The sequence below is a fragment of the Rhea pennata genome, chromosome 1 (genome assembly GCF_028389875.1).
Source record: "Rhea pennata isolate bPtePen1 chromosome 1, bPtePen1.pri, whole genome shotgun sequence".
Taxonomy (NCBI): domain Eukaryota; kingdom Metazoa; phylum Chordata; class Aves; order Rheiformes; family Rheidae; genus Rhea; species Rhea pennata.
This window is the reverse complement of record NC_084663.1, coordinates 124,387,706-124,531,884: the sequence shown is the minus strand read 5'-3', so window position 1 is coordinate 124,531,884 and position 144,179 is coordinate 124,387,706. Positions and strand designations below refer to the sequence as shown.

General features: G+C 36.9%; 1 protein-coding gene across 3 annotated transcripts; it reads left to right on the top strand.

Annotated features, from left to right (window-relative positions):
* The first annotated feature begins 34,546 nt into the window (after positions 1–34,546).
* USP9X (ubiquitin specific peptidase 9 X-linked) lies at positions 34,547–139,334 on the top strand. 3 transcript variants are annotated; one of them, XM_062599712.1, is made up of 46 exons: positions 34,547–35,018; positions 60,105–60,358; positions 62,028–62,173; positions 62,496–62,575; positions 66,873–66,985; positions 67,764–67,982; positions 69,055–69,170; positions 69,448–69,699; positions 69,774–69,912; positions 71,576–71,728; positions 74,198–74,302; positions 75,778–75,984; positions 77,051–77,187; positions 82,190–82,323; positions 87,332–87,419; positions 89,081–89,423; positions 91,155–91,250; positions 92,864–93,075; positions 94,066–94,306; positions 94,518–94,667; positions 94,772–94,892; positions 95,343–95,473; positions 95,769–96,047; positions 99,646–99,771; positions 103,030–103,155; positions 106,859–107,025; positions 112,387–112,495; positions 113,087–113,233; positions 113,353–113,499; positions 114,268–114,490; positions 116,438–116,658; positions 117,033–117,223; positions 117,722–117,895; positions 121,637–121,778; positions 121,971–122,721; positions 123,267–123,390; positions 124,726–124,951; positions 126,085–126,214; positions 129,213–129,398; positions 130,897–131,117; positions 132,231–132,319; positions 134,725–134,881; positions 135,268–135,480; positions 135,984–136,079; positions 136,953–136,963; positions 137,746–137,833. In XM_062599712.1, coding segments are annotated over exons 2-46 (7,536 nt in total). In that variant the 5' UTR covers positions 34,547–35,018; positions 60,105–60,262; the 3' UTR covers positions 137,747–137,833. The 3 variants fall into 3 exon arrangements, with proteins under 3 accessions (XP_062455696.1, XP_062455686.1, XP_062455678.1); XM_062599702.1 differs by lacking the exon at positions 136,953–136,963 and having other exon boundaries at positions 114,268–114,475; positions 137,746–139,334; XM_062599694.1 differs by lacking the exon at positions 136,953–136,963 and having other exon boundaries at positions 137,746–139,334.
* The last annotated feature ends 4,845 nt before the right edge of the window (positions 139,335–144,179 follow it).

Here is a 144,179-nt window from a genome sequence, read left to right as displayed (position 1 = left end):
ACTTTAGGGGCTGAATGCAGCCCAAACTCCACGCATCGCTCTTCCAATCCTTACAGGTGAGGGTCCATTAGAAACATTTTGATTTGTCAGTCAAACCGCGCTAGGAAAATGTTCGTTAAACTCCCTGGAGTGGCAAAGCAGTTCGTAGTTTTCGCATCAGCTAAGTTGAGCTAAAGGGGAGGTCTCTCTGGAGTGATACAGTCCCTGTGCATGGGACCTCCCAGGGCAGGGGAAATGCCTAAATATGTCAATGCTGAGAACCCAGCTGGCATCAGGAGCTGGAACAGGGGCAGAGGCAGCCCCAGTACCATTCCCCAGAGGGACTTGGGATGTGCTCCAAAACAGGAGTTGTGACATTACTTAGGAAGTTGCAGCTTTTCGGTGTTAAAGTACTCTTGCTTCTTACCAAACAGTGCGACAGGTCAGAAGTCTCCTGTGGCAATACCCAGCAAATGCTGAAAGACAGGAGCCTTGTCAAGGGGAGACCCACAGACCCAATCCTTAATGCTGGGAATCAGACTGCAACTGCCCTTTGCCCAAGGAGCCAAAGGGCTTTTGTGTCCTTTCCCTTTCCTTCTTCCTCATTCACAGCAGAGTGAGAGGTTGTGGGTTCAGTACGAGCAACGCAGATGGTCGTTGTGCACCTTATATAGGCATATAAGTTGCCTGGAAGCTAAGTCAGTCCCAAATGCAAGCTAAAACATTTCAGAAGGTCATGTGCCCTGAAACCATTTTATATTGGTGCATGTTGATGAGCCTAGGACTGTTTAAAGTTCTTAGTATTATTGACCTACCTGTGCAGGAAAGTGAGCACAGATTGCAAAGATTCGAGCAGGCGGATTGCTCCATACTTGCAGCCAGCCCTGGTGGCCCAGCCTGAAGAGCTGTTGTGCAAGAGCTGCTGGCCCTCGCGGCAGCTGCCCCGAGACAAGAATTCCCCAGAGGGATGGCTCTTTGCTCAAACACTGCTCAAAAGCCACTGAAGAGAGGAACTACCTAATGCAGAGCCCTCTGTCTCTACCAGAGAGAAAATTATGTCATGAGGGTAAGAAAAATAGCATGTTGCCCATGAGATGCTGTTACAGTACCTCTCCAAAAGAAAAATCTGCATATTCACACAGCACAGAACATGACCTTTTCGCATGCCCTTGCCCAGCTGAGTATTTCATTTTTGTTCTGAATTATATTCTAGATTCAGTATGGAGCAACACTGATGGCGGCTATGCATATTGTGTAGGCATGTAAGTAGATCGGAAGCTAAATAACTGAGAAAAATTTGCATTTAGGACTTTTGAGGGACCCTAAGGACTTTTCAGCTGGTTAGGGCTGTCTAGTTGGACTGAACAACACTAGCTATTTATTCCTTGCCAGGTTCCTCTGCACCAACAGCAGTAGAAGAATTTTCTAAAATACCAGTCAGTGTTGCATCCACTGCTATGTACGACCTTTCTCTGGGCTGAAAAAAATTGTGGGAAGAGGTTTTCTAATGGAAGCTAACAGTAAATCGTAGAAAGAACAGGCCTTTGTTTCCCTTCTAATACTGGCAAGGAAGAAAGGTCTGTCATATAAGATGAAAGTAACTAGGCAAAAATGAAATAAAGAGTCGCAGTCATTTTTTGTTGTTTCGGATTATAAATCAGTGTTGTGCCATCTTCTGAGTAAATACAGAGGTCAGTCTTTGCTGGACTCTAATATAAGGAGAAACCGTAATGCAAGGGCAATTACTGGCAGAATTCCCATAGGCTTTAAGGAAAGCCTGAATTCATACAGAAGGAATTTAAAGCAGTTGGTGATATTTTGAGCACGGCCTCTTGTGCACTACGACCCTTCAAATGAGGCTGGTGCTCACAGAGAGGGCTGCTGCCTCGTCGGCCTCCTTTTGCCTTAAGATCACCCCCAGCCCTGCACGAGCAGCACAGGGCTTCCTACACAGTCCCCTTCTAGCGCGGCAAGCCTACGTAGGAGCCCCCTGCTCTGCCAGTGTATTTTAGACCCATTCAGTACTTGCTCTCTCTGCAGAAGTTGCCTAAAAACCGCAACAGTAGCCTGGACAATACAGGCCAGCAGGCAGAAGCACCTGGCTGAGACCTGAGGTGGTCATCTGTACGAGTAGCTCAGGGTGGTTTCTGAAGGCACTGGGCTAAATTCCCATGAGAAGCAGAAGTGAGACGGCAAGTGTTACTTCGCTGCCGTCACTTGGGGAATTAGTGGCCTCAGAGGTGATGCCTCTGGTGCAGAAATGAACTGTCAGCCTCCGGAGAAAGCTGTGCTCCGTGAGAAGGAGACTCCATTAATAAATCTTTCACTTACTGTCACTGAGATTGTGTCAGCCTGCCACGAGGCTACATGTGACACAGGCTTTCACACAACCAGGAACTAGAAAATACTTTTTTTCTAAAACTCCCTGTAACCCAGAACTAGACAAATAAACAGCACTGACACAAAATGCGTGAGGGCCTACAAAGTGAGACTTGTCTTGTTCAGCATAGGCAGAATACATCAGACGTATCCTGCCAGTGTATTGATTTGTGGGAAGGGTTGTACTTAAAACTAGGCTCTGTTGGACTGTATTAGCTAACTAGTGTGGGGCATTGTGTGTGGTTATACAATCTCAGTGAAAGACTTTATTGTAATGTGTGCTGCTTATGGCACAGAAAATTGTTGCGAGATTTACAGGCTGCAGTCTCCTGTTAACACTATCCCAACACTATGCTATTTGTGCACAGATTTTATGCATAGCTTGTGCTAGGTTCCATTAAGGAGATATTGGGAAAAAATCCAAAGGAAAGATAAGTATGTTGAAAGGGAAAAAAGAAAACAATGTATGGACTGCAAACGTAGAGGTATACTTGAAAGCCCATTATCTCTTACTTGAGCCTTGCTACAACATCGGGTTACATCTACCAAGTATAGCATTTTTATTTCTTCTGTTATATATATATCATTTTAAACATTCTTGCACAACAATTCTGTATTTAATGGTAACTATGTAAAAAAAAACCTAATGCATAAGTAAATGAGGACAAAACTCTGTAGTTGATAAAGCGTGATGTAGACAGTGTGGAGTGCTAAAAAGGGATACCAGAAGAATAAACATAAAAGATCAAGACCTGGGTTGGACTAAAAATGGTTTAAGCCTATATCAGAATGACCAAAACATCTACAGTTACATTAGATTACATTTCAGATATTTGGAAGCAATACAAAGTTTCTTCTGTTAGTAAATTATTCCCTTAACTGTCCACTACAGAGTTTCTTTCATTTCCTTTCTGCAACATCTGGCAGTAGACCCTGCAGAAGCCCACAGTCAGCAAGATACGTAAGCGCAGGCCTAACTTTAGTTCGTGAGTCATCACAGTGACTCCAGGGGGACAGCTCAGGTGGTTAAAGTGAAGCATGTGCTGAAATGAAGCCAGAGATAGGTTATTGGCTAGGTGGAGAACTGGTCTGCTAGCTACCAGCACATCCTTAGTTGTTTATAGCAGGGGTTCATTTTGTAATTAAAAGGCACACCTCTGCTGCTAGAGCAGTGATTCCTGAACGCTGTAAACCAATGAACCACTCTCAGCCGTTACAGCTTCTCACAGACTCCTCCCGGCACTGTTAATCGGAAGCACGTTTTGATGTGGTTCCACAGAGCAGTGAGCAATTGCTTGTGGTGCCCTTACAGGGCTTGAGGAGTCCGTGGGTCGCAGTTTGAAAACCATTGCTCCAGCAGCAGGTGGGGATACCTGTTAACTACACAAGTTCTGTTTTTTTGGTTTTTTTTCCTGTTAAAAACAATTCAGCTTGAGATCTATAACTAAGTTTCCAGACAAAGATTTCCATCTATAGAGTTGTTGTTCAAGACCACTGCAGAAACTCAAAAAAAGAGTACTTCCTTTCTCATTTAGACACCTGTTGATCTTAAAAATCCTTATTTTCTAAATTTCCATTTGGAGCCATCTTATTCAGGCCATTGTGAACATACTTATTGAAGCCGTTGCGTTGCAATCAGCATAATTCCTAAAAGTTATTCTGCTTGGGCTGCCGGCCTCAATCTGCAACACCTGTTGTGTTTGCTTTCCCTCTAGGTTTAGCATGGTAGAAACCCAAATGCAGGTAGCAGGTTGGCAGGTTAGATGGGCTTTATGAATCGTAGTAGGGGTTTCTGAGCAGTGCTCACTTTTTATCAGGCTTTATAGGAGCTGTATGATGCTTCCACTTAACTCTTTTAATAAAATCAGATAATTATTTGTGACTGTAAGAATTTTTAGGACTTTTTAAGACTACCTGTGTCACCAGTAATTCCTTTTTTTCCTCAAATGTAAAAGATGAAATGTATTGACAGATACAGAGTAACTTTTCCTAAGCGCCAATATCTACGTTGGATTCTTCCTAAATCATTTTTTTCCCAAGCTGTCAAAATTGTAAGACTGAAAATTATAAAAGTCAGAAGCTTTGTTAGAAAATTATAAAGGCAAGCAGCTTTGTTAGAAAATGTCAAGCAGCCACACATTTTTTTGGAAGAAAACAGTATATTTTATGTTGGGCAGCATTGTTTAAAATTGAGTTTCAAAAGTCCCCAATTTTTCATTTCCAAGTCAAGGTTAAAGGAGAAATTTTACTTCCAAAGATAAGGTATGGAGCAGCTGTAGACAGGGATTTAGAGAAGAAGGGCCATCTCAGCAAGCACTTTTAACATTAGTATCTTCTGACATTTTAAAACTGGGTGCAGTGATTCACTTAGAAGAGAGACTTAACTAGGATATGTTTATATTTTCTTCAAATACTGAGCTTCAATCATCACTCTTTTAAGTCTCCATTTTTTCCTCCACAGGATATCAATAAACTCTCAAGGTTTCTGTCATCCACTGAGTTATCACGGGGTGTGGACTTCGTTAGACTTTCCCCATTCATCAGTAAGCAAATTTTTCTTTCCCTCACCATTTTTGTTTTGTGCTTAGCAAATGTGGCCTGAGTTGGAAGCATGTTCCCGAGGCTTAGGGATCAAGCTAATGCCAGGTTGTGATGTCTCACATTTCTACCTGTGTGTAAGCTGAGGTTGAGATTGTGACAGTCTAGTGAAAGGCAGATTGTAGGACAATTGGTTTGAAAAAGGTATAAGAGACAACCCCCCAAAATAACTGAGAGTATGAAAATAAGTAACATCAACAGAAGCTTTGGAAGATAGTTTTAAGCTGCTGTCTTTGACAGAAATTACCTCAAGGGATTTTTGTTTTGTCGTATAGTAAATGGAAAGGTTGCTTTGGCCAGAGCCTGGAGACAGATGCAAGACAGTATTGTAACACAGTAATGCTCTCCTGCTGCTAAGCAAATATCACAGCCTTTATTTGAATACACATGCATAACAAATCTTTGGCAGACGGCTCACAAAAACTTCTAAGAGTTTCCTTGAAATTAAGAACATCCAAGTATTTTGCCATGTCAAGAAATTTTCCCCGCAACGCCTCTGTTCTGGCGAAGTGCCTTTTCCAGTCCTGCTACTTGGTCGACTGCCCACCGTCCTGTTACAGTGCTGATCTGCTGAACCTGGGTGGCAGCCTGCTACCTGTGGCTGGGGTGGTGCTTGACTGTGTTTAAAAGCTGACGGGGGGAAGACAGCCCGCGTGGCGGGAGAGGAGCGGGGCAGTTGAAATCGCATGATGGAAATGGCAGTGTGGCACGGAAGTGGAGTCAAGAAGCGAGGTCATTCTCTCCACAGGATCATCACCTGCACCTTCTAAACACATGCAGATGGACACATAATCCTTGCAGGCGTGTTTCCTGTTTGTTGTGGCTACAGGAAATAAGGTAGCAGAGAACACAAATAGATCAGGCAAGGGACCTACCTCAGATTATGGTTTGTGCAGCTGTCCCTAGAGCAAGACTGGGCTTGGAGAGAGGAAGGTTGTTCTAATATAGTGCTTCGACCGCTTTTGGCTTCCTTTCCCCCTGTATCTCTTTTCCCTTCACACACCTTTTCACCGACTTTTGTGTCCTACTTCTGTTCCTTTTTGTGCCTTCTCTGGTTTGTCACCAACTTTGTCACTCTGTTTCCTGCACGACTGAGCAGAGATCGCATTCTGAGCATGGATGCTGAGCGCCTTTCAGCACAGTTACACGTTGTCTGCAATTAGCCTTTTACATCACTGACTTCTCCTCTTGTCCCCACCCTCCCCCCGCTCAGGTGCTTCGGTTCAACACAGACATTTCCATGACATGTTCTCGCAAGCTGCCGGCGAGAGGTGTCAATGAGTTTGTCTTCTAGCAGTTGTCCATCTGTGATGGAACAGGCATATATACGCCAGAAAACATCTTCTGCAAAAAAGTTTTCCTTTGCAGGATCCAAAGTGATGATTTAACGGTAGCCTGAATTTATTCACATAAGATGTGTACCCAAACGTACGCATCTATCATGTTCGTCACAGGTAGAACCATAGCGATCAGCTGAGTTACTTACCTCTAGAGACACAGTGTATCACCCTAAACACTTGAAAGTGTTCTTACAGGGCAAAGGCTTATTTCCAAACTGATTACTTACCCAATGCAAAATTTTCTGACGATCACTTCCATTTAGAGAAGAGACAAAGAAAACCCCCAAAACTTTCAAAAAATAATTGTCAGTTGCCCTGTGCTAAAGGAATGTGCGAATGCTTGGCACACTAGTCGTATTGATGTGCTCTGTGAGTTTGTTTGCAATATCAAAGGAATATAAACACATTATTTTATACAGGGCAGTTCTGTCTCTGACAGAGAGGAAGTGAAACTGTTCAATGAGCCTATTTAACCCTTGGAGGATCAAATATTAGCAGCCTGGCTTAAATGGCAGCATTGTTTTGCATAGTCTGTTCACAAGCAGAACTAGAGGCAAGGGGGTACATACTTTTCTCAAGAAGAAACAAGTTCTCAGATTGTATGCCTACCTCTTCTCAAAAATATTACAGAAAGAGTGCATATTTTTCTGAAGCCAAATAAAGCTCATTATGCCGTGGCCAGTTGTGCCCCCTCATTTAAACTAAATGCCAGATTAATCCCAAGGTTAGGGAGGGAGAAGAAGAATTTCTTTTTAAATATGTATTTCATACCTAGGTAAGCATCCCGAACACATTAAGGATAATCATTATTTTGAATGTGTTTGGGTACTCTTTCATAAAATAATACAAGGGAAGTTCAGCAAACTGTGATAAAGTGCTACTGTTTTAAAAACCTTCAGAAGAGTGTTGATTTGCATTAACATGGCAAATCGCCCATCACTAACAGCCCTGAAAGAATGGGGTGGGTAAAAGTCAGCAGATGAAATCTTTGCTAAAAGAAGTGAAATGTACAGACATCAAGGACAAGTACAGTAAGTACCACATCTTGTTCTGCAGCTGTGCAAGAGAAGTCTTGCCTAGGCGCTCCATTGACAAAACATCCTTGCGTGGATACAGCTAAATTGACAAACCTTTGCTCCTTTTTGCTGTAACAAAACCAGCACACCGTTAAGGAAATGCATGATATCACTGGAAGTGCTATATTGCTAGTATAACTGTGTCTGCGTTAGGGGTTTCTTCTGGCACCAAAGAATATTTTGCCTCTTTATACCCCCAGCAGACGTAGGTGTGTTGGCAGGATCCTGCCTGTTAGCAAGACACTATAACAGAGACCTGTGGTTCCACACTGAACAGTGCAATGCTATTTTTGAACAATTATCTCCTCTGGTGTTTACAGACCCCTAAATTTAGAGGAAAGTTCCAAATGAAAATTAAGAAGCATCTACCAGCACTTTGAAGGGATCCAAACAACACTTTTCTGAACAAAAAATGAATCTTAAGATACTATTGTCAAAACAGACTGAAACAAACTACATTACAGGTGTCAAGGTTTAGTTGTAAAGAAGCAGCTGTGTGATCAGCATGGCACTGTATAGAAATAGCTGCGTCAGTCCAGAACAAAGCTGAATTTGTGGCAATTTTCTTCTTCTTTCAAAAGCTTTTTGTTCTTTGTCCATCGATGAATGGAATGCAGTTCCTTCTTTCATCACTACCTTTCTCTCTGAGTCTGAGGCAATTTTTAGTTATTTATGCTTTATGAGGAGAATGTGTTTATCTGAAAACACGGAGAAATGTGTTGCTCGCATTTCCTCGTGTTTCACGTCCTGGTAGAGAAACAGAGGGCTACCTCGGGTGTAACTTTGCACTGTAAAGGTCTAAAGCTAGAAGAAATCAGTCTTGTCCCAAAATGTCCTCCTACCTCAGCCTCTTCTGTAACCCTACTGCACAGGCATGCAAATTTAGCACGTGCTTTTTATTTCCATGAATCAAGTTTAGCACCCCCGACTCCCCATTTAACAAGAACTCACCTGCAGGTTGACCTACACACAAAAGTTTAAGCTCTTCAGGTCTACCTCTGCAGCTAGTGGGATTCACCCGACAATGCAAACATTTCCTCTAAGGCTGTACGTAAAGCTAGCCTTGAATGAGAAGGCAATTGCATTCATTATGACAATAAAATGGAGCATTGGCAGACGGCCACGCTACCCCATCAGGTTACTGCCGGTAACCTATCCCACGCATGCTTGTAGCGAGGCTTAGTGTAACTCAAGGTGTGGTTAGACAGTACAGCTAAGCCTGTCTAACAACTTGGGGCAACTGAAAAGGCAGTACCATTCCCCACTGCTGTCCCCAGCTCCTGTTCCCACCCTTTCTCCTCCTCCTCTTTGACACTTGGGTTCCTCCAGTACTGCCGGGAGTCCATTAAAACTCACACTTCAGAAGGAGGGATTTGATTTCAGCCATTCTGGCTCCCTGGACTGGCTGACAGCAGGAGCACTGATGGAGAGGGCTGGAAGGCACAGCTGAGGAAGGCGCAGCAGAAGGAAGGGAAAGGGCAAGGACTGCCCTGGCTGAACCTCCCGGGGGAGGTTTTCTGTTAAGGTACAATACCTTTCAATTGAAGCAGACTGAGAGCATGCTCAGAACCGCCCTAAACTGATGGGTAATAACCTGTTTAACTGCACTAACTTGACAATATAGCCTTAACTTTTTGCTTTTTAGCATTTTCCCAGCCTCCAAAAAAATAAGAGCATTTCCTTTGAGGAGGTCCAATGCTGCCCTTTATGTGGATCTGCAGAGCATGGGAAAATGTTCTTCTTGGACATGGAATTAACGGATTGGCTTCAAAACCTTGAGACTCTTACACACACCATCCACGTCGTTGCCTCACAGCTTGCACTGATGGGAGATGGATGCTATCAGGGCCCTGAGGACATTAACAGTCCTTAGTGGCCCAGACCAGCCTCACCTTGGGCTTTCCTCCACACTCCCTGCCCACGGGCTCAGATGCCCATTTCAACTCAGCCCTGGGCCATTAGTCCCTGCCTGAACTACACTGAAGGATTATTGGTCCCTAGCTATTCCCATGCCTGGCCATTGACCCTGTTGATCTAGACTCCAACCCGTGGATTGACTTCCTGGCTAGACCTCGAACCTTCCATATCACTAGGAACTTGCCTGGAGATCACTGGACCTCTTCCTGATCCTGACCTGCAGACTGATTTCCCACCTTGACCTTGGACCTTCCTCATCACCATGCACTTGTCAGATGCTTTAGACTTGATTGAACCTGGCTGTGATCTGCAGGCTTGCTCTGCTCATCTTGCTCAGGTCCTGTGGGGCTGGTGAGAGCTTTGCGTTGTCCTGCCCTGCTTCCTGTCTTATCCCCCTCTGCTCTCAGCTCACATCCCTTAGGGAGCCACTAGTGCTTGCTGCTCCCTGACAGATGCTTACAAACTCTGCCCAGACCAGTGTCTCAGATCTCATCTGCCTTCAAAATGGCAATTTAGTAAGGCTAGCAGGTGAGCCAAGTTCTTCTGTGCAACAGCAGTGGTCACTAGACTTTTCTTCTACCAAACAGTGTTTGAGTTTTTTGAGTACCTTTAATACTTATTTACTATAAATCCATCACCTTTTCAAGTAACTGTTGCTTCATCACTATTTTTTCATTCTTGGCATTATAAAAGGGGATTTGTTTGATTATTTTGCATAGCTGTTTAATTCTACACAGTTGTTCTCAAGATATGATCCCTTTGGAGTTAAGGCTATCATTTGAAATGTTCCCAAGTCTTTGATCTGTTTTCCTATCCTACTACCTTGAGAGATGGGCTGTGTTGACCTTCTCCAATGTATCCAGAACCAAAAAGGGACCAACAAGTAGCTTTTTGGTGGGAAAACTATATGCAGGAGCCAGAGCCCCCTGACTCCCATACCAGGGACCTCAAATATGGCTTTAACAAAATGGAAGCAAAGAACAAGTACTGAGTCAGAGAGGTTGCTACTGTTGTCATGGTTGTTTTCACTGTCATCGTAACTTCCCTGTCCTGATCCAAAGAGCACCTACATTCAACACAAAGCCAAGGATTGGGATCTTTTCTGTTTAATTATTTAGATAGCCTTTTTTTTCTTTTGCCTCTGTGTATATGCTAAAGCCAGCCCAAAAGTTAGCCAAGTTAGTTGTGGAAGTCATTTCTTGACACTTTGTTCTCTGGCAGCCCTGAGGAAAAGAGCACCTTGCTCTGCTTTACATGGGGCTGCTCTGGCTGTGCTCAGAGCAGATAGTGGTGGGAAGGCGTTCACATGTCTCTCCTTCCTCTGGAAGGAGATGTGGTGAAGTACCTCCTATCCCTTTCCCAGGAGGTTGCCCTCTGACCCAGGTTGCCTGGTAGCAGCTTCTTCTGATGAACTCTGCTCGAGAGCAACATACCACCCAGCACCTCCATATCCTTCTCAGGAGCAGCCACCATCCTCAAATCCTCTAGACTGCCCTGATTTTCCTACAGCACTTAGTAGAGTGTATAATTATGAATCAGGTGGACCTGCTGAGTTTGTAATGAAAGGCATACCTATTAAACAATGTAATCAAAGAACTGTCAATTGGATTAAGATTTTCATGTGCTAGTGGTTTAATTACAGGAACATGTAAGCACAAATAAGCTTTTGTTTGACTCCTGCCTTTCAGATAGGCCACAGCAAGGTCTTTCTGCTCATTTGTTATCTGTCGTCTAATGTTTGCTGAGTATTTGATCCTAACTGTGGGTTGAACTCCAGTACCAAGGATTCCTATATGCTATCCCAGGCAGTAAGAGTGAGCCCCAGACATGTCTAGCTTCCAGCATGAGATGCCACTATATGCACTTAGTCAACATGGCAAACACCAGTGACTGTGAAAAATTCTTTAGGAGGAAGCATCATTTGAAATGAAAGGTTGAACTGAAGGATGCAACACTCATAGCCAGCACAGCCATTGAAAGAAGCTTTCCTGCTTTCTGCTTGCCTCCAGCCATCGTATCCAGCCATGCTGTCTCATCTCCTGTGCCTGCAGAAGTGGTTCTATGTTCACATAGTATAAAATAATGTCAAGAAACTGATCTTACCAAAATCATCTTTTTTTCTTTTTCTTTCCTTTTTTTTGTGCCATACTGGTTTTCAGCTAAATGATTTCTTAAGTAACTGAACCCACGACAACATGAAGAACTGGGAGCCCAGGGGCAGATCAAGGTGCTGGGCGTGAGCAGAACTTCTTGCTGTGGTGGCAGTCACAGGTATTTGTCTGCTTAATGTCAATCAAGTTGCATTCAAAGAAAAGAGAGAGTGACTGTTAGAAATTTAAAGGTGGTTATTAAGCACATGTCCTATAAGGGCGAATTATTCCTAGAATTTGGTAAAAAGCTAATTATTCCTGCACTGCAGCTCTAGAAAGGGCAATGTATTTGAACAGCATTAGAAAATGTGGTCTTTCTATCAGCTTCAAACAGTTCCTGTTGGCAAGCTTCCTAATTTGGGGCACCATGAGAGCTTACACTGCATAGGAGGTCTAAGCAATAAGCAAAACACTCTGGGAGTTTAGTTTCACTTCTGCTTTGTCTTGCTTGCTGCCCAATGATTTTCTAGTTGCAGTCTGAACTTTTATGAACACATACAGTGCTTCATTTAAGTATTTTTTGGTAGGCTGTGCTGCAAATGCACTAGATTAATTGAAAGAGAAGTATAAATGAACACCATTAGCAATACACATGCATAGAAGTATCAGTTTGACTACTTTAATTTAGAAAAGATTGAAGTACATTGGTACAGTCTTGTTTGGACAAGAACAGAATATATGCCTTTGCTCAGGTACAAAAGCAGAGAGCTTTTGAACTGCACCATCACCAAGAAAGGGAAATTGCAGCTGTGACTCTATACCCGTTACAAGACATAATTACAAAACATGACATAGGCACAAAAATGGCTCTGAGCAGTCCATATTTTTGCAGAACTTGCCCTCACATAGAGAGTGCTCAATTTTGGTTGATGGTATTTTTCCAGTAGCAAAAAAATTGTTTTGTTTTACTGTGGCATGTTTTGCATAATCTATCTAGAATGTATTTGCATTACTGTCCTAGCTCAGTTGAAGTCACTAAAAAGCTCTTGATGATTTCAGGATGACTAGGGTTTCACATTAAATTATTAAGGGCAATGCAAAAAGAACATAGCAAATGTAACTCTGTAGTGACTACAGACTAATTATGTGCTTCCCGAGATATGGACATCTGTTATGCATTTATTCAAAGTGCAGGTAAGATGTGCTATCATTACAAACAGCATGTTACTATTACACGCAGAAAAACACATTGACGATAATCTTGACCAAACTGAAGCATCTATGAACCTACCTAAGACACAGTTTATCTTGATTGTAAAGATTCAGCATTGAAACATCAGATCTCTGCTGATGAGTATGCTATTCAATTTTTCAGATGTTGTTAACATTATTATTAGTTATACCTGAAGAGGAAAATGGAGTAAAACCTAAAGGGTGAGAGTCATCTGTCCAAATGCAGGTGGTAGACACCTAAAGCCCTTTGGCTACCTTTGGTCAGTGCAGAGAGATGGGCGACCCAGGTGTCAAGATGCTGATTCCTCTCAGTCTAGAGTAGATCAGATGCGCCTATTCCTCCCCAGTAAACTCTAAAGAAGCAGAGAGCAAATGGATTAGGTAGACGGATGTGAAGTTTAACCAAAGGCATGCCCTCCAATACTTTTGTCATCATCTTCCCAATCTTAACAGTACTGCAATGCTTTTTTCCTCAGAAAGTATCTTCCATTGCACTTATTACCTTCCAAAATGTCTGAAGGGACATAACTGAATATTTAATTTATGTACTAAATTTGAGCAGATAAAGAGACTGGTCTTTCCAAGAGGAGAGAAAATTGTAATTACGTCAAGTGTGACTGAAAATAGGAAATGATGATGGTGACAGCTGCTCAGTTTTACTGCTAATGTAAGTGCTGCTGCAGGCATTCATGTGTACATTTAGGAGTAAAGAGAAAAACTCTGTAAGTTGATTTGTGTTAGCTATGTAATATAAAAGTCCTGGCAGTCAGATTTCCTCTCTTAACATTGCAGTGAGAGTACTCATCCCGTAGGTTCTGAACCAAAATCATCACTGTAATCTGGGAGTCCCTGGAGGAAAGTGAAGAAATTCCAAATATATAAACAGCTGTTGGAGGGGAAATTTAAACAAACTACCTGTTTCCTCAGTGCTAAATCCTAGCACTCACAAAATGCTTTCAGACTACAGCCAAGAGGATTTTTCATGAGTTTAGTTTATGTTACTAGAAGGAATGTCATTACTGGGTTTTGCTTTCATTTTCGGTATTACTGAATTTTATGGCACAATTACATTAACTCTTTCCTTTTAAATTCAGTTTTGAGTCTTGCAACAAGTTTCTATCACCACAGTTAGTGAAAGGCAAGTTTACCTGCTGAGCTGCATAAGATACTGACACAGCATTTTATAGACTGTTTTTCCTTCCATAATATTAGTTCCTCTAATTAAGCAAATACACCATGCCTCTAGAGAGGACTTTTATTTTCTTCTTACGCATGTTACCTCAAGAATGATTAAACTTAGGGCTTATTTTGCAAAAGGCACTTTCTGCTTCATCAGACAGCTCACAGGGGTCTTTTTATAGGGTTATGTGCTGTGGAGTTCAGTGCTAGTGGAGTTGTTCTGCTGCAGGGATGCCTTGGCCATGTTCTGAGGCAAGAACAAGGAAGAAACCTCCTCGTCGTCACCTCGCCCAAAGCCGTAGCAGGGAACGAGGGGCTCAGAGATCCCCTCTCTGGAAGAGCAAACAAGACTTTGGCTGCTCCCTGAGAGCTCCCTGGGAAACACACGGTTCACAGTAACTCTCTGGGTGTCATGGTTCCTCTCCACAAATGTTGCCTAAAAATAGAGCTAAAATAAAACTGCTCAAGATACAGCCTTGCAGTAAACAAGAAAATTGAGCACATAGCCACGCAAAGCTTTGCTTATTTTTCTGTCATGGTATGTAAACTGTTAAAATGTATTGACTGTAGTTTATTATTTCAGGGCCAATTCCCAATAAATTTAAGAAAACCTTCTGTTGTTGCACTAGTCTATCCTGCTGCAGATCTTGTTGGCTAATTTCACTTTTTCAAGCTTTTCTGCTGCAGACATTTTGATTCTTTGAGCTTACAATGTAAAAGTTTTGTAGTTACCTACCAAGTACCATAAACATTTATATTATGATTGCCTAAATTTGTGCATTATAACTTAACTTTCAATTGCCTATGACTTGAGTGAACATTTTCCAGTTTTTGTATCAGATTAAAAGCAGAAGTCCATCCTCAAGGCAAAAAAACAGCTCAGCTGTTTAAAAATACTGAAACATAGGCTGTTTTCCTAATACTGTTTTTTTCTCCCTAAATTTATGTTACTTAAACATCTGAACAGATAACAGGGAATTAGCAACTGTAGACTTAAAAAAAAATGATTTCCATCAGAAAACTCATTCCCAGATTTATCAGTCTTTCATTAGAAAGACTTTTAAGTCTTTCATAAGAATCATCTTTTGTACATGCACAGCAGACTTGTATAGAGTCACAAGAAACATCACACATGGCACCTGCCACAAAGAACTGAATCTCTCAGGAGGACATCAACAAAATTTATGATACTCTTCCAGGCTTGCATGGCGCAGGGCAACCATGATTCTAACATTTCCAAACCCCTGAACATCTGAATTTGCAACCTGCATGATCCTTTAGCTCAGCTTGCAGTACAGGCCTAGGCTGGTGTGTTTGTGTTGCACACATGCCCATAGCTGTTTGCCATTTATAGCTAAAGCTTTAATATCTCATCTAGGAGAAAAGGCTGCCTTGAAGGGAAGTAAGGCAGATTCTTGAGGTCTTGGCAATAAGGACTCTAGGAACCCTAGTGAAACAACCTCCCTCCTTTGCTAGCTTCCTCTAGATGCTTGCAGCTGCTTCCGTCTCAGCTGCTGTATGGGTGGAAGCAGCCATTCCCAGCAGGAGTGGGAGAAAGAGTTAGACAGATATGTGTGAGACAGTTTACCCTAGTTATCAAGAAAGCCCTTGCTTTCCCTTGTTTAGGATAAATGCAACCTGAACTTGCAAGCCTTGCTTTGGTGGTGGTTGCATACCTACTGTAAACTGCCTTCCCACTTATCCATCATACTCTACGAATGTAGCACATCCCCAAGTTGCAAGAGACAAATACAGATGACCCATCTCTGGCACAGTTCCCTGCATCTCCTGTACACTCCTTTTTAGCCTCTACTTCTTGGGAGCTGGCATACTTTATTTTACCATGCATGCTCTTTAACCGTTGTGACTGTTCCTCTAGCATACCTGTGCTCTGTCAAGCTAAGGCAGTGCCCCTGACATGCATGTAGCTGGTCAGAAGAGCATGCACAGATTCTCAAGAGCATATGGAAGAAAGACTCTGGGAACTGCATTTTTTGCCACTCCACCACAGTTCACCACTACCATACCATTTTTGGCAGCCCTGGCCATTGACAGGAAGAACTCCCTGTGTCAGGTGAACATCAAACATCCTGAGCAGCAATAAGGTGGAAGCCATAAACTGGACTGTCTCCTTTCTCTAACACCAAAGCATCACAAATATCACAGAAAGTACGGAAAGCGGGGGGGGGGGGGGGGGGGAAGGACACACGACACACCAAGTATGGAGATCTGATCAATGAGGATTCAGCAATATATATGTGGAAGGATTGTAAAAGGTTATGTGGAACTTCTGAAAAAATGCAACTTCTCCCCCATACAAATTGTTTTGTGAAGCCTAGTCTGCTCTTGTGCCTCCTCCCAGTGTGCCCGGCATCCCTGATCTGTTTCCCTCCTGGTGTAGTATCTTTGGTCCCCTCACCACCACAGCCCTTATGGATGTTGCACAGCACCCCACGTTCTTCCCTAAAGGAAGAGGTTTATTCCCTAAGGCCCTCCACCATCCACTCAGCTTCATCTCATTTCTCCAGCATTCTTGCTGTTTCTCCTCCCAGTCTGGGAAGATGACGCGTGCACATTTGTCATGCAGTAGGAATGTCAGTCAGTCCATAAAGGTAGCCGGGAGGGCAACCTTTGCATTTTTTCCCCTGCAACTGACTGACCCTTTGCCTCACTGATTTGCCATGCTTTCGTCTGGCTCTGAAAAATCTCTTTTGAGCATTGCAGTGGGACTCCACGCCAATCTCACATGCCTCTCCTTCTCCTTCCAGAATCTTCAGATACTTGTCTTCAGTGGCTTGCCTGCAAAAGGATCCAGGAACCAGAGCGTAAGATGAAAGCCTTGCTAGGTATCACATAAAACTTCTGATATGGACGGCCAACTTCACATTTTAAAAAAGCAAACAACATGGTACAGAGTTCAGTAATATTTGCAGATGTCGTCTTACTAAATTTACACTTACACTTTTTTCAGGGCCAATCTCACAAATGACAAACACAGACATACTAAAAATGAACTGGAAACTGCATGGAGGAACAAAGCAGAGATGGAAGGGATTTTGTTTTTGTTGTTAAGGACTGCATGAAAGAAAGGAAGCAATGAATGCACTGCCTTTCATTGCCTAGGCAGGACAAGAGCTATGCAGGGGCCTACGCATGCTCAGCGCAACAGAAAAGAGAGTGAGAGGGCCGCAAATGACACACTCCCAGGCATGCAAAAGAGGAACAGAGAATACAAGAAGATGCAGCAGGGCAGCAAGAAGCAAACAGAGAGACAGTCAGACAGTCCCTGGAGCAGAGCAGGAATGGGAAGGAGTGAGGCTGGGAATTCACTGATTCATCTGTGCAGTGGCTTTGGCCCCAGCTTCACCTCTGGTCTCCCTAGGGTGGCAGCAGGAAGCTGGGTTCTGCTCTCACATCTTGTCGCTCTATGTGCATATGCCCAGGGAATGACTGCAACTAGACCAGTGAGAGAACATGAGGGACAAGGTGGATAAATGGAGATTTTGTCTAGTTCAAATGAGCAAGGTGTGAGTACGTAATGTGGTTAGATGTGCTGGTTAGATGTGCTCCTGACTACAGGCAACACATTTTTTTAAAACACCTTACTGCTAAGAGTACAACATTTAGCTCAGTTGGTTAGAGTGTGGTGCTAATAATGCCAAGCTTGTGGGTTTGATACCTGTATGGGCCAATCATTTGAGGGTTGGTTCCCTTCCAACCTTACCAATTCTATAATTCTTAAGCATGCTGCAAGACAGGAGTCAGAACAGCTATTATCCCTTCTCCTTTCAGATGGACCTTTTCAGCAAAGTCCCTCCCTTGGCAAGAGGACATGAGAAACTAAAGGTCCAAGGCAGCTGGGGTGAAGAAAGGAAAACCAAAGAGAGAAAGGAATCCCCCCGGTGAACCACATGTGGTGGAGGCGGAAGGGAGCAAGGGATGAGGGCAGGGGGGAGAAAGAGAGATACAGCTATGATGAATGGCATGGGAGACACAACTGTGTCACTGAAGGAAAGAAAAAAAATGGGGCAAGTGCAAAAAAGAGCCAGCAGAACTGGAGGTGGGAGAACATGCAAAGAGACATAAAGAATTGGGTGAGGAAATCTCCTTGGAAAGACAGGCGGTATTGGGGTACCGGCTTTCACAGCACTATGGCAAGGAAAGATTGATTTACAGCTCTGTGGCTTGCACTTATATCCAGCGGTTGAAATGTCCTTCGAAGTACAAGCTGGTGTCTCCCAGTTAGTGATTATTTCTTCTGGACAACACAGAAGCGCTGAAGTTGTTAGTATTTGTGCTGAGGAATTTGGTACTGGTAGTCATTGTTATCATGTGCATTTATAAAGATCCCCATTACCCCAGCACCTGAGTACACAAGGAAGTTGATAGAGTCAAGCCAGCCAGCTGAGAACCTGCCTCCAGCATGTAGTCATCATTGCTAAGAATTTTGCAGCTCATTTGAGACAGCCTCTGCTGCTACTGCTGTACAGTAAGGACTGAAAAGACAGCTTCCAACGCACACATTTAATTGGCATCCATAATGGGAGATTACAATTTTAAAATATTTGTCAAGAATTATCAAGAGCCATGCCAGAAATTATTTGTACAGTAAAAGCACCTATAAAGTGCAGGAGGCTGCCCTGAAAAGCTGATTTTTCGATTGCAAACGCTGTGGTATCATGACAGCTTTTCATTGAGAGTTGTAGCATGTGTGTTTGCACTTTTATTCTAAACCCTTGTTCAGCTGCTGAAAGAGCTAAAGCCATTCTTAGAGTCTCTAAAAGATCTTTTTAATTCTCAGCTCTCACTGTGGGAGACTGGAGGCCAGCTATTCTTTCCGCTTGAAGATTAGGTACCTAGAATTTTTGACAAGTAAAGTTCTTTGTAAGCAGACAAAAGCAGTTTAAAGCCAAGTACACTTGCTAGGAGTTATTTTATTAAATACAGAAAAAAAGTACTGCTAGTTCTTGTCTTTACTTGTCATACCATTTTTCCACTATGTTAATGTCTGTTATTCTCCCTCAAAAAGAGCTTTATCTTAAGCAATTTTTTTCATATTTATATTGTTTGTGAGCAAAAATATCACTGATAACATGACTGCAACAAAACCAAACTAATGTGTTTAAGTGCCCATGTAGCAAAGTTTAAAAAGATTCACTCATTTTATGTTTCAAGGGATGAAAAATGATTTCTCAAAAACTGAATTTGTAACTATCTTTGTTGTCTTTTGCACAGAGAGCATTCTTACATGTCTTCTGGATTTGACTAGTATATGCAAGGACCAGAGAGATCCTAATTCAGAATCCAAAGATTTGCCCACAAGATTTTACCCAGAGAGAAGTCACATTTGCAGGCCACAATAGATCAAATGAGTTCAAAAGAACTAAAGAGCCAATAATGACCCTCAGTCAAAGTTTATCTTTCAGTATTAAGCTTCCTACAAAGATTTTCAAACATCCAGCCTCTCCATAGAACAAAAATAGATTTGTAAAGCAGCAGAAAACAATCATTTTAAATCCTTAATACAAGCACTATTAAACATTTAAATTTCCTCTTTAAAGATGTCTCATTTTATTTTTATAGATAGAGTGTTTTTTCTTAGTGCCTAGTTTAATCTCAGGAGACTTAGTTGCCTAAATCAATATTTACTACAATGATTCAGTCGAACCACTAAATAAGATCTTATCTGTAGAAGAGCAACAACTTAGTATTTTATTTCAAAAGATGTGCATTCTAAGCACTGGGAAATACAGAATGTAACCCTAAATTTGTCCATCCTCCTTTATTCGCACTGCCAAAATTTACTACCATAGATTAGCTCCTGTAAAACACCACCATCACTTTATATTTATCAGTCCTTTAAAACACATTAGATTAATGTTTAGGAACCATTCTCCCCTTGTCATCTAATAATATGTTTTGAAGTTACATAAAGGAGAGGAGAATATCACCAACATTCTTCACATGGATATATTCCTTATGGCATCAGTTCTCCTGATAACCTGGGCCTGAGATACACCAGATACAAAAAACCCCAGTGTGGCAGTACTGGTGCAGATCCAAGAGTCACTCTGGCATCTCTGTGCCACATTCCAGTTTCTGCAAGTGCTCATTAGTCAAGCAGGCTCTACCCAGATAAGATACAGAAAGATGCCTGAACCAGTAACACAGTCTGCTCACAGACTGAATAATCTTCCCACAGATTTTGGAAAGAGTGAGTGATTTTAGGAGGGAGACTCTCAGAAACTTTACTTTTGAAGTCTTAGTGCTCTTGGTAAGGTGTCCTCCTTGTCAACAACACAGGAAAAAAGTGAACCTTTTAATTTCTAATCTTTTCCCTTATTCTGTTGCTTTTCCCAGTGCTGTATTTTAAAATGTGCCTTTAAGTTGCAGATGAAAAAACAGCTGCATATACAGAGCAGCCATTCTAGAGACACTCAAAAAATCCACACTGTGATTTTTCTTACCTTAATTATTGATTGTCTTTGATCTTCAAAATCTGTTAGTTGTGCATCTGTTGTTCAAAGACGATTTAAATTGTTTAAGCTGGTAGGTGTACCTAATGTGATCTAAAATATTAAACATGTTCTCCTAAAGTAGTATGAAGGAACGTGTATCTGCAGTGTGGGACAACCAGGGTACCAGAGCCCAAGAGCTTCCAGAGAGCTACGTGACCAGACATGCAAAAGCAATGCGTGGTCCCCACCATCGCACATACAAGTTCTCCTCACCAGAGCTTCACCCCACAAAACTGCCTCCCTCCCTGGCTGCTTGTGGAGCTGCCCGAGCCTGGAGGTGAGCCATCAGCAGTCACCCTCTGGGCTGGCCACCACAACCTCCTGCCCTTGCTTCACCCTTTCCCCCAGCAGGGTGCTGTGCTGGGTCCCTCTCTTCTACCCAGCCCCTGGATATCTGCAGGAACCAAACAGCTTTGTGACCTCTACAATTTGTCAGTTTAAGATGAAATCACCCAGTGGGTTCCCAACATGTTTGAGGGAGCCAGGGACCATCAGAGCAACTGCGTGTAGCTGACTTCCTTAGGGAAATAACCAAATAAAATTAAGCCAAAAAAGCTGGAAATTAACTTCATCACCTGTATCCCTAATCTCCTAGGCACCGAGAAAAGACAATCCCCTTTGTCTGGACGCACCCCTCTCACAAAATAAAATAAAGTTTTATGTTACAGTTTTCTTAGCAATCATGACTTTCTTTCTTTTAGTTTTTCCTGCGTTAGTGAGAATAAAGGAGATTTTAGAACAAACTGCTTCTTTTTGTTGTTATTCACCTCCTTCCCAGTACCCTGCATTTGGGGGTTTTGTATTTTAAATTAGTTCTAATTTTGACATCTGTGAGTTCATCACATTAACGCTTTTACTAAAAGCGGAAAAAAGACAAAATCTGATAATTTCCTTTTATGAGAGGAAAAGGAAAAGGTTTTTGGAGAGAATTCTCCAGAATGAAAAAACTTTTTTCTGATCGCATTAGTTAGTATTTACCATATGTGCTTGTCATTTATTATAACCTTTGCTCCTGCATTAACTCATTTCTTATTAGAAATGTGCACTTTTTGCACGTTAGGTACTATGTCCACTATGACACTATGACAGATACTGTGTCTTATCGCTGGCAAAAATACAACAAGAGTGCAGCTGGTGAAACTCTGCTATCTTGAAGCCACATTCAGGGTTTTTTAAAAAGTGTTTAATAAGTGTCCCTTTGTTTTTCTATCATCCTTATGTAGGAATAGTTCTTTAAAGCAATAGACGGTATTTTAAAGGGACACTCACGCACCATGTGAGGAATTCCCTTTCATTACACCTTTCTGATTGTCACCTACCATTCTACCTTGGAATCCACGCCGAAAATCATTGGGGACCTACCTCCGGCACAGGAGATGATTTTATGCAGAAAGCAAGCGTCACAGAGCCATCCATCCTAGTCTTCAAACCATTGTGCAGTCCCACCAAGGATGCGATCAGAAGCAAACCCCTTGCAATCTCAAGTACGCTGGTTGGCGCCAGACTGTATCTAATCCAAGAATGTAAAACTCTCCCAACTCTTGTCCATTACAGCTGCAGAGGAAATATTATCTACAGCAGAATCATCAGTGTCCCAGGATCCTATTCCTGCATGTCTGGGAATGTCATATACTTCATCCAGTGCACAATAATTGGCAAGTGAAACTAAATAACTGTTTTTTTCCCAGAAAGCATTCACAGATACCTACAGAGGAAAAGGCACCTAGTTGCCAGCATCTCATTTTGTCTCTCACAAAGCTCTCATTCCATCCTGGTCCTTCGGTCCTGATCCTCAGGGAAAACCCACACACACCTCCTGAAGACGAGCCTGGGAACCACGGGCTCATCCGTAACTCTGCAAGATACCAGAAACTTAATAGAAACTTTTTTTCTTCCCCCCAACATTTTATAAACTCTCTTCGCCACAGCTAGCCTCTCCCATTTTCTACAGGTCATAAAATACCAGTCTTCCCTCTGAGGTAACAAGCTTGCAATTTCTCCTTCTCGTTCTCTTCCCCTCTCCCCTTCTCTCTTACATTCTCCCCTTGTGCACAGTGAGCCCCATACTTCATAGGTAACTTATTTATAAGTTATTTACATCATTATTTATATATAAATTATAACATCATTATTTATAAGTGATGGTCTAATCGGTACATCATTAACTAAACTTTGATCAATTCTTTTCAGTTTGTATTTAGCTTTGAAATCTGCTGCTTTTATTTCAGTCCTGAAGAATGGTTTGTATGCTGAAAGCTTGACTAAATTTTCCAACTATGACAACTGGTCTTTTGAAAAAATATTCCCTGTTCCTACAAGGCCACGAGACCAGCTACAGCAAAACATTCATCGTCTTTATCTGATATTTTATGTTAAATAGATCTGTAATGTATATTAAATGTATCAACAATGTATATCAAATATATCTACGTATTGTTAAGCTGCTAGAAATGCTACACTTCATGATCATTTTTCAGGTTATAGTTAAGTATGTAAGCACTTAATACACTAGATGCACATGTATGGCGGGCTTAAGGTTGAAAAAAATGTATGAAAGACTTAAGGCTCTGCATTTTATTTTCACATTTCCTAACATTTGAACAGCTGCGTAGCTTTACCCTTGCATTTTGCAGTATTAGATATTTAACTTTGTTTAATACTACTAATAAAACTAACACTTCTATTAACATTCAACAATAAAATTAACACTCATATTTTGATTACCCTCAGATCTTTTAACTAAGCTTTACATATGTTAAATACATCATCCAGTTTTGCTGTAAAAAAACCCAGTAGATTATGGCATTTTACAGTGCTAGCAATATCTATGGAGTCAGTGAAAGCTCTCCATACCCATAGAAGAAATAGCAACTCAAAGCTAATTAATGCAGTAAGAATATGGGAGGAGGATTTGCTCACTGACTTTGAAATTTTCCACATCTCGGGTGAGCTGATCAAGCAATACCTGCTTTGCGCAAAGCTGATTATGCACCTTTGTTTTGTATTTGTTTTAAATAATATTTCCATGTTAATACGTAGTAGTTTCCTAAGTGCCTATGTAGTGCCTGCTTATACAGGAATAATACATTATCTTTTTTAATGGTTTACCAGACAGTTAGTTTAAAAATTTTACAAGCACAGAAACTGCGTAATGCACTCAACTGCAAGTAGTTTTTTGACCCTTTATCCTACAGTAGATTTCAGTAGGATAAAATTCCTGAAGAGGTGTCTGCCAGAAGAGAGGAAAACGTGCTCATGTCTTACAGCTATGTGGGAAAGTTACACAGGTAGCTATAATATTTATTAAACACAGTTTTATAAAAGTTCTTCTTTAATCACATAGAGAAATAAGGGATTTAGAGAAAACAAGGGAGTTTCTAGTATGTTCAGAAATTAGCATATTGTGTCCTGCTGCACCAAATTGGGAAGTGAGATGAGAGAATACAAGCAATATTCATAAAAAATATGCAACCTACTCTTCCCTTAGATTTATATATGTATCCAGTCAATCTGAGTCACTCTCAGATGAATATTATCGATCAGAAATTTATATGGTCTTTCATGAACACACAATAGAAATACAAGCAATGCAAAAAAGCGTTTCCTGTTGTTTTGCTCCTTCTGCTGTTTTTTCTCTTATAATCTGGAGACAATCTGAACTCTGTAAATGTGTCCAGTTAAATCCAGTAGTGTTACAATAGGACTGATGAACTTCTGCGCTACATTTTTTCCCTTTAACTAGGGGATTACAGAGTTTAAAAGAACAATGTTCCCTCCAAAATACTATGAAATAGCATTTGAGAAAACTTTTTTCCAACTGGCTTTTAATCAATTTGCTAGTGCTTCCAGATAATAAGGTGTAGTAATATCGGTTAAAATATTTGGTGTCAAATTTTGCCATTGAGGAGATCTACATGGCTTTCAAAGATGATCTTTCATGACCTAAGTGAACACAAATGTATTAGCCACAGTAGAAACTGAGAGAAGAAGTGGAGTCCTGTTGAATTCTTCAGATGTATGGATTGAGCTAGTCTGTCATATATTGATTCTTCTAAGCATCATATGAATCTAAATTTGCCACCTTTTAAGGCAACTCCAAGATGAAAAATGTGTGCAACATGATGAGCTCCACATCCTGAGTCCAGTTTACATTTGGTAAATTAATTTTAAAACAATTCTTTGAAAAATAAGTTTACGTGTCGTTTTCTAAGAAAAATTTGAACCAACAATTTTCATACTACACATGAAACAATGGTCACCTTGTCATTTTGGTTCCTTGATACAATGAATTAAGCCTTTGAAGCCAGAAAATGAGGAATAATGCTTAATGGATGTCAAATAGTGTGTGTGTATATATATATGTATATATACATATGTATATGTATATAAGTAAAATGTCCTCAAGTTCAGGACAGACATTCACTTAAAAGATTGCCCATTTTCTGAACAGCTGACCAAAAGATTAACCATATCAATGTCCATGAATGGCAAGTAAAACGTATAAACATGGTTGATTCAAGCAGCTGCTTGCTATAAAATGAATGTTCTCAAGCACCACATAGGTAATATTTGGCCAGTGTAGCCCATTCTTTTGGTGAGCTAAAGAAACTGTTCTCCTGAAATAATTGTTTCTGCTCTGACTACTGTTCTCACATCTAATTTTCCACCCTATCTTCCGCTCGCGTTAGCTGCTGTGGCACCTCATCTACGTCTGGTAAAACAGATAAGTGGTTGTCATCAACCCCACTGCACGAATTACTCATATTTGCTTTCTGAACAGTTCAGATGCTCTGAACAGTACATTTCTCTTCCTCTGGACTGAGCAGTTTGTAATATATTTGGTGTTTGTTTGCTGACTAAGGGAAAAGTGAATTCCAAGGTTCCTCCGGGTGCTAACCGCAGGCAGTTGCCTGTTAGTGCATGCTTTGGTCAGCTTAGTCAGGGCTGCAAAATCCAATTCCATTTAGACATTCAACTTCTGAGAATTGAAAGTTCACATCACTTAAAGCTTGCAGTCGGAAAGTCACGTAGCCATCTACACTTTCTCCGCAGCCAGCGGAGAAAGGAAAGTGCCTCCGGAGGGCAATCTTGGAGTGGGATGACTCATGGCCTGGGAATGCCTATCTTCCTCCACTGATTACCGAGGGATCCAAGGCAGCCACATCAGACAAGGTGCCTGGTTTGGACGTGGCTACAGCTAGGTGAGGTGCAGCTTACTGAAAGCACCGTTGTTTAACCTGGGCCTAATTCTCTTTGAAATAGAGATAGACTTACGATGGACTGAGCCCGCTAACAGGGACTCGGTCCGTGCTGCACTGCAGTCAGCTGGAGTCTTTCAGCCCCATGCTTTTGCCACTTCTAACATTTCCTGCACTAAGGGAGGTGCGAACTTCAAAGGCTACTATTGCTGAGTGAAATTAATACTACTGATGGCTTTAGGCGGTGGACTCTCCACCTGAGAACAGAAAGTAGTTTATATTTTGAAATGGTGAGTAGACACTAACTAAAATCCATAAGAACTGCTGGTATTTTATGGCTCATCTACTAGAAATCTTATCTAAAGAAAAACAAACACACAAAATATGGATGATTTTTTTTCTGTCATTTCAGAAAATAAAGGGGTAACTACTTTGTCTTCAGAAAGTTAAAATATTATTTTGGTCATTTTTGTTTGGTTTTGCATTTTCCATTAAAGATACCCAGAAAAACAAGAGGCATAGAAGTAGCCCTAAACCTCTGTTAGTGCATGTGCATGTAAGAGTGCAAACATAAGAAAAAATGAACAATGCAGGGGACATTATGATCTGAAATTTGACTCTCATTTTAACTTAGGAAATAAACAGTAATAAGCATACAAGCAGCCAAAACGCAGAATTATAATAGTTAAGATTTCAAAAGGAAAAGTAACTTGTTGGTAGGAATTTGTTCATTTGGTCTCGGTTGTAAATGAGAGCAGAAGTGGTGACAAATCGCTGGACTTGTAAACTTTGTTTTGCTTATATTCAAAAAGTCAATATATAGAAATACACTTTTTTTACAACATAAACTTTGTTTTTTTGTCCCTCGATGTTATATCCATATACTTGGATCCTGATTTATATTTACCTTCCCAAAAGATAAAAAATGAATGGAAAAGAGTTCACTGAGAAAAAACAGATTGCCTGTAGATCACAAATTTTCTATTTATATATTTCTTCAATAGACCAACTAATATGTCTAGCAAAAATAGACAAGCTTTGATGCATACAAGCCTGTTTTCGTATCTAATAAAAGATATTAGCTCTCCTTACAAGATCTGGCTTGCTCACAGCCTTATACCATCCTGGCTATAAGACAGTGCTGTTCCTCAAACAACATCATTACTACTATTAACCTCCCAGCTAAAGTAATATTACTACCCAAAAAATCCTAATATCAGTTAATTGATATTTATCAAACACATATTTTAATGTATGTGTAATCTCTAAGAAAGATTATAAAGCTACATATAATACAATACGGCATAAAGTTACTCTACATTAGCTTCTGAAATGAGCTGGCACAGTGAGATAATGGAATAGCAATATAATTGCAGTTACTTTTGTAAACCCGGTGTTTACAAACAGCAACGTAAACTGAAATTTTCTGTTTTTAAGGTTCCATGAACAGACAAATAATGTTTTTTAGAGAAGCTTTTGAAAAAGGGAATTATTTTTGTAGGCAATTGGCAATAAATATAGATAGACGAGAAAAACTTCTGACAATGAGGGAAAGACTGGAGTGACAGAGAAACATGTAACTAAAGTTTCCAAAATCCTACTGCCCTGCATACTGCAGTGTTAAATCCCTCTGTTGTCTGAGAAAAAAATTAAATTCTTCAAGGTCCCAGAAAAAATAAGAAAAATGTTTTTTACAATATTACAAACTTTGCTTCCTTTCTCATGTTATGTACATATTTTTAGATTTAAGCTTTTTCTGACAAGCTATTTTATAAAGCTTGGATAAAACTATTGATACAAAATCTGAAACGGATCTGTGCTTTGGTTCAAAATATGTTACGATGCTTGCTTCAACTGTTGTGGTTTACTCTTGAATAATCTGCTTCCACTGCTTCTTTCTCTCTAATAAAGATCCCACCTTTGCCTTCTTTTCCTTCCAAAACTGTATCAGCAGTCTTTCTCCCACTGAACTACATTATTCTGAATTTTTTAATGTTTTCTTAATGATACTGGTTTCACATGATCCTTTTGTATATCTGTCCATCTGCCTGTCAGTTCCCCATGAACCTTTCAGCCAATTTCAATAAACTCTGAAAGAGAGATCAGGGCTTTCAAAGCGAAGTTAGTTCCTACAAAAAGAGAAGTTAATGCCTACAAATTTTATGAAGAGCGGCAGGAAGAGCAGGAAGAAATGCAGAAGAAGTGCCTCCATTGAAGGAAAGGCACGTAGAATTTAATTCTGATACATCCTGCTTGCTATTAGCCAGTCAAGCTGCTGAGTAGCCCACATATGTTACATTTACCCTGGTAGGAATGCAGTTTGGGGTTGGAGGGAGTAGGGTAGAAGAGTTGGGCTCACTTATAGGACAACAAGCTTCCCTGGTTTCACTGCTCACATAGAAACTCTTGTTTTTAGAAACCTTTTGCAACAGACCTGATTTTGTGAACAACAGTCCCCCTCAAATTTATACCAGTGCAATGACAAATGCGCTGTGTGCAGGTGGACATTCAGAAAAACTGAGGAAACTGCAGTAGCTCATGAATCCACAAAATTTCTTAAGCTTTGTTAATAATGTTCTCATCTAGGACACTTAGGAATATCACTGACAAGTTCTAAGAACAGTTCCCTTCTTCTCTCCTGCTACTCCTAAGGCTGGGAGGAAGTCAGACTTCTTCAAGGTTCATGTGGATGAAGAGGACCATATGGTCGTCAAATCAATTTGTTGAACTCTGTCCAAATCCTGTGAGACTGATACATTTCACATGGACACCACATGGTTTATCCAAGGACAGCTAGGCTAGGAACCAACTAGACAGGAAAAATAAACTTCCCTGATCTGCTGCCTCTCCAAAATATGGACAAAATACACTTCTGGGCCTGTAAATAGAAGTTTTCACAAACAATCTCTTCATGTATCTTAAGCATTTGGTAGACACACACAGAATTTCTGTTTATGTTATTTGTTTAACCCTTTTTGAACAACTAAATGAATAATAGCAAAATACTACACAATACTTTTCTTATCATAAAAACTATTTATAACGAGACACCATTCTTCCTTCAAGTTAAGAGACCTAGGTTCCCTAAAGAATCTTTTTTCTTACCCAGTTTCTTGATTTCTATTCGAGTGTGCACTCTTTTGCAATTGTACATACAGAGCCAAGAGAGTTCTTGGGTTTAACTGCTTCTACAGAAGATTTCAAGAGTGACGTTACACTTACTCCACCATCACTGTTAACATCTCATACAACCAGAAAAGAAGAGTGGAAAGATCGAAAGTTATGACTATGGAGAGAAGTTTTACACTGATGTGAAGAATATTGATCTTTATGCATAACAGAGAAGGGAAACAGCATCACCTGAGAATAGGTTTTACTACATATGTATACATTACTTCTATAAGAATATTTTTTACTATTTTTGAATATTAATTTATATGTAGAGTAAGTGCTGCCTGATATCTCATGGGCAACATCCCCCCATCCTATTAAACACAGGCTAGGATGGAAGGTAGAGGTTCCGAGTTTTGTAGTATTCAAACAACGGTTGTATTTTTAAAATCGCTGTATTGGGATTCTGGCTTTGTTCCATATTGAAAAGCTTAAATAGATGGTATCCAAATACAGTAACTATATGTTAAACATTTTTAACCAATGTCAATTTTTTATTATTAGAATACCCTTACCGGGTTTTGCTTACTAACTTAAGGGATACACAAGGCAAAGCTCTCACTGAGACTCATGGCATTTTCATATCAGATACACTAATTACTCGTATATCATATTGGCTAGAAAACGCAAACGTGTCTTGGGATCCTAGCAGCCCTCACTACCCCTGCCCCAGCCCCGATACGCAAGTACTCACCCATCCCATCCCTGATGCACCCCCCAGAGCCCTGCACCCACGGGGTGGGGAGACAGGTCCTGGTGGGGCCTCGCGGAGCCCTGGCAAAACATGTGTGTTCTCGTGCTAGCAATTCCTGCAGCTGGGAAACACTGTCTGCCTTTGGGGTCGTCCTCCTTTGCATTACCCAAGTAATGATAACACAGCAATATGCCTGCAGAACATGAATCTGAAAATACAAGGCGCTGGTCACCGCTAATGTATTGTGCTTCGGATTAGTCATTATTCCCAAGGTGAAAACACCATTTCATAATCTGTAATATTCTATTACCACAACAGTGTAATTATATTTTACATTAAAAATGGTAATTGTTGAAAACAGAAGTCCTTTTCGGAAAGGGATGATGCCCCTGATGCATACAGTTCTGTTTTGTACAAAATGACATGTACTCATGCATGATTATTGCCAAAATACTAAACAATAAATATGCTGTATAAACCAGACTCAGGCAAGTGCTAAGTATTGTTTTCCTTACTGGTACTTACACATAGGCTTAAATAAATCAATAAAGAGCTATGTAAACCAATAGCACTACTCATGTGCTTAAATGATTTGCAGGATTGGGACCAAAAAATAGTCAAAATTTTGAAAGATTGATCATTGACATGATCCCTTAAAAGAACACTTAATGTTCAAGCAATAAGTTGTTTGATTTTCAAGCGCTATTCCATTCTCTTTTTAATATAAGCTTTATCTACTGTATCACTTATGTTGCTTTCTAAAAGTTAGTAGAAATCACACAATGCAGTGTTTAGTTGGCTGAAGTGGAGGAAAAAAACAAACATTTTATTCATTAATGTAATTACTTCTTTAATTTGTAAAACAATGGCATTATACAGAATAGCACTGATTTTAATTTTGCTCACAACTTAGAAAGGAAGAACTTATGTTAGGGAGCTATCATATAGAATATATGTCGAATCTTGGTACTTTTTAAAAAAGAATTTAGAAAGGCAAATGCATTAGGAACACCTTGCAATAAGATATTCACCTTGTTGTTTTCTGTGTTTATTTTTATTTTTTTTAATCTATTGATTGAAGTGAAATCACAGTTCTGGAATGTTTGATGCAACTAGATGTGGTCATTTTTCAGGTAATGAAACACTTGTAATACTTTAAGGAACTCTGTAAAATTGATGCAGATGACTTTTATTACATACAGTTAGGATTCAGCATTTGAGGAATAATTGCTGAATAAAGGACAGTGCTCAAGACTGTAAGCAACTCTACACAGGTAGACATATAATGGAAATCAGTGTTGCCCTGTGTTTCATGGACCTACCATTTGCATTAAGATAGAGACTTAGAAACATAAACTTCAAACAAAGTATTTTACAGTGTAAAAATGATGATCTTTTATTGGTCTGTGGTAAAACTCTGCTTTCTCTCTTATGTTATTATTCTTTTATGCTACTCAGTTGCAAACCTCTAGAACATTATTCTGTGTGAGCAACTACTATTTTACTTTCATCTGTGGAGCAGCACAATGTAAATCAGAGTTTACTGGGGATAAATGCATTTATTAACATAGAAATACTCTGAACTCTGAATCATTCCTTCACTGAAATGTTTCCTTATTTCATTTCTTTTGGTTTGGCCAATGAACAACATAATCAGCTGTTTTGAAATTAGTTTCACTTTTTATTTGATATGCTGACTGCAATGCATGAGCTGGAAAGACTGCAAGGAAATGCTTCAATTTCCCACATTTCCCCATTCAATTAAAAATGTTGCAAAAGCATTCCTAATCATACCAAAACTTATGAATACAGGCAAATGAACCAAAATGATTACTAATGAATAAATTATTCTGTAATAATTATCAGTGTGGACACTTATTTTAAAACAATTAGTGAGCTTTGTCAGTGCCTACTGACTTATCTCTTCATATCATGGATCCTCTAAAGTCCACAGTTTATCTAATCCCGTATCTTTTTGTTTCCATAGTTGCTGCACAAAGGTAAGTAGGAAACATTTACTTGCAAATCTCCTATCTTTTTGTTTCCATAGTTGCTGCGCAAAGATAAATTGGAAGCATTTATTTGCAGTACCAAAAGAGAAAAAGTGACAATCTTTTCTGAAGGAAAAACAATGCTTTATAAGAGAGCCAAGGCAATTCCCTCAGAGAACTCTGGAACATAGCTGAGGAAAAAGCCCACGTGAGCAGGAACCAGCATACTTTTTGGTTGAACAGAATAGAAAGAATTCTACAATCAGAAGACTTGTGTATAGTTTGCTTGTTTAGTAACCATAAAGTGCCATTGCCACTCCAATATCTTCTTTTATTTGGTGCCATAAATAGCTGTCTACTTCAGTCTATCGTGACCTTTGATTAGCACAGCTACAAGCAACTGCTGGTCTGTCAAAGCACTTCAGAATATACTTTTAAAACAGGAAGGAGGTATAATATAATAGCATGAGAATCAACGAAGTATTTTTTTTTCCTACACAAATACAAAATTCCTTTTGTATGTCATTATATGTGACAGTATCACACTTCTTCAAACTGCAACTAAACTAGAAAAATACCGCCAAACTCCTGGAAGGCTGAGGAGAAATTAGTTCTTAGTTTGTTCCAAACTTAAGTTTTCAATTAAATTAAGCAAAGCTTCTACTCCTTCTCTTGGAGGTTCTGAAGGAACCCTTCTACACACAGGAGAAAAGTTGTACCAGTATTGTTTCTAGAAGTATTGTTTGTATCCTTTTTTATTTTTATTTTTTTTTTGTTGAATTTGATATGAATTGACAGAGGACTTGTTTGTGGACAATTGCCTGCTTTATAAAAAATCTACTGATGTGTCGCTATTTGGCTCTGCCAAAAAAGCCGTGAAGGAACATAATGATTTGGCATATGTTATTAGAAACTGAGATCTACTTAACTATAATAAAAAATGAGCATAATAAACACAGCAGTTTACTTTTATGGGTCAGAAGTTGTCAAATTATATACAACTAAAATTGTTTGAGGTGTAGTCATGCCTCTGTAAGTCATCAGAAACCGCCTGTGCTCAAGGGAGAGTACGGAGCCAGGGAAGGAAAGTTAAATGGTGTAGTAATTTTAAACAGCTTCCCAGGAGAACAAAATGGATAAATTGCAAATAGGAGGAAAAGTCCAAAACAACTGGCTAATGGACAAAAAAGGCAAAGTGAGGCCAAAATAAAATGTTCATAGGTATGAAAATCACTGAGATAAAAGGGTTTTCTATCTGTGATTATACACATTTTTTTAAAACAAACATGAATAGGCTTTCACTTGCACACATTTTTTCCCAAGGTTATGGCTTGCTTCTATTGCTGGTGAAGAAAATATGAGTAAAACCATTCTTTCAAACTCTTGCATTTGTACAGTGATGAGGTGGCTGCATCCTGTTTTGTTTACTGAGTGGTTAATGCAAAGAAATACTTCAGCTTTCCTTCCTAAATAATAAATCCTGGTGACTAGCAAAACTCCACTAATTCTGTTAAAATACCACTTGTTAAAGTTCTAGCTTTTTACAGAAAAACACCCACCCACAGCTCCCACAACGAGCAAGTGGTATTTCAATCTTTATGACTGCAAGCTCCAAAAGATAAACATTTCGCACAAGAGTTAAGGCTGTTAGCCCTCGCTACGATCTTTGAACAAATTCCAATCCATGCGACCTAAATTCCTCCTGTGTTTTCAGTTGGATACTGTATTCATCACTTCCTGCTCTGAAATTCTTGGATGATGTCGTTAAAATGAGACTTTGACCTTGAAATATATAGCTAGGCAAAAAGGGGGGGGCCAGAAAAAGCTGTTTCAGGTACTGAGACCAAGTTCCCGGCGTCTGCCCAACTGCTGTCATTTCACAAGACACGATTTTCTATTTTTAAAGGTTTTATTTCCCTGATTGCTATATAAAGCACATAACCAGACCCATGATTCTGCCGACTCCTTCGTTCAAAGTAATGAAGTGCCTAAATGCAAACACACAGAAGAAATAAAAGTAGCAAACGATCCATTTGGCTTTTTAAAACCCCGCGTGTCCCTTCGCCAGGCGTCCACTCTGCTGGAGGCAGCCCCGCAGCGAAGGATGAAGTCGCCCCGGCGTGTGCCCGGGCCACCTCGGAGGCCCGGCCCCAGGATCGCTTTCCACACGACACTCCGGGACAGACCGCGGGCCCCAAGCCTAGGCGGGCAGCGCGCCCGGGGCCTGCTGCGGCCGCTCTCCGTGGGCACCGCCGCTCCGCCATGACGCCCCGCAACGGCCGCCGCGACGCCCGCCTCAGCCCGCCAGCGGGCAGCCGCGGCGCCCCCGCCCCGCCCTCCCCCCGTCCCCCACGGCTTTGTCCGCCCGCCCGGCGGCCCCAGGGCGGAGCGACACCGCCGTGCGCTGCTCCGCGGCCGGCACGGCCGGGCCCACGGGGACGCGCGGCCGGAGCGGCGCCGCCGCCGCTCCCCCCCCCCCACCCCTCCCCCGCCGGGCGGAGGGAGCGAGCGAGGGAGCGATCGAGCGAGGGAAGCAGCGGCCGCGCTGACGTCATTATCCGGGCCCTCCGCGGCGGCGCGGTTGGCCCCGCGGGTCACAATGGAACGCCCTCGAGCCCAAGCGAAACGAAACGGCCGCGCGCGCGCGCGCACATCTCGTGTGTCGTCCCGTCCCCCCCCCCCCGCCCCCGCGGCCACCCTCGCGCACGCGCCCAACCGCCCCGCGGCGACCCTCCTGGCGCTGCCCGCACGCGTAGGGGTGGGGGCGGCCCGGGCCTCGCCGCGGTGGCGGGAGCGGCAGCTCCGGGCGGGGGGGCAGGCAGTCAGGCCGTTTGGGTGGTGGAGGCGCCGCCGCCGCCGCGCGGGGTCAGAGCCTGCGCCGCGGGCCGAGAGCGCTGCCGGCGCCGCCATATTGCCCGGGGCCCCGCGAGACTGAGCTGCGCCGCTGCCGCGAGCGCGAGGAGTCGCCGCCGCCGCCGCCGCGTCCGGCCTCCTCGCTCCCTCCGCCCTGCCCGCCCCCTCCCCCGCGGCACGCACGGAGCCGTCAGCGCCGAGAGCTCCAGCGCCCGGGCCGGCCCCTCCGCTGCCACCTTCCTTCCTTCCTCCCTCCCTCCCTCCCTCCCTTCCTGCCTGCCTGCCGCGCGCAGCCGCCGGCCGCTGCTGCCCAGCCGAGCCGAGCCCCCAGCCCCGGGCCCCGGGCAGCGGCGCGGGGTGCGTGTGCTCCCCTCCCCCGCGTGTGCCGGTCCCCGGACGGGGCGGAGCGGAGCGCGCAGGCCCCGGCCAAGCCCCAGTCGGAGCCGGAGCCCAGGGCGGCCGGGCAGGAGCTGGTGACGCAGGAAAAACGCCCCGGCGGCGCCGCCAGCAGCGGAGAGAGCGGAGCGGCCAGGGCCAGGGCCGGGATCCGGCGTGCGGGCAGCGGCTCCGGGCTCCCTCCTGCCGCCGCAGTACCCAGCGCCCGCCCGGGGGGGAACCGGGCAAGCGGAGCCGCCCCCTCAGGCAGCCGGCTGCACGCCCAGGATCGCGGGGCCTGGCATGAGACTCTGCCCTGCTGGCTGCCTGGGATGAGACAGCCCCCGGCCGCGCTCCTTCGGCAGCACCCAGGAGGGCACCGGGCCGTCGCAGCAGCAGCCGCGGGAGAAGGGGACGCCGTGCGGGGGTGAGTGGCGGAGCGCCGGGCCCGGGCGGGGCCGCGGCCGAGGCCCGGGCGCGGCGGCCGTGTGGGTGCAGCTGTTTGCGCTGCCGCCGGCCGCGCCGAGCGGAGCGGAGCGGAGGGAAGGAGGGAGGCGCTCCCCGGGAATGGCGCTCCCCGAGTCGGGGTGCGGGACGGCGGGGGCAGCGGGGAGGAAGGGGCGAGCCGGGCCCCGCGGGGCGGCGAGCGGAGGGCGCGGAGACGGGGCGGGGGAAGGGGGGAAGCGTAGGTAACGGGCGGCGGCAGCGCCTCCCTCGCAGCCGCCGGCGCGCGGCCCTGCATCGCCGGTGTTTTGGAGGGCAAGGGAAAATGGCTGACGGCTCCTCATCCTCTCCCCGGGCCGCCGGGGGGTGGGAGCGCACCCCGCTCCCCGCCCCGTGCCCCCGGCGGGGCTCGGCCGCCGCCGTCGCCGCCGCCGTCGGGGGAGCGGGGCCTGGCGGCGGCGCCCCGCAGCGCTATGCCCGGCGCTGCCGGCCCGGCTTCTCGCTTCCCTTCGCACCGATCGCCATTACTGAGGTGGAGTGATTGGAGCCGCCTAGGCCCCGGCGACGCCTGGAAATAAGGCCGGGCCGAGGCGCTTCTCCTCCTGCCTCGCTGAAAGCCGCCACCACCAGCTCGTTCACGCCCGCTGTAAACATTATTAACACGCAGGCCACTCCTCTAGCCTCGGCTTCCAGCAGACCTGTTTTGATGAATAAAAAAACGCTCGTCGCTTGCTGCTCCCCCTCCCCCTTATCTTCCTCTAGTTCGCCCTGCTGCGTCTCTGCGAAGTTACGTCTTAGCACTCGATGTCGCGACCGATTTTAGGAAATACAACCCTGGTCGCCTTGTTCGAGGTGTGAGGCAGGGGTAGTAGGACGCAGTTCGGCTGCAGCTGGTCTCTCGTTATTGTCCTCAAGAAAATTGAGGATTTTGCTGGTTGGGTGGCTTGCAGGGTTTTTATGCTGGTAACCACGCTGTTAGTGTGTGCTGTCTCACTTTGTGCAGCATTGTTTGTGTACCAGGAGAATAGCTGCTGAAAATTCTTCGTTTCATTCTGGAGTAATTTTGTTCTCATGGAAACATCCAAAAGTGTTGAAATGGGTTTTAAAATGTAGTGTTGAATTTTCAGGTTGCTCTTTAAGAAGTCCAGTAGAATATTTTGGAGATACATTATGCATACACACAGCACAACTATATATAGAGAAAATATCTTTCAGAAAAGAATTGTACTAATTAAATGTTGAAAGGACTCCCTGACTTACTGTAGATGTACTGTATCTGTCTCACCTATCTTTATGCTGTCTGTACAACTTGATTTATATTCATGGTTCTGCAGTCATATTCCCATTTGTGGATGTTTGTATCAGTCCAAAGACCCTCTGAAGTCACAGGCTCAAAGCAAGCACAAGGCCCAACTGACCTAGTTGCACAACTGGGGCCTGCATTTTTAAAAGCTGTTGAATTTAGATATTAATATACTGTGTTAAATATACTGGTGGCAGCATTTGTTATGACAGACTCACTAGGTAATCTATGTTTTTCTTCAGGCCTATCAAATGCCCTCCAAAGAGATAGTACAATTGTTATGTTTAGGAAGGGACTAGTGAAGGCCATTTGGAGGATTGACGTTCAATTGACTGTGGAATTGTAATGGCATCTCTCATAAGAAAGATTAGGGGTAACTTGGAAATTTGTAGGCATCTAACTTTACTCTTTTTTTTTTCTTTTTTTTAAGGTTTTACTGTAAGAAGTTGGCAGGACTCTCCATCATAAATGTTGCTGGTCAAATAATACTTTTTTTCCAGCAAAATATAAGTCATGCATGAAGTTTTCTTTGTTTGTTTTTTAATAATTTTTATTCTTAGAATTGGAGTAATGTGTTTTCCTTGAACTAAGAGAGGATAGTTCATGACAGGAATTTGGGGGAAGCATTTAAAATACATTGGTTGATCTATTGCAGAACTTGGTTCAGGGCAAAGGCTGGATAGCCTGTACAACAGTGATACTTAATGATAGCTTTGAACAGAAAACACACTCTTAGAATGAGCTGCAGTGGAGGAAACTCAAGTATCGGCTTGTTTTTTTTTTTTTTTTTTGGAGGGGGGATTATTATTAAAATAAATGTGTAAGATTGTATCATAGTAACTTCTTCCTCTCTCTTCAGTATCATTTGTACTTTTCTTCTCGTCTTTTGTGTAGGCTTTTTAATAGTATTTCTTCTGGGTAGCCTCAGTCTTGCTCTTCCCAGACTGCTGCTTCATGTCTTGCTGAATTTGCCTTTATGGTGCTACTTCTGCCCATTGAACTGACGGGAGGAGTACATCTGGAGGTGGTAACAAATAAGGATAGTAAAAGCAAAACTGTTTATTATTTCTGTATCTCTAGAATGCAGTCACCCTTAAATGAATGTTTTGTTTCCCACATTATGATGCATTTATATTCAAAAGCAGACCAGTGCAACTACTCTCTGTTGTTAATACGAACTATTAGGTTTATACATTTTATTTAAAATTCTGGAATTCTTACAGTTGAGACAGAATAGACAAAACTAGTGGATAGGCGAAAATAAATAGACACTTAAGAAAGTAAAGGTACCTAGCTATAGTACTTAAGTTCCAAGACATCTTAAATTTAAAATTGAAATTAGTGTAGGACTTTCTAAAAGGCACACTACTTTGAGTAAAAATAACAGTTATTAATTAGGTTGAGCAAATAATTATAATATAATAAAAATATGATATAAAGTTAATGGTTCTGTCAGGTATGTATTGGGAATTTTTTTTCAAGTTCCGTAAGAAATACTTTCTTCCTTCCCTCTTTGGTGTATCTCTTGTTTAAACTTAAGAGTTCAAAATTTAAAGCTGCACTTTAGGGCCTGCTATGGGAACTTACCTTGATAATGTCCATCTATTGTTTTAATATCTTGCTCTTTGCAAAACTCATGGTGCTGGGTACCATTGCTATAGGCTTTCCTTATTTCATACATGATATTGTGTATAAACACAATTTTTTTTTTACATAACTGAACTTTGTTATGTATACTGCCTTCCTGATGCAAACCTAATGAAAACATGAAGAATTAAAAATTAAGCTATTTTACTCTGCCTGCCCTTTACTGTTAGTGTAGAACATTTGTCATGACCCTAATGCTGCTCCCCTTCCATCAGTTTTCTTACTGCAAAATGTCTTGTAGTTGTAAATATCTGTTGCTCAGTGATCTATTCAAGTGGTTGGTTATGTTTAGGGAGAGCAATTTGGTAAAGCTTTTTTTTGCAGAAAAGTAAAAGAAATGATTCTCCTGTAGCAGAGTCAAAGGATGGGAAGAAGAAGATCTTTCACGAGTATATGCTTGCATATAATATGATTAGATTTTTTTTTCTCTGAGTGACCTGGGAAGTATGGGTTACTTGGATTCGTGTATTGTAAATGGCAGCAGCGTTTTTCACATATTAAATCTAGTTTTTGTTCTCTTGTTAATATAGTGACATCTTAAAGCTCTCACAAACGATAAAAACAGTTTCATGAGTCTAGCTGTCTTCTTAAAGCAGTTTTGTTGTATTGTATGCCTCTTAACAGAGAGTTCTGCTTTGCTCAAAGCTGTAGTATGATTTAGGAATATGGTTAACAAAGGTTGCCTCTGCACTTCTGGAAAGAATTGTTTTGACTTGGATCTTCTTGTTTCCAGTCTTGAATAGCTACACAGTTTCGGAAACTCCCCTCTGTCATGATTTTGCTACCTTAAAATGTCAACTACAGCATTTCTGAGAAGTTTCATGTGTCCCCTCAATCCCATTGTACTTTTAAGCACTCTGATAGATCTGAGTGTTGGTAAGGTTGCAAGAAAACTGTTAATAACTTTCCCCACAATAGTAGATGATAGAATGAGAGTAAATAAGATCTTAAAGTTGACAGTTATGAGTTAGTGTAAAACCTCTTTTAAGGTAGCTTAATAGTACTGCCAGTTCCTTTTGCATTTTCCCATGTGAATTTCCTGGTATTTTCTTCTTTTTATAAGAAGCCATTTATTACTCTCTCTATTTGAGTTGATCTTCAGTCTGCTTGGTTCAAAGATTTTTTTTTTATTGCCAGCTGTTGACATGTTTTCAAATAAAAACTAAAATGTTCAGAATAGAAAACATTTGGATACATGTTTTCATAGACTGCTTTTTAAAAGAAACTTTACTGCTTTGTGGTTTCCTTAAATGATAATTTAATATTAATTGAGAATGATTTCATTGCTTCTGGTTAACTTCTTTTTGCTATTAGAATTCCAGAAGGGGTCTATAGAATGTAGATTTAAAATAATTCAGTCATATTGTGAGCGCTAGTATTTTCAACATTATTCGTAAAGTTAAATTGTAGACTGCTTTAGAAGTATTGATGAACATCAGGAATATTAGCAAGGGATACTTTTGTATCCCATCAACATCCACAATGATCTGTTTACAAAACTGTATACCAGCATGTTCTGTGATACAGTTTTCAATCCATATATGACTGCCAACAGAAAAATGTGATTCTCTTGCATGTAAATTACAGCTTTTAGCCTTACTGCACATCCTAGCAAATCATGTTTTTTTGGTAGTTAGCATTTAGCCATGAATTCACTCATAGGAGGGGAATTCCACATTGCGTCACTTAAAATGGGAAGAAGGTTTCTGCTGTTAGAATTCTCCATTCACAGATGTACATCTTTCTTTTTTTTTGAGCTAAGAATATGTTCAAGGCAAGACACAGTAATGTCTGTGTTACTCCTTGATGTTTGCTGATGTTCTCTTCCCCTGTCTGCTATGAACTCTAAAGTATTCCCTGATACTTTTTTTAACAGAACAATGTTCAAGAGGGAATGTTGGGGCTAACTTTTTGTTAAGCTGCCGTGCAAGATATCCAAAATCTAAATAGTGGAAAATCTAAATAGTGGAAAACACCATTTTATAACAGCTATATGGCAACATGCATGACACAGAAATTCGCTTTGCATTATACATTCCATAAGCCTTGACTCTTAGGATGTTTGCTTGCTGCTTAACTTTTTGCCTAGCTTTAGTGAAAGTAGATCTGTGCAGAGGAAAAGGTTGAAAAGGTTTTTTTGTTTTGTTGGTTGGTTTTTGTTTTTACAGAATGGTCTTATCTGTAACACTCTGAAATGGGGAATGAAGAAAAAGGAGATTTGTTTAGAAGTGTGTTCAATAAAGAAAAAACAGTAGTAATGTGTGTGAAATAGGATCCCTCTATTACCAAACAGACTTTTCTGATTGGAGAGAAGTATGTTTGTTAGCACTGTGCTGTAGCAGGGTCATGACAGATTGTATTGGCTTTGGATGGAATTTCAAATTTTTGTCATCTTTTTTTTCCAGAAATGAAGATCGATAGTGAGGGAAGACAAACGATCTCACTTCCCCCCCCCCCTTCTTAAATTAGAATTAGAATGAACATAGTTGTCAAAAGATAATGGCATCTAAGCACGTGAGCCTTGTACTTTTTGATATTTATTTTTTTCTGCTGTTGATCCAATAAAGTGCTTCAGTATGTTTTTAGTAAGTTGCAACAGAATGAGTCCATGAATTTGAATCTTGAAGGAGAAAAGTGGATTAGCTTAGCCTAAATATTAAGTGAATGGAAACTGAAAGACCAAAATTTTGGTATACTGAAAGCTCAAACCATGGGTTTGATTGCTATTAGACTCCATATATTTCTGATTTAGAACTGAAGTGTTAATTGTTCAGTGAATTTCTGACCTTGCCATTTTTCTAAATCCTTTGGCTCTGATAATTTACAGTATTATTATTTTTTTAAACTGTGGCTCTCTGGAGCTTGAAGGTAAAATCCCAGTGATTTTTTTTCTCTGAAGTTTTAAACTCCAGTTTTGCACAGCCTTCCATGTACCTTGACTTGACTTCCAGGCAATGCTCTCTTATCTCAGTGGGACCTTAAGATTCCAGATGCTCTTACTTGCTGCTTATATGTGTGTTTATACATGCATGTTCAGGTGTATATACAATATTTTTAGACGGTAGGTACCTTTTTTGGGGTGAGGGTAAAGTAGTAATGTCAATTTTTTTAGTGGTTTATATCTATCTTACTCTATTGAAGTTTCTCTCAGATAATTCTGGTAGTTACACAGGAAGATAACCTCTAGATTGCCTGAAAATCTTGTTATTCTCATATCAGTTTATTCAGATTGCTGTGGTTGACAGTTTATTAGACATAAACTGAAGACATGACTTGAAACTTGCATTCCCATTGTGACTCTTAAAAGCCATTAATTCCTTTGCCTTTTCTTCCTCATTTTAGGACTGGGAAAATGGTTTGAAATTCGTCATGAAATGAAAAGCTTTATTTTCATAATAGCAGCAGATATAGCAAGTTCAACATAGTGATTGTGAAACCTTGCTATAAATTAATGTGTTTTCAGCCATGGGGAAAAAAAAAAAACATGTATTCAGGATTAGCCTTTGGTTAGCAGGTGTATGATTGAGGGTCGTGGAATAAGTGCTGCTTTGGCTGCTTTGACAGGATAAAGGAGAGTTTGGTGTGCATCCTGTCTTGATTTTTTCTTCATATTACCTCCCTGAGAGTAGAACAAGTATTTAAAACCCAATAGCAACTTCTGTGTATGGTGCCCAGAGGCAGCTGAATAGCAATAATGGATGACCAACATAGTGTTAGTTTCATTTTATTGTTAGGAAGCAGTAGTCAAAAGAAGAGTTTGATTTGGAGATACAGATGCGCTGTGTTTCATCTTGCATTTATACTTTTGGAGGCTATCTTTAAAATTATATTCTACCATACGAAATTCAGTGCTTACAAAACTTGCGGTTTCAGGTCTCAGAAAACTTGGTGGTTGGTTTTAAAACATTGTTTAAAAATTTTCCACTTACTTGAGTGTCTCTTACACAGGAAAACTGAGATGTTGCAGAAGTTGTATACATTACCTAGACCAGCAGCAAGTTACTAGCAGTTGAGAGAAGAGAACAGAAATCTCTTCTGTGAGAACTGCTAAAAATTTTGAAGTGTAGTCTTCTGTAATACTATACCTAAAGTATAATAGGAGTTTTTTTCAGTGTTGATGAGCCCCAGGGTTCTTTATGAGTCTGAAAATGCAATAGATAATAGTTGTTCACACTTAAAATGAAGACAGGCTCTTTTCTTTTACTTTGCATTCCTCATTTAAAGCAAGCTTTTGAAATTAGGATTTATAATTATAAATTGCTTAGCTTCTAAATGGCAGTTGCCCACCAAAATTCTATATTGTTCTATATCTAAGATAATCTGCTTTCTTAGTGTATTTGACACATGTAAGTTGTTTTCTCAGAACATTGGTGCTAGAATCAAGAAAAAAGTTAATAGCCATGCTAAAGTTTAAACATTCAGGTGCAACAGTTTTTCCATCTGTAGGAATTAGAAAAATTAATTTGGGGTACGTTTCTGTTGTTGCATAGACTGGTAGAGTAGGCATTTAAAGGGCTTTTTGAATGCTTCTTTCACAAACTTTGGAAATGTTTTTCTCTTAACATACTTTCTGTTGTTGTTCATTGATATATTTTTTTCCTAATAGAAAAAGGAAAAGTTTTGTCTGAATATTTAGATTGATACTAGCTGCCTGCTTAGCCTGGGGTTAACTGTTTGGCTTTGAAGAAACTCAGTGCTGAGATTTTATTAATCTTGAAAATTACGGTCTAGGCTTTTACCAGTTTATATTTTCCTTCATGAGTGTCTTCTGTTTAATCAATTCTTTGTTTCCTCTTACAGTTTTTCTCTGAAAAAGTTACCTGAGAAGTTAGAGTACCCAGTTGGATGTTCATGTACTCTCTCATGCTTACATGTTCCTGTGTAGTTGATGCTTTACATTCCCAAAATTGGTGAGGTTGGGTGCTTCCAAAAAAACAGAGAGTTTTTTTGGAAAAGAGAACTTTATTTACAAACAGCCACAACTTGTCACAGGATATAGTATCAGTTGAGTTTTTTTGCTCTGAGTTTTTAAAAGAGAGGGTGATGTTTGAGGTACACTATTTTTGCTCAGAAATTTGATAGCTGCAAGTGAAAAGTTTGTTCTTCCATGCTCTCCCCCCAAAGATGAGACAAAAATAGAATTTGGATAGGAGTATTATTTTTTTCCCTTCTCATTTATAGTATATATTATTTCATTAGGACTTGTGACTTGTTATGTTTCAGAACAGATTCCTCAACAAAACTAAAAACTTTTTTTTTTTTTTTTTTTAATACTTCAGTTCTTCATTTTTCTGGTTGAATTTTCAATTGGCTCATTGAAGTTTCTTGAAAATTGTGTGCTGTGAAAAACAATGCAAAGAGCCTTGAAAAATACACAAGTCATAATCTAGTTACCCATTTTATAATTGAAATGGGTAATTATAGCTTGAATTGAAGATAGTTTAAATGGAGATTCCTTGTGTTTATGTGAAGAAGGAAAATTAGGCAGTGAGAGAATCAAACTTGTCAGCACAACCCCCTGTTTTTCCCTGCTTAATTATGAACTTTTCCTCTGTTAGATTCTTGACTCATTCAGTTTGCAATATGGGTTGAGTTGGATTATTATTCAGTATTTTACTGTTGCAATTCACAGTGTAAGTGCATGTGTTAAATCAGTCTGAATCCTGTACTGAGTAGAGGTAGTAATCATTAATGAACTTCATTGGTACTTTCATTCTCTAGCTATATACTTCACAAAAATTTATGTATTACTTCTCACATCACACTGTAAATTGAAACGCGTGTATTGTCTCCTGTTTTATTGATGAAGAATTGAGATACAGAGATTATAAACATCAAAATTTCTTTCTATCATAAGGTTTCACCAGACTTTTGATATTCATGTGCTAGAGACACCTTATGTTGGCTAAAGTTGCTTTGTGCTTCTTTACTCTTTCTCTCAGTTTATCCCTTGTGTGTTTCAATACCCAGAAGGTGAGAGGAGGATGATGAGGGGTAATCTGAAAAATCTTTGGTTTGTCCTGCAATATGTATGGAGAGAACACAGACAGAATTCATTTTTTAATGGTTCTGTATTGCTGCCTTATAACACTAACACTGCTACCTCTCTTCAGTTTCCACAGTTCTGTTTCATGTCTTGTGAAATGTCATTTAACTTCTGCAAAAAATAAGGTATGGATAGTTTTGCTTTCTGGTGACTCAGTTGATTACTATCCATCCAGAGGACTGGAAATAAGTTCAGTTTGATGGAAATTAAATTACAGTAATTACCCTGAAAATTCTAGATTATACAGGACCAGGATGACAAATTGAGCCTTGGACAAATTTGGAGAGCATGTATCAGGAGTCTCAGTCCCTCTCTCTTGAACATTTAGTCTACTGAATGTAGTGAGATTTTGACAATCAGAGTGGACACTGCTGTTTTACTCTTCCTCATGTTCTGTCATCTGTAATTCCAGGTGTTTTTGACCTATGTCTCTGGATCATATTTTGAACTTGCAGCAGTGTTTACAGTTCCATAACTCTAGCTTTTTCCCTCTTCGTCAGCAGAAGTAAAATCTCAGCATGCCTATGTTTTACATCTTCTACCTTCCCTACTGCAGCTTTGTCACTGACTTACTGTACCTGTGGTCACATTTTTTGAAAGTGTACTAAGTTCATTTTCATGGCTCACTGTGATCAAAATGTCCTCTTCTGTTATGTGCTTCACTAGCTTTATCTTAATTTCCAGGGAAAAGACAGTTTTTGCATTCCCCTTTTCAGACTTAGCCTTGAGTGCTCTATCTTTTTTTTTCTCCTTTTCTTTCCCCCCCCCTTTTTTTTGTGTGTGTATGTGTGACTAAACTTCTGCCTTTCATCAGCTGAGGTTTCTAGCACATACCATATACTGATCAGCTTTTTCTGTTTGCTTTCTCCTGTGATAACCAGTGTATTTGAGGAAAAAGTTTGGCCTATATGATACCTCCACAGTGCCAAGACTCATTTCTGGTCTGACGTATATGAGCTTTGGTTGCTGATTCTAGTTAAATAAATGCTAACTATAATTATCTGTGTTCTACTTCCTTCCTTTTTCCTCCTGTAACTCTCAGAGTGTATCTTCATGATTGATTTGCACTGAAGCTGAAATAGATAGTTCTATCCATAGTTAGAGATTATGCCTGTTTCTTGTCCTGTTGTTACTGTTCATATGGCATGTGATTCAGCTGAAAACTAAAATATTTTTCATTCCTCTCCCCCTTTTCTCCAGTTACCTTTCAGCCAGATTGGTTTCTTGTTCTGGCTGACTGTGTGACTACACAAGGGCTAATGCTGGTGCTGAGAAGGTGGTTAGGATGAGAGCAGGCAAGTCATGTCCCTTGTGACAGTGTAGACTCACATTGTTTCAGCAGGCTGTGAAGCTGTACCTTCAGGTAAGGCTTGTCCACATGTAGATATCTAGTGAAACTTGTGTTCTGAAATCTACCAGCATATAATTCTCTTATTTGGGAATAAGATTGTCTTTTTCTCACTGAAATTCCAGTAATACAAGCAGAGTAGGTGCATTTATGCGTTATATGGTACAGCTACCTTACAAGAGTTCTGCAGTGACTACACATGCCACAGTCACTTCAAGTCAGTTTAAGCACTGTCTCTAGAAGGAGCGGTTGAACATTCCTGTTGCCTATCTTAGCTTGTTGGTGGAATAGATTCAGCTGAAAACTAGTAGCTTTATTAGACTATATTGTGTACTGAGTGGAGTACACTTCAGCAAGGGGGTATGTGATTTAGCAGTTAACTATTGGGTACCAGGAGATTAGTTCTTACTGTTCAGCTTTTTGGAGAATGACTTGCTCTTTAGTGAAGGATTTTGGTCATCAGCTACAATGGTGTTTTAAAACCCATGCTCACTCTTTAGGATGTGGTAGTATTAGATGAATATTTCCTGCATTTCACAATAAGGAAGGCTGTTGACATGCTTTCTGATAGGTTTGATAGATACAGGAATACTAAGTTTCAGGAGCAGTGGATTCACTTTCTGAGTCTATGGAAGAATGGAAATAACCCTTCAGGTTTCTATTCCTACTTGGTTCGTGATCAGCTTTTCAGGGGATTCCTTACTTGTTCCTGTCTAACTTCCGGTGCTGCTTAACCTTTTGCATGTAAATCAAACAACAGCTTTCATTGGCCGAAATGGCGTTAAGATATACATAGAAAGTGCTGTTCCTGTTGTCCCTTCTTATTTCCCTACAGAGTTTTTAAGGCAAACTATTATATAAGTCTTCTGCAGTGGATAGACTGTTTTCAGTCATGTTCTGAGTATGTTTGGGCAGATGGATTGAACAAGTTTAATTGGAGTGGAGCATGTTTAAGGCAGATAATCTTCCAAAAAAATTAGCTATCAGCTTATAACACCTCTACAGAGCTTGTGTAAACGTGTTTTTTTTCAGAGCACGTATCTTCTGACTGAAATAATTGTAAGGACTGATTTTGGCAACAGGAAGTAACAAAATGTTTTCTTGCGAATAGCTAGCATATTCTATGTGGAACTCCTACAAAATTCTTCAGGCTGAATAAGGTATGTGGTTAGTACACTGGAAAACAGTTAGAAGTTTGGCAAAGTTTTAAGCAATTGTGAAGAAGAACCTTATAATTGAAAGATGAACTTGACCTTCCCAGTTGAGTAGATATCACCTTTGTGCGTTTGATGCATTCTAAATTATGCTTGATGATGTCAGTGTCCAGTTTCCTGTGCTTAGTTTGTGCTTTCTGATTGAATACCAAACAAAAAGCAGAGTTAAACTGTAGTGGAGTTAATGTTAGTATTATGGGAATGCTTAAAGTATTTGTTGAATTTAAAGCATTTGAAAATGTCTAAGTATTTCATAAAGTTCATTAGTCATGATTCAAGAATGTAAAATGCTTCTAACTTATATCAGGTATAGATGCTGTTCAATGCTTTAATCATTTGCAGTTAATCCAGTGGTAGATTGTCTGAGTCATATTCTTTGAGGTATAACTCCTGTAATGTATTGATAGTATCACAGAGTATTATGAAAATTACTTTGAATGATTTTCTTTAAGTGTAATATTGAAAATAGTTTGGAGAAACCTTTAAATTCTGTTGCTAACTTTAGACCTAAAGATGAAGGGAGTCAGAAGAGAATGGCCTGATTTTACATGCTAACTTTAGCCTTTGATTTTTCAAACAGAAGCCTTATAGTGTGGTGAAAATTGTGGTAGTAGCATGGGGTAGAGTATATTGTGATGTATTTGGAGGTGTGTTCAAGTTTTAACAAAGAACAGCACACGAGTAATATGCAAAAGTAACAGTGTGGTAATATCCGTAATTCATTGGCTGTATGGCATTTGACACATTTTGAATATTTATAGTATTAGATTTCTTAAAGTCCTGTATGCAGTATACTATAAATAATTTCATGTTTTAAAGCCACAAATGGATTGAACCTGGGAGATGCCATTAAGCTTCCTTTCAAATACTTTAGGAAGAATCAAGGTAGTGCAGGCCTTTCAGCATCTTCAAAGAGCTGTTCTTCTTAAGTAGCCTAGTAGACTATATGAACTTCATCAGAGGTAACAACTTATGATTTATTTATACATACATACATATACACACACACACACACACACACACATATACATGTATGTGTATGTATGTATGTCTCTGGGGGAAATAATAATTTGAACATTTGTAGAGTTCTGTAATGAGTGGGAACAACCTGTGAGATATATATGTGTATATATATACACATATATACACACGTGTGTGTGTATGTGTATATGTATGTATGTTTCTCTGGGGGATATCGTAATTTGAACATTTGTAGAGTCCTGTAATGAGTGGGCTCTTCCAGGAGTGGAACATTAGTATTGTTAACTTTTTCATTTGATTTGCTAACAAGAACTGAAGTTTCCAAATGTATTAAACTGCTCTTATGATTATGAACTACTGACTTATATATGAATAGTACAGCAGGTCAAAGGGAGCACTTGTGATTTAAGCTGTTTTTTCTTAAGCTTCTAGATTTTTGTCTGCAGATGGACATGTGAATTAGCATTAACTCTTCCATTGGCAGAGGAGCTGGGTTTTTTGTTAGCAGAAGGGATGGAGTTAATTGTGCTGAAAAACCCTGAGATTTCCTTACGAGGCCTGCAGTAAAGAAAACACAACTTTTAGCAAGTTCCAGAGGTCAGCAGAAAAAGAGGATACAGGTTCTTAGCGATCTCCAAAAAAGAAATGAGATAACTTGTGGCTACTTAAGAGCTTACAAAACTTGTGTTCTTTTCTAGTAAACCTTTTAGGACTGTTTTGGAGAGAAATCATAGAATCTAATCCAACCTGAAGTAGTAATAAAAGCTTTCTGTGCAAGTTACAGAATTAAAGTTGTGGATATACATCAGTGGTTTTACTGCTATCCTCAAAATGTCAGAGACGTTAAAAAATAAAAAGCACAAAGCTTTTACAAAAGTAAAAGCCCGAAGATTTCATCATGAAAGAGGAAAAGAATATCCCTTAAGATGATAAAGAAGGAGCTTCTGAAATATCTAAAATAAACTGGGGCTTGCAGTTTGGAGGAAAACTCTGTATAGAAATATTAATATTTGTTTATTTTGGAAGACTTTTATTAAAGCCAACCTAAATATGAATATTGCAGATTTGTTATAGCAAATCTGAACTAAATAAAACCCATGATTTGCTGTCAAGTGATGGTATGTCCAGGCACAAACATTTTAATCAGTTTAAGCTACTGAGAAGAGTAGCACTAATGGTGTTCGTTGACAAAGGTGGAACAAAACTGAGATTGACAACCTTCTGCAAACAAAACTTTCAGCCTTGTTTTTCCTGAGCAGTTGCTTTAGTGTTTTAAAAGCGGGTGTTGCTCAGCAGAGAAAAATATAAATAGACAGTTTTTTTATGTTGGCTGAATCAATTGAAAAGTTGCATGTTAACAGAATTAGGTTTGGTTGATTTGTTTTAGCATTATGTAGAATAGATAGAACATATAGAAGCTAGTGTATTGGATTGCATGAATTGACTTTCTTGCTGAATGCTTGCTTTAAAATCAACATAGCCATGGGTAAAAATGGTGCTTGGTGCTCTCTTGTCGTGATTTCACTCTTGAGAGCCTTTTCCTGAAGTGTCTTTTTTCTTTTGTTTTATAGTGTTGAAGATTTATCAATGTTTTCCTGTGCATAGCCTGTGGTAACTTCTTTTCCTTCACTTATTACTCATTTTGTTTCAAACCTCTTAAATATAGAGTTTTCTCTGTGTTTAGTTTTGTGTTTTGGCTGTATTTTATATCACTTATCTGCTTTAATTTCCAACTTAAAACCATAACAGTGTCGTCGTACTTAGCTGTTAATATGTTGGAAGATACAGTTCCTAGCCCCTTTCAGTGGAAAACCACACCTTGGAAAATTGCTTTGCAGTGAATGTAAATGTTACTTCAGTTTTACTTAGTATTCTGGTATGTTTTCAGTATCATCCCTTCTTACTTGTTGTGAAGAATAGTGTTACTGAGCTTATTCTTTATATCACTTACATTTTAAAAGTTAAATTTGTGAATGGACATTAATTTAAGAAGTAGCAATCTGTAGGGATTTCAGCTGATTGTCTTAGCTTTATGTGCTGTTTCTAGCAGCTGAGAAGCTGCGACTTGAAAGCTCTTAGCATGAGATAATGTTTTATTATATTTATAATTTTGGGCTTGATTACACAGTATTTCCTTTTCAGTTGTGTAGAAAATTATGCTCCCCTTATCAAAAGTTGTAGGGGGAATGGCAAGTCTACACTGCTTTTGTCTAGTTTTACTTGTGCTTGATTGGCCATAGTTACTTCTTTGGGAAAAAAAAAGTTTGGTGTAAGTATACTTACATATACTATTTCATATACTTCATAGTTCATACACTATTTACCTACTAGTTTTTCAGTTCTTGTCTGATATGTCCAAAAGTTGAAGAAGCGAGTAAAAACAGAGGTCTGAAAATGGAAACTTTCCCTTATTGTAAGGAGGAAAAAAGATAAATAAGACTTTAAAACCCAGAACAGCTAGATTGCCTTGAAAGTGGATGGTCTCCAGTGTTCTGTCCTTTGGCCAGTCTTGTAACTGGTTGAGATACTTGATTCCAGATATTACCTTCTCCACTGATTAGCTGTCTCAATGAAATGAGAAAGTGTCTGTTGCTACTTATGGCTTTTCTGGATGTAACAGGCTGCAATTCACAAGTTCTTAAGAGTTCTGTTAGCAAAATGATATGCTCCTGCTTAAAAACACAACATTCCTGAAATCTATTCTTGTGAAAATAAGCAATTGTGACTTTCGTTCAGTTGCTTTTGTACACTGAGCATTCTTCTAGTCATGTTTTCTGATGCACACTAAGTATTTTGTATGCCCCTTCCCCCCCCCCCCCCGCCTTGGTGATTGACCTTATACTTAGCTATGCTAGCGCATGTTTTATTGTACTCAGTTTATCAGATGATCCAGATTACGCTGTTTGTGACATGCCTTCAGTTTTATTACTCCATTAGTCTGTGTCATGTGCAAACTTTATAAATAATTTTATAGTTTCCTCTAGGTTATTGATAATATTGAGTAGTGTGGGATTGAGAACTGATTCCTGAAGGATTTGTCTGGGAATATTGTCTTGGTTTTTAAAACTTTCTTAATAATTCTTATTTCAATCAGTGGAGATTTTCTGAAAAAAAAATTGTATTTTACTATAAACTTAATCAGAAAAGCATGTAAAGACAAATGCAATACACAGATTCAGGTAGTCACTAATGCATCTCACATTTATCATAAAGAAAAGCGTTAAACTGATCTTACATTTATGAGACTGTAGGATGTCACATTGGTGGCTCTCTTTCACTCAGCAGGTTTATGTTCTGAGTTGATAGTCTGATTTCTTCTCTTCATCTCCCTACTCCCGTGCTTCCGTTCTGTGCTATTTTGTACCATATCCTGTTTTCCAAGATCTAGTAGAAGTTATAACTTGTTTGATTCTTGGCCATCTTGTTTTAAGATTCAGATCAGAAATATTGCTTGAACATTCTAGCCTTCTCTGCCATTATACTATTTCACTTATTTAGTGATGTATATGACAATTGCTAGGGTATTGTGACTGTGTATTTCTTAAGTATAGAGGATGATCATGTCTGCTAGGAAAAACATACTAGATAAGAAATAAAGATAATCAATTAAAATATATTCAGGAACTGTGTCTTAAATTGCACGAAAAAGCTCATTAAGGAATGTATAACTTCTGTTTTAATGTTTATCAAAATAAATTTTCATGAAGTTAATAAAAATGGAGTTTAGTTTTTTTTACCTGCATTGATACATAAACCTGTATATTCTCCTGAAACAGTTTTAAACTTTCAGTCCACTAGGAGATTGAACGTGTTGCTATTGTGTTTTGGTTATTGTTCTCTGAACCACTGCTTGATACTGCCTTAACTAGTAAAAATCAGAAAACTTTCAAACCAGTACAGAAATACAATTTACTTCTGTCTGCTCTTATGATGAATATTAATTCTCAAGAATTGGGAGGCTTTATTGTGAACATCTCCGTGCTCAGAAAACAGAGATGAGTACTTCTGTGTAAATGCAGGTATCCAAGGGATGTCTAGTTTAGCCTGTCTCTTTCAGATCCTGTGATGTATTCTATCTGTACATTTCCAAGGCTTTTCATTCTCCTTTTATATTGTGCTTTGGCAGCTGGTGGGAAATTACTGGTAACTCAATTCTCTGAAACTTTTAAATTTCTTCTTTTCCCTAGTACCTTGCTGTAGGAATTCATATCTTGGTGAGAGAAGCTTTCATTTTTAAATGGCAGTCTGTTTTTTGCTTTCTATAGTATGGGAATGTATTTGAATTTGTTCATTGACTTTTGAGCATCCAATAATAATGCTCCTTGTAGCAGAGTATGAAGTAACATTAAAAGTTAATTATCCCTTTTTAAAATCAGGTAAAATTCAATCTTTTAAAATGTCTAATAGTGTAACTTCTTGTAATTACTGGTGTTTGGATTAATGCTTTAAGGAACAAAGAGGGTTCTCAAAGTGTTATGGACATTAAACCTTGCCACATAGTTTTGAGGGGGTGTGACTACTACATCCATTTTAGAATTGGATAAACATCGTGAAGTATTTAAGTATTATGGCTATATGACTAAACTACAAATATAATGGCAGTCAGAAATGGGGACTAAAGGCATTTTGTCAGTCCTTGATGCGAACTTCAGACATATTCTTTACTTTCTTGCAGTGTCAATAAGTAGACATGATATCATAATAATGCAGCCTCAGAAGGTGATAGGATAGAAGGTGACATATCTACTGCAAATATGTGTAGTCTTTTACTAAATCTAGAGCTTTATTTAAGTGTAAATATTAAACCATGATTTGTCCTTGTTTAATGTTCTTCTGTTCTCTGTAAAGGACTGGGTGTTGGAAAATGTAGCTTTTGGCAGAATTAGACCTACTGGGTCAACTCAGAATAATTATGAATGATTTAGTTTCATTTCTCAAATGGACAAAAGCCTGAACATAAATTAATGGTTTACAGTAAGTGAACACATTCTTAATTACCTTTGTTGTCTTTTGATCTTGCTGCCATACCATCTTAAGTTAGTATACATATTCTGGAGCATCTTGGAAAAAAAAATCTTATTTTCTAAGCCCTTGTTTTTGCTGTTGTCCTCCGCAGTATCATATTCTATGTAGATTTTATTTATGTTTTTAAAAGCTTGTAGACATTCACAGCATAGACAATAATAAGCCATTACATCAGCTCTGACCTCAAGAATGATGAAAGATATGAATTCATGGTGTAAATGGCCAGTCACAAGAAAAAATTTGAAAATTGTGACATACACTCTTTGTAGTCTCTAAAACATAAAGAGTAATCATAATTGACTCTAATTGCTGAGAATATACTATTTCAGATTGCAGAAGCACAGCCTCTTGAAGATATCAACTGTAGCATAATTGGGAAAAAATACAGCATAGTGTTGCTCAGCACCATGATACTGAATCCAGTTCTGTCTGAAAAAAATGTATGTAGTCAAGTACTTAGATATGTGGTATGGTACTTTTTTTTAATATACATAATTTTGGAGTTGTTTCCTGTTGTAGCTTGTGCTTTTATTAAAACGTAAAAGGAAATCTCATCCACTTTTTTGCATGACCGTTAGTGAGATCAGGAAAAGGGCTGCATAGTAAGCAAAAGGCATAGTTTTAAGCAAACAAATTTAAAATAGATTTCCGTATTTTGAACAATGTTCAGGTAGATGTGACTCTAAATTAAGCTTGCTCTTCTTAGATTATAATGCATGCGTGTACTGGTGTTTGGTTTATTTACTCAGCTTGATTATGTTCTTGCAAGGACTAGTTTGTTTCATTATCATATGACCAAAAGCCTCTTCTCCCTGGCCCTCTCCAGCATGTAGAGTATGTTAGCTAGCTAGTTAGCAGTGACTTGAATATAATTTCTTAATCACTTGAAAACATTTAAACTACCAATTTAAATGACAGAATTGCAGGGTCTGTAAAATGTACCTCCTTTTGTCATTCACAATATATTAAGTATCACTGAGAACACAACTCCACATGAGTTGAACCACCATAACTTCCACTGAAAGTGCCTGAGACTGGATCGTAGTGGGTGAGTGGCCCAGTCCAACTTGGTGTTCTGTCTAGAACAGAAACCTGCAGTATATACCTACAGGAAGATGTAACAGCAGAGCAAGCTGCAGCCTGTTGAAGAGAGCACAGTTAATTGTCTTGATGTTTGCTGCTTTTATATGTAAGGCATTCACTGCTTTCATTTTTGGTGTTGCATTGCATCTTCAGCATTCTATTTTATTTACTGTCGTATGTGCAAACCTCTTCCTCAGACCAAGAATTGAAATAGATTATTTTTGTTTTGTAGCCAGAAGAACTAACTGTATGATCTGAAGACTTGACCTGTTGTTACTTTGTGGGGGGGAGGAAGAAAACTTTTGGTACCCAGATGTGCACTATTTAATCATTAAATATATCAAGAATTCAAGAATTATTGCCAAATAAACATCTTTAATAGAAAGATGCTCATTGCTGCTGTCCAGTGTTGTTTCACAGATGAGTGAGGCTGAATTTCGTTGCTTTTTTTTGAGTAAGACAATGCTTTGTGTTCTGATGTATTTTCTTGGTTGTTTTAAAGTCTTCTGGGAAGTTGTTCCATGTGGAACCAAGAAGCTAATATCTGTTGAATCTGTTAAGTATATTAAATCTGTTGTCTTGAAATACTGTGACAAACACTGGGTTTTCAGCCTTAGCTTGAATACAGTTTTACTTTGGTTAGAATTTCTTGGACCACTTAAATGAGAGTTTTATACTGAAACTGAAAAAAATTATTGGAAAAGAGGCAACTTTGGCCACAGAAGTCTGAGAAGGAGCTTTGCTTCTGATGATCTGAAAAGGGAATCTGTAAGTTCTTCCTTGCCTTAAGTTTAGGCTTCATGTGAAACCTAGAACAGTTAAATGTAATCAGTCAGAGTGTTCTCTTCATCAGTGCCTCAAGCAGAGTTACATGAGGAACCGATCCCATTGTCCCCATTGGTGTTTGTAAAACTCCTAAATAGATGGAAGCTGCATGGTTTTGCAGTAACAGAACTACTCAAGAATTTTTTCTTTGCATCATTAAATCTTCTATGTCTAGCATATGTGTTGGATGGGGGGAGTTTTTTTGTTTCATTTTCATTTTTGTAAAGTGATTGGAGAGAATACTGAATTTTCCGTTTCTGTACTTGATTTGTACTTGAAATATGCCACGCTCATCAGTATTACGGTTATCTTAAGACAGGATATAAGTAAGACATTCTCATCTCTTTGAGGTTGTTGAACTTTGTTTTCCACAAGTCTGGTTTACATTAAGACTATTCGTCGAACATTCTGAGAACTTGAAATTTTCAGCCATAAATTCCACAGTGCTTTAAAGTGTGGGGAGAAGATATTAGGATCAGACTGTCACATCTCTAAAATACAGCTTCTATTTATAGTTGTTACACTTAGCTATTGCTCAAGGAAAAGGAGATGTCATTGTTTAAAACTGGCATTTTCTAAAGCATCCCTGAATGCTGTCTTCAGCATAGGATATTGTGTAGCTGGTACTAGGAGATCTGACTGCTCTTAGGCAGTTTCTCCTTTAAGACCGTGTTTACGGAGTTGTGGCCCCTTTGGTTTGCTTTTGGCCTGACAGCAAAAGGTGATGCTTTGTTTTGACAGTTTACTTTCTGTGCTTCTCCTGCTTGTTAAACTGACATGAACGGTAAGCATAGTTTTATTTGTAAGAAGTGAAGATTTTATCTAATAGGTGGATGTAGCTTGATCTTTATATATCTCAACATTAAGCTTTGAAGTTTTTTTTTTCAATGTCCTGAAAGAACTGAAGACTATATGAGGCTATATCCCACTTTATTCTTAAAGTTGTATGAGACTGAAGAAGGTAAATTGAAGTATACATTCTTGTGGAGACTGTTTCCAACATTAGAGAAACTTGTGCTGCCAACGTCTGTCTTTCCCTGTGCCTTGAAAATTTGTATGATGAAATTTCATAGTGATCAAAATACTTTATTTTGAAATAATATTTTGGAGTCTGATCCAGTTGACTGACTCAGATGTGCTAGTACTTCCTTACTAGGAGAAAGAATCTAAATAGTTGTCCGTGTAATAGGAAACATTTGAGATTAAAACAGAGAAAAACAAGCTTCCTTCAACTGCTGCTGATCAGATAGATTTTAAGCAGCACTCCAGCTTAGATGTTTTTTGCTCTATTGAATAGTTGTTGTTTAATGAGCAGTTTTTACTAATCATAGAATATGTTTCATTTAGTGCATGTCATTTTTCCTGAGTAAACAACTGAGGCTACAGTAGTTTTATATCTTGAATACATAAATCATTTCCTCTTTCCTAAAAAACAAACTACAAAGTAGAAGAATGAGAAAATCGTGGGGGTGTGTATAAAATGTAACTTCTGAATTAGGTCAGTGTTACAGGTTTTTGGGGAAGTGTTTCTAAAGGAGAAGGCATTTTGATTGAAAGAGAGGGATGAGGTATAAGGTCAGATTCCTAAGTCTAATTTCTTAGACTATAACCACATCACCTTCTGTGGTGAATCAGCATGTATTAGGTTTATAAGAATGCTGTTTGTAGAATCTTACGTGAAACAAAACCGTGATAGTTTTCAATCTAGAATTTGTATTACTTCAGTTCTGTTTTTTGCAGTACAGCACTTAAAAGAGGCACACCTTCTGTGAGACCCTGATGGGATAGAAACATTATTTCATAAATAATTCTAGTAAAAAATCATATTGTTTCTTAGACTTGGTATATGATTTTAGAAAGCTCTCTTCTTTGATGTTGAGTAATTAAAATTGATGAAAAGGTGTAAAAATTTTATTTGTGCTAGAACAGACTAATACTCTGGCATATGTTGTTATCATACTGCAGAGCAGATTGCTTCTGTGGCATGCATCTTCATTCCCTTTATATAGCCGGAGTCTTCTAAATAAAAGGAAGAATTGGCTGGGGTTTCTAGTCTAGCGCTCGAATATTATAAAGTTATATTATTAATTGTATTTTGAGGTCTGCCGCAATCTTCTGCCACCTTGTACTCTCCCTCTCTGTGACTCAATATTATAAATAAATAATTTGGGAGGAAGGCTGTATACGTTGTTGGAGTATTTTGGAAGGTGTTCCAGAAGGCAATTGTACTGAAGATTACATATATTCCTTAGCATTTTAGCATACTAACGATTATCTGTTGTATTTACTGTGTCACACTTTACCCTGTAACAGAGTAGTACTTACAGGTACTTATTTAAACAAGTACATTTGTTTCTTATCTGGGACTTTCCCCAGAGCCTATGTCTGATGTTTTTTTCCTGGCTTTAGAAAATGTGTTTGATTTCTTCTCCAAACAAAATATTGTTGTTCTGCCACATAGGTATGAGGTTGCTATGAATGCAGGCATCACTCAGTGCTTCTGCTATCTGTAGAAGCTAAAGTGAGGTTTAGGTGTCCAGTTGTACTGAATTCCTGTGCGGGGAAGCAGAGGACCCTCTTACTGCAAAGGCAGTGCTGTTTCCTGAATCCCTTTGTGTAACCTCTTGCTGGTGTAAATTTGAAGTGTTACTTATGGTATGTGGTATGCTCTAAGTGAGGAGTATACGTAGTCAAAAAAGCAAAATAGTATTTTCCCAGCTTTATTGAAAGGACAACAAATCAGGTGGGGGAAAAAGTTGACTCTTTTCTGTAGTTTAATGGCAGATTAGAAGGACAGAAAGAAATAGGGGAAAAAATCGGGATTTATTCAGGTGGCAATCAGAACAGTTATGTCAGACTGGAGTTCATTTTACTTGGTCTCCAGTCTCTATATCACTTGGTTAATAATGGAGTACTTACTATGTCATTTAACAAAGGTCTGTCTCCATCTTGATACTGTGTATGAACATCTTTTCAGAGGTTTTGACAAGGATGATGGGTTTGTTTTAAACACAGGTTAGTATAGTGAATACAAAATCATATAGTAGAAATGAAATGCATAAATAAAAATAAACTCTCCACAGGATTCAGCTGAATGCAGGCAGGTCAGATTGTTTCTATTGAGCTGTCTGCAAATCCAAGACAGGTTGTCACTGCATCAGTTCAGATTTGATTAGAGATGAGTTGATTCTAGTTCAATTTAAAGGCTAAACTTGAGCTGAGCCAAACTGCCCGCTTTGGTGAGTGTTGACTCTAAAAAATTGAAATTGGTGAATGTGAATTAAAGAGCTGTGATTGCAGTTCAAAATTGTGGGTAATTGATTCTGCAGGATTAAAACTGTAGAGTGTTCTGTTTAGGCATACGACTTGATGTTTGTCTAAAATATATAAATGGTTAAATCAGTGGCTAAAAACAGGACTGGTAAATGACTGCCTTCTGATACTATATAAAATACATAAATCGGATGATGATTTACACTTACAAAGAATGTTCGTATGCTCCTTGGAGTTAGAAGGAAAATACCGTAACAAGGATATCTTTGCTATTTAGCATGTAACTGCTTCTTATACTATTTGAATACAATTACTGGAGATGGCATGCTTTTGGTTAGCTGCAGCGTGACTCAGAGTTGCTTTTGTATTTCTGAGGGCATCACAAAGATTGGGATAAGAAGTGATGAGTTTATTTCTTAAGCAGCTGTCCATATCTTCTATGCTGTGATGTGTCCAAGACAAGTGAACTTGACTGGACGCTTTGGAAATACACTTTTATGAAGAGTGGGTTGAATGTTACATGAGTAATATGCGTTGAGTTTAGTGTCTTAAGCAGTAATCAAATAGGAGAAAGAAAAAAAAAGACTTGGACTTTTCAACCAGTCCACTGTTTTTCTGATGCTTTTTGTTCCCTCTAGTAGTGCCCTTAACTGGGTCCCTTCAGGATTGTTTGTGCAATAGCAGTAGTATAGGAAAGGGAAGACATTTAAGGAACCCTGCCTGCACTTGCAGTAACTTCTTCTGAACCCACAGCTTTAAGGGATCACTTTACTTTCTTGCAGTTTAAGTTAACCCAGGCCAGGATTGCTACTAAAGGGAGCTGTTCAACTCTTTTCCTGTCTTTACTAGCTCATTCCTTGTGCTATCATTTTTTTTTCTTCTGTGGCTGTATTGTGGACCAAACCCAGTGGAGAGATGATGGAGTTGTTCATTGTGGTGGTAGAGTTGGCTCTACCACAATAAAAAAATAATAATAATAAAAAAAACCCCTCAAGTAGTAATGCCTTTTTCTGACCTGACAGACTTTGAGTATACATTCAGAAGGATGAGGATAGATTATAAATGACTGTATTCCAAGAACACAGTTTTAGTTTTGTTCACAAGCAGACATAATTTTAGCACGAGTATTAAAAAAGAGATCTCTAGATATGTTGATACTGTTAATATTGGAGACTACAGAGGAGGAGTAGCATACCCAGAGTTAAAATTTACGTTGTTTATGTAACTGGGCTTACAAACTGCATAATGTAGGAAAGGATTTTAGTGTCTTGGAGAAAGACAACAACAGCACTAAAAATTAATTTGTGATTTGATGCCCTAGTAAAACAGTTAAAAAGATGCACAGTGTTACAGCATAAATTTTACTCTACTCTGTAAATTTGAAGCTCTTGCTGATTGAATCAGGAACTTTACAGGGCCAAATGAATCATTCTAGAAGTTCATACAATTTTTTTTTCTACCACCATGCTTAGTTTTTGAACTTTCTGAGTAATATTGTTGGCTTATGTAGTGCCAGGAAGTCTGTGAGTTGTTCTGGAAAATTGTTTTGTCTTCTGTGGTTATATAGTGCCCTGTGGTACAGAGTGGAGTTGCTGGAGTAGCTTAATGCAACTTTTTATTTCTTTACTTAAATGATGCGCAATGAAGTTGAAATATGTAATGATTATTGAACTGCTGGTATGTCATGATTACAGGATTAGCACATAAATTGGATGTCACCATTTTCTTTATATAATCCCCTAAAATACTTGATGGGGCCAAGATGGGCTTTGTAAAGGTCAGCATACTCAGGCTTCACCTGGCGAGGGGTGGAAGAAGGGAATACTGGTCAAATGCCCTTGATCAAAAAGTTTGCAGGATTGCTACTGATCTTAGCTGAGGTAGAAGCAATCTCCAGTAATTTTCCTCAGACATCTGCCATTGAGCAATGTTGGGACAGAATATCGGAAAAGATGACAAGTATGGCTGTTCTTAACTAGATTCAAACCTATGCTTAAATCAACATCTTAATTGCATTTTTAAAATCTACTGTTGCAGTTTAAGCAAGACTGGGTTAGAGTGAGCAACTGTGTTCAGGGTGGGGTCACTTTCTCAGTGGTCTGAAGGTGATGATCTGTGCAATATTTACCTGCAGCATGATCACGGTAAATTACTTCAACTGTTATCTTCTTTTGATGTCAACTGTACTCAGTAAAAAGGAATACTAAATTTTAAATAAAAGATTCCTTACGGTGATATCTTTTTGTAGTTTTCTTTCCAAGTTTGGATTACTTTGTTGTTGTCATTAATGCATGTGTCAATATAGCATATTATCTTTATTGCAGGTTATGCAATGGTCTCTGCAAGATGGCATGTTCTTGAGTTGGAGCTTTTTAAGGCAAACATATGCTGGTACTTCAACTTTACTAAGCGGACTATAATTTCTTCTCTCACAACAACTACATAAGCAGACAAAATTGCAAAGATCTGCCCTGTGTCGAGTATGACAGCCACGACTCGTGGCTCTCCGGTAGGAGGGAATGACAGCCAGGGCCAGGCTCCTGATGGACAGTCCCAGCCTCCCCTACAGCAGAATCAGGTATGATACTAACGATCAAGTTGTTTAGAAGTACAGGGTTAGTTCTTTAGACATAATGTTTCTGAAATATATTTGAACTGTGATTTTTGTGTATTCCTGGAAAAGCCTAGTTACATTAGATGCTCTTTTTCAGCCTGGTACAAAAAGGAGGTACAAAAAGAATTTAAGGGTTGAAGGCAGTGCTTGGCAAAGTAGATACTGTTAGGGAGCACTGTATTGCCAAAGTGGTTCCATTCTCAGGCTGTGGTATAGTTCTTTCAAGCATATGTATTTAGGATAAGAAATTTTCTTGGAATGATGTCAGAAGCTTCCTCAGAATGTTGTTGACTTGCCTGTCAGAGATTGGTAACACTACCCTCTGTGAATTCTGTTTATGCTCAATACTACCTAAAGCACTTTTTGGATAAAACAGCTTACAGGGATGTCTAGAATGTTTATTAGTCAGCTTCAGCTAAGTTTCTGTTCATTGTAGTAAACTTCCTGAACTGCAGAACAGTTGAGGTCGGAAGGGACCTCTGGAGATCATGTCATCCTTTTTGCCCAGGACCATGTCTAGTCAGGTTTCAGATAGCTCGAAGAGTGGAGACTCCACAGCCTCTTTGGGAAAGCTGTGCCTGTGTTCAGTCATCCTCACAATAAGGAAGGGTTTCCTTTATGTTCAGACGGAATTTCCAGTGTTTCAGTTTGTGCCCATTGCCTCCATTGAGCACCACTATGAAGAATCTGGTCCAGTTGTCTCTACACACTGCCATCAGCTTAACCTGGCTAGAACAGCTTAGCATGTTTCTTGTGAGCAGGCTTTCAGAAAGAAGCAAAAACTTCCAAATACACTGTATCATAGTGTGGTGGCTCTTTCGTCAGGAAAAAATAGCAGAAAAGAATGCATTTAAACTGAAATTAAATCCAGAAAAAAAAAACATTCTTTTTAATTTAAACTGAAGATTATGTGCTTGAATATCTTGAGGTTTAATGGTTGTTCTCTCATGAGCATTAATTGTTCTTCTACAACGTGTTAAAAATGTTGTTATGTTTTAGTCCCCATTTGCCCTTCTGAATCTTACTCTTTCAGTTTGAAACATTTTTTGGTCCACTGTTAATTTCTAGTATTTCTTTATGCATGTATGCTTGCAGCAACAAAATGCATTTGAACTGGCCCATCAAAATGGGTCTAACCAATCAGTGTGCTTTGAGGTTAAGGAGACAGCTTCATAGATGCGTTTTACTCGGTTTTGGCAAATCTTTTTACGAAGTGTTTTTCATGGATTGCTCTTCATTCTTTGTGCTGTTGCTGAAGCTTGACTTTCTGCCTAAAACATCTATCCTCTTTTTAGAACGTTTGTAAAAATAGACCATCCATATTGTCTTTGTTTTCACCTTCTCAATAGGTGGTCCACTGAAAATAGAAGTCTCTGACAAAAAAAATTTTCTTTTCCTTTCTAGGAAAGTAGCTTAATTTTTAACTTGTCAAGATATAACGCTTATAGCAAATTTTATGATTTTTTCTTTCTTTTTGATAGATCTAAAATGTCATGATTTTGTTATAATGTGTGGTAACAGATAATTTCTTTGAAGTTATTCTTTGAAACATCATGTGAAGGAAAAATACCAAAACAGTGGCACACAAGTGCAGACCATTTTTAATTAAAGTATTTTTCCTTAACAATTTTAGACATCCTCACCTGATTCTTCCAATGAGAATTCCCCAGCTACCCCCCCTGATGAGCAGGGACAAGGGGATGCTCCACCTCAGCTTGAAGATGAGGAGCCTGCATTTCCACACACAGACCTGGCAAAGTTGGATGACATGATCAACAGGTACTTTCATACCTTAAGCACTTTTTTTTTCTCTCTCGTATGCTAAGGATCATTTGTGCAAATACCCTGATATGAAAAGCAGAATTTATATGTCTTTGTTTCACTGGATTCCCAGAAATTTGTTTAGGGTGTTAAGAGTTGTAAAGAAAAAGAGGCACAAATCAGAACACGTGTGTGTGTGTGTGTGTGAAAAGTAGAGTCCTCTTAAGTTCATTTAAAAATGCATATTTTTGCTCTGTTTTAAAGCATTACACGTGGTCACATATTCCTTATGTTAAGAAACGCAATTAAAATGCAGTGTTTTGTTTTTTCCTTAATGCAGGCCTCGATGGGTTGTTCCTGTGTTGCCGAAAGGGGAATTAGAAGTTCTTCTAGAAGCTGCTATTGACCTGAGTAAAAAAGGTAGGCTGAAAAGGCACTTCATGTTTATTAGACCAGTCTGTAAAGTCTTTGCTGCTGAGAGTTCTTTTGAATCCCTGGTGGGGGTTTAAAAATACTTATTTCTGTTACAACCTTGATCCTGAAGATTCTCTATCTATATATGTAGAAGCTTTGTGGATCAGAAACTTTAAAAACTATCAATGTAGTTAGAAGTTATGTGCTTTAAAATGAGCATGGAGGTTGAAGAAGTTTACAATAATAAAAATCAAATCTATCCTACCTCTTTTCCTTATTCACTTTGATATCAGACCTAATCTTTGTAACAAATATTAAAAGAGAAAGAACTTTAAATTTTTTTTAAAAAGTGACTAGCCTAGCTTTCCAGGTGTTTTGCCATGAACTTTTGTTCAAATCTGAAATATATATGCTTTTAAAATTCTGTTTATTCCTAATATTCTCAAGCACAACTTACAAGATAGTAATTCTTGAAACTAGGACAATCCCTTCTCACGGTTGTGCACGTGTTCACTAAATCATACTAGTCAGAGTGACAAATTTGTCATATGTTCTGGAAAAGCTCTGTCCTGCTGGAAAGTTGCTTTGATCTATTGTCCAGTATTTGCCCAAGTATATGAGTAGTACCAAAAGTCAGATAAATTTTCTTTAGGCTATCTACACTTATGAGCTAGATGTGTTTTAAATGACATAGGAAGTATCTCTTCCTTACTGTGATGTAACTAGACCAAGATGACTTGATGTCCATGATGATAAAGATTATTTTTGAACAGTTCCAAGAATAAAAAGTTGGATATAGTCATGAAATCCTGGGTATCCTGATTATTTTCTGTGAGTGTGTCTTTTTGCTTTGGAGCTCTCCCTGAAGAACAAAAAGTCAGGGTGCATACTTGTGATCCAAAACAGGATAATGACATACTGTTGCCCATGCTGATTTTTCTGCCAGAGTTTCACTTGGAATTGGCTTTCTTTTCCTGCCAGCTCTATCTACATGCATCTTTAGGGGAGTGTAGAGTTTTCAAGAGATCATACCTGTTCAGGAGCAAAACAAATGCCACTTTATCGAAAAAAAATGCAGTCATCTATGTGTCTAGACTGTTCGAGTAGAGCAGTAAGGAAGAAATTCTCTGTTTGTGATTTGTGGGAGAGGAGAGGTGTGTACTGCCAGCTGTGTTGTACAAAATCTTAGGAGGAAAAAAAAACCCCAAAACCATAGAGCCATTCTAGAGCCATTCTTAATACAGTGAAGTAATATGAGCAGAATGAGATTTTTGGCAGCTCTAACATCCATGTACTTCCACAAAGCAGTAGATTAGACTTTTGATTTGAGAACTTCCAGCTATTTCTCGTTTTCCTCTTGAAGTTCTGAAAAACTGGAAATCTATTCATATACTTTATGCACTATAATTTCATTAATTTGATGTCCATTTCTGAAAAGTGCTTCTGCGTTTATTGTTTAATTGTTCTTCTCACCATCTGCTAGATGAATTCCTATGTGTGGACATACACAAAGATTATTGGCTAAGAAGTAGTTAGGGAAAGTTGCTAGAAACAGTTGTTCTGTAATTGTTTTGTCTTTTAACTGCCTTCTAGTTTGTTTTTGGTTTTGTTTGTTTCCCCCCCTGCTTGAGTTTACAAGGTGACTAAGATAGTCCTTTTTTAATAACTGTCAATACTCAAGGAATATGATAAGCACTCACCTGCTGTAACTGATTTTTTTTTTTTTTTCTAATTCAAAACTTAGTGGACACTTTGAGTTGTGTATGTATAGAAGTGATAAAATTGGTTGTCGTGTGTGTCTTGTTAATAACTTGAAAATGTGTTCTTGTATCTCAGTGGGATCTGAAATGGGTACCTTGCTACTGATCTGTGGGCATTTTTCTTAATCTGAGGAGTTCTGACAAGAACAAAATTGTGGGAAGAAAATGAAAAATAACCAACAGTTGAATTACATAAATTCTATATTGCAGTCTGTGGCTCATTCAATCATGAGGTGTCAGAAACTACTTTAACAGCCTACTAAACTGTTTTATCAAGCAAGGTTTTCTAGTTGGAATTCTTAAGTTGATCTTATTCGTAACATTGCTAGTAGCCATTGGTATTGCCTTTCTGAAATGGCTATGGGCTAGCTGCTTGCTTTGTGGCTCTGTCTATAAAGTAAGTGGGATATGTACATCTCCTTTTAAATCATTTCAGGAGCTATTCTAGTTCTAGTGAAAGGAGAAGATTTGAATGAAGTAGTATGAATCCTGTCCAGGCTATGACTTGTGTTATTGGCTGGCACGTATTTATTTATGGAAGACTATCTTTTTATATGCAGGCATCAATATATTCCTCATTAAACAAGCTGTAAAAATAACAGGTGATACACTGGAGTTATTTGCTAGTTAAGAAAAAAATTGAAAAATAGACATCATTTTTGCTGCTACATACTATGTTTGCACAATCATTCTGGAATACTTAGTGTTTTGAATAGTGAGATTTGCTCCAGAAATAAATGATATATGCTATACATTTAGAAGGAAGAAGCTGTTCATATTGTTGTTACTTTTTAAATTCATTCTGCCTTTCAGAATCTCCTCAACAGCTTTGTGTACTTCTCTGCCTTTGTTGTGGATTTTCTCCTTCATAATGTTTACATTTGGTTTTTAACATGATGCTAGAACTTCCCAATGCAACACACACAAGGACGATGCAAGGCAGTTCTTACAATTTATAATTCATTCAAACTGAAATGAGATTTCATAGCACACTTTAAAGTTGCAGCTTTGGTCCCAAGTCTTCATTTGTGATGAATTGCAGGGGCATGCTGAGTGGGAAGGAGGAGAGGCAGGCTAGAGGTCCGTCCCGTTTCTCCCCCCCTCCCCCCCCCCCAAAAAAAAAAAAAAAAAGAGTGTTACAAAAGGTAGAGAAGTCCTTTTTTTTACTGCAAATACTAAGTTTTAGGCAGCGTTGGTGTCTCCTGCTCTCTTCTTGTGTCCTGTTGTTGTTGTAGTTTGTAGCCTTTAAATATTGGTCTTAACACTTGCTGTATAGTGTGGGGATGCCTAACTGACCCAGACTGTGAGCTATGTATGAAAATATTTGGTATTTTGATATTTGACTACGTGATATGTATCATATACCTTTCATAGTGATAAGAGGGAACTTCAGAGTAGTGCTCAAGAAGGAGGTGGCAGTGGCTTTTCAAAGGCTCTCGATTTACTTGAGCTGCTTGAGAGCTGTATCCCCCACCCCCCCATAAGGCTACTGGCTCACAAGACACGTTGTAAGCTTTTGGGAAGCTTTGTGGTATGTAGTAACACGTAGAATAGTTGTGTGAACCCTTTTGGAAGAAACCATTGTACAGTTGCTTGTGACTGTGAGGGGCTAACTTGGTAACTGTAGATCTTGCTGTCAGAGGGTCTCATTATTGAGTATATAGGTTTTTCTGGCAATACTTTCTGTGAGTTTGAACACTCTTATGTTCCATGAATGCTAAGATCCACTGGTTGAACTTGCCCTGTAGAGAAACTGCAGGTTACAATTTTGTTGCTATACTGTGCCCAAAGGCTTTCATTGTTTGCAGTGTGTGCATGCATGAGTATGTCGAACATACTTTTCTCTCAACTTTTAGCATTATTAAGATTTTTAAGTGAACTTTTGAAGGGGAAATGCAGCTTTCTTGTAATATTAGGGCTATTAAAAAAAAAGTTTTAAACCCCAAAGTTTAAAAATTACTAAGAATTTGGAGGACTCTCCTTTTAAACTTATAACTTGATATGTGGTCAAGTATGAACACCAGAATATGCAGATCTCTCATGCATTCACTTGGGTTGTAGAGGTTTATGGCAATCTTAAGGCATAGGTATTTTGGGTCCTGTCAGCAAAACTACGTGAGTAGTTCAAGTTGTGGTGACAGATCAAATGGTGCTTATTTATTCTTGCTGGTTGATTGTGGTGGCAGACTGAACAGCGCTCACTTTCTTCTTTTTGCTCACCAAGTTTTACTGGTAGTAACCATGTAAGAGAGAACATGAGTGCATGTATATCTAAGAAACAGAAGTTAAAGGTTGTTCTTATAGTTGTTCTTGCTAGTCTAACTTTGAGTGTTAAAGCATGGAGGAAAAAAAACCTAGCAGAATTTTTTACTTACAAACTTGCGTAAGTTTGTCTTGGTCCAAGGTTCACTTTTTAAATAATCCTGAAACTTTGAACACCAAAGGGTTGAAGTCCAAATCGCTACTTTTAGTGTTTACAAGTTCATGTAACAACTAATTACATTGCAATGATAATAGATTTTTCCTTTTCTATTTTAAAATAGGCCTTGATGTTAAAAGTGAAGCGTGCCAGCGATTTTTTCGAGATGGGTTGACAATATCTTTCACAAAAATCCTTACGGATGAGGCAGTGAGCGGCTGGAAGTTTGAGATTCATGTGAGTTTTTAAGTTGTATTTATGAAAAGCAAATTAACTTAAATAAGGATGGATACTGAAGAGGTTGAATGTCATATTAGAAAATCATCTCAACAGAGAACTGACAGGAGAGCTTCCGTATATGTGGTTCTTGGGCAGGGAGGAGAGGGGATTTCATCCTTCTATGATCATTTTTCATCTTGTGGCCTTTGGTGTTTTGGGAAGGAAATAAAACACCACAGTATGGGGAAGAACTAAAATTTTGCGTGTTCAGTAGTGCAGCTCCTGTTAAGTGGGCTGATGACTGTCCAGCTAGATATCTAGAGACCTGCTTAAATTTATGTGCGTACTAGGACATGAAGGCTTGCTGCTGCTGCTTTTTTTTTTTTTTTTTTTTTTCCTCCCAGTAAAAGCTTTTAGCAACTTGGCTAACTTTTGAATATATGTAGCAGCTACTTAAATATGAAAACTGTTGGACAGCTAGTCACAGGCCAAATCTGAAACTGTACAGATAAGCAAATTAAAATCTGAGAAATGTATGAAAACGGGAAAGATGTAGTAGGTCAGTGGTGATTCATGAGTATCTCAAGGAAATTTTTTTTTCCCTAAACAAATTTAATTTTGAGCTGAAAATAGATAAAAGTTTAAAACCTTTGTTGAGAGGAAGTACAGACAAAAAGTGTTATAAAACTTCTATGCAACTTTGCTTGCCAGGTGCAAATGGCACAGTTTTTTATAGTTTGTGTTGGAATTTAATCACCTGTTTTATTGTTGTATATATGTGTTTTCCCCTTAATAGAGATGTATTATTAACAACACTCATCGCCTAGTGGAACTTTGTGTGGCCAAGCTGTCCCAAGATTGGTTTCCCCTTCTTGAACTTCTTGCCATGGCCTTAAATCCTCACTGCAAATTCCATCTATACAATGGTACACGTCCCTCTGAAACAGTTCCTGCAGGAGTCCAGCTTGCTGAAGATGAGCTTTATGCACGTCCTCCTGACCCACGATCACCAAAGGTATGCCATCTTTTTCACATATGTATTTTATAATACATATTTTTGATTTTATTCAATGTTATCTAGTTACTTAGTAACCCTATAAAAGTGTTTTTAGAGGGGGGGAAAAAAAGAATACTTGATTCTGTGTATCACCGAAATTTTGTTGTTTTTGTCTCTTAGCTGATTATGATTTAATTTGCCTTTCCCCTTCTGTCTAACTCAGTCTTTGCTCCACAATCAAACTCTTACTGTCATATGTTAAACTCTAGTAAGCTGGCACAGCAGCATTTGGAGTGTCAGTCCTACTGTGTTAATTGACTTGTTTATGTTTGCCAGTTGATAGATTTACCTTCTTACTCAACATGATTTTGTAGATGACATACTTCTAAGTTAGGAGAGGATTACCTGGTAAAAGCAATACTTTTTTTTTGATTTGTTGATTCTGTTTGGGTTCTTGGATCTAGATTTTTCAGAATTGTGTTCCCAATGACATCAATTTAATTCACTTAGCTCTTGAACTTGGGGTGAATGTGGTGGCTGGCTTTGTGTGTGTGTTTTTTTTTTCTGTTTTGTTTGTTTTGTGGAGCTGCTAGCTCTTGGTATGTGAGACTTGAAGACTTTACATTGCTAGCTTTGTTTATAAGAATGTTATTTGCTGTGTTACTGCTTTTATATGTGGCATTATCACCTCTAGGATCAGAAGGGAGTACCAGAATCATCATACTTTCTGTAGTAACTTAGCAGTGCAACCTGGATGTGAAATACAGGGATTTTTGTTCTTATGTATTTGATAAATTTCCTTGAATAATTAATGTATATAGAATCTGTCCTATGACATGATAATGGGAAAGCTGGAATTACCTATTTCTAGCTATTTTCTTTAAAACTGAGTATCTGGACTAAAAAGACAAGCTAACTGTCAATTCTATTGTTTTCTACCATTTTACTGTGTAAAGACCTAAACAAACAAACAAAAAAACAAACACCCACCCCCCCCCGCAAACCCCACTTACTAGCAATTACTTAAAAGTATTTTTAGGTAATTATTTGTTTAAAAAAAAACAGAAAATGACTGTTTATTTTATTGCAGGGTTGGCTAGTAGATCTTATCAACAAGTTTGGCACATTAAATGGGTTTCAGATCTTACATGATCGCTTCATGAGTGGATCAGCATTGAATGTTCAAATAATTGCAGCTCTCATCAAGTAAGTTTGGTTCTTTGTTTTTTGAGAATAATTCACATATTTGGAAAAGTTGAGCTATGCTAGGTAAAATATGATATTAATGCAAAACTGGAAGGTTTTTCCCGAGGCACTTCTCCTTCCCACTACCACCCAAAGTAGAACTATCTTTTAACTATTTCTGTTTACCTTCAGCATTTCATGTATTTGTAAAGTTTCTTGAATGAATTACTCCTTACTATGTTAAGAAAAATCAAAAATAATTCACTGTGGCACTGATCCACTCTTTCTTTCTTTTTAGGCCATTTGGACAATGTTATGAGTTTCTAACGCTACATACAGTGAAGAAATATTTCCTTCCAATTATAGAAATGGTTCCACAATTTTTAGAAAATTTAACAGATGATGAACTGAAAAAAGAAGCAAAGAATGAAGCCAAAAATGATGCTCTGTCAATGATAATCAAATCTCTAAAAAACTTAGCTTCAAGAGTTCCAGGACAAGAAGAAACTGTAAAAAATTTAGAAATATTTAGATTAAAAATGATACTTAGGTAAGATGCTATTTTTAATGTATTATGGTACTTTTTTTTCCCCCCAGGCTTCTTACATTTGGTTTCTCTTACAGATTGTTACAAATTTCTTCTTTCAATGGTAAAATGAATGCATTAAATGAAGTTAACAAAGTAATATCCAGTGTGTCATATTATACCCATCGACATGGTAATCCTGAAGAGGAAGAGTGGCTTACAGCAGAGAGAATGGCAGTAAGTTGTCCTTGTCACAGAAATTCATTGAGCAGATTTTCTTTCTTCTTACCTCTTTAACTGTTGAACTAGTTACATTCAATGATCCTGCACACAGTGCTAATTTTCATGCCTCATGATGTAAACAGTAGATATCACATGTCAGGGTAATAAGTTGCTTTAAAAGAAGTAGTCTTTTGCAGAAAGATTGCCGTATTTGTTTCTGTTAAGAAATATTTTCAGTGCTGCTAAAAACATGCTTTAAAAAAAGGATCTTTTAATAGAATAATATTGATACAAGAATAAAAAAGAAAAAGAAAAACAGGTGTGATTAATTAGAAACCTCAGTGCCCCTGTACCTAAAAATTGAACGTTCAATTTTTATTATAGGATTCTGTTCATTTTTTGCAAGTCAAATAAAATTCTCTAATGGAAGTTTTAAGTGACTACTCTGCTTTTCACACTTGAGCATCTCAATTGTTTAGAAAAATAAAATGGGTCTACATTTGTTTAAATATATCTTCTAAATATATAATTTGTAAATTTGCACATTTTAGTACTATTTTATGCTTGAGTGACTACTTGAGTGACTTAAAATGAGCTTTTATAAAACTGCACTATGGTATTACACTATAAAGACAATTCTCTCCTGATCTTCATGGAACTTAATTTTATTAAATTATTTTTTACACTATTCTGCCTCAGCTTTGTGACTGACTACCTGGTGTGAGGTTTATAATCTGCAAAAGGACTGCTGCCAAGAAGGAGTTACTGCAAAATTTGACCTTTTCAAGCAATAGGAGGAAATGAGTCTCTCTCTTTTTACACATTCCCATAGTTTGATATCTTAAACAATCTGATCTTAAATGAGAACATTTAGGTTTAAATATTTCATGAAAGACTAGTTTGAATGTTATAGGTATGTAATCGTGGATACTGTATTGGAAGATATGATACTGTGTATGTTTGGGTTTTTTTTTTTTTTTTGATGCTCGGAGCTTTGCTTTGCTGCAGTCTGAACAAAACAGTCAGACTACACAATGCCATATACTTTATCAGTACATACCATTGAAAAAGTTACACCTAATTAAAATTATATACAGTTTGATTCAGGTAGCAGTATTAGGGGAAAAAATCTATAACTGAAAAATAACTAAATGATCTAACTTTTTTTTCTTTTATGTTTCAGCATTATCTTATGCTCTCTTAATGCAGTTGTACTGTAGGCATACCAGTAGAGCTAGAAGTGTCTTAAATGGTTTGATCTTAGTATTAAACGATTGTGAATTGGAAGAAAACGTTGTCCTCCTCGAAGAAAACAATTAACTGTTCTTCCTGTTGGCTCTTTACACTTGAAGTTGTTTGAACATTGTTATGCTTTGGGTTCATAATTCTAACAGGCCTGAAAAAATTTTTTCCACAATATATTAATATATTACAATGATGAGTACATTGAGTTGTTTTAAAAAATAATTTATTTTTTATATATATATATATATATTTTAGAGAAAATGAAAACCAGGGATAAATGCCTTTCTCTTGTGCTGTATCTTTTTGACTTCTTGCAGATAGCTAATTGTATATGAAAACTAATCTGTAACAGGCTGGATTTTTCTTTTTAGTTTAAATATAATCAATAGCACATCAATAAATTGAGGTGAAATGACTTTCTTTTTATGTTCAGGAATGGATCCAGCAGAATAATATTTTATCAATTGTGTTGAGAGATAGTCTTCATCAGCCTCAGTATGTAGAGAAATTAGAGAAGATTCTACGTTTTGTCATCAAAGAAAAAGCCCTCACTCTGCAGGATCTTGACAACATTTGGGCTGCGCAGGTAAAGAATTAAGCTCTTCATCTGCTTCTGAGCAGGAGCGATCTTGTTCCATGTCATGTCTTGAAGTTTAAATCACATAGTAAGTGATAACAGTACACAGTTTATTTGAATTAAGGTCTGTGATGATGTGTAGACCTTTCCAGACTGTCTTGTAAGAAGTCTGCAAAAACCAAACAAATTTTGTGAAGTTAGTTTGTTGTTAGTAGGCCTGAGAATGGGGACACCTGGGTAAGTTAGTTTAAAACTGTTCCAGTTGCAGAAAAATGAACAACTAGTGCCACTGTTAAAAGACAGGGGTAGTGTGCCCCACCAGTTGCAGAATAAATTTAGGAATAAATCATCTGTGCTCTCAAATACCTGACTTAGTTCGCTCACTTCTTATGCTTTCAATAAGATAGTTGCCACAGTGCACTTGCTGCAGGTTTGTCTTGTGTTTTCCATGTGAAAGTTGAAATCAGTAGACCATGTTCAGGTAGATGTTTTTACTGTTGCTTTGGCCATGGAATTAAAACAAGATGTAACAAAAAAGGACAAGTATCAAAATCTGCTAATGTGAAATGATTTGTAGCAACTTTACTACTCCCTGCCTATAGCAATTTTTAGAAGTTCTTATTAAGTAATGGCTTCTAAGAGCAGCTGGAGTGTGGAATTCAGTAGAGGGCAGTTGATTTACATCAGCTTTATGTAACAGGCAGCCTATTTTAGCTCTGGCTCAGTGCAGTACTGATGTGGTTTTGCTTTCAGACTGGAGCCATTATGTTTCTGCCTGGGTTAGAGGGTAAGCACGCACAAATTTACACTTGATGATATAGATATGCCCTGAGAAGCTCAGTATACAATTAGAATAAAAATAAATTGTTTATGAGAAGTAATAAAATCATGCTGCTCTAGCCTTTAGAAAGCATACATAAGTTTTATTAAAGCCTTTTACATTGTCTTACAAACCCACCGCTCCCAAAATAAGAGTATTTTTGATGCAAGGAATAATGCTCAATCTCTAAAAACAAGTATTAAATTACAGCCTGTTGATTTGCAGGGAAACATCTTGCTTTCCTCTTGCTTCCCTTCTTCCATACAGCAAAATCACAGTTTACCCACTAGATTCCTTATCTCCTCCTACTGTGCTTCCCTGTACCTCTGTTATTGATCTTGTCTTGGGACGTTTTGTGTACTCCTTACTCTTACTCCGCTTGTACCCACAGCAGCTCTGTGTATGTTTTCCTTTGTTTCATTTCTGTTACTCTGCAGGTGTTCTTTCTGCCCTGTATACTGTCATTCTTTCTTTTCCAAGAAAATGTCTGAAAAAAAAGTGCCATATTTTGTAAAGCTGAGTGATACAACTGGTGTGGTTATTTCCTCTTTTATAATCTGACACATAACATGAAGATGAATGTTGCTACTTTAAAAAAAGAAACAAACAGAAAAAAATTAGGACACATTAAAAAGAACTCCACTGTGCCACATATGAAAAAAAAAACTGTTGGTTTCTATTTCATTGCTTTCAAGTGCACAACTGATGCTAGCTTTTAGAAGGAAATGATTTTCAGAGCTGATGCATCTAATTTTAATACTCTGAGATTAGTTACATCAGAGTTTGTTTTCTAAGTGTTTGTTTTGCATTGTTTTAGTCTGCACTTACAGAAATTTTCTTAGGGTAAATCGGCTGTTGATTCACTTAGTTGGAAATTATTGGTTTTGATGAATGTAGAGATAAACTGTGAGATCTATTTTCTAGCTTAGGAGTGCAGGAAATATATTTTCTCCTCACCCAGAGTTAAAATTCAATTGGTTGATTGGTTTTGTCTTCATCCTTAAATGGCAAAATTTTAACGTATTCCCAAAACCTCATTTAAACCAGTATCTACTATAGTAACCAAACATCTTACTATAGGTTGTTTGATTATTGGACTATTTGTCGGTTTATAAGCTGCTTTTGGACTTTTAAAATGCTATCTACCAGTAAGTCTGTTTTGTTTGGTAATTGGGTACTTTAGTTGACATGAGTCCACTAGCACAAAGAAAATAGTCCAAATTTAAATTGGAAATATGAAAAATCAATTTACATTTTGAAACAGAGTGACGTTTATTGAAGAAATGGGTTTTGATTTTTTTCTCAAAAGAATCCCCTACATTAAATTGAAATTATTGATACGTAGGTTAAAACACCCTGTTAGACTTGATCTTTGACTGCCCCACTGTGTTGTTTTAAAAATTAAATATTGCAATATTGCAGTTTTTATATTGTGCATCTATGTAAAACACATATGCACACTTAAATGCTTAGGTATATGAGGTAAACTTAAATATTGTGAATTCCTAGATAGTGAATGCTATGAGAGCAGTGTGGCAGTTCTTGCTGACTGCCACAGACAACTGTCTTATGAAAATGACACTGGGTGTCATACTACCTTTTTTGGTATGGATTGCTACAGATATGTAGGGGTTTTTGTTTGTTTGTTTGCTTAACAGGCAGGAAAACATGAAGCCATTGTAAAAAACGTACATGATCTCCTTGCAAAGTTAGCCTGGGATTTCTCTCCTGAACAGCTTGATCACCTGTTTGATTGTTTTAAGGTAACTGCATGTTTTGAGTATATTCATAACATATTTTCTGAATGGCTACCGAATTGTGACACTCTTTCAACAATTTCTTTCCGTTTATTTTAGATAAAAGCAGTTTACTGTGGTTAAAGATTTTGTTCTGTTGATAGCAACAGTCTAACTTTTAGTATTAAAAAAATGCTGGATTCAGCTGTGCTTCACTGAGTGACCATTTTGAGATTTTCAGATTAGTTCCTGACTAAAGCAAAGAGAGTTATGCTGATTTCATTGACAGTTTTGTTTTCTGATTGACTGCTTTTTCAGAAAATGCATTTTCATCAAAGCCTGTGGGGTTGTTGAATGTCACTTGGTTAATCTGAATATAGAACTTTTCAAATAAAACCAGTTATTTATCTTAAATTTCTTTCTACATTGTGTTTCAAATTAAGTATTGATGGCTTATTTTCGATTTTTCGTCTCAGCATTAAAGTAGCTTTTGTTTAGATTACCAGGCATTTCTGCTCTTTGTGTATGTGTAGAAGGAGACCAAGGACTTCCTCTGTCCCTCCCCCAGTTTCCTGTATGTCATATAATAATTTTGCCCTGGTTAACATAAACATAGACTGAAACAATCTCAGGAGGAAGAAAATGTTGTATGTTTTTAAACACATAATTTGGTTGAAATCAGTGCACTAAATGATTTGCTTCTGAAAGATGGCTACTGTTAACATTTGTGGCTTTCATTTGCAGTATTATACAGCCTGTTTTCCTCTTTCACTTTTAGAGGGCGGTCTACTGCACTAGAAAACGAAAGCCAGCTTTGTAGACTCAGTTTTCTGGTTTTAGATAACTGCCTTGTAGTCACGTTTTGGCTTGCATATAGTTTTGCCTAAATTAATGAGTCTCTCCTAGTTTGGTAAATATAGACCTACTGTTTAGTAATCTAGATATTGAAATAAATACTCAGAAATTCCATGCATTATCGCTTGTGTCTTACTTTGAAAGACAAAGATAGATATGAAGTAATGTTATGGTTTTTTTGTCTTATTCGGAAAAAGATATGCAGAGAACACTTGTTTTGGTCGTATTCAGAGGCAGCAGTGATACTCAGATTTTACTCATTAATGATTATAAGTAATTTAAGAGTGCTAATTATAAGCAAAAGAGTTTTTAGAAAGCAATTGCAGGAAGCAGCTGAGTCCAGTCATACTTTGACTACTGTTGAAGTGGTCAACAGTCATGTTAACTTTAAATAAGCATCACAGATATGCTTGTCAAAGATCTCTGAGAATTTTTTTTTAAAGTCTCAAAGTTGACTACATCTCAGCAGTAAACATTAGAAGAGCTCTTCAGTTGTTTGCCTTCTATATTGATATAATGCGCTATTTCTTTTCATTGAAAAAGAAACCTCTTTATGTTGTCACATTATTTATAACAGTGCAGGTTATAATGTTTGGAACTAAAGTAAAAAATGAATCATTTTCATATTGAATAAAATCTTTCATTAGGCAAGCTGGACAAATGCAAGCAAGAAACAGCGTGAGAAGCTTCTTGAGTTAATCCGTCGTCTTGCGGAGGATGACAAAGATGGTGTGATGGCACACAAAGTGCTGAATCTTTTGTGGAACTTGGCTCATAGTGACGATGTTCCGGTTGATATCATGGACCAGGCTCTTAGTGCCCATATTAAAATCTTAGATTACAGCTGTTCACAGGTGAGTAATCTGGTATGCAAGTCTATTGTGAAATCAGTTGCTGAAAGTTTCCTTCCACCTCTCGTGCAAAGTTTGAGGAGTCTGGTAATTTAATAAAAATATTGCTGTTCATGAGACTAGTATCCTTCTACCAATGTCCAGGTATTCTTAAAGTGTTATGGGACAAGTTTTAGGTAGCAGAATTTGGGCTTTAGTTGGAGAGGGCTAAATATATTAATTTGCCTATCTTACTGTAACTAATAAAGCAATCAGTGACATATTATAGTGATGACTGTATTGGAATTAAAACTACCAAAATAACTAGGAAGAAAGGGCAAGTACTTTTTGTTCCTGTGCCTGTTCTTCAGTTTAGAAAACAGGAAACTTAAATAGAGAGGCAGCTTATGCCTGTCCTCATTTTTGTTTGTTTGTCTGCAAGTCCTTTGCATGCTGTCAGTAATATTAGAAAAGACCTAGAGAAGGGCACTGAAACTACCCTTTTTTTTTTGTGCTTTGAACACAATTAAAATTTTCTTACCTATGATGATATTTTCGTGCTATTCTCTTCCTTTTCTAACTTTTCCTAATTTTGCCATAATACTAATTCCTCATGGTTTCATATTCATCCATTATCCATCCCTGACAGCCACTGACAGGTTTTATTTTGTTTCTTAGTTGTGAAGAAACAGTTCTTAATTGTTCCTTGTTATTTTATTGCAGTTTACTCTGAATAGTGAGTAGAAATAACTGAAAGAGGAGAAATTAGTTACTGTCTAGCTATAGTTTTTATTTTAATATAGCTATAGTTTTTATTTTAATATAGCTATAGTTTTTATTTTAATATAGCTATAGTTTTTATTTTAATATATCCTGAATACTCCAGTGCTTAAAGAGAGCTCATATCGCACTGGCTTCTGTTAACACCTAGTTTTACTCATATACTCTTCTTGTGAACGTATGCTTCAGAATTTGGTTGATACAAAGCTGCATAAATACTAGATAGATTGTACATTCCATTCTGTTTTGGAAACAAGAGAATGTTTTTGGTTTCTGCAACGTACTTGATTGTGAACGCTTGCTCTTTAAGGACCGGGATACGCAAAAGATCCAGTGGATAGATCGTTTTATAGAAGAGCTTCGCACAAATGACAAATGGGTCATTCCTGCACTGAAACAAATTAGAGAAATTTGTAGTTTGTTTGGTGAAGCACCACAGAACTTGAGGTAAGAATGGAATACAAATAGGATTTTGTCTGTTACAACTGAACAGACTGGAATGAGGTGATTTTTTTTTTATTACGAGGGACAGGGAGAATTTATTTAAAATCATTACATGTGTTTAAACATGCTCTTGTGTTTATTTTAATACTTTAAAAAAACTTTCGCACATACTGTGTTTAGTAAGAGAACGTTAGCTATTTTCTCAAACATGCTGGTATTTATTTTTAAAAGGATAACTGTCTGATTCACAGAAAATCTGGCTTCATTTTTTTTGTTGTTGTTGTTATGCATGGACTTCTCTGCCTAACAACGGAGTTACATAGTATAAATAAAATACATGTTATGTGTGGGTATGTGCACGTATACACTGATTCTTTGATGATGATGAGTTTTACAGGTCATGTAGTTGATGTACTTGAAATCAAAGGTGACTTCTTCTGTTGTGGAAAATATTCTAGGAGAAAAGCCGTTGTCTACTTGGACTTTTAAAAAAATGGCATCCTTGGTTTCATTAATGTAATTGTGTTTTCATTACAGAAATGTGTGAGATTCTGTGCTCTGAGCATTTTCTTCTGTATCCATATAGGAGTCTTTACAGAGTCTAGAAAAATGTTGTTTGCTTATCAGTATATTGTAATTACCTGCTTACAAGAATTAAAACAAAGTAGACTTTTCAAATTAATGTTGCTATTAACGTACTTACAAGAAGGGTCAAGGCAGAGAAAGCTGAAGGATAAGCCATCAGTTTACATGAAATTATCTCTTTACTGATAACATTTTAAGGAGCTGTGATAATACTGCATTCCTGGCTTTTGGATGTTTCTTTATTCATTTAGATTGCAGTGTTTTTCAGTTCCATGACATTTTAGTCCTTTACAGTTTTTCATAAATATTGTCTAGGAGTTTTCCAAGAGGGTCAGAAAAATACTTGCTTGTTAGCAGATAACAAGTTTATTTTCTGTATCTTGGAGTCCTTGACATTCTACATGCAGTAAGGTCTGAGGGAACATAGCTATCTGGTCGTTTGTGGTACTTGAACAAGTTGAATGCTTTTTAGCACAGTGCCTTAATGAGGAAGCTTTGCTTTAAACACTTACTGGAGGCACCAGTTGAATTTCTGCTCCGAATTAATCTTGGGAGAAACCTAAATTTCTCTTTTGACAATACTTCAAGTTTCTATGCAGAGTTTGGAAATAAATATGGCAGAAAAGCAAGTTTTGAGTTAAAACTTTTAATAGAATGATCTATAAAGACCTCTTCCAGTCTGTACCATGCTGATAAAAGAGAAGCCTTTATTAGCCAGATATTATTGAGAAGATTTTTTTAGTCAAATATTGATACTGCCCAGGTGACTGGAAATCCCTAGTGAGAAAAAAGATCATTTTGAGGTAATTGGTGACTTCTCAGTCCTCTGAGTATTCTGGTTTCTGATAACTCTTTAATGTTGATGTAGTTTGGAAATAGTAATGCATATATTTAGTGCTTGCTAGTGTAAGCATACCTTTTTTTGACTTAAAAATTTAGTCTCTAGCATTGGTCTTTCTAGAATTTGAATTGAAAACATAAGCAGATGTTTGTAACTGTTGACCTGAACATTCCAATGAGCTTTGTCTGTGCAATATTAATAACATAAACTATATACTCTTTTGAGTGTTTCAGTTCATTGGTAATTAAAGGTCATTTTGGAAAGAATAAGGCTACTGATTCATAGCAAAAATACCCATAAATTACCTTATACCATTTGCACTATAGAGATTCTTTTCAGAAGGAGGATTTAATTATTGTAGCTAATCTTGCAGTTGAATAAAATTACAAGTGGCTTATGAAGTTATTTTGGCAACATTTAATTTCCTGACAGCAAAGAAAAGCTACATGTTTTGGGAAGCTTAGCTTAACCAGAAATGCAACAATGTAAAAAAAAAAAAAAAAAAAAAAAAAAAAAGTGATGTTTGGATATATGCGGTGCTACCTATTAATATCAGAATAATCACGTTTACATACTGATGTTAGTGTACAGGAAATTAATCATCTTAATTTTCTCTGTGTTGAATGATAGAGATAGAGCCTCCTCTAGGCAAGTTTCAAGCCCTTGAGCTTGACCTGTATCTACTTCAGCAATGTAAGACGATTGGTCTCCTAAACATTGAGAAGACCTTCTGTTAGGAGTTCAGAGATTTGTAACTGCTTTAAGACGACAATGAATTTAGTTTCAAGTCATTTTTTACCCTAAAAAGTAGAATTGGCTGGGTTCTGTCCACTTTACTTGGCTCTTGAATGTCTGCTTCTAAAGGTTGATAGCGTATTAGTCTAATAGAAGAAGTCTCAACTTAAAAAGCTAAATTGCATGCCCAGTATTACGCTGGGCAAGTTATATGTGTGATAAACTCAACTTTAAAAAAATTGAAGTTAAAATTTTTTGAATTTTGCCTTTGTCACTTGGAGAATATTTTCCTACCAAATATGCATTCCAGTTACTAAATTTTCTTTGGTGTTTCCAAAACATTTTGGTGCCCATCTCAAAATGATAATTTTTCATGTTCTTACATGTAGAGCTTTGGATATCCATTTAGCAGAAGCACAATGAAAAGATGACAGTCCTGCTGTTAACTTCTCTTTTTCATATGTGCTTCTCTGTTACTGATAAAGCAGCATGTCACAGTGACAGCATCATCAATGAGCCCAGCCTTTGATGCTTGAGGAGTAATTCAATAGTTGTGTGTGGAATTTGCTTTAATTTTAGAAAGCATACTAAAACGTCTGGTTATTGTCAGATCAGCTTTTTTCTGTGCATGGAGACAATCATCTTGCCTTTGAATCCATCCTAGCAGATCGTTAAAATAATTGCTTTGTGCATGTTGCACACAAATACTGTGCAACAAGATAGCTCATAGTGCTACTTCAAAAAGTTGAATTGTAAGAACTAGTTGCTAACCAAGATGTATCCGTGTATCCAAATTTACTGTGGTTCAGGGGAAAAAATTAAAAATATCTCTATCTCAGAAGAAAGTTTTCAGCTGATACAGCTTTGCTTTTACTATGCTTGGTATGATTGTATTAGATTTCCTATAAAATAAAAACTTTACTATATGTGTGCATACATATGTGCATATAAATGCAAATGCATGCTATTACAACCATATAATCTACATGAAAATAGCTTAATTCAGTAAAATACCCGTTCCTGCTTATACCTATTCCTTTACTTGTATCATCATATGCCTTTCCCAAATTGTCAAAGTTTTCATTTAACGTTATCCTTTGTAAATGTATCTTTTTGTCTAAAGGTAAAACCTCATCCGCTAAAGTAGAAGGATTCAATTTTCTGTTTTTGCTGCTGGATTATCCTCAGCAAGGAGGGTTGATAGAGATGGAATTATATATAACCGGAAATTTTCTGAAAGTGAAAACAAAGGAAATTGTGCAATATGAAGCCCTATATGTTTTCTGCCTTCATATTCCTATTCATTTGATTTTCTTTCCTACAAATGTCTGCTTTTTTCAAACACAATTTGTGTTTTTATGCAATATCTTTAACACCAAGCATCTTTCAAGCTGTTTTGGAAACCTTTGCGTATTCTAGAATTGAATCTTCTGAGGACTTCTCTGCTTAGCTGGCCAAATACTGTTGCTTGTAAATAACAAAGTTATTGAGTGTTTGAGATGAGTGTTAATGGCTTCTCTGTCTTTTAAGCCCAGAGTGACAGTGAGCTCTGGCCCAATAAATCAATTGCTCTATTGTTGTTGCATCTATAGTAATTGTGTAGTTATCTGATGCAAGATCATTGTCAGCTGATGCTGGATCTGGGATTTCTTGCCTTCTCTATTATTCTCAAAAGGTGCGACAACACTACTGAGTGCTGTTGATCACCTGATGCTGAGACCCTGTTTCCCAAGAAAGATGAGAACTCCCACCAGCAACCCATTCAGCTAATTCTAGAGTCTACCTTCTGAGCATTAAAGGATAGAAGAATAATTCTGAAATCACATCTGTATTTCTTCAGGGCAGAGTTGGGGTCTGCTGAGTGGCAATACAATGATTAGTTCTTTTTCTCTCTCTTGGCCTGGAAGAGCAACCCAGATTTGTACAGCCAAGGTTGCGTGCCCTGATTGAGGCTTTTTGAGTCTATACCACAGAGGTGATGAGTCCCAAGTTTTGGAATTTGATAGTGTTCATGGGATGTGGGACTCAAGCCCTGTGTTTCCTCTTGCAGTTTACTCTGTAAAATGAGTATGACTGATGTTTCTTTAAGAAAAGCATTTTTCCAGATCTTTATAATATACTTAATTATCACCTGATCACTTATTTGGGGTGGTATGTCTTCTCTTGAACTCTAGTCCTGTTTCTTTTTGGAATATATATTCCTTGCAACTGTTCTCTTTTGTGTTTATAGCAACTTTTTTTTTTTTTTTTTTTTTTTTGTAGATACCACTAGAAAAACAAAGAATGCAGAGTTGTTCAGACTTTCCAAGTATTTTCCAAGTATTGGAAAAACTGGCTTGTATTCTTGGCTAGTGTGTTTCATTATAGCTTTAAGACTGTGAACTTCAATTTTAAAAACTGACATAGTTTTACATAATACTTACCTTAAGCTTAGGAAGAGAATATCAGGTTGGCATTGAGAAAACTATGGTTATAGAGATTATAGTCTCTACACTCAAATCCCTATGCTTACTATCTAATTTGCAAGGAAGCATTTCCTTTCTTACTCTGCTGCAGATGGTCTCCCCCCAGCATATTGAACTCCTCAGATTGCTTTGATACTTTTCATACTGATTGTAACTGTAATCCTGATTAATTAACTGCACTTAATAACTGGTACAAACTTAATGTGTCAGGGGAAAAAAAGGATAAATATTATCAGAGACTTAATATACCTTCTATAATAATCCTTTAATCAAAATTTGGAATTTACTTCGAAGACACAAGTTTTTAGAACCAGTTTCTGAACTGTTAGTTAGGTGAAAGACATACCTGCTTTTCTGTAACACTTGTATTTTATTTCAGTCAAACTCAGCGAAGTCCTCATGTGTTTTACCGACATGACTTAATCAATCAACTCCAGCACAATCATGCCCTAGTTACATTGGTTGCAGAAAATCTGTCTGCCTATATGGAAAGCATGAGGCAGTATGCTAAAGGTAAGTTCTATATAAAAATTGCCTCATAAATAAAGTGTACAAGAACTCCAGTTGAAAACAGACTTGAAAGCAAACTCACATATTGAAATAACTGATAGGTTTATTTTCTTAATTTTAGAGCAGGTGTGGTATTGGCAGCTTTTGTGGTGTTAGATTGAGTCAAAACAAGCTCAGAATATTTACATTTTGTTTCGTAATTGAAAGTATGTGATGTGTTTTACAGTAGAATACTGGGAAGTGACTGCTCATGTTTATCTGTGGATTGATGCACATCATCTTGCCCTGGTTAGTTTAGGGTAGTTATTTTCTGGAAAGTCCTAATAATAATCTTGAATTTTGTCCCGCTTCTGCTCTTGAATTTTTGTAAGCTGCTTTGAAAATTTTATAAATAATCTGTATTTGAAACCAGTGCTTGAAATTTGTCAGAACGAAGGACTTAAAGACTGTTGGCATACCATTTCCTTTTACCATGCAACTCCAGTGCTGTTTAGTTGCTTTGTCATTGCATATGTTGTTAGCCATACTTTGGCAGCACATCGTGTTAGTTTTTATATATTTCAATCTAAACTCAACCCCAAGCTGATGAATTTACACCCTTAACCTTCTGGCTACTGAAGTGGAATTTAGACAGAAAGGAAGGCCTCTTTCTGTAACAGTAGACTACAGTATTCTATAAAGTAAACCAACAGAAGTGAGTGGGGGGAAAATATGTCACAGACACGCACACCTGCTGGGACTGGATGTAGGGACCATTCTACTCTGCCATAACATCCTACCAGCCTTTCAGTTACATCTCAGAAATGAAATGGTATGTTATGTTAAAGGTTTGGAAATTCAGCATTGATTGTTCAGAGATTTTAAGATATTGCACATTGTAGAATGCATCTGTGTGCATTTTATCTTCCTGTTTTTTTTTTTTTTTTTTTTTTTTTTTTTACTTGAAAGCGTTGCTTATCGAAAGTAAACTTTGTATGCTTATGTAGATTTCCCAGCCACCTTTAATTTTGGAATTCATTTAATTCTGGAGTGCTTGATACCTGTATCTAAAATATGCCTTCCAAGACCTTTGTTTGAATTGTACTTGCTATATGAAGGTGTTGGCTTCAACTGGGTACAGGTCAATGAGTGTGAAATTTAAGCTGAAACTTCAGACTGCCGCTGTATTTCTCTGCTGAAGCATACATGAGAGTTCAGTTTGCTTAATTTACGATAGCATTGTAGAAATTAATGTTAAAATTGTATTAAATGCTTTTTATTCTCACACCATTGTATTTTAAGCTTAGTCTTGTCCAGAAAGGTGGAATAGAATATGTGTTATTTCGTGTAACTTCTGTACGCTGTTGAGTGCCCTTTGATTTTGGTAAAGGTAGGAGAGGGGTTACAACTTGAATGTCCTTACTTAAAAACTTAGCAGGTGGTTTAAGAACTTGCAAGCTTTGTTCAATTGATGCAAAAATGTGTGTCACATTTTAACTATATGGACAGCTTTCTCCTTTCTCTTGGGCTTCGGCTGGCTACGAAAATCTTTGTGTAGGCCTCAAGGATTATGGAGGAAGAATAATCAACAGCTGTGCAGTGCAATGTTGTTTTTGTCCAAAGATAGCCTACGTGTACTATTCTTGTATGAACTAATCCATTCATTTCAATTAACTTTTAACTCTGAAACTGAAAAGTCATTTATGGTAGTATTGTTTGCCTATCACATTGTTGATTACTTTGGCAGAAAAAATAGCCTGATGTTTGCTTTACGTTTCAGAATGTCTTACATGATTTTTCTGGCGCCAAAAAACACATTCTTTCCCCTCCAGTCAACTGTGATGACCCAATAATACAAACATTTTTGGAAAAATAAGAATTGTAAGTGCATAGAGAGTATAAATTAAATCTAATTCCAAAGCAGTTGAATTCTGCTTTCTTGAGGTAAAGCTGCTGCAAAGTATGTATTCACTTGCACCAGAGTGCAAAGCTGGAGGGATCACAGTGCAGAATTTTTTCTTAGGTGCTTTTATACGCAATTAAGGCCAACCAGAAGGTGTGTCCTAATGTTCTGGATACTGTACTAAGACAGTAATAGGCAGTTCCAGTCTATACAACTTTTATTTCAGTTTTTATTTTGTATACTAAATAGAGCAGCATACAGAGAAAGCAGTGTGATGTTTGTAAGCATGCTAGTATCTCTGTGCCTTCCTGGAGAAGGAGAGAAAAGATGCTTAGTGGGAAATAAATGAAAGGAGAAGAAAGAAGGTTGTGCTGATATGTAGAAAACAAGAACAACTGTAGAATCAAGCTGAGTTGGAGAGCACGAATGATACAGAGGGAGAAGATGCAAAGTGAACATCTAATCATAGGAAAAAGAAGTGCCATAGGGAAAAAATCCTGACTGTTCACAGGTCTTTATGGTAGTTAACTCCACAATTAACTGTAATTTGTGAAAATGTTTTTGTATTAGTTTAGAATTTGCCGTAATTTAATTTTCCTTGAAGGCTTTCATAGTTGTGTTCTGTGATGGAGAGAACAGATGTTCCTATTCTCTTATTCATTAATGTATATTCTTTTCTGCAATACTCCCTTTTATGATTTTGCCTTTTAAGCTTCTTAAAAAGCCTACTCTTTGTTTCAAAATATTTTTTTTGCTATGATTATTGACTTTATCTGCCACTAAACTTGTTCTTTCCCCCAACTGTGCAAAGTCCTCTGTGAAATGAAGTGACTGATACTGCATGGTATAGTCCTGAAGGAAGGCATGCTATTTAAGTGATTATATTTGTTCTTATTCTTTCTGCTTTGGAACTGGACGTTTTCAGGACTACTTTTGCACTGCTTCATAAGGTCTTCGTAGGCAAGTTAACAGTTCTGTTGAGATCTGGAGTTGATAGAATTAAGGATCCTACACCATTTACAGTACTCAGAATTTCTGTTCAGTGATCACTTGCAACATTTGTTCCCCTCCCCCTCCATTCGTCTTTGGTGGAAAACATTTTTAATGAGATCACACCTAGACTTCCTGGGGGAAATAGTGTAGAATTAAAGCAGACAGGTGTTTAATGAAGCTAAGATGGAGAGTATTAAGGGAGACTGGGGGATGGGTTGGGAGGGGAGGGGTTTTGTTGTTTTTTCTTTTAGTTTAGCAGTTTTAAGAATTTTTAAATTTTTAATTCATTGACATTGGATGACTTCAGTACTCAAATTCTTCCATTGCTACCATTACTTAAATTTGAGTCTGTGAATTAATCTTTATTCATACCAGGAAAAAAAAAAAAAAAAAAAAAAAGCACAGATAGTGTCTCCCTCCGTACCTAATAACATTTGTTCAACACTTACAGTAACTAATTTTTGTTTCTCTGCAGTGTCCTTACCTACCTTAGTAGCTTCCTCTGCTGGACTTACAGCATCTTTTTCAGGTTTTCCTACTTCATATACTTAACATAGTTTTTCTGTTGCTAGTTTTAAAACCCGTTCTAAAGAAAATGCTACGATTCATTTCTTTTTTTGAAAATTGCCTGTTAATACTGATTCCATTAAGGTTAAAATTTAAAGTTTTGAAAGATTTCTAGTGGACAGAAAGTGTCCAGGCTTTAAGACATATCAGTTTACTGTTAGTCTTCTGACTTCCCTTATTTAACTTTTAAATTAATGTACCTTTTACACATTGTATGTGGACAGCAGTATTTATGACAATTACCTTCTCTAATTCTAAAACCCTTCGGATGCACTTCAGCAGTTAGACTAGTGTTTTTTTCCCTCCTTATTAGAGTAGGAAATACTGAGGACGACGGTGGTGGTGGTGGTGATAGTGGTAGTGTTTCCATTTTTTTAAGATAAATTTTACCATGACTGTGGATTTTGTCATGGTACAATCTCCCACAGTAATCTGTGTAACTTTACAAATAAGATATATTGCAATCATTAGATTATAGTGGAGGGGGTCTTACTGAATGTGTGTGATGAAATATTTCTGACTCTAGTACAGATCAAAGACTAGAGTCGTGTTATCAAAGAAACGTACAGTAAAATGATGCTTCCTATTCTGAAGAATTCTGATACCCCAAAAGGTCCAGCAATACTAATTTATATCTCATGTTTATTGATCTTACCTGCTAAAGGAAATGACCATTTTTATGCATTTGAATTTATTTCATGGTTATGAAGTGTCTACCTCTGAAGGTTACATTTGTACACGGTAGTGAATCAGCATTAAATCTAGGTCAGAGTTCCTCAAGTTCTTGGAAGTACTGCTAGTTCTTAAGTGTTTTCTTCTACTATGAAGAATAAATAAAGATCAGTACATTAAGAAGTTGAGAGATGTCTAGATTGCATCTCTTAAAAAAAAATCAAATTTCCACAATACAAACAGTTGTTTGTTATGCAGTATTGTGCTAAGCTTTGAAAAAATTATATATTAAAGGTCATTTCTTGGTTTATTTTCAAATTGTACTTCTATTGTTCTGTTTCAGACTGTCAGTGTTATGCAAATGTGTGCCCACACTCTTACACTGGTACTAAAGAACTGGAGTTGCAGTTTTCTTTGGAGAAATAAAACCTAATAACTTAAGACTGCCATTCTTCAAAAGAGTCTGTGTAATGAAACTAGACCATCCTTAGCAAAAGAAACACTGAATAATCTGAATGATATGTTTGGTATACTTCTACTTTATCAGACTTCCTTCCCAAAGAAAATGTTTGAAATATGGGGCAGGATTGTCATGACTAATTGGAATGCAGGTTCTTAATTGTTCTGTAATACTTTCATTATACTGAATGGTGAACATGTATCTGCAAATAAGTATTTGTTGATTTGATTGTAGACTTCAGCAATCTTTGCCTATGCCCATTTTAATTTAGGATGCAAACTGCTAAAAATTATTTTCATACATTTTACTGGAAATTTATTGTGCCTTGAGTAGTTTTGATTATGTTCAGAACCTGAAGTTGTCAAACATGAGCTACCCTTCAAAGTCAGTATGTCTTTTCTGCATGTATTGTCTAATAAAAGTTTTCATATTTGCAGAGCATGGTGAATATGATCCTCAAACTGTAAGACCAGGGAGTAGATACAGTCATGTGCAAGAAGTACAGGAGCGACTTAATTTTTTACGGTTAGTTTTAACATGATCATTTGTTAAACTTCTTTAGGAATACTTTAAATACCTACAATAAATAGCCATGGTAATTGTTTCTCCTGTCTAGTTTTAAGTTACTGTATTAACTTTTTTAAGATTCTGATGCAAAAATGCACCAAGTGGTTTTGAGTTTTATCTATGGGTCTTATATGTTAGTGTTGGCATAACCAAATAGATATTACTAGGATATGGATAGGAGGCAAACGTATTTTTTGTTTTACAATTCAAGGCCCTGATTCTGCGCTAAGATCTGCAGGGGCTTTTTTTGTCTGTATGCAGAACCCTACTGACTTGAATATAGGGTGTGTGTGGATACAATTACATACTTTAAATCTTCAGCAATGTTACATTTATATGTATTTCAAGTAAGGATATGTCTGTATGTCCTCATTTGTTTTACTACTGCAAATCTGAATCTATGATTGTAAATTGACACATAATTGCAACAGATGCTCATACTGAGTTGTCAGCAGGTGAACCTTAGAAAGAGGTTAGAATAAAAGAAAAATGATTTGTATGACTTTTGACCAGATGCTAATTGAGTGAAATAAGAAAGCAATGGATCTCTGCTCATCACACAGCTGCAGCAGTTACGTTGATGCTTTTCAGGCTGTGTCTCACAGCTTTTTTTTTTTTTTTTTTTTTTTTTCTACTTTTTAAAGACCATTTAAAAATACAAGGACTGTCAAGTTCTAAAGTATTTTTAATAACTTGGTAAGGGTGTTTTATTTTTTATAACTTTACTAAGAGTGTTTCTGAACTCACTTGAAGCTATTCTATCAAGCTATGCAACAGCCTATGGCTAGCGGACTTATCACTCCTACATTTTAACAAGCGTGACAGTCTTGAAATTTAAATTCATCAATTATTAATATAAAGGAATTAATGATATCTTGTGACACTTCAAACATAGAATATGTGGGTAGTAATTCTTGAAAAGCAATACCATGCCCTAGTCCCTCATTTCTTTCACATGAAAAAAGATTTTGAATCAGAAAAAATAATTTCTAAAGAACCTTGATTATCCTGTGTTTTTCCTGAAGTGTCACTAGTGCTAACCCTCATAATTTAAGATTTTAATAGTTCTTTAATAGTAGTTTAATATTAAGCTAAAACTCAAACATAAAGAAAAGTTTCTAGTTCCTTGAGTTCTTCAGCCTGTATTCCAATGAATAATTTTGTGTGTGTGTGTATGTGTGATTTTGCCATTCTGAATCATCAGAAAGGCATTTCAAGTAATCCAGCAAAATGAATCCTAAAAATAATTACGAAACACAGCAGAAATAATTTTATCTCATATGTTGTGTTATAACCTTTAAATGAAATAGTTTACCTTAAGAGATTTGTATTTCTCTGTAAAATGTAAATCATGTTCAGTATTTTTGTAAGAAATGCTTTTTGCCTAACTTGTTCCTTTCTTGTTTGGTAACTAAAGCTTTGATTCTGCAAACTTTTACTAAGAAATCACAGGACTGCTCACATGAGTGGACTGATGATGTGAATAAAGTTTTCAGGGTCATATTCATGACATATGTGTGTATAAAATGCTTATTGACATTTCTCATGTACTTTTTACTGTATTGTGACTCTAGATATCAATTAGACAGCATTGTTAATTGTCTTTTTTTTTGCTCAAGATTTTTATTGAAGGATGGTCAGCTGTGGCTCTGTGCCCCTCAGGCGAAGCAAATATGGAAGTGTTTAGCTGAAAATGCAGTTTATCTTTGTGATCGCGAAGCCTGTTTTAAATGGTATTCCAAACTAATGGGGGATGAACCAGACTTAGACCCTGACATTAATAAGGACTTCTTTGAAAATAATGTGCTTCAGCTGGATCCTTCCCTATTAACAGAAAATGGAATGAAATGTTTTGAACGTTTCTTCAAAGCTGTGAACTGTCGAGAAGGGAAACTAGTAGCAAAGAGACGCGCCTATATGATGGATGATCTGGAATTAATAGGATTAGACTACCTTTGGAGGGTAAGTTAATTTGAGGAAATCTCTGAAAAATTGACTGCTAAGTGTGTCTCAATCTTTTTTGTATTTTTAACAATGTGCAAGTTGTTAATTTCAGACTGAAATTACAAGAAGCTACTTTTTCAAGCTAAGCATGTAGGCATTGACTTCCCTGTCTTTCCAGTAAAGATGTAAGTTGGTAACTTTGTAGACTAAGCTTGAACTGCAGTTTAATAAGGGAAGTTGCTTGAAAACATCAGGTTTATTAGTATCTGTGAGTATTAGCATAGTATCTGTGCACATGGGATTAAAAATTTGCCTATCCTATTTAAGAAAGGATCACTCCAGTTGAGTCAACTGTAGGATACTGAAACATATGATTTAGTTGCTCACTTTGCCTAAACAGTTTTAATGATTTTTTTGCTTATTTTTATTTATTTATTTATTTTTCTCTTGCTAGGCTTCTGCTTAATAATTGCTCAGCTCTTGAAGAAGATGAGAAGCAGTTTCTCCCTAGTTAGAACTAAAGAACTAACTTTATTTTGAACATTTTATAAGTGTGTTTGTTATTCATATAAATATGGTAAATGGTCTGAATCCTTGTCTTTTCTGAACATGGATGTATCTGTTTAATAAAAACATTGTAGCTTTTTGGTAAAAGCTTTGTTTCTTTCCAAATATATTAGTGAAAAGCATCGATCTGATTTGATACTTAATTTTTTCAGATTCTTTCTGGTTTTCAAGAAGTGCAGTAAAACACACAGTAGCTGCATGGTGGCATGATAATGGTGCCTGTGTTTTGTAAAACGTGTGCCATATATAAACCACCAGTCTCTTGTAATTCTGGTTGTGGCCTGTTGAAGGGTTGGGTAGTTTACCATGGTCATAGTTTTAATAGCTAAAACCAAAATACACAGGAGTTTTGTACAAATAAGTTTTCATACAGTGGTGGTGTACAGAGTGGCCACAAAATGCTAATATGTTAATTGTGGGAAGTAACTTACTTGGATGTGCCCCGCTTCTTGGCAGGATGATAGAACTTCCCAGGTTTCAGCCCAGTATCCTGCAGGAGCAGTCCACAGGGCTGCCTTCAATATCCATTCAGACCTGGTGGCTAGTAATGAAAGTTCAGATTATCAGGTTGGAAACGGTACTCCTTCCTCCGGCCTCCCTCATCTAAAATGCTTTAAAACTGTTTTTAAATCTTCTGTAATACAGATTACTTAAGCATCTGAAAAAACACTTGTTTTATCATGCAGTTCATAATCTCCTATATTAATTACCTAGAAATTCTAAAATAGTATTAACATAGAATGTAAGTTTGTTATGTTTAGATCATTAGAGAATGAAATTTAAATACTGTCAAATAAATACTGTTTGAAGCCACAGACTTCAATGATAGCACTTTAGCAAATCTTACTCTCTAAAGCTAGTGCAAATGGAAATGTAATGTGGAGATAAATATAAAAACGCTTCTTCCATTATATTTATAAAGCCTAGGCTTTTTTGCTAAATCAGAACTCCTTTCAAATAGCTTATTCTTTATTTTAACTCATACAGTTACTTTCAGTGTAACTTGTATTAGTTTTATTTATTAACTAAGCATTGTAGCCACTTTTATCTCATTAATGAATTAGAATTTCCCCTGTGTGAAGATGCTTACATGTAGTCATTTTTATTTCAAACATTATTCCAGAAAGTCATAAAGTGTCCTAACACACTTTTTTTTTTTTTTTTTTTTTTTTTTAATACTAGGTTGTGATTCAGGGAAATGACGACATTGCAAACAGAGCAATAGATCTTCTTAAAGAGATCTATACTAATCTTGGCCCAAGGTTACAAGTTAATCAGGTAAAAATAAATATGAAATCAATATGAAAAAATGGGAAAACAATGGTAAAACTGAATTGAGTGATATTTTTATAGTTGAAAGCTGTGAAAATAGAGAATAGTTTTTCCTGTTTTGGAGAGCATACTCCTGAGTCCAAACATTGGGTTCTAATCAAGTGCAGAATTAAGAATTTGTAGGGATATTTAGGGACTGAATTTTGATAGATCTTTTATATTAAATTTGCCTGTTTTATTTGCTCTTTCTACTTATGGAACAGCTCATACCATAGACTTAAGTTAGCCTTCTGTCGAATTCCAAGATCTGGTACTTACTTGTACCAGTAGGTTTGTTGACTGGGTCTGTTGAGTGTTGTCATGAGCTAACCTAATCTTTTTTTGCTCACAACATGTCCTTTCACAGGATCACAGAGTTTTCGTGTAATTGTCAAGCTGAGCTCTAGCAAATCAGATATCTTCTTTCTATGTTAATTTTTGCCTGGAGATGCATTTCAGTGGACAGAAAAAAAGAGATGATAAATTTCTGAAAAGCTCGGTGGAAATAAACTTTTGGGATTACAGAAATCCCATTTGCTAGTGTGGAGCAGTTTTACAAGTGTCTTAGTAGCTTGCTGCAGGGGGGAACTGCAAAAAAGGCTGTTTAAATAGTGAAATGTATTTTCTGTTTCAGAAATCTTGGAGAGGGGGCCTGAGCTATGTCCCCCAAAAGACTTTTAAGAGTCTTTAGAGCTACAGGTCTACTATATATAGCACAGCTGCTCTAGGTGGTACATTTCCAGCCATGCAGGCTATGTCTTACTGTAGTGACAAATAGGCTATATACCTTTTCCTTGCCATATATCTGGAATTACCAAGTGTGCATAATTTGTCCATCTGGAATTGGTTAGATTGGGCACTTCAGGAAATGTTAGATTTGTACACAAGTATTTTGCTTCACTCTGCTGGGTACTCATTCCCACCTCCTGAACTTCCTCTAAGAAAAGTGGCTACTGGCCTGGGATTACTGTCACGGCTACAACAGTTAATATATTTTGCAGTAGAAGTATTTTCTTACACCTGGGCTCATTACAGACTTTTCTGTGATGCTGTATGTCAGTCTAGGTCAGGAACAAAGCAATATTAGAAATCAAAGAAAAACGAGATTTGTTGCAACTGTCACTATATGGTATCTAGCCCAAAGTCTATTTCTGACTTCCTGCAGGAAGAAATGGTATCTGGAATTGGATTATGAGATGAAAGATTTATTCTGGTGGTCTGCAAATGTCCTGTGGTCACTTCTAGTCTTAAGAAAGCTAGCCTTTACTAGATTGCCAGTTAGAGATCCTTTAATGGAGTTTGAGGAGGTGAATGAGAAAAGATGCAATTTGCTGTTCTCAGTACAAGCTTCCACTTTTTCTGTTTAAGAGCAAGTTTGCACTGTACAGCTACTGATAACTTGTGCAAAATTTGAGGTACACTCTGAATTAGATCTAGCTATCGATGGGCATTTTAATGTGAAGTAAGACAGCTTTAAAGAACAACTTATCTATTTTTTTCACCTATACCAATTTATTTTGCAGCTGAAGGGTCGTTTTTAGTATTTCTTTTCATTTCCTCATTTTTTTTAACATAATTAGGTAGTGATTCATGAAGACTTCATTCAGTCCTGTTTTGATCGTCTGAAAGCCTCTTATGATACACTGTGTGTGTTGGATGGAGATAAAGACAGTATTAATTGTGCCAGACAAGAAGCAATAAGAATGGTGAGAGTGTTGACTGTTTTAAGAGAGTATATAAACGAATGTGACAGTGATTACCATGAAGAGAGAACCATTCTACCTATGTCAAGGTATGTGTGAAAATGTGCTACTGTGATTTCTGTTAACTAAAATATTACTAATATCTTGGCAATTTTACATTATAAATGGATTCTATTCATAGCATGCCTTTATAGAGCTTCAGTATTCCATTTCCTCTGCAGTTGAAGTCTGATCTGTGGTAATCTGAGTTGACTCTAACAAACTTCAGATAAAAAAAAAAAAAAGTAACTTTTTTGAAAAAGAAATTCAAATGAATTTAGGATTTAGGCAGAGTGAAAATCTGTCCAAAAATATTTTTTTCCAAAAAATTTTTGAAATTTTGAAATCCAAGCAAATAAAGGCATTCAGCTACATAGATTTTCAAAATCCAAGCAAATAGAGGCATCCAGCTATATATGAAGGAGGTGGCAGACCTGAGAATCAACTTGCTTATCTAGTGTTCTGTTCTATAACTAGCACAGTGTACCTCTGTGCACTTACATTTTGTAAGTGTGTAAATACATTAGAATTCCACATCTTAAAAACATTTTGTTTTTAAGATGTGGAATTCTAATGTTAAACTTTACTAGCTTTTGACAGAAAGTGTACAGACTTGGTGACATGATGATTTTTTTCCTGGTATTTCTGTGTTTGAAACAGTTTCATAAAAAGAGCAAAACATAATTGCCGGTCTAATGGGTTTATTGCATTTTGATCAGGAAATTGCAAGCAGTAGAAAGGATCTAAAAATTTATAAGTGACTTTTTACAATTCCATCAGTGTCTATAACCTAATGGTCAAGCTGACCATATTTTAATGTGATTTTGGTGCATGGTGTGGGTTCTTGAATGCTTCTATATATGTTAAGTTTGCAGTTCCTGGAGCCTTCATAAAATAATTGCATACTGGAGTATACCACCATACATAAAGATTTGAAGTTCAAATATTTTCAATTGTAAACATAACAGGAAAAATAATTAGTTTCATTTAAAGTATTTCATGAGGGCAAAAAGAACTTTATCTGAATTGTTTAATTTCAGAGCTTTCCGTGGTAAACACATCACACTGGTAGTTCGTTTTCCAAACCAAGGCCGCCAGGTGGAAGATCTAGATATTTGGTCTCATACAAATGACACAATTGGGCAAGTACGACGTTGTATTCTTAATCGTATTAAAGCCAACAGTGCGCACACGAAAGTAGAACTGTTTATTGGAGGCGAGCTGGTGGATCCTGCAGATGATAGAAAATTAATTGGGCAACTAAATCTCAAAGACAAAACGGTAAGTGTGGCAAGTCAGTTAATTATGTTGGTTCAGATATTGCTGCTTTTTGTAAATGCTGTAAAAAAACCCATGCATGAAATCACTTATTCTTGTGAAATAGTTCAGTTCCTCCCACTTGTAATATTAGGATAGCACTGTATCAGTTGCTTATTTAGTAAGGAATCCTCATTTTTGCATGGTATTGACTAACTGTGAATGCATTTTTCAGCTAATTACAGCTAAGCTTACACAGATAAATTCTAATATGCCCTCAAGTCCCGATAGTTCTTCTGACTCTTCAACTGGTTCTCCGGGCAACCATGGCAATCACTACAGTGATGGTCCAAACCCAGAAGTTGAAAGCTGTTTGCCTGGAGTGGTAAGCATATGCTCTGATTGGAATGAACAGGGGTTTTTAAAGTATTTTTTCCTCTGTTTTTCATCTTTAACTGTTGTTTCTTGTGCTCTTTTTGTTTGTTTAAGATCATGTCACTGCATCCTAGATACATCTCTTTTCTTTGGCAAGTTGCTGATTTGGGCAGTAGTCTAAATATGCCACCTCTTAGAGATGGAGCACGTGTCCTTATGAAGCTTATGCCACCAGGTAAATACTTAATTTCATCCCACTTTATCTTGATGGTTCTATAGAAATGAAGGTAGAGAAGTATTTTCTGCTCTCTACTGGTTTATTAGTGCTGTAATTCATGTCTGTATTACCCTAATTAGGGTTGTAAATGTATTTTCTAAATAGTTATGTCTCGTCTGTCTTTAAAAGTTACATGGTTTGCTGTTTGTTCTGGGGTTCAGTGTCCTAGTGTAGTTCAGTGTAGTGAAAACAGAAAATATATTTTGAAGTAAATTTTATGGCATTACTTTAACAATCTCTGTACTGATAATAAGCAACACTGCAGAATACTTCATAGTCTGTAGTTGTGTATCAGTTATTTTCTGTAACTTTTCTTACACAGTTAATTTTTTCAGAAAACTAAATACTGCTGGCTTATTCTGAAGTACCTATGTTACAAAATGTTTAAAAGTTACATTTTTATTGCAGATAACACTACGGTTGAGAAACTAAGAGCTATTTGTTTAGATCATGCAAAACTTGGTGAAAGCAGCCTTAGTCCATCTCTAGACTCTCTCTTCTTTGGTCCTTCTGCCTCACAAGTGCTGTATCTAACTGAGGTTTGTGGTACTTTGCCTTTTCTTAAAAAAATAAAATTGAATCTTCAGCTGCACTTTATACTGTTTCTAAACATTTTTGGAAATGCTCTCTGTAACATTGTAGAAGCCTAAGATCAAATTTATTTTGAAATTAGCAATTCAGAATACTTGATACTAGTTTAGTGGAGGGCTGTATGGACTATGCTACCAAAGCATAGGATGGAAATATTCCATGTTAGAAATAATCTCATGTTTAATCATCTAAGTTAACACTAGCACACTTTTATTACCTAACTTGCTGTATTTTGTTCTACAGGTAGTTTATGCCTTGTTAATGCCTGCCAGTGCACCCCTGGGAGAAGATGCCAGTGACTTTCAATACAACTTCTTGAAAAGTGGTGGTTTGCCTCTTGTATTGAGCATGCTGACTAGAAATAACTTCCTGCCAAATGCAGATATGGAAACTCGAAGGGGTGCCTACCTTAATGCTCTAAAAATAGCCAAATTATTGCTAACAGCAATTGGATATGGCCATGTTCGAGCTGTGGCAGAAGCTTGTCAGCCAGTTGTGGAAGGCACAAGTCCAATCTCACCGGTAATGTAAATCTTCTTGATGTAGCTAGCAATGTACTATAATTTTTTTATGTAGTCTGCAGCAACATCTGTCCTCCTACAGCTATGGTGCTCTTCATTGACTTAGTCTCTTTGTGCAAGTCGCATGTCAGCAACTCAGAGTACTTTCAGAAAAAACTGTCTCACACTTTTTTAAAAAAGAGTTCAGCCTATTTTTTAAGCAAATTCTGTTCTTTTCTGACTGTAAAAAGGCTGGTACGAGCGCAAATCTTAGCGATGTGAGCTTAGATACAGTAGGTTTTGGTTGTTCATGCATGCTTTTTGCTGGTGTGCATGATTGTCAGTACAGATAACTTCTCGCTTTCACATGTATTTATCCAACAAATGTGAACTCAGATTCTTCTGATTTGAGTCTTTTGAAGGATGTATGGCTTTCTCTGGATGTTTCCATATCTTGTAGGTACTATTAGAGCATAAAAAGCAAATAATTGCAGTTGGATCATGTCGCCTCTTTTTCCAGGTGACATGGAGACTCTTACACCAGACTGTTAGTTCAATCCATTGCTTGTAGAAAAGTTTTGCAGAGAATAGTCAGGTAGACTGCAAATTTAAATGTTTACACTTGAGAGATGTACTATGCTTAGATTTGAGTTCGAAAGGGAAAGAGTGCCTGTATTACACAGCCAAAGTAGTAGATTTTGTGCATGCTTAATATGGCTAATACTTCTACATGTGGACAGATATAAGTCAAGGTTTTACTTCTGCCTTCTTATACTAGGGCTAGTACATAGAGCCACAAACTTAAAATTTGCTGCTGCCCTTCTTGGGCAATTGCTTCCTGATACTCCAACTATCTTTTTGCTTTTTTGAAGTTCCATCCCAAACCATTGCTAGATCTGTCAAATTATACTCAGGAGTACATAGAAGGAGAGGCCCACTGTAGAGGACTTTCTGTTGGAATATTTGGTAAGATCCTTCTTTGAAGCAGTGAAATACAATCCCATTAAATCTGAAAAATCAGCACCTGTTCTGGTTATCTGCTGGAAGATACCAGATTCATTCTTTTTCAAGGTGATTGAAACTCTTGACAGAATGCTTTATGAAGTGGTAAAAACCTTTTCTTGTCTCTTGTCAGAATATAACAAACATCTTTAAGCAAGTGTATTTGCCACCTTATACTTTTCCTATTAAAATGAATAAACTTTACTGCCATGATGTCTCATTCTGATTATCAAGAAGGCTATTTGGAACACAGGTCAGCATCAGCCAAGTGTCTTAAATATTGCTTTGCGCTGACCACTTAGATGGTGGTAACTTTTGTCCACAGTTACTGACATTCGTTACATAGTGCTGCAAACGTCTGCTCTATCAGAGAAAACATAGTTATTCTGGGTGCCTTCTTTCTCTTTGAAGGACTTTGGCCTTAATACTTTTTTTCCTGCTGTAGCACAAGTGACATTCCTTTTTAGGTTGGATGTGGGATTTGTAGATGTTTTCTGTCTATTACATCTAAAGCATAAGTAGTATAGCGTAACTTTCTGTCTTGGCAAGTTCTTAGAAGAATGAGGTAAGCAAGACTGTCTCTGCAGTCTTCCAGTTATCAGTCTGTTACCTATCTGTATGACCTTTAAAAAAAATTCCAATATTTTCTTTGCTTTTATAGAAACTTAAATTGATTAATGAATGTACTTCTCTTGCATATATCTTGATGAACTCCATTTTGTGTTTGATCCTTTTGTAGCTAACTTCTGTTAGCTAATCAACCACATAAGCACTATAACAAACTTCAGTGGAAATTCTGTAATTTTACTGCCTTAAATCAAGAGCCTTTTAGAAGCTGTGACAAAGCGAAGAATTATGACCAGTGCTAGGTGTTATAGAATGACTTCATGATGTGTCTTCTGAGGAGCATTTGAGAAAGGAATGGAGGAGTTTTTGTTTTGTTGTTTTTCTTTCTTTCTTTTTTTTTTTTTTTTGATAGCATTTAATAGAATTATACTAGATAATGGAGAAACTTTTGTAAAACAAATTCTAATTTCTAATTGCAGTGCCCACAGTCTTTTCAGGCAAGCTTGAGAATCACAAAATGGTTAAGGTTGGAAGGGATCTCTGGAGATCATGTCGTCCAGCCCCTCTGCTCAAGGAGGGTCAGCTAAAGCAGGTTGCCCAGGTCCGTGTCTAATTGGATTTCGAATATCTCTCTGAGCAAGCTGTGGCAATGTTCAACCATCCTCACAGTGAAGAAGGGTTTCCTTTATGTTCTGATGAAACTTCCTGTGTTTCAGTTTGTGCCTGTTGCCTCTTGTTCTGTCACTGGGCACCACTGAAAAAAGTCTGGCCCCATCCTCTTGACACCCTCCCTTAAGGTATTTGCCTACTCTGATAAGATCCCCTCTCAGTCTTCTCTTCTGCAAGCTAAACAGGCTCAGCTCTTTCAACCTTTCCTCGTAAGAGAGATGCTCCTGCTGTCTGATCATCTTTGTAGCCCTGTGCTGGACTCTGCACTAGCTCCATGTCTCTCTTGTCCTGGGGAGCTCAGAAGTGGACACACAACTCCAAATGTAGCCTCATTAGGGCTGAGTAGGGGGGCAGGATCACCTCCTTTGACCTGCTGGCAACAGTCTTCCTAATGCACCCAGGATACTGTCAGCCTTCCTGCCCGCAAGGCCACATTGCTGGCTAATAGTCAACTTGTCTACCAACACTCCCAGGTCTTTCCCTCTAGAGCTGCTGTCTAGCAGGTTAACCCACAGCTTGTACTACTTCATGAGGTTATTACTCCCTAGGTGAAGGACCCTGCGCTTGAATTTGTTGAATTTCATGAGGTTCCTCTCTGCCCAGCTCTCCAGCCTGTCCAGGTCTCTCTGAATGGCAGCACAGCCCTGTCATGCATCAGCCACTCCTCCCAGTTTTGTATTGTCGGCAAACTTGTCAAGGGTGTACTCTGTCCCTTCTTGTCCTTCAAGAGAAGGAGACCTTCATTTTAGTGTAGCTGTCAAGGCTTACAGAGCAATGTAAGCCTCAGGAGAAGGAATTCCAAACTCAAACCAAGCGAGAGAAGAGAAACTTGTCCTGAATTCAGGTTTTTTTGAAAGGATGGTGAGAACAGGAGGTGTAATTTAGAGCGCTATTAAAAAACTTTCTGTTCAAGCTCAAATGCTTGATATGTAGTTAAATATAGTGAACTCTGCAACCATGTTCTTTCTGGCCACTAGTAGCTATTCAGAGGGACACATATGTTATCTTAAAAAACCCTTTCTTTCATACATGAGCAGAAAGGTAAGGAGGAGCTGTAATTCAAAAAGCTCTATTAACTTGAAACAGCCAACTTGAAAGTAACTGTTAACTTGAAGTAGCTAAACAAATGTGCAACCATAAGTAGTTTCAGGCAAATGTGTCTCTTCTCATCTACTCATACTCTGTGACCTTGCACTGTAATGTACATGTGATGGTATTTTAGAGTAAGAGGTTTTCTTCTTGATGAATGTAATTTTTAAATGTAGTTCTCCTTCCAAGATCGTATCTGTCCCCACCAAACCGTTCCCAAGTAACTTTATTTTCATATATATATTTTTTCTCCTGTGTAAAATAATTACTAAAAAAAAAATACTTTCTTCCAGATAAATCAGGCTACACATGACCAGGCAGTGGTGCTACAAAACGCCCTACAGAACATTCCCAATCCAACTTCAGAATGCATGCTAAGAAATGTAGCAATACGTCTTGCACAGCAAATATCTGATGAGGTTGGTGAATTCCCTTCTGTATAACTTTTTGATAGTATCATTTATTTCTTTATCCTTATTAAACTTATTGCTATGTAAGAAACAGATTTTCCTCCAAATATGGCATAAAACACTTAAGATACCATTCATACTCTGAATTAATCAGCTGTCTATTTGAAGTATTTAATGGGTTGTTTCTATACAGAATTGTGAAATTCAGTGTCCAGTATCATAGCGACATAGGTGGATTAGACAAGTTTCTGCACAAGCTCTTTAATGGATTGTGGATGTTATTACTTTTAGATCAGTATTTCAGATACTCGGTCATAGATTTAAATAAATCAAGTTAACACTTTTGTTTAGAAAATAATTTCATGATGTTTTCTTCTCTTTTTGTTGTTCGTACTCTTGTGTCTTGGTTTCTGAATAATATTCGCCTCTTGAAGAGAAATGGAAAAAAAGGAGGGTGTTTTGAATATTGAGGATGATTTAAAATGTTATGAAGATTAAACAAAACTCCCAAATCATTACCAGTATATCCTTATCTATTGAAAATAGTTTAATGACACAAGTGGAAAATTGGATTGTGGATTTGGGGAAGGTTAGGCAATGTGTTTTGCAAACACACTACTCTTTATCTGTACAGTATGAGCAACTGTTTTGATTTGGAATTATGAGTCATGTTAGTGAATAAATTACAGAATTCTGCTGAATTCAACTGAAGCTAAAGTCAGAGCTACTGCAACTTCTTTCAAGGTGAATGGAAATCCATCCCTTTCTTTCCAATGTGGAGGCAATGAATAAAATTGTAATTGGACGCTGTATAAAAAACAATATTTGCAAGTCTTCTCCAGAACATTTCTGAGATAAATAAAGTAGTCTTGTATTACCATCTTAATGTCAAAAAGTACAACCTCTTTTTTGAAGGGGAGGATCTGGAGAAATTGCAATGTATTAAGCTGCAAGATGGAGCCATCCATCTTCCATTAGTAGTGATGTTGCATTTGTAGGTTTTTGTATATGAAAAATTGACCACTTGAACTCTGATTCAGTTAACTTTTTTTCTACAGAAGAAATGGCTTCTGAGATCGAAGTATGAACAAGGCTTTTTGATTATGCCTTTGTGTCTCTGGAGGGCTTTTGGAAAAAATATTTTAGCAAGGCACATCAAAGCAAACAAAATCTGAATTTGCTATTGAAAGTTGCGCAGTTTTTTTTTTTTTTTTGGTTGGTTGGTTATTTTTTCCCCAATGTATGTTTTAGTGGTCAAAGACTTCTCCTGTCACCTCACTTCTTTTTTCAGAAAAAGTCTGACATGCTTTCTGTAGGCCAGACAAGGAAGACTACAGGATAGAGAGAGATCTTTCACCTTTCTATAAAACTTTTGATACTGGAAGACTTCAAAATTAAGAGAAGATGAAATAAATTAAAACACTGATTTTCTTTGGGGTGACAGGTTTTCCTTGTGATGCTGCTAGTGTAAGGTTGCTATGCTTGTGACAAAGGTGAAATACTTTTTTTTTTTTTTTTTTAACTGTTGTTTTTTTTTCTTCTAGCCATTGTTAATGTTTATGCCATTTATGCCAGTAGCAAGGATGCATGTTGTTCAGGCCTCCTGACGAGGCTAGTGGATTAGTTAGTTAAGGGTCTTAAAGTCTCATTGCTGATTCAGTCTGAGCATTAGAAAAATGGAACTGGAAAAAACAGAACCATTTACCTAGGACAGGTTTATAGGCATTTCTTCTGCTTTTAAAGATCGTTTAATTTCTTGACAATGCTACCTTGAATATAAACTCCAGATACCTTGTGGAAAATTTGATGCATATGTATAAATGTTTTGTGATGTTGTAAATTCACATGAGCTACACTACACAATTGAAGCCTTGTATCACTTAAAAACTAACAACAATTTTATGGATCAACTTTAATAAATGTATTCATTGTGTAATTAATTTTAAAACATATTCTTTGAATTGCTGCTTCTTGAAAAGCAGTTTGATACATTCTGTATTATCTTCTAATCTGAGATTTTAATTCTTCTGAAGAGGAAAAATGCATTTCTAAACACAGTGTCAAATAAATACGTAATGTTTGATACCTAAAGGTAATGTGTCCCCCACCATCTTGTCACTTGAATTTAATTTTAGAAATTACTGGTTACTAGGGAGTGTTACATTGACTCTGTGTTTGCTATATTTATATTACATGGAGAAGAAAAATACAGCTATTTTGCTACATTACAACTTACTTTACTTACTGATGCTTATTTTTGCTAGATTTTAACTAGGTTTCATACTGAGCTGCATATTAAGTGGGAAGTAGTCAAATTCTAGACTTGATAAATTCTGTACAAATATCTGACAGTTGTTTTTCATTAGAAGAGAATCATTCATTGTTGATATTCTTCATTAGAAGAGAATCTTACTTATTTTAATGTTTGAAGAAATACTAAACTTGGCTGTATAAATGGATCTGGCTACTATAATATATTTTTGTATAACAAAAGCAGAATTGAATTCAAAATACTTTAAAAATGAGCACAAGATTGTTCTGGAATATAATACTTCTGAACATTATGGCTTCTTAATTTATCTGATTTAAGTGTGAATTCTTTGAGCCTAAATTAAGAAACAGACTCTTTTTGATATTGGCCTGTTTAAGCTATTGTGAATATGCTTACCATCCCCTATCTTACATGCTTAAAAATTGTATGCAGTTGTCACTTGGGTGTAATCACCAAGTAAATTTGGGTGATTTTATAATCTGTCAAATATGGCCAAAGTAGAAAGAGAATATGATCATCTTTGAACTGAAAGCCTTTTCCCTAACTTAAATGGTTTAATTTTCTGCCTTAAAGAATAATTTTAAGGACTTGTTACCTATGTACATATGGTATTAGAAATAAAAGGTAGAAATACTTAAGCGAACCAGAAATCCTAAAATATTTTAAGTTGCTGCGATGCATCATACACTATTTTGTTTAGTTTTCCAGGCAGCTGTTTTGTAGGAGTTTGTCTTTAACAAACACACACAAGACGTTATAGAAACCAGTGGATGTTAACTTGGGTGATACCTAAAATACTGAAGAGTGATTCTGCATTCATAAGACACGTGGTCTGTGCATGATCTCATTTGTTTTAAAATCAATCTCTTTATAATTTATCAAGTACTTGGGTAAACTTTAGTTTTTTAGTTCATTATTTTAATAGTTTAGATTCTATGATAACATTATTTGCCACTGTGTTTTAATGTTCTTCTGATTTATTTCTTTGTTCCCAGGCTTCGAAGTACATCCCTGATATCTGTGTTATCAGAGCAGTACAAAAAATCGTCTGGGCATCAGGATGTGGGTCAGTTCAGCTGGTGTTCAGCTCGAATGAAGAAATCAGTAAAATCTATGAAAAGGTAAGAATTCCTGAACAGTTTCCATTACCTCTTCTCAGTCACTATTTAATTGCAACTTGGATCCAGTGTTAGTTCAAAAATGTAACCATTCTGTTAACTTGTTGTAACATGTTTCTAGTCTGCTTAAGTGCCATATCTAGATATGGAATAAGCACTTCTTGTAGTGCTAATTTTTGTAGTCTTTAAACTGAGAAGGTCTATTCTACAGATTAATCTAAGTGTGTGTGAGGTCTGGAATGAAAAACAGGAACATTTATATATCTGAAATACTGAAGAACTGATAGAACTAGATAATTGCTAATACTGTATGGCATTTTTCCTTTATTACATATATATGTAAACCAACAAATACTTGAATCGTCACGGTTTTTTAACATGCAGTTTACACAAATAGTTTGGAGGTATATTTCAGTGAGTTACTGCAAACCTTGTGCTTAATGAGTATGCATAATGAATGAGTTGCTTACTGTTAACCTAGTGTTTTTGACTGTTTAAAACCAAAAAGCTTCATGTTCTCTAAGCATTCAGCCTGATTTTGTAATACAAACAAGAGTAGTACTCATGAGCACTTTTCTGAGAGTAAAAGGGAAAGGATTCTGAGATGTTTTATTCTTGGTATATAAGCTGTTGTGTTCAAATGATAAATCAGAGAATTTTTACTTTAGAAAAAAGCAGCATCTTTTCATTAGCCAGCATAGTGGTATAGTGGCATCTGCTTGTCTTAAGTATCCTGCTCTCATTGCTGCTAAAATGACTTTTTCATGAAATGTAATTTTTTTTGAGTGATATAATTTGCATTTATTTTTTGGTTTAGTGAATGTGACAGTTCAGAAACAGGAAGATGTGCGCTCTTACATCTATAGATCTAATGTATATATAAGGAACAATAGCATGGTAGAGAAAAATGCACGTAATGAACCTCTGAGTTAAAGGGAGAAGACCAGAATGAAATAAAATTCTGTGCACGATTCCCATCTCCCAGTATGCTGAGTAACGTAGTTTCTGGTACGGCAGGGAGTATACCTTGTGCTGCAGGTTTAAACCTGGCAAAGATTATTTCCTGCACGGCTCAACGATCACGTTTTTTAAGGGTAATGCAGAAGGGTATTGTCTCTTCCTGTAGCTTGAAAATACTCTATTTAACTATGATTGTTTCTCCTGTGTACTGCACTGACTGAGACACTGTTTTTGCTACAGCGGTTAATGTTGTTGATACGTAACATTTAAAACATTATTCTGCAGTTAGACATGCCTAACTTATTGTGTCTGTGCTCTTAGAACTAAGGAGGTTTTTTCACTCCTATTTCAGTATCTTACTTTATTTTGTTTTTTATATCTTTCTGGGTAAAAAATGTACAGTAAAATTCTGTAAAAATATTTTCAAACAAGTTTTTTAAAAAGGTATTTAAGCTGTGCATAGGCCTTGTCCTCTACTTGGGGAAAAGTGTATCAGTGTTTTGTATGAACGTTGTTATTGGTCATTCCTCAAAGGTTGGTGGGGATTTTTGTCTTTTTTTTTTTTTTACTGTTGACATTGATATGGACACTTGTAGTAATCCTCATCAACTGCGTTTGGTTTATATTAAGCTAAAGGGAAATAGAAGTTGAAGAGAAAAATTTGGAAACTGTAAAATACGGAAGAAGTTGCAGAAGTAATGAGAAGGGGAAATTACATCTAGATAATTAAAAAATTTAACTTTCGAAGAGAGAAAGGTATCACAGAAGTTGAAGGAATATGATGCAAGAAAAGATATGTTCTTAATTTAAGTGACATTGTACTCAGTTACAGAACACAGCAAATAACTCCTTTGGTAATTTTATGAAAATTCAATATTCTGGAGACTGGGGAAAAAATGGCTTATGCTTACATTATAATCACACTATACAGAGTTAGTTAATCAGCCCATTTTTCTCTCTGAGGAATTATACCGAAAAGGGAAAAATAATTTAAGAAAAACACTTCCTCTTTCCTGGATTAACCACTATACCTTAATATTTTTAACCCTTAAATAGTAAGAACGTTTTGCTAATTCTGAGGGAAAAAGATTTACTGCTAAATAGTAGTTAAAAGGCTGGTTTTTGTGGAATTAGGAATGACATGTCAAGATTCTTAAAAACAAATATGAAGGGCGACCACGGTAAATGGGTTTTTCTGTGACACTTCAGAATTGTCATGTCAGTGTGACTACTGAAAGTAAGTTCTAAAGTCTAGAATCCTCTTTAAGTGCTCAACTGGTGAATTCAATTAAACTTTTAAATTCAAGATAAATTATTTTGAGAGTACAATTTGTATGGGACCTTTTTTGCCTAAAAGTATCTGACATGGCAATCCTCTTAGTGGGCGGAGATGAATACATGTGATTTTCTGTAACATCAGGCTGCTATTTCATTATTAACTGGCAGCAGAACGTTACCTATCAGGAGCACTGTTAAATATGCTGCTTATACAGACTTGACAGCTTGTGTTGACTTAAGTGTAGGGAAGTTACTGGGTTAGTATAAGGTTTTCTTTGGCTTTTTACTAGATCCCTGCACCTATTCAGAAATAATTATTTTTCTAAACAGGATTTCAGTTCCGAGCAGGTGCATTCTTGAAGTGCTGAAAGCATTCTGCTTTTACTTTCATATCTTTAGACATGTAGAAATGCTAGATCCTCCCACTATAGTTAGTGACCTTCTCCCATTTTAGTTGTGCAAAGACAAAATAGTGTCTGTTGCCAGCCTGAGACGCTCTGCTGCTTCTCTTTACAGTTAGTTCTCCTCTACATTATAAACCTTTCTTTTTGCCTACTTCCTATTATCTTTACATATATAAAACAGATACCTAATTTATATTTCTGGTTAATATTGTTAACCTACAGCCATGATTACTGCTGAATTAAGGTTGAAACTTTCTTGTATTCAGTTTCTCCAAAACTATTTTAAGCTAATTAATTATAGCTTAGATGGAGGAGAGAGCTTGCTTTTATTCTCAAAGCAATTGTTTGGGGAAAATGTACCGAAATCAACTCATTTGATTCAAGTGTTTAATGGAAAGAATAATTAATGCTCTAATTAGAAATGTTCTCTTTTCATATTTCAAAAGTCGTTGGAGCAACTCCATTTGAAATTCAGCTCTTTCACATTTTTGAAAAATAGTGCTGAGCAAATTCTAGCAATGTTAAGATGACGATGGTCAAGTTGGTCAGAATATCAAAATTTGTAAAACTAAATTTCTTGAGGACTTGTACAGCACTATAGCCTTGCTCTGCTGAAAAGGTATCTATTTTCGTAGCTTGAAACTGTAGATTCTGAGCAGAACAGGAAAACATCCTGTTTTTATACACACACACACACACACACACACACACACACACACACATACACACACACACACACGTGTATATATATGTGTGTATATATATGTGTGTGTGTGTATATATATGTGTATATATATATATATATAAAATATATTTAGCAACAATACTGAATCATGTAACTTTTTCCTACAATCTTCCCATTTAACTTAGGGCATCTTAAGTTGGTACTCTGAGCTTTGAGAGACAGAGTACTAGAAATTTGAGTATAGTACATAAAAATATGTGGCATTAATCACTGAATATACAAATTCTTGGTTTGTGTTTGTATTTAGAATTAACCTGGAAGCTGATTGGGTTCTCTAGTGTTTTCTACATACCCACTTTATGCTATCTTATTTTCACAGACAAATGCAGGAAACGAACCAGATATAGAAGATGAACAAGTCTGCTGTGAAGCATTGGAGGTGATGACCCTGTGTTTTGCTTTGATTCCAACAGCACTGGATGCACTCAGTAAAGAAAAGGCATGGCAGACATTTATCATTGATTTGTTATTGCACTGTCACAGCAAGTAAGTTTTTGTTTTTATGTCACATGTATTGTTTTACAGTTCAGAATGAATATTAAGCCTAAATATAGTACAGTGATTTCTTATTTTAATATTTTTCTTTTGAACTGAGTCTGTTCAAAATCGACGCAATGAACGTGTGCTAAACTACTGATAGGCTTTGGGCAATTCTGATATTTTGTGTATTACAGATTTTTATGATAAATTGTCACTTGCAATTGTCTTAATTTATTACTTAGCAATATAATTGTGCAACTTGGATACCTATCCTAAGGTGGTAGCTTTTTCACTCCTACCTTCTATATACTTACAAGAAGCACGTTATCAAACTGCTTGGACAGCTGATAATGTGCTATTTGTCTTCAGAGTAATTTATATAGAATAAAACATGAGGTGCTCTGTATTTTCCAGAAATTATGCAAGTACTTGATCTATTAGAATATTTAAGTGACTGAATTATAGTAGAACTTTACCATAACTATATTTTCTCCTTCTGATAAGTAAAGGCAAGATACAGTGCTGGCAGTGTGAGGAGATGGGAAGTTAAGATGTAGTCCTCTGGTTTTCTTACATCAGAGTGATTCTCTGCTAATACTCTGGTCAAGTATATCAGCTTGTGGTTCTTGATCTTCATTTGACTCATGTTTTACCTAGAGCTGTCACACTGGGACTGTCATGGTTGGCAGGAGGAGTGTCTTGTGGAACCTCTAGGTGTGTTGGAAGGGGAGAGGACAAGCTAACAGGAGCTGCCAAGAGTATGGTCTCATTATGCTGCAGTGTAGTTCAGGGACCTCTTATTATCTCCAGCTGAAGCTATCCCTGGAGTTCGGCTTTTTTACAGTGCCTATATGATGCATATCTTGTGGCTTTTAGGCCATTTGAAATTGTAACGTGAAATATCCAATCATCCAAGCAGAAGATTTTTGCATGTTGTTATTAAATTTGAAGTTACCGGAGTACAAATGTGTAAAACTATTACTAAAGATTTAGTGATAGTTTTATCAGAAATGTCCACTGTTGTTCCAGGAGTATTTTAAATTTAAACAGTAATGTTTTTCAAGTTCTCAAAATTTATAATTTCTCAAAACTAGCATTTGTTTATATCTTAGTTTTTGTTTGGCATCAGGATTTTGTAGGCATTTTTTCTTTGTGCATGGATTTCTGTGAACAACTTTTAGGCTTAGTTTGCAGGTGATAAAGAAATACTTTGAGCAAACATTACTGAAGAATTTAATGATGATACAGTGGTCAAATCTGTGTAATCTGCTTGTTCATTTATTGTCAATATGACACCACTGAAGCTTTTGAAGCTGCTTCTAATATGATACCAGTCTCTCATGAAATGATCTTAAAAGCCATTCTTTAAGCTGTGACTAGGATATCACAAGTTGAGGTTCTTGTCACTTTACCACTTTATATGGAAGGTTGGTAATTTTTTTTTTCCTCTCCTCTGCTAGTACTTATCAGGTGTCTGGTTTAAAGGCTTCTTATTTGCTATTACTTTCACTAGTTTGATTTAATTGGTTGGGATTTTGACCTCGAGAGTAACTGAGAGGCAAATACAGGGATATTCTTTTACTATGAATCTTTTTTGTGATATTTCCCTACTAAAATAAGACCTCCTTTTGCTGCAAGAGCTCACAAAATAATTGTCAGCTGTGTTAATGATTAAAACCCCCCTGTATACAGAATGAGGTGTATTTTACTGTGCTAATCACGAAATTAACTTACTCCTAATATTTAAAGTTTTACATTTGCAAGGTGAAGTAAAGTATCAAAATGTTACTAGCAAAAAAAGCAGTGTTTTGGTTTTACAAACATAAAATAGTGTCAATGACAAACCTACATCAAAGACAAGCATTCTTACTCTTTCAGTCTTTGAAAACTGCAGAAGCTTTTTGTGATGATTTTCCTGTTTTGGTCATATTTCTGTAAGGGAGTGAGCTATTGGTTCAAACTAGAAACTTTAACATCTATAAATCGTGAACAGTTTATCTCTGATGATTCATCTCACACTGTATTCAGTCTGTTGCATCTACTAGACTTTGTGACTGAACTTGAAAGTCTCTTTAGCAAGGCCTAGAATCTTTATCTACAGATGCGGGAAAAACAGTCATGACTTTGCCAGTCTCTCCTAATGGTGAATCTTCTTGCTGGTTTGAATTTTGTTGACTAGAATTTGACTCCCAGTTATTTTGTACTGTTGTGCCTGGTGAATAGCTGACTGTTAAACTTTCCATCCTATAATACTGGAGAAAAATAAGTTTACCTCCAAGTTGGGGCTTCTCTTTCCGCATGTTTTATTGTCATGATAGCCAAAGTATGTTGAACAGCAGTAGATTCATTCCTCAGGTTTCCTTGTTTTTTTTTTTTTTTTTTTTTTAGCTTTTTGTGCTTTGGAAAAAAAAAATGTAGTAGCATTAGTGGATGGCTTTTGTTTGTTGTTTTCAGAGGAAATAAAATTTTTCAAGGGATTCTCTTATTCAAGTAGACTGCTGCTAAGCCCTATATCTTTGCTTGCTTTCTTCCCCAGAATGGGAAGTGAGCTGAATTTATTCTATGGAAAAGTGGATTGTATTTGTCCGTACAAAAAGTTAACAACTGAGCCCTTTTTTCCCCTCATATATTTATAAAACTAGCGATATACATGGTAGTCTCACTAGGAATGCAGCAGTATTGTCCATTATTAAATGATCGATTGGTTAGAATAATTTCATCAGTAGAAGGCAGAAAACATTTCTGAAAATGAAGGTTGTGTAGTTGATCCAAGCTAAAGAAATGTTACTTTTATGAGTTAATATGGAAACAAATGAGTTTCTGCAGTGCAGAGAAGGCTTAGGAAGCATCAGACCCAGTCCAGTTACCCTTCCAATTTTAACTGCTGTTTCCTTATCTTCTACCACAATCGGAGAACAATCTGAGCAAAATCATGAGAGCAAATGTTATTGGTGCAGCATACAAAACAGGGGAGAGATGATCAAGTTCAGATCTTGCAAATATGATCTTTTGGGAAAAGATTGTTTGTTTGTTTTTCCTTTCAGAAGTTAAAATTATACAGGACTTTTGCAGGTTTCATCATAGCATGTCTGCTATGCACACAAACTGAGAAACAGAACACCAAATGTTACAACTAAATACTAGAGCAGCTCATGTATAAGCTCATGTATAAGTTCATGTATAAAGTCATTTGGTCTCATAAAGGTAAATGTTTTAAGTCAAGAATACAGAATGTAAGACTGTCTTAGTAAACAGCAGACAACTGAATGTAGTCCTAAATAGTCCTGGGACCCGGAAGTGCTCCACTGATAGCCCCAAAGTGTTGACTGGCGATGTCAAAGATGCATGTCCGAAAAACCAAGTGAAGAAAGAATTTATTACTGCCGATGAAAAGCGGTGGCAGTTAAACCCGTGGCACTTAAACCCATTGAACAGCCTGATTTCTATTATGTTAACTAATCAGAAATAGGCATCTTGGAGCTGTCAGTGGGATGAGATCCGGGATACCTTAATGGAGGTATTTGGCCACTAGCTGCCGTTGCAGATGAGCATGAGTTTGTCATGCATCTTCTCCTATCTGCCAGCTTTTTGCAGCTGTCCTGGTGTCTAAAATGGCACTAGATCCCTGTGTTGAGGCATCTGAATCCCTCCCATTGTTCCTTAAGAGAACTGGAATACTCCTGTGAAGTAGCAAATTCTTACAGCCTCACAAAAATACAATGCTTTTGTTCAAGTAATACATACACTTTAGAGACATAATTGTATGAAGTATGTGTTTCTTCCGTTGTATTTCTCACTTTAGGGAAATACCATCTTTCTTTTATTTCATTCTGTCTTTAAGTGCCTGAACCTGAAGAGTATCCATGCAATGTGTTCAAGCAGCTAAAGGCTTGTGCCTTAAAAGAAATTCCTGTAAGAAGCTTTATGAAAACATCAGCTCAGCAGTTATATTCCATAGAATGTTACATATTATTAAGAACAAAACAGGCTCCCTTCATCCCAAAGTCTTCTACAACTCAAAGTAATGTACAACTTGCAAAGATCAGAAAAGGGCGACAAGGGAGATCAAAGCTCTGAAATGACTTCCATCTGAGGAACAGCTGAATAGCTTGGAGCACTTTGTATTGGAAGAGAGATAAATGGTAGGAGGAGAATACCAGAGAGACCTTTAAAATCAGAAGTAGCAAAGGGAGAACAAATAGAGAATAGTTTGTGTGTGTTTTTTTTTTTTTTTCCTTTCCCCCCTCACTTCCTTTCATAGTGTGAGTTCTTACTGGGCATAATATTTAAGCCAGGTACACCTTCAGTTTGGAAATAGTTTGGGGAATTCTTTCATGAATTTGTCCAATAAGCACTATTAAATGAGGCTTTTGGTAGTCTTGCTGAAGTGCAAATTGTTAGAAACTGAGAGAAAGCTTGGGAGAAATAAGGCTACATGCTTCCCTCTTCTGTGCTCTTTTCTAGATGTATATTAGGGACAGGATGCGAGGCTAGGTGCATCTTTGCTTTTATCCAATAAAGTTGTTCTTATGTGTCTTAGAAGCACAATTAGCCATACTTGAAGGTACTCTCAAGGAAATGAGATTCTTACATGTACCTTCCATAGTGACCCTGTAGACAGAATAGTGACAACCATACCAAATAGAATCTAAAATTTAGTTTCTTATATGTAGAAACATTAATTTTTCCCCTCCAAACAGAATTGTTTCAAGCAGTTTTCACAAGATACAATATTAATACAATTAAGATACGACTTTTAAGAATAGATTTTGCCTTATACCTTTTTCCCTTAAGATTTCCATTTCCAGTGCAAAAGAACTGGACAGATTAAGTTCTAAAATGAAAAATTTCCCTCAACTTTAATTCTAGGCACTTGAATATTCAGGGGACTTTTCTTCTCTGATTCTTCCTAATGATAGATTTTGGTCACTTCAGAGATGCTCAGCAAATTGCTTTAGTGATATGGAAAAGTATTTTTATTGGGACTGTCTTGTTTTTTTAGATATAATTTGTAAGTGATTAAAAAAAATAAACATTTATTTAGAGTTTCAAATTACATGTTGAGCTGTAAAATATTGCCCGACAGTTGTGCAGGGTTGTGGCTAGGTGCTAATGAGTTCCTGTTTGTTTGTGGAACGTATTACGTAATAATAATTCACATTTCTAAAATTTCCATGCAAGTGGCTCTATGAAGAGAAACAAATGATAAGCAGCGAAGAATTAAACTATCTCCATTTCTTACATATTATTTACTGCCATTTTTCTAAAACTGCATAATAATAACAGATAAGCACATTTTTCAAGGTTTTTTAGTATCCTTTTAGATGGGGAGATTGCGTGTAATGTTCTTTATTAAATGGTTTTCAGAACTGTTCGTCAGATGGCGCAGGAGCAATTCTTTTTAATGGCTACCAGGTGTTGTATGGGACAGAGACCTCTCCTTTTCTTCATAACCCTGCTGTTTACTGTTCTAGGGGTAAGTGTCTAGAGGGAAAGGCTTTCAGTACAGTGTAAAGTTCTGTAAAAAGTAGTAAGACACAATATTTACAAGAACAGGCAAATTGTTATTAACAATTACTAAAGTATGAATTCCTTTTAACATATCATGGCAGCACAGTCAGTGTCAGTTTGAATGTGAGGGGGTTCTTTTATGCATGTTCTGATAAGAATGTGATAAACTTCAATATATGCATTTGATTTTCAGTGAACGCAAACCTTAAAGTAAAAATATATATCATTAGTAGATTAGATGGAGATATCTGTACTTTCGAGAAGTGCAGTTATTGCCTTATTTTACTAGACCTGCAAGGGCTTTTGAATTCTGCATACTTACTGTTCTTTCCCATTTCAGGTATAGAAAGCCCTGGTGTTTAATTTTTTTTTTTTTAAAATAACAGTTAAATACAATTGTTCAACCTCCAAAAGACTGAAAAAAATCTTGCTGCTTCCCCCCACCACCCTTTCTCTCCTTTACTATTCCCTGTCAGTTTAGGAAATATGTTTACATTGCACTATAAACAGAAATATGTATGAATTACAAATTATTTGTATTTTTTTGTTTACATAGAGTACTGCAAGAGAGAGAGCTAAGCATTCTGGAGACTACTTCACTCTCTTAAGACATCTTCTTAACTATGCTTACAACAGTAATATTAATGTACCCAATGCTGAAGTTCTTCTCAATAATGAAATTGACTGGCTTAAAAGGATTAGGGTAAGTTTTAAAATCAGTTTATTTCTGATAAGCTTGTTGTTCTTGTTGTTTTAAAGTGTAGTTGTAAGCTTTCTTAATGTATGTCATTTAGAGTATCCTAAATTTCTTTTAAATGATAGGATGAAGTAAAAAGAACAGGGGAAACAGGTGTTGAAGAAACTATCTTAGAGGGTCACCTTGGAGTAACAAAAGAGTTGTTAGCATTCCAGACACCTGAAAAGAAATACCATATTGGTTGTGAAAAAGGAGGTGCTAATCTTATTAAAGTAAGTGCAAATTTTCTGACTTGTGATGTTTTTTGGCCTTTGCTTCATATTTTGTGATCTGAAACCACAGAAGATACCAACCTAACTGTTTGACAAGGGCTTCTAATTGAAGTATAAAGTTTTTTTTAAAAAAATAATAATTAAAAAAAACCCCTTCTTTTGTAAGAGTGTTTATTGTTCTGGTTCTTCAGAACCAGTATGTTTGAACTTGCTATGAGCTAGCAAACTGTTACACCAAGACATTGCACAAGAATAGCAAGCTAAATACATGATAGTCCTGTATAGGACTACTTTCTTTTCTTATCCCATATTCTTCACCTCTTTCTGTGCCACACCTATCCCCGCCTCCACACACACGCATACGCATGTTCTTCCTTAGTGTTATTAGTGCCTATGGTAGGTTTAAACAAATACTTGACATTTGAGTGTCTCTTTTAATACCAGTAGTGTTTCCTTTGTATCTTCGCAATGTGTGTTCAGCATTAATTGATAAAGGGCTTTGCAGATAATACTCGTTTGGCATGATTTTTAATTTTTACTAATTAAGAAAATTACAGATTTATACTCAAATTTTTTTGGGGGGGAGGATATAATAGAATTACTGTATCTGAAATTTAAAAGCTCAGAGCAGTCCTAGTTCTAATTCCTGGGATTTTTAAGGATTCATTCAATTTTCAGACATTTATTCATGCAATAATTTCAAGTCTGTTCTAAAATAGCAATCATTTTTATGTTAACAAGTAATATATTTTCTTTTGTCTCTTTCAGGAGTTGATAGATGATTTCATCTTTCCTGCGTCCAATGTTTATTTACAATACATGAGAAATGGAGAATTGCCTGCTGAGCAGGCCATACCAGTCTGTAGTTCACCAGCTACTATTAATGCTGGCTTTGAGCTACTGGTTGCATTAGCAGTGGGATGTGTCCGAAATCTCAAACAGATAGTAGACACCTTGACTGAGATGTATTACATAGGTACAGCAATCACTAGTATGTAATATTTTTACCCATTTCTTTTCTATTTGTTTAATGTCTATGTTATGTATAAATTTTGTTATTAGCTAATCTAGATACTGGGCGTGGGATTAGTTTGTCTTTAGTTGCTTTTAAGGTTGCAAAATCAGGCCAATGAAAGTAAGAAATATTTGTTAGTGTGGCCTTTATTTGGCCTTCTTTATGCAGTTAACATGCCAACTTGTACTACATGATTGCTTGCAAGTTCCAGCTTCAGCAGATCACGTTACCTGACTCTTCCTATCCTGATCGCTGGCTATTCCTCTTTGTCCCTGCCAGCTTGCAGGCACTTCATATTGTCTGAGTATTCTGCCTCTGTTTCATTGTTTCAGATTCTGCCTGACTGGATCCAGCACCTCATCAGGTGCTTAGTTCTAGTTCCAGACTCTTCATTGCTCACCAAATTTGTCATCGTCATCCATACACAGGCACACTTTTGCTGTCTTGTTTCCCTTTTTAACTCTGTACTTCTTGTCTGCTTGTCATAGCTCTTTCTCTCTCAATTTTAGTCTTGGACTAAGGCCAGCCATGCATTTTAAGAACTTTCTCTTTGTCCCTGGAGAAGGACTATAGCAATTGCAGTATGTACAAAAGTATACCCAAGTTAGTGTTTCAAAACTTATGGTCAAATGAAATTTGGGCTGATTTTCACAGGGATGGTAAAAGGTACATACTTGATGCAAAGATCATGTTACCCAATGCACCCAAGACTTTTTTAAAAACAAAGTAATGGGAACATATTTTGTCCAACCCTAAATAGGATAGTTGCATAGTTTTAGTTATACTATTAACAGGAGAAATAGACTAATGTGGAAGATCTCACAGAATATTTAAACTTGTAGAGTTTAGCAAAATTGTAAGTAGAAATGGTATCCAATAGTAAGAATTGCCCACTGCCTATCATGATACCAGTGTTACTTGCCCAGTTACTAGTTTGAGTCGGTCATTTGAGTGTTTGTGCCTTATCTGTGAGATTTTTCAATCCCTTGCTGTTTGTTTCCATCTTAAACAAATGAAAAAGACAACTCTATAGTTTTCCTTCTGCCTCATCCTTTTTCTTCACCCTCTCATATTAGGGAACAGTATATTTATTCCCTCACAGTTAGAAGGGTTTTATGGCGTTTCCTTCTATTAAAATATTTAATAAGGGTGTTGGAAGGCCAGAGCGTCACAAAATGTCGAACAGGAGAGCGTACATATTTATTAAACAAAACTTGTGCGTTTATTGTGGTTCATGCACCAAGGAAAGCTATCTTGTAAACATCCATGTGCATGCATATGCACTCTTTGCTTTCACATCAGAACTGTTTGTGTTTAAAAAACAGAGAACAACATGCTAGTGTGACAAAGCTATGATTATAAATGTACTTTGAAGTGATGTGAGAGGTCTAAGGGAGGAGACTCGGAGAAAAAAATCTACCATAGGTCATACAGATAACGTGATCTGAAACTGTTTTCCAGCCTGGTAAGGAAGAGTGAGGCAAAAGTGAAATGTTGCAATGTTGCAGTGTGAAAAAGATTGTAAGGTGGTAAAATGGTTATAAATTGATTATGTACTCTAAATTCATTTCATACTACTAAATGATCTTGAATTCTTCAACTGAAGAATTTACTAGCGTTGAGGGAAGACTTTTCTTTGGTACATAACTATACTGAATTTTTGCTTAGCCACCTTTTTAGCTAAGCAATAAATCAAAATGGCATAATGCATTCTTAAGGTTACAGATAAAATTATCATTAGTAAGAATTGTGTTGATTTTAGCAATTAAGTTTTGTGATGGAATATTTGTTTTATTAAACTGCAGTATGATATAAACTAACACTGAATTTAGTTTTGTGGAATTATCTTCTGCACCATAACAGATATTCTAGTTGTTTGATAATAAAGTAGTTTTTTAATCGCTTTCTGCTATTCTCTCTTAGCTTGTGAAGCGCTTACTGAATGGGAATATCTACCACCTGTTGGGCCTCGACCACCAAAGGGATTTGTAGGATTAAAAAATGCTGGTGCTACGTGTTACATGAATTCTGTCATTCAACAGCTATACATGATTCCAGCCATCAGAAATGGGATCCTTGCAATTGAAGGCACAGGCAGTGATGTAGATGATGATATGTCTGGGGATGAGAAGCAGGACAATGAGGTGAATTTTATTATGTAGAATTTGTTTAAAATACAATTCTATTTCATGGAAAGGTTATAAATTTGTAAGTTGCTAATCACTTTGTTTTCTATACTGTTAGCAGTGGAGACAACAGTGTAATATTTCTTATTTGAATAGGCTTACTGTCAGAAAAGGAGTTCAAATATCCAAATAGTAAGCTTTGCAGATTCCACCTCTTAGATTTGTACTCAAAAACACCATTCACTATTTCTGTCACTGTATCTCAGTTAACACATACAGAAGACTTTTCAGACAGGAGTATGGAACACCTTTGATATGTAGCTGTCTCATAGCTAGTTTTATCTCTTATTTATTCTAACAAAATTAATTGTACACACACTTCTGCTTTTCAGAGCAATGTTGACCCACGAGATGATGTATTTGGTTATCCACATCAGTATGAAGACAAGCCAGCGCTGAGTAAAACAGAAGATAGAAAAGAGTACAATATTGGAGTTCTGAGGCATCTTCAAGTTATTTTTGGTCATTTAGCAGCTTCTAGACTACAGTACTATGTACCAAGAGGATTTTGGAAACAATTTAGGTAAATAAGAAACTAATTTTTAGTATTGATATCCATTCACTGGAACACTGAAATACAACCAAATGAATTGTGGTAGAAGAAATGATAGCAATATTAAGAAATGTAAATTAACAGAACTTGTGCAGCTTAGTATCTGCTATCCTACCTTTCCACTGTTCTCTGGAAGTCTGTTACTGGAACAAAATTTGAAGCGACATGGCAAATTTGAATTCCAGCAGTTCTTGAACTAGATATTAAATTTTTGAATTAAATATTAAGTTATACACAAAAGCTTACTTTTACATACTAGTTGGTTAGCGTTAAGGACAGTGCTGATTGGTACACTGCATCACAAACCAGTAGTTTTACATAGTAAGAAGGAGGGATGAGTAACTTGAAAAATACTTAAAAAAAAAAAAAAAAAAAAAAAAAAAAAAAAAAAAAAAAAGTGTTGAGGGCCAAAATGAAAAAATATTTGACAAAAATGTGTGTGTTTTTTGTTTTTTGTTTTTTTCCCAGGCTTTGGGGTGAGCCTGTAAATCTGCGTGAACAACATGATGCTTTAGAATTTTTTAATTCTTTGGTGGACAGTTTAGATGAAGCTTTAAAAGCTTTGGGCCATCCAGCAATGTTAAGTAAAGTTTTAGGAGGCTCCTTTGCTGATCAGAAGATTTGTCAAGGATGCCCACATCGGTAAGTGTTTAAGATTCTCCTTTCTTAGAACAAATGAATCCATGTTTGTATAAGACAATAATGAAGATGCTGTAAAGCGGACAACCTTATAAAAGTGGCTGAAGAGTCAGGAATGTGCATGAGATCTATTTATAATTAATTATCTAATTCGGTTAATCTAGTTATGTAGTTCTGTCCAGTTAACTATCTACTTCTGTTTGCTACAGACTTAACATTCATTAAATTATACTGAAGTGACTTGAAATATTTTATTATTATTGCCTCTTCTTAACAGACTGAATGTGAAGTGTTGTGTATTGATTAGAGGAGGAAAAGGTGTATTTTTTCATATTAAAAGTGAAAGCATCTTGGGAACCAATTGCAATGAATAAAGCTCTTGAATATGGCTCACAGCTTTTGCTGTCTTCTGTCTTACATCTGTAGTATGCGGATGGAGCCGATCAAAGTATGAATTTTTGTTTCTGAGTAAAACTGCATTCATACTTCTCCTGTAAGTTGTAACTGAGGACAATGATATATTGATTTATCTTTTTCTTAAGATTTGTGTTCTGCTTATTTTAAAATTTGAATATGGAACTCTGGAAATGCAGCTTCACAAGAGTTATATTTTAAAAAAGATGAACTGCTGGTCTGTAGCTGTCGCCTAATAACTTCTTAATGATGACAATAACTAATGCTTAGGGAAAAAATAGAACTAGACATTGTACTCCTCTAGACTTATCCTATAACCTTTTTGAGGTGGGTGATCAGAATTACAAGCAAGATTCAAAATGGCATAATGCTGGACTTTTCTTTATAAATTCTAATGTCATGTGTACCTTTTAATTGCTATTGAATTCATACTTCCAAAGAATTATTCACAATCAAATTTGAGATGTCTTTCCTAAATTGCAGTAGCTAACTCAGAATTCATTGTTATATAGAAACTGGAGTGATTTTTTTTTCCCTGTGTGTTACTTTGCAGTAGAGACATCAAATTTTACCTCTCATTTTTATTGCCTGCTTTCTCGTTATCTTGCTATTCATCAGAAATTTTTAGCAGTTGGCTTTTTATTATTGCGTTAAATTTTGCGTTGTTAACCCTTGATCTCCTAGCCTTTCACTACGTCTTTCAGATAATTTGTGACTCTTAGAACAGTACAGATCCCTGGGGATTACGGTTGCGACTTCACCTCCTTGTTAAAATTTGACCGTGTATTTCTGTCCTTCAGTTAGTAACTGAAGCACAGGAATAAACACTGATCTGAACTCATTTTATTATGATAACATTTCAACTTTGGTTGAGCTTTTATATGAATTAGGACTTAAATGGAACACTTTGCTTCATGAGTTAAAATATATGCCAGGAAGTAATTTGAAATATTGTAAGATATGTAAAAAGAATTCAGGCTTTTTATTTTTGTAATACCTAACAGACAGAAGGTAAAGATAGGAAGTAAGCTGAGTTACCATTCATTCCTTATGTTACATACATTTCTTCAAATATTAGCTCTCTTTTTGTATCCTTACTAGATTTGCACAACTGTACTTTTTAATAGAAATGTTAGCCTGAATGTATTCAAGGGAGGAGAAAATTGATGCTGAGTAAAGTATTGGAGTATGGTAGATGAACAACTTTTCAAAATTTGCAAGTTGTTTGATACATAAATGAATATTATTGTTTTGGTGGAACTTGTTCTAAATACTAATTTATTCACTATTATTTAAAACTTTTCATTTGCTTGATTGCATATGAGACAAATAGACACTATAGGGTTATGTTGGAATAGACCTTTCTAATTTATTTGTAGTACCTTTTTAACTTAAAAAAAAAAAAAAAAAAATCCATTTGTGTCCAAGATGTCTTAACTGATTGTCTCTATGTATTGCTGGTTCATTGCTAGGATTGTTGTTTGAAGATCATACCAGAACACAGAAAGTCAAAGCTAGTCATAAGTACGAAAAGTGACTTATAAAGATAACTATCTGGGTTTTTCAGATAGAAAGATATAAAAGCTTTCTTGGAATCTGTTCTGAACTGTTTTCTTCAACTGTAATACAATATTTGTGTTTATCAATCTAATTGCTGGCAGTAAAGGTCAGCAATGAAAAAAATCAGATTATTGTAGAAGTACAATACTTTGCTGTCTGTGTTTCTGTACTGACTTAAGAGTGATAAGAGTCTGTCAGGCCACTTCAGATCGTTTAAAACAAGAAGTGCAAAAAGATTCAGAAAGAACTTGCACCATTTTTTCAGAGAACTTAAGGTACTTGTAAATAATTCCTGTGATCTTCATAAAATAACTACCATTAGTGCAGATGGAAAAATGTGGTGTGCAGACACTGTAATATAATCATATGAAGACCACAATAAAAAAAAAAAAAAAAAGTTCAGAAATATTTTTAGAACACCAAGTCACTAGAAGGCCCTACAAATTTTGAGGTTTTACTAGCTTAAAGCGTATGTATTGGAAAAAAGCTTCTCTTCATAACTCATACCTTAGGTTTATTGCCTCTAAGTGAGGAAAATCAGAGATACCAGAGCAAGGATTGAACAGGCTTTGAAAAAGATAACAGAAGGAAGAAAAAAATTTTTTGACTGTATATCAATTTAGAATAATACTGCTATGCAACTTGCTCTGTATTTATTATTTTAAACGTTTTTTTTGTTATAGTTTGTTACTGAAATGTAATAGCTGATTTTAAGATTAAGCATAGTTTAACGATGTTCTTCAGAAAGCAGATAAACTATATAGCTATTCTGAAAGCTCTCAGTATTGGATCTTCTAAGTGCTATTGTGAATTCTACATCTAATTTATAATTGAATTTTCTCATAACTCATACTTCTGGAGCATGGTAGGAGTCATGCTGAATGTTCTTAGGATTAATCTACATGCAATTTGTCTTGTTAAGTATAAAAGGTTACTTTGACATGCATAATTTGATTTAATCTCTGCTTTATGAAAACAACTAAGGATGATCTACAGTGTTCACTTGTTCAAAAAATCATGGAAAAGTTGTACAAGAACAGCTTCTGTGCACTTGAATAACGTATAAACTACAAGCTGTATCACTCAGTAGAGATTTCATAAAGAAATATATGTATTTTCTGTTTGGAAGCCTTGACTTTACATGTTGGTATTTGTTTTGAAGTTAATATTATATGAGAAGAAAACTGTTTACGTGTTGAGTGGTATTTTGTTCTCAAAGCTTGTGAATATTGCTAGGTAGATATGCAAATGTACGGTTAATGCCAACTTCCTTACCGTATACTTATATTTGAAAGACTGAAGTATACCAACACTTTTCATATCTGCAGAACTTGAGCAGTTTAGTTTTTGCTGAAGCTTTAAAAATGACTGTAAGTCTGGGTTGATTAAGAAGTATGATCTTTGTTATACAAATACTTTGTGGGGTTTGGGATACTGAATTGTTTTGGGGGGTTGTTATTGTTTTTGCTGTTCATGCAGCTCTATCAAGCTGCATTTGTGGTGAGTCTGAGGTGACATTTCATCTCTGGCAGATGTGATGGCAGTCTCTTGCTCATGTTCTTGGGAACATAACATTTTAATCAGGTCAGGTAGGCAAAAGAATAATTAAGAGCACTCATCTTTATTGAATACTTTCCTTTTTATTGCTTACATCGTTTTGCCAGAGGCTGACATCAAATGCCGAAGAAAAATTTTACAGTAGAGTGCTATTTAGCACCCAAAAAGCGTAAGTCGAGCACACTTCTTTCTCTTACATCTGTGCATTTGTAGGTACGAATGCGAGGAATCCTTCACAACTCTGAATGTAGATATAAGAAATCACCAAAACCTTCTTGATTCTTTGGAACAGTATGTCAAAGGAGATTTGTTGGAAGGTGCAAATGCATATCATTGTGAAAAATGCAACAAAAAGGTAGTGTTTCCTTGTATATTAAATATGTGTACAACTATATTGTTACAACTCTATTAAGTTCAATTTTAATTCATGTTCAGGAAAAAAGTTACCCTGTAACTCTTGAATTTGGTGGATAGTAAGTATGGAAACTTAAGAACCAATAACTGCTAAAGTGGTGTGGTTTTTTGTTTTGTTTTGTTTTTTCTCCAGGTTGATACAGTGAAACGCTTGTTGATTAAGAAGTTGCCTCCAGTTCTGGCAATCCAATTAAAACGATTTGACTATGACTGGGAAAGGGAATGTGCAATCAAGTTCAATGATTACTTCGAATTTCCACGAGAGCTGGACATGGAGCCTTATACAGTGGCAGGTGTAGCTAAATTGGAAGGAGATGATGTAAATCCTGAAAACCAGATAATACAAAATGAACAGTCAGAAAATGAACACTGTGGGAGCACAAAATACAGGCTTGTTGGTGTACTTGTGCACAGTGGCCAGGCCAGTGGTGGACATTATTACTCTTATATTATACAGAGGAATGGTGGAGATGGTGAGAAAAATCGGTGGTATAAATTTGATGATGGAGATGTAACAGAATGTAAAATGGATGACGATGAAGAAATGAAAAATCAGTGTTTTGGTGGAGAATACATGGGAGAAGTATTTGATCATATGATGAAGCGTATGTCCTACAGACGTCAGAAGAGATGGTGGAATGCTTACATTCTTTTTTATGAACGTATGGACACAATAGACAAAGACAATGAACTAATAAAATATATTTCAGAACTTGCTATCACCACTAAACCCTATCAGATTAAAATGCCATCAGCAATTGAGCGAAGTGTGCGGAAGCAGAATGTGCAATTCATGCATAATCGTATGCAGTACAGTCTAGAATATTTCCAGTTCATAAAGAAGTTGCTTACTTGTAATAGTGTCTACTTAAATCCTCCTCCAGGTTAGTACATGGATGCAATAATTATGGTTTAATTTCTTCCAATGAATGTTTTGATTGTATTGTCTAGAATTTATGTTCTAGCCAGAAAAATGTTGCACATTCTGCTTTGAATGTACCTGCCTTTCTGGATTTCTGTAGTTAGACATCTGTTGTTGAGCTGTTCGTTAATGATACATGCCAGAATATTTGGCAGAAAATGCTTTGATAAACAATCGTTTCAATGTTTATTCAGCTTCTGTACTAAATCATGTTAAATGTTTAAGTGGTGGTCTCTTCACCTGTAGGCAGTTTTCAGAAGTGAGATGGTGAAAGTTGTCTTTAAAAAAAATCAGCCATACATTCATCATTCATTACTTCTTACTTTAGAACTTGCATTTTCACATGATGAGATATAAGTTAAGCTAAGGCTGCTCTGACCAAGTTTTGTATTAAAATTTGAACACAATCTGTCAAACAAAAAAAATGCTTATCTGGAATCAGTAAAATTATTTAAAGTAAATTGTCTTTACTTTTACTACATTTGAATGTTTTGATTTTTTCTTTAGGACAAGATCATCTGTTGCCTGAAGCAGAAGAAATAACTATGATTAGTATTCAGCTTGCTGCTAGATTTCTCTTCACCACAGGATTTCATACAAAGAAAATAGTCCGTGGCCCTGCTAGTGACTGGTATATTGTCTTCTAACAACAGTTTTAAAAGTTTGATTTCTGTTCAAAGATCTCAATTCTACAAATATGGCAACAAAAGATGTTTTGATGTGTCCACACTTGCCCGTACATGGTCAAAATGCACATGGGAAAGGGAGGAAGCTTGAACAAAGAATACTGGAAGAAACTGAGCATTAAAATAAGCTGCTGAGCTCGGTTTCTTCTGGTAGTAATATACTCAAATCTGAACGTCTTCAAAATTCAGTTTGAAAAGGAGCTTAAATCTACATTTTTTTTTCCTTCCTTTAAAATAAAGGCATGGAACCTAGTGACAGAGCAAAACTCGTAAGTTATGTTTTCTGAATTTAATTCAGAATGATTGCTCGTGGTTTGATCAGTCACCTTTTTTGCCTTTTCACCAGACTTCACCTTTTTTCAAGACAATGATGCAGTTTTTATGTGTATGCTTTTTGTGAAATGTGCAAAACCCATAACACTCCATTAGCAAAGTGATTAAATCCGTTGTTGTGGGGCCTGTAACTCAAATCTATGTAGTATAACAAAATACACAACGATACTCAATAGCACCACATCATTTCAGTCTTTTTAAACTAAACTAATTTATTTTGTCTGTGGGAGAGGAATGAGGGTTATTACTAGCAGAACTAGTGAGAGAATCTGATATTACTGGTGCTTTACCAGCAACTAGTAAATAGTCCTGTAATACAAGGCAAATGTTGTACCTCAAATTCTTCTTCAATAGCAACTTTCAGCGCAGCTAAGGTGCCCGTATAATTTTAGAAATCTAGAGGAGTTCAAATATTGCTGGAGAAATGACAGAAATCAGAGAAGCCCTCTCTAAAAACATATATTTTATTTTTATTTAAGTATTTTTTGTGAACTGTAAACGAAGATAGAAATTCCTGATAGGTTACATATTTAATTACCTGTCCCACACAGCTCATGAAATCCACTGAACACATTCTCTGCTGCTGACCCTTTTCCCATGTTCCAATACAGAAGTAGTGATTGCTGTCAGTTTAGGACCTTCATCAAGTAGTAGTATGGAGGTTAGGGAACATAATGCTCTCTTGGTTGTTAGGGGTGATAGAAATAAAACACTATAGTTTAATAATTGTTTTGCATTTGATGTAATTTTTTTTTATAAGTGATTCTGAGTATAAGAGAGTACTACTATAGAAATCATAGTTTATTTGATGGTAAGCATTTTGTAAGCAAAAATGTTTGTGGTTCACCTTTTAAGATGTATTTTCTTCAAATTTTGCAAAAGAATGTATTTGCCAAACATTAGAGCTTGTGTGGCCATAATCTTAGTTATATCATTTTCTGTTTCAGGTATGATGCATTGTGCATTCTTCTTCGTCACAGCAAGAATGTTCGCTTTTGGTTTGCACACAATGTCCTTTTTAATGTTTCAAACCGCTTCTCTGAGTATCTTCTGGAATGCCCTAGTGCCGAAGTGAGGGGTGCATTTGCAAAACTTATAGTATTTATTGCACATTTTTCATTGCAAGATGGACCATGTCCTTCACCTTTTGCCTCTCCTGGACCTTCCAGTCAGGTATTTAATTTTCTAACTAAAATCTTCTGAAATTTCTTGCTTAAAAGCATTCAACATAAAGTTATTTCTGGAGTAATTGCATCACAGTGTTAACAGAAGAGCTGTATAAACAGTCTGTTTTGCATTTACAGATTTACAAATTCTACCAGTTTGTGTGAAACTACTGTCAGAGTGATTATTTCACCTCATTGGTGAATCTCTGTCAAGAATAAGTAGTATGAACTTCGAGTTTTGTATGGTTTAGTTGAAAATGTGAAACACTGGCAAAATAAAGCAGTGGCTTATAACTTGTTTACGTAATGTGTAGGGGAGTAAAACTTATTTTTTAAAGAAGTTTCTACATGGAAAACAAAGGAATTACCTAAATTTTCTTCCCCTTGTATTCTGCAACATTGAAATCGTAAAAAATCGTAATTTCATATAGAAGAAGGAGGTGCGCTGCCTAATGTTATACATGTAGAACTTTCAAAACAACAACAACAAAAAACCCCAGATTCCTAATACAATAATTGTTAAAACTATGTTTTTTTCTGGGCTATACTAAAATTTAAAAGGTCAACCTATATGAGCCTTTGCTCAGGCATATTTTAAGGGTTTTTTTAATGTCTACAAGGAGATGTTTGTTGTCTTTCATTTGTGTACTTCCATTTATTTCTTCATTATATCTTCAGCAAAGAAATATGTAATATGTTAAAACTACATATGCTTCAACAGTGTTTTGTTTCATGAGATATTTGAAATTCATATGTAGATGTGATTTGGTTGTCTTTTAGTCTGTGCAGTTCAATGGGACTGGTTGTGCTGCTGCACAATTTTATTTTTTTCCTAATTACAGTAATTGGTGATGGGAGTCTTGTTCCCTGTCTCTCTTTCTATGATATTAATTTAATGCTTCTTACTAGAATAGTAACTTAATGCTTAACTCAGGACTTTGTTCATTTTGTATGAGACACAGAAGACTAACCAGTTGCTAGGATTTTGGAGCCTGTATGAGTCTCTTCTGTCTGGCAGCAGCCCATACCTTTTAATCATTCTGTTTTCTGCCATGATAGAAAATATAAACTAAATAAGTATTTTATAGGATATATTGTTAATGTTGAAACTTTTTTTTTTTTTTTTTTTTTTATATATAGGCATATGATAACTTAAGTTTAAGCGATCATTTACTGAGAGCGGTACTAAATCTTCTTAGAAGGGAAGTATCTGAACATGGGCGCCATTTGCAGCAGTATTTCAATCTGTTTGTGATGTATGCCAACCTAGGTAAGCAAATTGCACGTATTTGCTGTTGTTGCTGGATTAAACTGAGCTTTCATTAATTTTTCAGCCGTCTAGGTAATGGCAGGAGAATCCAGTTTATCAGCTTCAGGCAAATTGTTCTCATTAACTACAGCATTAATGCTCTCTAGAGAATCTGTGTTCCTTCAGCTTGATGTTTTGGCCTTTTGTGTTCCTTTGTATTCCTGCTGTTCTTGGAAGACTAACACAAGAAGGTTGAAGCAGTGAGACACTGTTCTGAGAGAATGTGGGGGTGAAAAACAGCTTTGTTCACGTCTCTTAACTCCTTTGAGACTGAGTAAGTTGAGGAAGGCAATAGTTCAAAAGAGAGAAAGATGCCATATTTTGTTCATGGAAGCATGAGTAGAAATGACCAGCGCTGTCTGTTGCAGTTGTGCTGTGTCGCTAGTCCCTTCAGTTCACGGCTGTGAACACAAAACACTTGTCTCTGTCTTCCCTGGAAAGCCTCTTTGGGAGGCCAAGGAAGTAGGCCACTTAGAAGTCTAAACTCAGGCTTTCATTGTAGGCTTCGTATGAGGTAAAGGAATACAAGAATTCCTGATAAGTTGATACTGGAGTTTTCTGATTGTAATTCCTCCAAGATACACAAACAAGAAAAGCCAGTGGTCTTGCAATATGTAGGCAAGGTTCTCCTAGGCTTGAGACAATGAATCTTTTTCTAAAGACTAGAATCCTAAACTTCCTGATGAAAGACCAGATGAGAGAGAGAGAATGTGATTGCACATGAATATTTCAGTTTATTTTTAGCATCTTTGAATGCACGGTCAGTAGGGCTACCTGATTTTTCAGGTGCTACATTCAGAGCCCCTTTATATATTTGCTGTAATATAACTGAGATGAGATGATTATCAGTTTTGTAGTGATGAGATGAAATATTGGCTGTGGTCCTTCCAGCATCACCAGTTTTTGGTATGCGTCTTAGGTATAGCCAGCATTATGAAATCAGTAATAAATTTAGATTTAAAAGGATACGTGAGCGTGTATCAAATTCTGGATTGTATAGATTCTTTGCATAGAAAATCTGTATCCTAAACAGCTGATAAAATAAATTGGCAGTTGCATCTCCAGGAATTACTCCAAACAAAGATTGTTTTCACTATTATACTGAGGTCAGTCTTACTCACATTGAGGTGAACCACTGTATCATACTTTCTCTTATACACTGAAAATCAGTTGATGATGAATTGTTTCTTAAGTGGGTAAATAAATTGCTGCTTTATATACTTGCCCACAGGAAGAGCAATTAAGAGCAATAAAATTCAAGTCAGACGAATAGATGATTGCTTTTGAACCCTCAGATTTAGGGCAGCCACCATATCAAATCTAGTTGAATTATCACAGATATTTGCATTCTTATCTTTCCCAGTTATGAGGGTCTTCTGTCAGTGGCCTATTTCTCTTTCTCACCTGGTAGCCTGAGTGACAAAGCATCTTTCTGTACTCAAGCACTTAATTTCTTTGAAGAATTACTTTCTCAATGTCATTCCTTTAAAACAAGATCAATTTTAAGAATAGTACGTAGTTCAATACAGTAGTGCATACACTGAAGCTTATGTTTCGATGTTAACTCGTAGGAAATCATCCTTTTTATTCAGCTTCAGTACGAGCCAGAGGACAAGCTTGTACTGAAAGGACAGCAAGTAACAGTGTACTTCTAGAAAAATTAATGCATTTGGTAGAAAAATCTTACTTTCTCACTATATACATCTGTCTAAGTGACATATTCCCCCCTGAGTGCCAGTCTCTCACAAAATTCCTGAAAGACCATTCTAAAAAGTGAATCTATCATCATTAGAGACACTCTGTAAAATTAATTTAGGTAACCATGTTAATTTAATTTCATCTGTATTGTACTATGTTTTCTTATACTTTCTCTATTAAACCATTCTTTGTCAGGCAGTGTTCCATCATGACCCCAAGAATGGATTTTATGTTGTTGCACAGAAAAGAGGTGTAATTCTTCTACTTTAGTTTATCTTTCCTTCTTTACTAGTTTTTCATAGTGATCAGAATCCAGACAGAAAGAAAAGCAGCTCTGCGTAACCTGATTTCTGAGACTAATCTCCAGATCTCTCTTAGATAGGTTTATCCAAAATAAATATGAAAGAGCTGTTTAAGGCAGCTAATTGTACTTGTCTTACTGCTGTTAACTGAAGGCTTCTGTGTGGGTGTGGACTGCTTGTTCAGCAAAAGCCACAATACCTCTTTCTGCAACACCCCAAGTTCTATGAATAATATTCAATCACCTAATGCATTGAGAATTTGAAAAATAGAACATTCGTGTCAAAGCAAGTGACAGGTCAGTTCTACAAAGAATATAAGTACAAAGAGATCTAATATCATAACCAAAATATACTGTAGAAGAGCTCTAGGAAGGTGCTATCTGGATTCCTTCGTGTAAGAAAGATGGCAGGTAAGGTCCAGTTGTATTTCAGAATAAAAAAGCCTTTGCAAATATATGAGAAGTCATGATTTTTTAATCAAATTGAGGAAGAAAATAAGAGGTCAGAAGGGGACGTAATCTGGTTTACTGGTATATATTTGTGTAGTAGTGTAAGGTAGTCTTGCAGGGAAACTAATGGGATTTGGGGAGGGGGTTGTTATTTTAGAAAATTGGTTGTGTCATACTGTATGTGTATATTCATTGTCTAATCTGGCACAGTTGGATAAGTCTCAGATTCTTAACTAGTGAAGGATGTTCGTGCTATCTTGCGCCTGACAATAAACACATATATAAATTATTAATTCTTTGTCCAAAAGACTTCTTTGAGGGTTTGTTATTAACACAAACACTAGGTATTTAAGTGCTAATGAATACGATTAAAAATTGTAGTCTAATAAAATCTAGTAATTGCAAAGGTGTCGCTGTAAACAGTAGTTATTTTTCAAAAAAAAAAATGTGTTGTCAGTATTAAAAATAAGGGAGGTTTGTTTTGTTTTTTTTCCCCTTTCTTCTCTAAAGGTGTAGCAGAGAAGACACAGCTTTTGAAATTAAACGTTCCTGCAACATTTATGCTTGTGGCTCTGGATGAAGGTCCAGGTCCTCCAATTAAATACCAGTATGCTGAACTGGGGAAGTTATACACAGTTGTGTCACAACTGATCCGTTGTTGCAATGTGTCATCGCGCATGCAGTCTTCTATCAATGGTATAGTAAATTTTTAATATTTCCTTAAATGAGTTGAACACATCAATAAATGTTTTGTGTGCTTATTTTGTTACTATGTATAAACTGCATTAGCTGGAAAAATGATGTTTGCGTCTTTGTTTTTTATTTAAAGACAAGTATTTCTTGATTGTTATAGGCAAATCTGATTTGATATATCAACATATCAAAAAACAGAAGATAAGATCCATTCTGGTGTTTAAAACTATAATAAGATCTGAAGTAGTTGATACCAGATATCAGTAAAGTGATCTTGCTTTGTTGTGGATATCCCTTGGAAACTTCCACTCATACTCAGCTGCAGTCAAAAGGACAACAGAAGCCAAGACTTCTATGCATAAAAGGACCAGCAATAAATTAGTAGATGACAGTATAAATCAATATTTCTCACAGTATAAATTGAACAGAGTAAGCAGTTATTTTTGAGATGCACTGACAGAGTATTAGGCTACAGGGAGTATAGCTGGTGTATGTTCTGCATTAGTCATATTTTAGAAAACTTAATTATAAATTTGTAAAGATGCTATTTAATAGCAAACTCAGTATTTCAGGCTATAAAGCCAGAAGGTTAGAATGTGCAACAGTAAGGTTAATGAACTGAAAATTTTACTCTGCTGTAATAGGCTTCAGAACTTTTTGGCAGTTTTGATTTGACTTTGCTTCCAGTGTATTATTTGGGGCTCACACTGAAAAGATATGCTGCTTGTGAAAACTAATTGCATATTCACTATGTTCATAATGTTTTACAAGAAGACATCACTTTGTGTGATCACTGGTATGACTATTAATTATGATTCGTGTTTGCAGCGTAATTTATTTTGCTTCAGCTTATTAACCTAAAAGTTCTCTCTTGAAGTTCAGTACATCTTTGAACACTAACACAGCACTGCTAAATCAGGAAACATCAGGAGCGAATCAGCAGTCTTTTCTTACACAAAATGAAGCCTACAAAATAAGATTGACCTATCCTGATTCTTTCAAGAGTATACTCTTTTTATCTACACTCCAGAGACTGACTGGAATGTTTTACCATAAATATTCCTCTTAGTCTTTTCCCATTGCCTAGCAAAGTTAAATAGACTTTTTGTCCTGAAATTTGATAGATTTGGACTGTATTACACAAGCAGGGAAGCACATAAATCTTGGAGATAACAGGATTTCACTGAGGAAACTCTCAGTAACTCCTCTTGCATATGAACATATCTACAGCTGCTCTGCTTTGGTTGTCACTATGCTCCCTCCCTTACTTGAGAAGAAGCTTACTCAAGTGGAAAGTATCAAGCTTTGCAATCAGAAGATTCAGTTATTCCATACCGTAATACTTTTTTAAAAGCAAATAGACTGTTATGAGTGGTTTTTTTTTTTTTTTTTTTTTTTTTTTTTGCTGTTTCTTATTGATGAATTACACCAACTTGCATTCTGTTGTCTCTACTTGAAAGTATTTGAGTACCTTTTCATCAGTTATAATTGCTTGTTCTAGGTAATCCCCCACTTGCCAACCCTTATGGTGATCCTAATTTATCTCAACCTATAATGGCACTTCAGCAGAACGTAGCAGATATCTTGTTTGTGCGAACTAGTTATGTGAAGAAAATTATTGAAGATTGTAGCAATTCAGAAGAAACTATCAAACTGCTTCGTTTCTGCTGTTGGGAGAATCCTCAGTTCTCTTCCACAGTCCTCAGTGAACTTCTCTGGCAGGTAAAAATAAGAAAGCTAGAAAGGAGATGGGGATTTAAATATATATGATGCAAGATTCTGTGTTTATGTATAGAAATGTTGTCATATTAAATGTTAAGCAAGTATTTGATAAATGAACTTTCTTAAGGCATCATCATCTGTTAGACTTTTTACTCCTGGGTCTATGCACTCATATTGGACTATTGTGAGAGGTCCTTTTATGAGTCTAGGAAGGCAGTTAAGCTTTTATGAGTTAGGAAGGCATGTTAAGGATGGAACATAATAGACGAGGCTGGCCTTTACGTTTTGCAAGGACATTACCTTCAGCATTTCTGTCATTGTCCATAAAAGAGCTCCTTTCATTGCACAGAAAGTTAGAATCATTTTTTAAGATCTCCCTTGTGTTTATTTTGAATGTGTTTAGAGGTCATCTTTTACAAGTCTGCAAAACATACTTGGCTTCAGGCTCAAGAAGAAATCTTGTTTTGTACTGTCTTGTTTTCGTTTGTACTCTGTGTAAGGTTAGCCACACTTTACCACTTAAAACAAAAGGGTTTTTAGCTCTGGATGGCTCATTATAAATTAGTCTGTTGTGGGTTTAGGTGTTTTTTCCCCCCCTCCTCTATGCAAGCATCATATTTTTGTAGTGTTGGATTTTTGGGGGTCTTTTTTTATAGCATTTGGAAGAATCATAATAAGAATTACTTTACTGTTACTTTTGTTAAACGTTTAGTTTACACTCTAGAATAACCTTTGGACTTAGTAGCAATATAAGTGGAAAAATGCTATTTCACGATTTTGCTTTTCTAATGGTATTTTTCAAGGTTGCTTCTCTAGTACCTCATGTTGACAGTTTCAGACCAATTCTTTTAGAAACTCATGAAGAAATATTGTCTGTTGCAAAGCCTAGTTAAAAAAAAAAAAAAAAAAAAAAGTTGGTAGTGTCAGGGTTGTGTTTGTTGTTGTTGTTTTTTTAATACAACAGACATTTGTGTTATCTCAAAGTTTCCCTTAAATTCCTTGTGCTAAAACAGCAAATTTCACTTCAAGCAACTTTATTTTTGTATTGCATCATGTAATCAGTATGCCTTAAGGAAATGCTTTCTTGCATTCTCTGCATTTTTGCTTTTTAAGGTTGCATATTCATATACATACGAACTTCGACCTTATTTGGATCTGCTTCTGCAAATCTTACTAATTGAGGACTCATGGCAAACTCACAGGTTAGTGTTTATCTGTCTTTATAATTCAAGATTACTGTGTCTGTACAATTGGTTTTCCCAGTGATTCTGTTGGTAATCCTTTCCAAGAGGGTTATTTTAAATCTCTTTTTAGTCCAAATACAGCAGTAAAACATTTTTTCCACTTTTTATCTATTTTTTTGAGACAACTTAGATCTACAGCTTCATGCCTCTGCCTTCGTTAATATTGAGAAATTGCCGCTCAGTCCCGTAAACTCAAGATTTTTTACATACAAGAGAAATTTCCACAAATGTGCCAGTTAAGCTAAACTCATTGGAATTTACTGCAAGTTGTTCACATTAAATCTTACAAACATCTCACTAAAGAAGGTCCAAGGATAGCCTGGTTTTACTAGCATGAACAGTCATTAAGAATAATACCAAAATACAGATGAACTGTGAGGCTGGGAGCATAGCATTGCATGTTTCGTAGAAATAAATATTCTCTCTATGATACTTACAAAATTTTACCTTTAAAATAATCGTCAAGTTTCAAACTTAGTTTTCACATATCTAGAGAATAAAGATTTTGAAAGTTGAAATTAAATAAATAATTAGAAATAGTGATCCTTTGAGAGAAAGGTTACAGTCAGTTCCTCAGAAGTTTTGTATATAAGTAGATGAGGTATCACAAAATAAATCTAGACATGCTACTTGACAGTATTTCGAAATACCTCTGTTTCTTAATTTGTGATTAGACAATTTACTAGATCATATGACATTCAAAATATTTTGGGTAAGAGCACTCTTACTTAGTGAAAACTGACTGCAGCAGTAAGGAGGGAATCTATGGAGAAATATTCCCTGTAGAATCTTGTATTTCATCAGCTGCCTGGACTTCAGAAAAGGCTCTCAAAGAAGATGGTTATCATTTCCAAAACCTGAAGACTGAATTGAAGGGACGACTTTGTTTTCTTTATAGGAATTATAGCTTAGACAAGGGAAGAGAATACTCTTTGCAGACTTTTCAGTTTTGGTAGCACTTGCATATATAATATGATCTGTATGTATTTTCTTCTTGCTACACAAATGCTTTTATAAGATGCCTTAAGTCTGCAGAACACAGGAGGATGCACATAATTGAAGAGGTGTGATGTAAAATGAAATATTTTGTATTGGAAATACAGGTTAGAGATCATAGAACTGTCTGTATTTAGGATAGTGCTTTTCAAACATAGAAATTAAACAACTAAATTTCCTATGTCCGGAGGGGGGAGAGTTGGGGGAGTGGAGGGAGCTGAGCATTTTGGAATAGCTTTTTCATTTGATCTGTGTTGCCCTCAGCAGAGGGTTATAAAGGAGTCAACTTTGGTTGTCCTCAGATTTCTTGCTGATGGCAGTAGCTTGGAACAGTGATTTCTGTCCTTTTCTTAGTTTGCTCTGGCAAGAGTTCTAGTGATCTTTCTCTATTCTTTCAAAACACAGATAGTAATTATCTTTAGTAAACAGTAATCCCTTCCAACTGTGTGGTCTCGCAGATGATTAGAATCATGGGGAGGATGCAACAGTGTGCATCCTTCAGTGTTCCTTTTACTCTCTTACTAATAGCTATAGCTGTTCTTTGGCATCAGATCCTCGTCAATTTTTCTTAATTTAACTACTGCAAGTACTAGCTTGAGGATAATAGTTTTGAAAGTACCATTAAGTTCAATCCTTTAGAGCGAAAAGCTCATCGTCACTTCCAGACAGAGCCTAGGTTGTCGGCTACCTTTAGACTGTTTGACAGAGACTTAAGGAAAAGAGGGTATTTACTTTTCCTACAACAAATGTAGTTCTCTGAGATGCTGTCAGTGTAGATTCCTTGGCATCCTCTCTGATTTTTTTCAAAGCCAAAAGTATGTGGATTTCTGAAATCATGCAAGAACTTGAGGATGATAATCAATTCCACTATACCTCATTTAAGAGCAAAAGGCACAGAGAGTGTTTAGTTCTAACGAATGCCCAAGTCCCTTATCCCCATGCACATATATGTATATCTTCAGAGGAACTGCATTTAAAAGCTGTATCTTGGGGAACCATAACTATGAGGTAAGTAACCATTCTATTGAAGATTTAACTATTCTAACTCTGTAGGGACCTATTGTGTTAAAAGGTCAATTTGGTAAATGCAGTTTGTCAGAAGTGAAAAATTCATCAGTTAAGCTTGATTTCTGTGACTAGCATTAATCATATCTCATTCAGGAGATTTAAAAAATTGTCTTGCTTAAACATTACCAAGTGTTATGCTAAAATAACAAATTATGCCTACATTCTGTCAAGTTCGTTTTTCTGATAATAATATGTTATCAAAGCCAGAATATTCACTATACAAGTCACTCTTTCTAATTAGATGTAACTGAAGCCTTAATTTAAAGAATAAAATTCTAACTTTAAATTCTTGTTTGCAGGATTCACAATGCACTTAAGGGAATCCCAGATGACAGGGATGGACTTTTTGACACCATTCAGCGCTCTAAGAACCATTATCAGAAAAGAGCTTACCAGTGTATAAAGTGCATGGTAGCTCTCTTCAGCAACTGTCCTGTAGCCTACCAGATCCTTCAGGTGATACCTTTCACTGTGACTCTTGCTGCTTTTTTTTATTTTCCAGTTTTGTGTAGAAATCATTATTCAATTTTTGCTGATTTGATGAATTATCACTTCCAAGTGAAACTCATTTGGACCTTCCTATACCAGAAGTACTGAGAGCATCTGTGATTGTGTGATGTAGCTGCAAACTGCTGTTACTACAAATCCACACAGACTTCCTTTCAGATCTCAAATTTTTCTGGAGTAAAAGGGATATTTGAGGGAAAATAAGAGAGTGCTTTAAACAGCAGCATATACAGTTGGTGGTCTGCTCTGTGAGAGCTGGTGTATAGAAGGAATAAAATATTTGCATTTTTAAGAACAAAGAAAATAATTATCACATGTTAATTTTCCATCTGCAGAGCAATGGAGATTTGAAGAGAAAATGGACCTGGGCAGTAGAATGGCTTGGAGATGAGCTTGAGCGTAGACCATACACTGGCAATCCCCAATACACCTATAATAATTGGTCTCCACCAGTACAAAGCAATGAAACATCAAATGGCTACTTCCTAGAGAGATCTCACAGTGCTAGAATGACTCTTGCAAAAGCTTGTGAACTCTGCCCAGAGGAGGTAAAGAAATTAATTTGACTCCTGGTAAAAAGTAAAATAAAATGCTTCTATAAATAGCAGCTATTCTTAGTAACAGTCTCCATTCGTTACAGAGGTAGCAATTTTATAAGTATTTTATAAATATGGATTTATGTAAGAGTACTTTCATTGATTTCAATTATATAGTCCCTTTTTTTCCTCCACTTTTATTACTCTTTATGTGGATATCTGTCCCTTAAAGAATTATCAGTGTTGAATTAAAACTGACCAGTTCAGGTAGACTATGAGTGGATAAAAGGTCTGTTTTGTTTTGTTTTTTTCCCAATTATATGTCAATAGTAAGAAGATTCTCGTGTAGCCCAATACAAGCTGCAGGTTGTTATTGTTCTTTTAAGACAATACAGAGGAAATAATTTTTGTCTGAGTATGCTTTAAATATCACAGATGGAATCGGTTCTGGGTAGAATAATCAGTGCACGTTTTACCTAAGCGAATTGAATGCTTTTTCTTTTTTCCAACTTAAGGAACCAGACGATCCTGATGCCCCAGATGAACATGAGTCTTCTCCACCTGAAGATGCCCCACTGTATCCTCATTCACCTGGTTCCCAGTATCAGCAGGTAAAGAGCTCAGAGTTTGATCATTTATGCTTAGTCCAAGTTTGCTAGGGTTTTGTTTGTTTGTTTTTAAGCATTCAGGCTAACTTAAATTCTAAACATTTAGCCAAAAGCATATTGTTATGAAATACCTCACTTAAAGGTATAGAACAAAGATTCAGCTTTACTTTACCAGGAACAGTTTTACTTTGAGAATTTTAATGTGAGAATTTTAATGTTAACAGATCAGGTATTAACCATCCATGGAGGTAGGGGAGAGCAGATGTCATCCCAGGCTAGTTTATATATATATGTGTGTGTGTGTGTGTGTGTGTGTATATATGTATGTGTATATGTATATATGTATGTATGTATATGTGTGTGTGTATGTATATATACATGTACACGCACACATATATATACACACACATATACATTATATATATGTATATATATTTCACATTGCAAAGTACTTTTTTGTGAGTTGCTTTCTTGTTTTTAATGACAGAATAAGAACTCGGAGTGATTTTTTGATTTGAGTGGAAGAACTTCATAAAAATACGGATTTTTTTTATATATAAAAATAAAACTTGTCCTTTGAACACCGATCTTCAAGTCATAAATATATATAAAATTCTGAATCCATTTTAGGCTAAATGGCTGCTTTGTTAACATCTGTTAGTGGAAAGCCAGATCATACCAGAATTTTTTTTATTAGAAATCATACCAGTCTCTCTTTTTTAATAATTGACTAAATTTATAAATCCTCTATTCAGTTGCCATTTTTCTTTTCTTTGTTTCAATTCATTTTATATATTCTGAATCCGCTAATACAATTTCCTTTCCTGCCCAAACCCATTTCCCCTTCATCTTGCTTTCCTTACTTGATGTTCTCAGCAGAGCAGTTGGTAAGTCATGCAGATCTTCCCACTCCTTTGGAATTCAGACACATAATAACCTCACCGTTACTCATGTGATATGTTCACTTTCTTGCAATAGGTTGCATTTCTCACTAACACACACAATTCTCATGTTCCTTGTTTCTCCACAATTGGTCGAACTCTGCAGAACAACAACACAGATAAGATGATGTCATTTGCTAGATGTGTGTATGATTATTTTTAAATTGTACTATTTTTGGGACAGAGTGTCTGGAGAAAAGGACTGGTCTAGATTTTACTCAATTCTGTAACTTCAAAGTTTGACCTCTTATAAATTAAAATATGCTACATAAATGCAGGTATGTTTTCTCTAATGTTTTCCCAGGGTGTGGTTTTTTTTTTTTTTTTTTTTTTTTTTGGAGGGGAAATCAACTAGTTGAATCTATTGTTTAAAATATGTACACAATTTGCTGCACATAGGCAGCCTCTCTTTTCAACTCTCTTTTTTCTTTCTTGCTGCTTTTGCTTTGCATGTAAATGTTACTCAGAAGGTAAAATTACTGTTTAGCTAATCCCTTTATCTTTACGCATTCAAAGTTTGTTTGCTTTTGTGAAGTTAAAAAGGTAAGTGAAGAATATAATTCACAGGAATGAAGAAACTGTATGTTTATACAGTTACTACTGCACAAGATTCAGTGTGTTTTAGGGATGTTTTCAATAGCTTGAATGAAAAGGGCAAAATCAAGTAACTTGTTAGGAAGCAGTCCACAAGTTTGATATTCCTTCAAAATGTTTATGCTTTATTACAGAATAACCACGTGCATGGACAGCCATATACAGGCCCAGCAGCGCATCATATGAACAACCCTCAGCGAACTGGCCAACGAGCACAAGAAAATTATGAAGGCAGTGAAGAAGTTTCCCCGCCTCAAACAAAAGATTAGTGAAATGCACATAATCAATTAACTTGCTCCATCAAGACTGTGCACCCAGGCCTTACAGTCCAACCTTTCTCTGTGTCTGGCTAATATTTAAAACTAGAAAAACTATTCCTAATCAACATGGAGTGGAGAGTCTATTCACTGTCTTATCTGCAGAAAATTGCTGTCAATATATAACCCGCCTGCAGTGGAAAGTGTATAGTGTTTTGTAATAAATGGCCTGATGCTAATGTGTAAATGGCAAAGGTGTATATAGTATATTAATGTTTGACTGTTAATTCTTAAGCAAGGAACTTTTTTTTTTTGTCTTGATGAGACTCACAGATCTACAAAAACAAAAAATAATTTCTTGATATATCTGCTGCGCTCTGCAACCAGTGTTGCCTGCCTCATGGCAGTTGGATCAACTCCTTTATGAAAAAGCCTATCCATGTCAACCACAAAAATAGTTTCATGTTAATTCTTTGCCACTGGAGTCGATTTTACTATGAGCAACGTAATGGCTGGTAACCTTTTAATTATTTGGTTGATGTGGAAAATTGGTGATGTAACATTGTTTCTAGATCTTTTTTCATTGCCTTTTTCATTCTGGTATTAGGTTAATCACTTTGAAGCTATAGTTATGCTGTAACATTTAGCATGGCTTCACACCAAGTTAGTGTAGCCAATGGGGGTGGGGGGGGGGAACGTGACAGCAGTTGTCCCAATGTGACAACTGTATTGCTCAGAACTTTTTCTTCTTACACCTAGACTATAAAATGGGGAGGGAAAATGTGACAAACAAGTGGTTTTCAGTTTCACATATGTTCCTCACATCTGATGTTTGACAGTTCTGTCTCTGGGTGGGATAAAGAACACTTAGTTTTCAGTAATAGGAATTTAAAAGATTTAAAACAAATATGCAAAAATTTGCTATGCCAGGATGCCTGGAGCATAATAGACTGTATTTGGTGTGCTTGTTTTGTTTCTTTGGTAGAGCTTATTAGATAAACTTCTAACACTTTCCTTCTACTGCATCCCAGTGAAGTGGAAGTCAACAAAATCACACAGTACTTGTGAGTGCCACTGCACCAAATTAACTTGCTGGTTTTCTGCTTGTTCACAGTTCTACTTGAAAGCAAGAATTGTCTTAGCTCTTTATCCATTATACAGGAAATCTTAACATTAGAAGCAGGGTTTAATTATAAAAGAAACTACTGGTTAGTCAAATACAATTCTGAGGTATCTCTATTCCAGAATAAACATTTGTTTAAAGACTTCAAGAAACGCATCAGTAAATACTGTATTTAAATGAGAATTGGTAACTTGAATGTGTGTAATTTTTTTGGAACCTGTCTAAAAACCAAATACCCCTGCAAAACAGATACAGCCCACCCTATACTATTTAAATATTTTGCTGTTTTATTTTATAGAAATTATTTTGCTGAATTCACAAATAGAATTTGATTTAAGAAGAATGTTTTGTCCTGTGGTGTGTGTTGTTTGGGGTTTTTGTTTTTTTTTTTTTTTTGTTTTTATTTTTTAATGAACTGCACAGAAAGGTGAATTCTGTGCAGTGGCACTATGCTGAATTCTGGAACATCAGTCACATTGAGATTCTGTGCGCAAAAAAATTTGGCCCTTAAGAATAAAATAATCAGGACAATTACACTGTAAAAGTTTCTTAATGTGATTTATCTTGTACTTTTTGTATGTTTTTATATATACATATATATATTTAATGAGCACAAGCTTGATGGTGTTTTTTACAAATGAGTTGATAGAAACAAAGCTGCTTATCAAATTAAAGGTCTGTAGTTTTGAGATGAACAAAGGAAAATTCAATTTGCAAGTGCATTCTTATGCATTTAGTATAATAAGGAAGGGACAGAGAAGACTTTTGACTATGCTGTGTAGCAATGATCACTTTTATGCTTCCATGTTTTCTCTAGTGCTCAAGTTAATTCAGATCTTTTCATAGTTTTTTAGTAATACCATTTTACCTGGACTTACTAAATTTGGGTAAAGTTTTCCCATTTATTTTTGGGGATGCTTGTTGGAAGTTTTAACTCAAAAATAGTAGCCTGAGTATTGAAGTTGAAATAGTTCATATTTATTTGGACCAGTAATTGTTAAACAAGCTATTTCAGAGGTGATTATTATGTATTTTTTACTATATAGGTAAAATATATAATGTGCTAGTTCAGCCTTGCCAAATGTGTTTGCTTTTAATAGTGCAATGATTGTAGAGACATGCAAAACCTGTGACATTTTAAGGCTGTGACTCTTTTCCCTGCCCCTGAATTGAGAGCGACTGCAGTGGCGATTACTTTTCAGGTGGCAAACTGAGCATCCTGCCCCTTTGCGACTTGGAAGGAGGATAGCCTGTGTTTGTTGCAGCTGCTGCTTTTCGACAGATAGCTACAGTAGAAGGTGCAATGTTTTATTCACTCTGGGCCAAACGATTTTAAATTGCATTTAACAAATATTGTACAAGCAAAAAGTTCCACATGCGTGTTACTGTCGCAGCGTTATGGCAGTGGTCGTTTTCAGGCGATACGCAGCACCTTGTTGTTGACGGCACACTTTAAAACAGTAGTCTTTAAAGTGCCTAAGGATTTATTTCCTCCCCCCCTCCAATTACTGATTTCGGTCCTGTTTTTTGTTCAGAACAGTTACTAGGGAATTTCTGGTCTTCCATAAAACAAGCCAATAAATAATAAAGCAATTTCTCATGTTCTTGACAATGTAAATCTAATGCATAGAAACAACATTCGTAGGTGATGTCATACGGTGGTTACTGTGTGGTGCGGGGGGAAATCTATAACCTAACTAAACTGAATTTCTCCCTCTGGACATTTGGATTATTGTTGTTGTTTAGCAACTAGAATAAGTTTTTTAATGCTTGCTTCTTCTAATGTCGCAAAATGAGTACAGCCATGTGTGAAATGAATCCCATTACTGCCTGTGCATCAATAGGTGTACTTGCTTTCAGTCACAGCTGGCAGCTACACCTGTGTTACCCCATTGACAAAAATGGGATAGCAGAGTGTTCTGTGAAATTGTATTCGACGTGCAGAATCTGTTTTTGTGGCGATGCACAAGCAGAAAAGAACTCAGATTGACTTGGAAATTTTCAGAGTATTTTCCCTACTAACTGCCAGCCCTGAAAACTTAAGACCTCTTTTTTTTTTTTTTTTTTTTAAGCTAGTGTATCTTCCTGAAATTGAGCCAGAAAGAAATGAAAACCCACAATGAAGTTTCATACTAATTTTCAGAGTGTAACTTTACTTTGAGTCGGTTTGAGAAAATTATGTTAAGGTAATCATTGTTGTACCTTCTCAGCCATTTCGTTGTGCCTAGCTTGTGTGTTTCAGCATGTAGTTCACGGGAAAGTACTTACTGTTCCAAAACTTATATATAATTCCTGAAATTTCGGGGAAGAACAAGATTAGCCATTCTGCCAAAGCTAAGTGGGCAAAAATTGGCTGCTGGAGCAATTTACTTCATTTTTTGATTTCAGTAAATTTTGTCTACCTCTGAGTCTTGCCAGAAATGTTGATAACTATGTTGAGGCAAAATGGCTCAATGTTTTTGTTGACATATATTTCAGTTACAGGCATTACAATGAGGCTTTCAGTGCTGGTATTAACTTAGAGGAAGAAAAAGATTCAAAGACTAAATACATAAAGAAAAGTGTCAGGTTAGGAAATTTGCAGAGTAAAGAGTTAAGCATTTAAGTATTTCGGCTAAATCTTGTTAGTCCACACTTGCAAGTTCACATTGAAAGCAAATTCACTTCTCAGGTGAAAGACCCATACCTTAATTTTGAATAGGGTAAGCCACTGTTTTTGAGTTCACGTTTCCTAGGTATGGGGAGTTCTCTGTCATCTGTAACCCTGCTCCAGGACAGTGTAATGCCTTGAATCAGGACAACAGTGATTTGCATAGCCCCATTTGATCTCCTTTGCTCTCCATGTTCTTGCAATCCTTTTTCCCACAGCCATGAGATCTTGGAAATAAAATCTAAACCTGCCTTCTATCTAGAACAAGACAAAAGAGTCTTTCTGGGGGAAGAGTAGGAAACATCTTGCAGATGCTGCGTGCTGTGCAAAGGTACTATAATAAACCAGAAAAAAAAAAAGGATTAAGGAAATCCAGCTGTATCCTTCTGTATGATTTCTGTTCCTCTCACAAGCAATCTCATGGGGAAAACAGAAAATAGAGCTTGTTAAAGCTCTGTATTTTTCTTCTCATTTGCAGCTAGAATTAGTCACTACAGCCATAGTGACCATATAGTCACAGGGCACTATGCAGCAGCAGCCCAAGCAGCTTGTGCTTGCTCTTGATACTGTCCAAGGGTGTTTATTACACCTTCCTTGTATTGATCTTAGGGAATTGCAATGCTCGCAGGTTGGTTTACACTGAGGCTCTGCCTTTGTTACAGACGAGCACAGTTTCACTGTGCTAGAAGGGCTTTAATCCAGTCTGAGCACTGTCACTTTTTACGCGACGTAACTTCATAAGGTTCATACTATAAATGTACTTTTATTTTTAAACTATAAAAATTTCAGCTGTTTCAAAATGTCAGCTTTTTTTTTTTTTTTTTTTTTTTTTTTTTTTTTTTTAAGTTGATTGATTGGGGGTTTTGATTTTCCCAAGAGAGGCTGCTCAGTCCTGGTCCTATAGAATCTATTATAGTAGACTGCTCACAGAAGTGCAAATTTTCAGGTGCTGGTATCTGTCAGAGATCCTGATTCTGTAATCTGATTTAACGGTAAAGGCTTTGATTGCCATTGGATCCATAGACTTTGTTGGGAATTGCATGGGTCCTATTAATGTCATAGCACAGTTGCATTGAAGTAGATGTGTTGCGTGGATAAGCCCACATAAATTGGAGGGTGGGACAAAAGAGTGAATTCACTTGCTTTGTTTACACTTGCTTGCAAGTAATTAAAACAAGCACAGGAATACCAATTTCTGAGGGAGAAAAGCTCTCCCCTGAACAAGGGCTAACTTTTCACCAGATTTTAAATACCCAACTTACATTTTTTAGCTTTAGAATTCCATAAAGCCACTTTTTTTGTAACAAATTGATCTCTAGGCTAATTCTTTGCTTAGAAAAACAAAGTATAGCCTTAATTACATTAGCACAATTACAAAATGATAGCGTCATTCTTCAGTGGTCAAAATAATGTGCAAATGTCCTCTAGTTTTTAATGCTGAACTGACCTTGAGTAACGAAAATGGGAATGAGAGGGGAATAGTAAACAAGTCTTAATCTCATCCAAAATCTAGCCATAGAAAAGCAGTCCAGAGGCAAATCAGATCATTTCCTCCCTCTCTCTGTCAGTATACTATTTAAGTGTCTAATAAGGTTCATTTTTATTCTTAATTTACAATTGTTCTCCCAGTAGCTGTTACATTATCCTAAGCAGTATCAGCTGTATGGTTTGTAGCTTCCTGATGCATTTGTAGTTCTGTCTCCTTTAGTCCTTACCGGAGCAAGATAAATAAGTGTTTGCATTTCCCATGTAAGTTAGTTCCCTAATCCTCAATTCAGGTTTCTTGTCATGACATGCTGTTTCTGTTTATAAAAAGACCAGGACTGAATGAATGCTTTACAAGTGTGGTTTCACCTGAGCCATTAAGAGAGGAGTTACGTTCCTTTTCTGTAATAATACCTCGATGGATGGAGCTTTTTAATGTATTGGCCTTTTCTGTAGCTTTATTTCATTGAAATGCTGCTCAGTTCCTGTCCATCACTTCTAAATCTCCTTATCATTCTTTCTTAGCAAGTTTCTCATTCTGGATTGCTGGAATCGTATACTATTTAATATTTTTGTATTAATTGTCTTAAAATCAAATTCACTTGCCATGATTTTTTTAACTCCTTTTCTACCACATCTGATGTATTACTAGTAGTTACTACAAAAGAGCAATGTTTACCAGGCTACCTGGCTCTTAAAAATGGAACCTCTTGCAGCGCAGTAGCAGCAGCCACGTTGTTGATGAGGTGGGATTTGTTATCTTTAAAATCTTAAAAACTTACCTGGGATGTGATACTTTCATGCTACTAGTGGTAGTCATGAATTCAAATAGCTTGTAGCTTATTGGTGTTTTTGTTTGTTTTCTATCCTGAACGGTTAGTTTTCTACAGGTGAATAGAAATGTTACCTAGATCTAGCCAGAATCTCTGCTTTAGAAAAGAAGGCTGATTTACAACTACTTAGTATATTTGATCATATTTAAATACATACAGGTACTTGGGGCCTTGGAAGTCCTGAAAGCAAATTCAAAAGCCCAGAAACCTAAAGACCAAG

Coding starts and splice junctions, on each gene's coding strand:
- USP9X (XM_062599694.1), top strand. CDS start 60,263: ATGACAGCCACGACTCGTGGCTCTCCGGTAGGAGGGAATGACAGCCAG. Junction 96,048..99,645: donor GCACAAGTCCAATCTCACCG/GTAATGTAAATC, acceptor ACTTTCTTCCAG/ATAAATCAGGCTACACATGA. Junction 113,234..113,352: donor ACTGGCTTAAAAGGATTAGG/GTAAGTTTTAAA, acceptor TTTAAATGATAG/GATGAAGTAAAAAGAACAGG.